The sequence below is a fragment of the Anas platyrhynchos genome, chromosome 2 (genome assembly GCF_047663525.1).
Source record: "Anas platyrhynchos isolate ZD024472 breed Pekin duck chromosome 2, IASCAAS_PekinDuck_T2T, whole genome shotgun sequence".
In the NCBI taxonomy this organism is placed as follows: Eukaryota; Metazoa; Chordata; class Aves; order Anseriformes; family Anatidae; genus Anas; species Anas platyrhynchos.
This window is the reverse complement of record NC_092588.1, coordinates 6,792,615-6,936,793: the sequence shown is the minus strand read 5'-3', so window position 1 is coordinate 6,936,793 and position 144,179 is coordinate 6,792,615. Positions and strand designations below refer to the sequence as shown.

The window sequence follows — 144,179 nt, the reverse complement described above, 5'->3', positions numbered from 1 at the left end:
CGTCTCCTTCTCTCTGACCTCGCAGTAATTTGGCTGTCTGTGTACCACTAAATCCAAGTTCTTTTTTATTTGAGTTGTCAGAAGTAAGTGAAGGCAACTAGCCTGTCAAAGCCCTGTGACAATGCTGATTTAAACCATAGAATCATAGAATATCCATAGTTGGACATGGATCATCAAATCCAACTCCTGGCATCACACAGATATACACAAAATTTCAGACCATATAACTAAGAGCACAATCCAAACGCAAATTAACTGATGAAAGTCCCAGTATGGACCAATGAAGGAACTGGGATTACACATCAGAGTTAACTGGATATCAAACTTATACGACATCTGCTAGTGAAAGTTTACCCAACTCCTTGTTAAAATTGTGGGGGGTGAGAGGAGGAAGGTAATTATCCTTCTATAAATGTTGAAAATTAGATAAGAATTTCTGAAATAAGGGTCTGTTGGATATGGGCTTTTATCTCTGTAGAACAGTATTCCTTAGGCACCAAAATACATAGTTAGAAAAGTTCTTGCAAGATTCATGTACCCATGCATGTATAATGAATTCAAACAAGAATTATATAAACCTCAGCTAACTACTTTCATCTAAGTCTGGAAAGTCCTCTGTGCCTTTGCAGTCAAAATGCTGTTTTGTGATTACTTTGACTGGATGTAAAGAATGGCCTGTTTACACAAAGAAAAACAGCACAATGTTGCTCTATAGCTGCAGAAAGAACTATAAAAAGGAACTCTCACTCCCGGTGAGAGGTGGATAAAGCATTTCTCCATGCTTGTTGTGGCCCGCTGGGAATAATGTGTCTTCATTTTCCATTGGGCATTGAGCATAGGGCAAAGGGATGATGAGAGATTATGGATCAGAAAAAACATATTTCCAAAAGAGAAGCAAGTGGGTAGACTGGGCAATTCTAGGGGGTTTGTCAGATGAAGATGGACTAAATGACAAGGAAGGGTTTATGCCAGTATACCTGGAGAACAGTTCAAATGAGGGAAAAGGGAAATATTTGGAATAAGTTATGCTACATAACTTCAATAGTATGCTGGGTTTAAAAGTAAATAGATGGATAGATTAGATAGATTAGATAGATAGATAGATAGACAGATAGATAGATAGATAAATAGATAGATAGATAGATAGATAGATAGATAGATAGATAAAAATTGAAATAAGAACATTAGTAACTTGAGATAAACAAAATGAGATAAAATACAAAATAGATTATCAAAGGTAATTTTATTCCAGAATACTCAGATATCTCCCTCTGATAGCAAACTGATTACCTAGACAAAGGCAATGCAATAGATGAAATCTGTCTGAATTTAACTACAGCATTAGACACAGTGCCACATGGGAAAATACTAGCGAGGTAGAAAAATGGAGCATCAGTGTAACACCTGTAGAGTGGGAAGAGGATTAGCTGAGGGAACCTGATAACCAGCTGTGCTCCAGCAGGGGGTTGTCAGGCTGAAGAGAAGCTATTAAAGAAGTTCTCCAAAGTTCCTTCAGATTTACCATTCTTATTATTTTAATTACTGAGCATGACATAAAAATATTATTGAAATTCTCCTTTGACCCATGGTTGGGATAAATGTTTTGATCAGGACTGCATGGATCCAGAGGAGAGGTGCTTGAGTCCTGCCACATGAGAAATGGGACAATATTCACTTGTACTGAATGCTGGGTCATGTGCTACTGACCAAATACCAAAAATTTGCACTCTAAACTGGAGGTAAAGTTGGAAAAAAATGGAAACCCTAGGAAGATGTAAAAAGGATATATTTTTGTTGTTGTTGTTGTTAGTTTTTGTTTGTTTGTTTTTGTTTTTTGTTTTTTTTTTTTGTTTTTCATCTGTTTTTATTCCTCTTAGAGAAGTGCTCTGAGAGGCAGTGCAAGGAGGGGGAAGGCATGCAGATTATTTCCAACTCATGTTTTGCATATGAGAGAAGAACTGGGAGTCAAAAGGAACAAAGGCCATCTCAAACTGTCATTGCTGCTGTCAGCAGCTACATCATGGCAGGTCTGCAAGTGTAGACAACAGAAACTGATAGAAAACTGTTCAAACCTTTCTGTTTCCCTTCGCCACAGCTCGGTGATGCTCCTTGTTAGCTCTCCCCAGCCCACTGCAGCACCTCAAGCTGTCAGTGCCCACCTCAGGTTCATCTAGAGATTACCTGTGGTCTGATGTCGCAGTTAGACCCTCTATGACACTTGGATGTCAACGACGACCAAAGGCAAAATGATTTTTAACTGTGCTTTGAAATGACTTGCAGACTGTTTGAAAGCCTTTCTGCTGGAATCTTTTTATTATTTTTTTTTTTCCTGAAAATAAATAAATAAAAAGATAAATCTGTCATTTAAATATTTCTGAGAAAACAGTCATGTTTACAAAAATATCATAGTCATACAAAGTGTTGTTAAAAGCAGTGCTAGCAATTTCCAAAATGCATTGCAAAAGTTACAAAAGCCTTATGTTCGCCTATTTTAATTTCAGAGGAATTTTTAATAATAATAATTGAGTTTTATAACCTGTTTTTTCCTGAATTAATTTGAATCAACTAAACAAGTGATATAGTTTTGGGACTATTTCCTGTTTGCAAATTGTTTAAGTCCATACTAATTTATGGTAATTCTTATGTATGAAATGTATTAATCCTGTGGAAAACAAAATACTTACTAGCATTTGTTTAATGAAGCCATTATCACTGAACACTTATCATCTGTTTAATGAAATTCTGCAATTCACAGATGGTTTTTCTCTTATACGGCAAATGCATGTTTAACAGAAAAAAAAATGTTTAGAAATAAATATAGGCATAAGTATTATAAATCTGACTTTTTTTTCAATGATACTCGGAAAAGATATTTTCAAACACAGATATGGACTATCAGCACACAGCAAGATTTTTATCTGTTTTGAAGAGTCCTCTTTGAAATTAAAAAGGGAAATAATCTGCTTTTTGAAACAGCAGATTAAAACAACAACAAAGTGGTACACTATCCTGATCCAGAGGCTAGCAAGTATCCAGCCTTCACAAATCTCCAACCATCATGTGTGTTAATAAACTTTGCTGAGGCTGATAATTATGCTGAGGCATTATCTGGGATTACAATGGCATTCATTGTCATTTCATATCCAAAACTGGTATAAGTTTAGCCAGCCTTCACCATAACTACATTTCTTTTGTTATGCAGAATATATAGCTTTGCAATTTTCCTTCTTTAGACTTGGACTGCCTTAAGGCATTTACCCCTCACTGCCTGATTTTGTTCTGCTCTGCTTTAGATGTTCTCAGTTATTTAACTGTTCCCATATGAAATTCTGGGTCTGCCTGAAGTCATGTCGTGTTGAACTGAAGCTGAGATGTTAAAGCATGTGATTTAGCCATACAGCATAGCCTCACTCCTCTCCCACATCCATGCAAGTTCTGGGGATAGAGCCTGACAGTATGTGTACAGAATCAAATTTCTTCTCAACATTTTGTCCTTGGGTTTGTGCTTCTTATATTCAAGGACAGCAAGCAGGAAAATAACTAATATAGGAAAGAAAGCTGGAAGGGAGCATTTACTTATGGATTAAAATGATACAGCACACTGACTTTACAATCTACACTTTAAAGTACCAGATGTCCCATTACAATAATCCCCTTAATTTAAAGAAATACATGTAAAATATCTTTTTGTCCTGTATTGCTCTTGTTAATAAATTTTATGTTGCTTTAATGTTGGAAAGGCCAAATTTGTCTGTTGATTTTAAGACTGCTAACAATCTCAGCATGAAAACATAATGATCACAAGTATGGCTTTATTCAAGAAATAAATGTCAGGTGAAAGCAACTGTTTTATTGTAAAACTTGGCAAGAGCTGGATGCTTTAGAGGTAGAGCTGTTTACACTGAGTGGAATTTTAGTTCATTAAATATAGATTTCATGGTTTACCAATTCACCACTTTGCAGAAGTGGGAGAAGCACTACATGTCACAATATTCTTTCAAACAAATGACATCAGCAGAAACATTATGATCCCTTCATGAGGAGCTTTTGCAGGATCAGTCCAAGCCAAAGTATTTATCAAGGATATTGTCTCCCTCTGGTTATGGACAACACAATTAGGAAATCAGAGACAACAGCGGCTGCCACACCGGGATCACTAAAATTTAGGGATAGATTTCATTTTTAATCACAACCATGAAACTGGAAAACTTGGCCTGCAAAAATTCTCTGTGGAACCGCAAAGCCTAGGTAATTACTGCACATTTGCCTTCCAAGTGCTTCTGTGTCACTTTTGTGTTTCTCAGACTTGCATTATTGAAAACAAACAAAAAACTGAAGGGCATTTTCTCTCCTCTATTGCTTGGTTAAATCTTTGAAAGCTTTCTATTTTTATCTAGCTCACATCCTTCTCAGACTTATCCCTGCACACACTCCAAGCAACAGAAAATACAGATTATATGTTAAAAACATGAAGAGTTCAATGCATATACACAGAATATTTAGAAGATTTATTTTTTTTTTAAAGATATTTCCCTTTAAATCTTGTTTTACCCCCAACCCTGAGATGAAGATCATATTTTCCCTTCTTTAGGTATTCTGAAAGCCCTCAAATTAGTTCTCTTAGCAGTCTCATGCATTTAATTCAGTTAAGCAAATTTAGTTTGTACCAGTTTGTTGTTCCTGCCAAGGTACTGAGCCTGCTGTTAGTTCACTGACTGCCCAAACAGCACTGGGGATTTCATCTGGATTTACAGACAACAGAGGAAATTTCAGTACTGGCAGACCCTCGTGTTTGTGCTGGACTTGGAGCCATCAATCATTTCCAGACACGTTTGCCAAAAAGGTGAATGGCCAGATGTCTTATTTTGGTAAGTTTATAATCCTTTCTGAACTGGGGAATAATCGTTCTCCAGCAGACACAAATCTCCTCCAAAAGCATCACCTCTAATTATGCAACTGTACATAAGACAGTTCATTGGCTTTCAAAATACCGAGTTCAAACATCCTAGCTCCAATAGATCAAAACAGGAAGATTTAGGCAATGAACACATTTGTGGCCTGAAGTTTGCTCCATCAGTCTGAAGTCAAGCAAAAAAATAAAAATGTCTGCTTTGTGGAAATGTCTACATTTTGGAGTAGGTTTACTTCAGGAATCAGAGTAATTTTAACTAACAAAGTATCTGTTGGTTTCACTGTGCCACGGGCCAGGAGGTGCTTTTTCTGCCTAATATATTTCAGTGAGTCTAAAGTCAGAGTACCACTGACGATGGTAAGCAACCGCAACCCTCCCCAGCTCTCCAGCAAAAACCATAGTCAGCTACAGCAATGTCAGCTGCTGATTATCATTTTATCTCATCTCTCATAAAATAACATATAGAATATGGCACAAAACTTATAAAATAGTAAAAGAGAAAATTCCAAATACAATTTTCAAAGTAAGTTTTTCTCCACAAATCCAATTCCTCAAAATATTTTCACTTCAAAGTATTTTCTCCATGACATTTTTCTTTACAATTGATTTCAGAAAAAAATGTCTTCAACACACTTTGCAACAATAAGGAAAAAAAAAAAAAAAAGTTGAACCTCTTCCAATACCCTGCAACTAAGTCCTCATCGAGTTTCGTCACTGGTCTTATTGCAGCCCTGTGAATGAATAGAACCATTTGGTTCAGACATGTGTTCCAGTAGATAAAAAGACATCTTTCCCTGCCCCATAAATCTTGTAATCTTAATAGGGATTTTATTCCTACATGCATTCACAAGCAGATACCATTGTCAGCAAGCAAGCAATTTGTTCAGCAGGGAGCTGAGTCTAGCCTTTAGCCTAACTTCGATGTGCTCTCATATACCTCTGAACTGAAAAGCGAATCGAGCACGCCCGCTGCAAGTGGGAGCAAGATGATGTAGCAAACTGAGTAAATATTTCTCTGCATTTTTTTGCTGAAGTACTGACATCACATAAAATGTAAGGAGATAAAAATGGTAGTCAAGAAGGGAGAGATCAATATTTGTAACAGATCCTCTGAAAGCAAATGTTATCTGGATTTGTATTATAAATTAGTGTTATTTTTTCTCACTCATTTTATTTTCTTCATTATATAAAAAGCAAGTAATAACAGTATTGGCATCATCTGCTGAGCAATCTGATCAATGATGAGTGAGGAAAGGAAGACAGCACATCGTTTGATCTTCTGTATGGATTTACTGAAAAATTGAGCAATAACAGAAACAAGCATAGCAGAAATAGAAAGGGTTAATTGTTTCCCATCCTTAAGGTGGAGTTTAGGTGGAGAGAAGTTAAATGTCTTAGAGGTTATTGACAGATTCTAGTGCAGGCCAAGAACATGATCTAGAGCTTCCCAATTCCCATCTGTGTCACAGGTACTGGCTTACACCATCTTTTATAATACGAAACGATCCTAAGACAGAAAAAAGGTTTTGTGGATTTTTGTACAGTATATACTTAAAGAGTTGCTTGAGAGGAAGGTGAATAATAGGTAATCAGTTTACAACTTTTTCTCCTTTTCATTGAATTACATAGCTGGAAAGAGAACACATTTGTAATAAATATCAGCTGGATGATCTATAATATTCCTAGATTCATTTGCTTGTATGCAAGCAACTCAGCCATTTCAGACAGAAACAAAACCCTACAGAATAATGTCAAGCACTGAGGTTTTTGTTCACCTGTCTGTACATGTGTGTCTGCACTTATAATAAAGTCATATTTACCATATATATTCAGCTGCATTCAGCTCTGTGGAACTCAATATAGGAGATACAGGAGCCTGTTAGAATGAGTCCAGAGGAGGGCCACAAAGATGATCAAAAGGCTGAAGCACCTCTCCTGTGAGGAAAGGCTGGGAGGGGTCAAGGGATGCTCAGCCTGGAGAAGAGAAGTCTGCGTGAAGATTTTACAGAAGCCTTCCAGTACCTAAAGGGGGCCTACAGAAAAACTGGGGAGGGACTTTTTGTCAGGGGTGCAGTGACAGGACAAGGAGTAATGGCTTTAAAATAACAGAGGGTAGTTTTAGATTAGATATAAGGAAGAAGTTCTTTACTCAGAGGGTGGTGAGGCAGTGGCACAGGCTGCCCAAAGAAGCTGTGGATGCCCCATCCCTGGCAGTGCTCAAGGCGAGGCTGGATGGGGCTTTGGGCAGCCTAGTCTGGTGGGAAGTGTTGCTGCCCATGTCAGGAGTTTGGAATTGGATGATCTTTAAGGTCCCTTCCAACCCAAACCATTCTGTGTTTCTATGATATGTTTAGTTATATCTCTGTCCATGTCTGTGCATTGAGGTTTCTTGGTCATATACCAAGATGTCTTCACAAAGTGGCTCCATGTTTAGTTATTGACTATTTTGTTGGATCACACTGAAATCTTTCTTTGGTGCTCTTTAACTAGAAGATTGTGCCACAACTGTGTAAGGACAATATCATAATGTAATTAAAAAAAAAAAATCAAACAAAAAAGTGTTATTTTTGGATCAATCCTTCCATATTTTTTATTTTATTTCCTCAAGCATATTAATCCAAATGCAACGTAAGACATGCTAAGATTTGTTTTTATATTCAAGTGACCTAATTTGATGAGTATTTATATTTTTACCAGAATTCTTTTGATAGGGATTAGATAGCCCACGTGTAGTGTAAAAGTCATAAGAAGGAAAATCGTGAAAATAACAAAGGGTTTTTAACAGCAAGCTGAAAATAGAAGCCACAGCAGTTAACAATCTTTTGAGTAGAAGGGTTGTATAAAAAAAGATCAGTTTGTAAAAGGAGAAACAGAGGCAGCCAAGTGACAAAGAACAGGTCTATGTCACAGGGAAAGCAAGCAAAAAGTGAAGGTACTGAATTACAAAACAAATACTAAAGAATTTGCTGACTCTTCAACTTTTTTAACAGTGACCCTACAGAGAAGTTACATTTCTTAAAAAATAATAATAACAATATTTTTTTTTTAAAAAAAAAGGCATAACATTTCAAAACATTTCATTATGCTGGTAGTCAAATCACAGTATTTAAAATTATCTTTCTGTTATATATGTCTTTTACTTGCTTTCCTTATTATAATTCATTAGGGTGAATTCATACATAATGAATTTATGAGGTTTTTTTTTTGTTTGTTTGTTTGTTTTGTGTCAGCTATTAAAATACTTCAGTGAAATTAGGCCTTTAATGAGATTTTTTATGTGACCAAGATAGGCCTTACATAAATGTGCAAAAATGGTATGTAATAGTCACATCAGTTTCTGACATCCTAATATACCTCCACAAATATCAAAGAAATCACATTGATTTGCACTGTTAAGGACTTGTCTCAGTGCATGTATCACATATATACACTGTATTTTTGGTCTGTTAAACAAACATCACTTTTCAGATGAATGACACACTACGTGACACAATATAACAAGACTCTTGAAAGAATAATCTACAACGAGGTCCAGAGCAGAATGTTTTGAGAAAGTGGAGCTAATTTTTAAGTTATTTTCAATAATAAAATCTATATTTTTCCTAATTTTTCAAGAGATATATGTAATTCTTGCCACTTGTTATGATGAGATTGTCACACAGTTGAGAAATGTAATATTCCATTAAAGTGCAAGAGAAGCCAAAGGGTGTTTGTGTGTCAAGAAATAAAGGTGGCAGTCAAAGCACCTGCCTATCATACTACATTTTAGCTGTGCTCTGTTTAGCATAGTCCCATTTGTAGTTGATCAAAGATGGAGATGTCACACCCTTGTTTACAGGTCAAGTGCTCCAGCCTAACTGTGTGCTGATATCTTTCTTTTGCTGGCAACCTCAAAACTGGATGAACTGTCCTTCACTTTTCCTGGATGCCTCTGTTTCTTTACTTACAAAAGCTCAATGTTGTGTTTTGTTTATCTGTCTGTTTGTTTGTTTATTTTTGTTTTCCCTCTTGAGTAACTGTTAGATCCAATGGAAGTTGAAAAAGACTTCTACTCAGTCCATTCTCCATACTGTCAAAGAGTTTCTGTAACCAGAAAATGTAATCCCAGCCTTATTAAATCAGAAAGGCAAATCTGGGACAACATGCTTTCTTCTAGAAGCTGTATTGCTTACTCCTTGTGAAGTCTGGAGCACACACCATGGTTATTTTCATTATTTTTTCAGGAAAATGTCAATACATCCTTTGCTCATTCTTCCAGTAACAATCTGCTGTATATTCATAGTATTCTCCATTCAAGGATATCAAATAATAGTTGATGAGACTTTACAGTGCACCTCTTGACATTTTTATCTCCAGACAGGGAAATCGTGACACCAGTTCATGTGATACAATTGTAGAAATACAAGTGTAGGAGCAATAATAGTCATTCATCCTGGGAGATGCACACCAGTAAGTCCAGCTTCCATCACTCAAAAAATGGATGAAGCTGTAACAAATAAGGTCACTTTTTTCATGGATAAACACATAAACAGTGTGTTGGATTAAAGTTGTCATGGTTTATCTCAAGGGAAATCCTGCCTTAGTAAACCAACCACAGTTTTATTGGGATTCAGTAAGCATGTGGCTAATAGAGATGCAGAGTACATTAGAAATTTGGATTTCAAAAATGCCATTTGGTAAGATTCCACAACAAACATCATTAGAGAAACCAAGATGTCAATGGATCAGTAATACAAGCTTTTGGATTGAAGTTGGTAAAAGTATAAAGGTCTTAGTGATCAATTTCAGGAGGCAGTTAGCAGTGGGGTCCCCTTAGATCCGTAAGAGGGTCATTGTCACAGTGTAAAACTAAGCAGAACATTTTTGAGGAAAGTAACACAAGATGAGACAATGAACACTCCCTTTAAACTTGAGAAAATGTATTAATACTTCAGTAATTTAAAAGATACTTTCCTGCTTCCTTCCCAGACATTAGGAATAATCCTGACCCTTACAGCTGTGAGGAGCTGATGAGTTAACTGATCATTGAACCACTTGAATACCTTCTCACAGTTAGCTGTTCCAGCTTGGAGACTGCATTTTGGATCTATCTCTCTGTTTCTTTTAAGTAAATTGCAGTTCGAGTGCTCTCCTGTGTCTCTCATCTCTGGTCATAAATGAGCCCTATTTTGGAGTCCTTCAATTAGGCTGCTAGTCTCAAGTAATCTGAGGTCCTCACCAGTACATCAGCTAATATCCTCCTCACTGTTTTAGTTTTCCAGAGAAAAATCAATATTATAAAGAATCACATTGGTGTCTTGCCTGCAAATAAACCCTCTGAGGGGAAAAAAAAAAAAAAAAAAAAAAAGAAAAAAAAAGAAAAGCTCATTTCTAGCTATCATGGAGAAGAATCCTTTGTTCCAGCAGTGTAGTTCAAGGTTTCCTACCTCCACCCAAGATGTGATATGATCCTGTTTTCTTAGTTGACTGCAAAAATTTGTTTATTTAACCAAAACATCTTACAAAGCAAAATGTATAACAGGAAAACAGTGTCCAGATCAGTAGGTGTCTGTTGCCCCATGAAAGTTTCTTCCTAATTAATTCATTGGTCCACCTGGATTTCTCACAATCCTTTCTCATCCTTTCTCTTCATCCACCAATGACCGCTTCATTCCCTGAAAATTTAAACTCCACACATTTCACTTACACATCTCTAAACAAATTCTGAGGGAGAAAACAATATGCACAGAATTTTCTGCCTGTATAACCATTACAAACAAATTGGAAATAATCGCACTTAAATAAAAAGAATTAAAAACTTGAATGAAAATGTTACCACAATCAGTAACTCATTTAGATGAGAAATTATACTAAGTACAATATGAAATATGGGTATCATAACAGCTGAGATATCTCTGGATGTCTTTTGGGTTGGTAAGCAATAACATGTTAGTCAGAGGCACAGATCCATACCCTTTATCCATCCTGACAATGCAAGCACATATTTCTTTCTTGTTCGGTGTCTCATTATACCTATTTTTGCTACAGATAATTTTAGCCCTATAAGTTCTCTCTGATAGTTATTTACAGCATGCTTCTGCTCTTCAAAGTGACAGTGGAGCTCCATAAGCATTGCACATCAGTGATTTTCATATCAAATAAGATCAGTTTAAAGTTTGTGGGGTTTTTCCTTCACTTCCTCCAACTCCACGCAGTCAAGTCTGTGCCTACACATTGCTAACCAGAGCTGAGGTTTTCCACAGCGAGCACCATGTGGATGTACCCACCAACGGTCTGGGCACTGTGTTCCAGGACTGTGCTTGCTCCGCCGTGTACTTATATGCTCAGAGTTCCAAGGTACAGATATGTTTTTCTTTTTTTTTTTCATATCACTATTGGAAATAAAGGTAGAATCACAGTTTTATCCCTACCGTCTTCAGGTTATATCCCACTGTCTCCACATGAGGTTTATTTCCATCTCTAAAGGGACATTTTCTGCAGAGTGGTTTTCTCTTGCTGTAACTTTGGGAACAAGCAAACAGCAATAGGGTTATGATGGTGTTACAGAATTGTTACTGCTGCCAGTAAACTGACATCAGAGAGAAGCTCGGTTTGACTGCCAAATTCCAAACTGAGTTACCAGCTCTGACAGCTAAGGAAAAGAATGAATACACATCTTTTTGCTGGTGATCACATTTGACTCAGAGCCCCTGAAACACTGTGCACTTGGAATGATACATTGCAGCTTTTACAGTCACTAATCAGTGGAGAAACATCATTTGCTATAACTTCTTTTTAATGCCGACATCTGGATGAAATAAGCTAACTGCACCCAGAAAGTCTTACATAACATGAACTACTGATCCAAAGTTTTGCAATAACCATACGTACCTACGATAATAGTCTGAGCTCCCTAATGTTTATTGCATGTGTAGTGCACCATTGTGGTAGAACAGTACACATTACAGTCCTATGTTTTTCAGCACCAAAATTTTAAATAATAACCTCTCTTTAGGCTTGATATAAATTTAACTTGCTTATATAGCAAACTCCAGCCTTTCCCTGGATAAATTCTACATTCCACTTCTCTCTTGACTTTTGAAAATCTTCCCCATGACTACTAATCAAAACACTCTGTATATCAGAAATTCTTTCAGATCTCACTGGAAGATTAATCATCCTGTGTTCCAAAATATTCAGTGGAGGATCTTTTAGTTAGTTAATTTCCTCAAATCACATTCAAATACTGTCTGAGTAATAAAAATTGGCAGAAATGATTAGTGCCAGTATCCTACGCTTGCCATTGAAAAGGACATGAATACTTCTTCACCAAAGATATTAATTCCCCTAAGTGTAGTTTCTGCTTCCTAAGCTAGATCCAATAAGTGAGACCTATGCCTCGAAGCTAATACATGACATTAAGAGGTCTGATTCCCCCTAGGCAGAATTCAGAACTCTTTGCTGAGTTCCTGGGTATGAGACATAAAGAATAACACACCACAAAATGAGACTCACAGCAGCTACAGTGCTGAGCGGAGAGCTGCCAAGAGTATTTATGCTCAGAGTGCAGCCACCTAGGTGTTGTCAATAAAAAAACATTGATGGGATAATTCTGGACATGGCTTTAAAACAGTTTAAAAACACCACTGCTCTGGCTTTTAATCTAGTTTCTTTCCAGGAATACACAGAATCTAAAGATAACCCAAATATAAGAGCAGACAGGTCTAAGAACGGAATGTCAGGATATATCCTCCAACTGTCCCAGAGGACACTGGAATTAAGAATGACAGACTCCAAATAACTTGCCAAATTCAAGGCTTGCCATAGCTAAGACTGTAAGATGTAGGTGCATTTGTGTGTTTGGAGAGAGTGTTCATGCTGACCTCAAGTCCCTGCTTATCCATCTGCTGTCTGATGGAAGGTAGAAAGGTAATTGGGTAAGTTTCTTTGCAACCTCCTTGAACCAAGGGTGGACCAGATAAACTTCAGAGGTCCCTTCTAAACTCAGCTATTCTGCAATTCTGTGAAAAAGGGGGCTTTGGGATTTCCTGCTTGGACATGAGGCACACAGTGGGGCATGCAGTTTCTGTGGTTACTATTATGACAAGTTTAATTTCTCCTTCCTGTTGTATTGGAAACATGCATGTCCAAGTCGAGAATTTAAGAAAGTCGAATTTAAGAAAGAGCCAGCTCTTTAACAACAGAGTCGTGTAGGTGCTCATCACTTAATCTCTGCACTTTTCCCCAGAAACTTCTTTTATTTTTAATTCCATTGTATATCAAAAATTCATCACATAATTATGTTTGTAGCAATTCTCCTTGGAAAGTACCAGCAGGGTTTTTCAAGATGAAAGACACTTCAGAAACATATTAGCTATCATCGTGATAATGGGACTTTTCATTTGCAAACTATACAAATAACATAGTCTTAGTAGATTTCCTAACTTTATGTTTGGATTCCCACAAATTTTTTTCTCCCTTGGGAACCTTCGCCACCAGATGGGTGACCATATGGATAGAGAGGGACACTTGTTTATAAACCCTGCTACTTGTGCCCATCCAGGCTACCTAGGGAAAATAAATCTCCCTTAGATTTTGTTAAGGAGACAGACGTTAAAGTGTTATCATTCCAGAGTAGTAGGAATTATGTTTTCCTTGTACCTTTTCAATAGAAACTAGTGAAAAAACTTTTTTTTTCTTTTTCTTTTTTTTTTTTTTCCAAAGTAACTTCTTAAGGAATGCAAGGACTTAAATCAGTAATAAGGTAAAAAGCTACTAACTGTATTAACTGTGCAACTGACTGCATCACATTTTCTTCTCCACATAAAGAGCACAGAAAGGTAAAAGGAGAAAAAAATGTGTCTGGCAACAAGACTGAGTCTGATAAAGAATATTGGGTTTTTCTCTTGCACTAGAAATCTCAGCTGGAAAACTAGCAAATGAAACCTGCATTTTAAGTCCTACTGGTAAGGGCAAGGGGTCCAGATTTTGATCTATTACATTAGTAAAGGTTCAGAAAAAGTTTAGTAGCTCTAAGTCAACAGTTATCTGCATTCATACCAGCATAATTGAGATCAGACCCTGGCCTGGAAACTCTAATAAAACTAATAATATTAGAATAACACTTTAGGCTAATGATAATTTACATTACTTAATTTTCCTTTTACCTAAAGTTGCTTAATCCCCTAGAAAAATTAATTTGTTGTTAAAAGACCTTTTATATCCCATTGAATTCAATGGACATTGGATGAATCTTTATGAGTTCACAGTAATTTTCAAAAGGAAATGAAGATAAATGGAAGCTAGTTTTAATACTGCTCAGTTGATAGAATGCAAGTAAAGAGTATTATGAAACAATTTATACCAAATCATTTTTACATGCTTTGTGTACATTAGTATAAGAACTTTTTCTAACATGAGCTTAATAATCTATTACCAATACATACACAAATGCCATTGCACAGGGTCTTGCACTGAAAAGAAGTCCAAAATGTTTTGTAGTGTATAACATCAACTCAACACTGATACAACAGGCGAGTAAAACTTGCAAAGCCATTGGCCCCTACAACAACACATCTGTACATATTCACATTTCCATTTCTATTCATACTTGTATTAATATCATATGCGTATTCACAATGAATAACTAAAACATGGCCAAGAATTATAAGCCTTGAAAAACTGTTATGGCCATCCCAGGGCATCATCATGTGCATTCTCCAAGCCCCTGACCTTCCAGGCTGGGAAATTTAGTGGGTCCTAGGAGCAACCTAGGAGTCCTCTTCACCCTCCCAGTTCATGTATGAAGAAATAGAGGGTTTCTAGGTCTCATCAGGATATGAAGTCAAATGTGAGCAGGACCTGAAACTTAATATAGGACTTGGAAGACACGTCTCAGATTGCTTTTTATTATTTTACTAATTTATTTATTTTTAGATATAGCTCAAGAGACTGCTTGATTTGTGCTTAGCACCTATAGCCACTTAAAAATGGGTTATAACTAAGCATAACTTACATTTTCAAACTGTTGGCTTCAGCAACATAGCACTGCAGGGAGCTTTTACAAAGCAGCTCACCTTCAAAGCCCAGTGTGCAGGAATGGCTGGTTTCCCTTCTGAAACCCTGTAAGAGAAATAACAAAACTGTGAAATGGGGGAAGTATTTCTCTGTGTTGCAATTCTCAATATATACAAAATTCTGACTTACTTTGATATGAATCAAGTTAACTCAGCTGTGAGATCAAATTTAAGTAGAAGGTTTGCATTGGCACTTTTCCTCCTTCCCCATAACCCTACAGTAATACTCTCAGCAAATGTAGCTGCCAGTTGGCTACCCTACTCAACTACTGATTTCTCACCACTATGTGAAAGATCCACACTTCAGCAACAGAGCAGCACCAAAATTCCTCTATGGTCAAAGATTCTTTCTCTTTACCCAAGCCACATAAATGGAGCTTTCACTTGGAATTTATGGCTGTGTCTATGCCTTATATTAATCAGTGCCAGGGAAAATTCCCAAACACAGATTTGATTCCCCATCTGCACTGCTAAATTATTCAGATGGTCCCTGGTTGTGTTTTGGCCCTTCCCAACCAGAAATCCCCAGAACTGTCCAAGCATGGTTTGGGAGTTAGCACAGGTTAACTCTTATGAAGTAGTCTGGAGGTAACCAGCCTGTTTAGGAAGCTGTTTACATCAGCCATTAGCCTCAGGGACATATGATGGTTTTGGTCACTTCAGATTTGTTAGAATAAGAGTAGTCTATGATTTTGTTCTATGAAATTGTACAGGCTCAGAAAGAGTTGAACACAAAAGGCTGAAGTTTATAGCCATCATTGATTACAGACGGAACATTTCCATTGTAGTAGTTAACAATGAATGCTGTTAAAGCAACTTATTAAAATAATAAATACAGGAGATGAAGACAAGTCCAGAGAAGATGGATCCAATAGGTGCAACATACTTTGAGGGTACCCAAGCACCAAATAGGTTTTCCAGAGAGCCTGTGGAGTCTCCATCCTTGGGTACATTCAAAAGCCATGTGGACATCATCTTGAGAAACCAGCTCTGTCTGTCCTTGTTTGAGCAGAGGGGTAGGACCAGATGACCTTTAGAGGTCCCTTCCATTCTAACCCATCCTGTGATTCTGTGATTCTAATGAAGAAAATAATTTTAAATTATTCTGCTCCAATTGTGTCAAAGGCCACAAATAAGATGAAGGAAAATGTCCCTGCTTCCAGGCTGTTTGTAACAGTTGATTGTCTTTGTGTAGCTGCATAAGGTTTAGGTGGCAGGGAGTTTGACCCAGGAAGATACTCTGTTCCTGGATGTGCTCCTGTATTACTGTGCACAAAAAGTGAGAATGGGACAGGTGAGATAAGAGAGCTGAAAAAAAGAAAGAAAAAAAAAAAAAAACAAAAAAAAAACATAATAATCTTTGCCACCTTTCCCTTTCTAGTGATAAAATGTCAAACCCTAGTACTGACTAACTCAAGCTGGAATGTAACTTTTCCTTGAAATGTGGAATATATTTCTCACAAAAGGTGATGAATTGTCCAGCTTCTGAACAGAACAGGAAAAGCACAGGGAAGAAAAAAAAAAAATAAAAAAAAAATCTTTGTTGTGGATTGACAAGTATGTTATTAAAGCTATTTATTCTGCAAATATGCCTCCAGAACAAGTAAGCTGTCATCCTGTCATCTGGAAGAACTGCAGAGGCCAGCAATTAGGGTCACTAAGTGGACGTCTGGCCACTAGAAACAGGGTTGAGATCACTGAACTGTTTTTTGACCATGGGCTACAGGATAAATGGTCTCAGATCCCATAATTCATCAGACTTATCAAGTCAGAAATATGGCCACATCTGTGGTCCTATTTACTGAATATGCTTGAGTGTTAAACGACCAATAAATCAAATTTTAGGTAAAATCTTCAAGGAAAACATTTCAGATGTCTCTTTAATATTTCACAGCTTGAAGAGGCTTATTGTCCCCTTAACTCTCTCTTCTCAGAGGTTTGAGAGATTGAAAGGCATGTCTGTACCACATCTTTCTCATCAACAGAGCCATGTTTTTCTCTCTAAATAACTTATGTTCTGAATTAGAGTCAACAAGCTTTTCTTGATAATTAAGTAGAAAGATCTCAATTGTATTAGTCAAATATTTATTTGATCAACATTAATATAGTGAAAGTTACAGATGTTAGCTACTTTTGAGGTCATGACTCTAGTCTGCTTCTGGTACTGAAACACTGATGCTGTCCACTGTAATTTCAGCTCCATTTCAAGTCATGGATTTGATTGTCAATTGATGAAGGTAGTGGTGATCTTACTATTCATCTGGATAGTGACAAGAGAGAACTACATATAAAGAACTATAAAGATTTATTTTTTATGATTGTATTGATTATTCCTTGAGGGAACTAAGAAATAGTAAAACTGTATTTTATTTTACGACACAAATCATAAAAGTACTTAACAAATAGCTTAGTCCTATGCTTCATGTCCACCTCTCCCAGCAAGTCAGATAAACCCCTGTGGAAAGACTTGATTACCTTTTGTTCCAAGTTCGAGGTTCCAGGTAATCAACAAAGTGTTTGTTTATGAATAATATTGTAGAAAACACTTCTGGAAGTAATTATTTAATTTATTTATCCAGTAAAACTAGCCACATAAACATAAAGTTTGATATTTATCTTATATATTTAAGTGATCTAATTTCAATAGTTATTGGCATACAAATAACATGAAGATAAGAAATGAGATAAATAAATAAATATATTATTCATGCGTTAACGTATACCTTTGTAATTCTGTGCATTGAGATTAGATGCTGCTTTTGGAGAGGCTCACATGTATTTCAAATATTAATCTCTGAGGGCTGATTATTTCTGATATGCATCTTCCAGACAGACATGTAGAGTTGCACTGAAGTTTCAGCAAATGTAAGTTGTACTGTATAGATGTTGTCCAGCTGATCTCTATTTGCACAACCATTTTGAGATTTCTTTAAAAGGGTCAACCATCCAAACAGTGGAGGTTGAGTAGGTCCTCCTGCATCTGAAGAATCACAGAATCACAAAATCATCTAGGTTGGAAGAGACCTCCAAGATCGCCTAGTCCAACCTTTGATATCCAGCACCTTGCAGTTGTACATAATTGTGCAAAAAACTATAACTCCACTCACACTAGACTTTCAGAAAAAAAAAAAAAAAGGTGTGACATAATGTGGACATGTGGCACCCAGAAACCACTGGGCTCTGCAAAGGTGAGATGTGAAGCAGAAGAAGGTAAATTAAAAGGTTTAACAGATACTTTAAATTAAAAGTAATTCCTTTAAAAGTTGAGCATTAAAGAAATCACAGCAGTAGGGTGACAATGACAGTGTACCACTGTCAAGATCTCTGCAAGTTCACAGCTCTCCACTTATTGTATTTTTTGAAGGATTTTGATCTTGAGAGATCTTCATCACTTATAAATGAACCAGTCATTAGCAGTCTTTTATGTATCTCCAGAGAGCTATCACAGCTCTCATTAACCACTATATCTAAACAACTGAAGCAAGTCTGCTGTTCCACAGGCATGTATTTTCAAGTCTGAATCTTTACCCGTTACCATGTCTTGTCTTACAGAGGTGGAATAAAGCCAAAATAGGGTAAACCACAAATCTTTCAGCACTGCCTCAGTTACTGTTTAGGACATACACAAGTTATATTGTACTGAATATTTCAGTCTCAATGACTTTTTCAAGAAAATAAGGAGATCACAAAGAACTGTCACAAAGTATTTACTCTGAACTGACAGAACTGTTTTGTTTCAATAAATTTTGTTGATCTAATCTGTATCATTCAATGAATGTGAGCATTTAGAACAAACAAGCCAAAAAACTGTAATCAAAAAGTTTTTATGCAAGACCATTTAGGACAATTACTAAATCCTGTCAAGAAAAGTAGCTGTGTTACTTGTGCTTTTTTTACTACAGCTTTCTACAGAAAAAAATAAAGTAAAATAAAATAAAATAAAATAAATAAAATAAAATAAAATAAAATAAAATAAAAATAAAGTAAAAATAAAAATAAAAATAAAAATATATCCAGCAATGAGTTCTCACCAAATTACCAGCTTTCATCCTGCCCTTTGTGTGGTTCTTTGTCTAAGTGTGTAAAAACACCATATATACTTAATTAACAAAATCATTTTTCTTCTCTTAGTCTTACTACCAACCTTTATTTTAGCTAAAAAATACATTTAAAAAAACATCCCTACTGAATTAGAGAAAAGGTCCATTTTGCTCTGTCCTGTCTCCAATAGTGGTCCATAGCTGCCGTTTATAAAAAGGTATAAAATCAGACTAAGGCGCTGATGATATTTTCCCTCATCCCTACCAGCTCACAGCAAAAATATCATAGGTTGCTTTGTACTAGCCTTTTAGCCCAATTTCTTCCCTTCCTGCTAACTTGAAGGATTTTATGAAGCACTATAACTACACAATCACTGTCCTCTTTTATGGGCACAGACAACATTTCCCCCCACCCTCCTCTTTTATTACGTTTATAGTCTTTGCCTGCCAAGATACTTTTATGGCAGTGGGAATGATTGCCTCACTCTTGATAAAGTCTGGAGTATCCCTTGGTGCTCCATATAACTTGTCACAATATTCTTAACAACAGTTCTTCACGTATTCCTGCATGGCTGACGCTTGCTACCAACTCCCCTGATGTGCTTTCTGACACCGTTGGAAAAAAATCCCTCTTTATAACATCTCCCACACAGTGTTGTGCACCAATTCTTCCCAACTTCTGCTCTTGGTTTCCTCACTTGTGTTAACCCCTGGGCTTTTGCCTTTGGAGATGATCAAAATTTATACATCTTCTTTACACAGAAACTACACAAACAATTTGATGTAAACCATTCCCTTCATTACAGTACATTTCTACTGAGAGCATTGTGTGTGTTCTGTTGAGACTGCTGTAAGGGGTATATCCCTAATGTGTGTGTTTTTTTTTTTTTTGTTTTTTTTTTTTTTTTTTATTATTATTATTTTTTTTTTTTACTTAACTGGAAGCTAGGCATGTTTACCTCACAGCACCTGGTGGAGAGCAGCTTGCATTGTCACCAAATCTCAGCTCTCCATTCAGCTCAGCCTTGCTGCCTGTTTCATTGGCATTTCCAGCTCACAGAAGATTACACACGTACTTTCTGTAGCAAAATGCGTGACCTAAAGGGAATAAAAGACCAGGCAGTAGCATAGATTTGGTTCTTCTTCAGAGACCTGAATGGAAAAGTTATTGAGGATGCTGTTAGAGCCCCTTGCTGAATCATTGAACTATTTTGCAATGATAATTGAGACAGCATATAAATACTGCATAGCTATCTCTTTAGGCCCTCTTCATAGACCAGTTATATTCCATTAAAGAATTTTTCTGTATGGGTTAATCGCTCAGAATAAAAGTGGAAAATACAGCAACAAAATAGGACTATATTTTCACTACTCAATAAACCTCTCTTCACATGTCTGCAAATAAACGATTCCCAGAGGCATCCCCTCCAGGGTTTCTGAAGACTCAAAAGGGCAAGGAAAGGAATTCAGAAATATCACAGCCTGCTCCCACACGGTCATAATATTTATTAAAAACAAATAAACAAACAAAACAGCAGGTCAAAGGCTGTCCTGTTTTATACTGCACGAGCCTTGCTGATTTACACAGTATTCAAGTTAAATCAGATTTGGGCTCCATCTTACTGTCAGAATACATGCCTGCTATTCCCATTGATTGTGATAAAGGTGAAAACAGCTTCCCAGTTGACATGAAGCAGAAAAGGTGGGGGTTTTGTATGGTTGGTTGTGTTTATTTATTTATTTATTTATTTAAAATAAGAATGTCAAAAGATACTTGATGATCAAGGCAAATACAAGGTATGAAAGAAAAAGTAGAGCAAGCTGTAATATCACACTCATATTTTTTTTGTACATCCATTGCTTTTTTTTCTTGTCCTGTCATTCTTTTTAGTAGCAGTACTATATCTACAGCAACAGAGCAGTACCTGATATATTCTGGATACTACGATAGTGTAACCACCAGTGATAAAAATACATTCTCGTTGCAGCTGCATACATAGGAAAGTATTTCAGCACTAAGTATTGGATCGATTTCACATTATAGGTTAAAAAAATACAAATGTGTCTCCTAAAGGAAGTGAAGTCCCTCCAGTACCATGGCTAGATTCCATTTTCAGGGTACTTAAGTAGACTGCATTTATTTATAATGTACCTAATTAAATTCTTTCTGCCATTCAATCCTGACACCTTTGTCCTTCACTTCCTGTCCCAAACTGCTGGATAATGGTATTGCATATTTTGCCAGACTACTTTTCTTGCCCAAACAGTGGTCTCATTTTCTTCACTAGCCCTTTATTTCCTCTCAAAAAGTGTTCTTTGAAGAGTCCGTAAAATGCTTTGGGATCCTAGGGGATGAAAGTCTCTACATAAATCTTAGTTATTACTATTAAAAGAACACTGAGTGAGTTGTCTAGAGCCAACTCCAGTATGTGGTTTGGCTGTTTATTGATAAATCATAGAAACCTGCATTGCTCGTTTGCTTTACTGTATATGAAACAAGTGCCGGATGACACCTTGTGTATCACCAGCTGCTTTCGTGCAATTTCTCAAAGAAAGTAACACAATATATGGCCCACCTGCTGGGAAAACATCTGAAATCCTACAGACAGTAAAAAGCCTTTGAGTAAAGTTCTTCCACAGAGTCTTCTGCTGACTTGCTCTATATCCTTTACTCAATTTTTAAACAGTATTTCTCATTATGCATGGCAAAGAACTACTCTTACATTGCTGTTCCATTTCTTATTTACATGAGAATTTGATGAGAATAATTTTTTTAAAAAATATTCTTTTTCCTTTTGTTTTAGTCTTCTGTTTATAATAGTTTCATTCATGTCTGCACAATGGATCAATCAGCCCATTATTGCCTCATTGCTACCAAGTACAAATTTAGCTCCTGCAAGAGTCCTAACAAAGGGCTAATCTTGTATCCTCCACTTAGGTAAGTAAATTGTCAGATGTTAGTGGAACTAATTAGGAAAGAAGAGCTTTCTGCTTTCATCAGGACTTCAAGGCCTGAAGCATTGTCAATATATACCACTGCCTTCCAATACCATCTTTATTCCAGATGTTTAATAAAAAATAATTGTGTTTTTTGAAGAATGTGAAGGAACTTTATAAATATTCATTCTTGCAGTGGCCTGGGAGCCAGAGCTTCAGACAGGTAGATTGAGTCACAGCCTGATCAGATGGTTCATCCAGCAGATCGTCACCAATGATCGAGCAACATTTTCTGTAGCCCACACAATTCTCATCATTAGTTTCCACTTGATTCCCAGCAAGCCCTGTATTTCTTTGATTTATACTCAATTTCTCTAGACCTGCAAAGCAGCCACTAATTGTACTTACATACACAGTGGAATGGGACCTTAAGGGATAGGTTTTTAGTAACTCTGATGACACCTTTCTAGTTAGTGTGGTGTAGCACTATCCTATTTAAGACTGCTTTGTTTAATTATTGAAGAGCCATTATGGTAACTGGATATACTCTAACTGTAATTTATTAACTCATACATTTGAATTATCCAAGTCTCTATATCCACTTCACAGAGTTGCAGAGGAACTAGAAAAAGTTAATAATATCAAAATTATTAGAGAGAGAGAATATTCACTCTGCTGGGAAGTACAGAAGCTATCTGTTGTGGTTAACCCAGCAGGCAGCTGAGCACCACACAGCCTCTTGCTCCCCATTGGAATGGTAAATGTATAAGAACTCATGCACTGAGGTAAGGACAATTGCATATATATATATATATATATATATATATATATATATATATATATATATATATATATGTATATATGTATGTATGTATGTATGTGTATATAGGCATATATATATAAGCAAGTGATGCACAACGCAGTTGCTCACCACCAGCCAACCGATGCCCAGGCCACCCCTGAGCAACAGAGCATTTCCTGGTCATTTTTGTTGTTCAGCACAATGCCACATGGTGTGGGACATCGCTTTGGTCCATCTGGACCAGCTGTCCTGGTTCTGTCCCCTCCCAGCTCCCTGAGCACCCCTAGCCCCTTGCTGGCAGGGCAGCATGGGGAGCTGGAAAGTCCTTGGCTCTGGGTGAGCACTGCTCTGCAACTACTGAAACATCCGTGTGTTATCAGAACTAGTCTCATCCCAAATCCAAAACACAGCATCATGCCAGATTCTAGGAAGAAAATTAACTCTGTCCCAGGTGAAGACAGGATGCTCTCTTACCTCCCACAGCAGAAGGGTTCACAGGCTTTTCCAAACTATGCAGCGAGACTGTAAGAATCATTTCGTACTCTGACAGCAGCAGTTGTTATTCATATAGACAGTAATAAGAAACTATATTTTATATATAAGTATATGTATATATATGTAAATATTTACACCTATATTGCTTTCACAGACATGTCTTCAGTGTGATACTGCCACTTGCTTCCTTTTTTCTTTTTTTTTTTTTTAAATGTAAAAAATGATCCTGCATCCATCTATCCATCTGTTCATTTCTTCCCTCTTTCTCTGTTCCTCTGATTATGCTTCTTCACACCCTGATCCTTGTCTCTTTTTCTACTCCTGTGCTTACTTTCATGTTTGCTACACGTGTTTTCTAAGCTAGGCTGCCTTGTTAAATGGTTCCTTGCCATGGATGTCCTGCCCATTCCCCTGAATCCCTCTTCACCATCTTCCTCTGCATACAGTGCCTTGCTGTCTCCTGCCAGCCTGCATCGGATTTTTTTTTATTATTATTATTTTTTATTATTTTTTTTCCTCTGGAAAATGACAGCTCTGGGAGCAGCACCTTGAGAGCAGTTCTTCCTTGCTCTAAAGTTCTTGCCATTGGCAGCCAGATTCTTTTCTTGCTCTTCAGGTGCTTTAACACTTCTCAGAGCTGTCATTTGCAAAAAGAATGGAGACACATGGAGAAGCCAAAGAAGAAAAAAAAGAAAACAGACTAAATCATGTGAGCAACCAGCTCCCTGAAAGCCATAGCAAGCACTCACCAACCAGCTCAGCATCATAAATTAATTTAGAACTGCTTAGAAGGGACAACTTTTGGCACTTGAGATTCTTACTTATAGCAATCTCTTCAACAGAATATTGCTTTTGTTGTTGCATGTATCTTTCTTAGCCAAAGATGCTTACAGGAATTCTGCTGTGCTCCAGACAATATGTCATAAACATCATGAACGTGCAGAGCCATTACAGGTCCAGGATTCTGGGCTGCAGCATCCCTGCTGTTCAAATGTACCAGCACAGGACAGAAAACTGATAACAGTAATTCTACAAAGCTTTTGAGCTAGGAGGAGGAGAGGATTGCATCCAAATACTGCCCTGGAGGCTCAGATGTTCTAAAGTGAAAGGAAGAAAAAGTCATCATTTACCTGGACTGGCCACTCCTAATATATATATATATATATATATATATATATATATAAGAGAGAGAGAGAGAAAAAGTTATTTGCTCTAAACTACAAGCTTGCCAAGACCTAAAAGCTACATAGGCATGCTTGAGAAAGATTATTAGCAGATACAGAGTGCTTTTCTGCTCAAACAGAACTGTGTGATCACTGATGTACAGCATCCCTCTTGCACCTAACCTGTATATGCTACCAAAGTACAGTGTCAAGACTGTCCTTCAAGCACCTGCCTGTAACTGAAAGCTTTTAATATCCTCCCTTTGCCTCCCTCAAAGCTAGGCTATCTGGAACATGGAAAAATTTAACCACTTATTAAACAGCGCTACCTTGTCAGACAATATGTTCTTTTCTGCAGGGCACTAGTGAATTGAATGTGCAAGGGAGACAAAGTCTGTAACAAAATAAAATAAAATAGAATAAAATTGCGGCATGACAGATCACTTCTGCTCTCCCAAGGAACTCGGCTGGCAAGGAAACCTCCTTGTGGAGCAGAGAACAAAGAAATCCTACAGCAGGAAATGATGTTTTAGGAAATCACACAAATGAAATAAGGATGTAGAAAGAGACTGCTGGACATGGCAATTTGTAACTTCTTTTGTAAATGCTTCTCTAATAAGAACTTGAAAACTTGGAACCTAATTGCTTTGGTGACCTGGCTCATGGCGAACCTCCCTCTCCCTTCCTCTTTTTCTGCAAAGTGGAGTTGGAAAAACTGCCTCTCGCTGCCAGGTTTGACACCACCACTGCACAAACACTGCACCAGCATGAAAAAGCGTACAAAGCTGAGTGCACCAGGCCTTATGGCAGTATTCATAAATTTAATTGCATGAAACAAATATTGTTATCCAGCTGTCTGAATTTAACACTGCAAGAAAGCTGTCATTGAGAATTGCTCTGGTGAAAGAAAATGCAATAAGCCATTTTTCCGTGGCAATATCAGCACATCTTTGTTGCACTGTACAGACTCACGCATGTGTACCAACCTAGAGGTCAGCACAAGCCTGTGAATGGCCATGCTACCACACAGCCCGCAGCATTCATGGAGGCAGAGCAATGCAAATGGTTCATGATGTATTTACATCCTACATTTATATGCCGCTAACTCCCGTCTTCCACAGAGACCGGTGCTGATGCATATTCTCACTAGCTCATAACTTTTTCCTGTCTTTAATGTTGTGTCTAAATCCATATTTTTCTCTTGAGATACAGACACAGGTTGTACATACAAAAGGCACTAACACTTCTGGGCGCTTCAGATTCTGACACCCAACATGAGAGGCACTGACCAATTTTCAATATCTTCATTTATTCTGGAAATCTCTTCTACTTTGAGGACACAAGGGTCTGGCAGTGCAGGCACAGCCAGAGAAATTTCCATGTAGCATTGGCTTTCCTGTGACTGCACTGTACCCACATATACTCAACAAGTCAGGGTTTAGTTGCGTGCAGCATGAACACAGTGGCCATGAGCCCAGCCAGGACCAACATCTGAAACTGCTGGACATCTTTGTCTTTTTTTTTTTTTTTTTCCTCTTTTTCTTTTCCTTTTTATTTTTCTTTTTCTTTTGGATGAGATTCCACACAGAAAAAGAAGATGCAGACAAGAATGTATGGATGGATGGCAGCCTTGAGAGTCTAAGCTTTAAGTTTTTCTGCTTAAAATAACAGCCAGAAAATGGTTGTATAAAATTAGTAATTTTCAGAAAAGTAGGTTGTAACTTTTACAGGGTCTGGAGCATCCAGTGCTGTTGCTCTAATATCATGAGATGAGGCCTGAGAAAAGTCCTAAGGTGACTGAGAAACAAGCAAGCAGAAAGACAAAAACAAACAACAACAACAAAAAACATAACAAAGTAACCCCCCAAGACTACATCCCCAAACTAAAAGACATTGTGGTTTTAACATGAAAACTAAAATATTAATATAAACATTCAAAATTAACTTTAAAGCCATAATGTTAAATTTACACAGCTAATCTAGTTTTCTTGTTAATTTTACCTTTAAGAAAAAGGGAATTGTTTCACATTCTGTAAAGCAGACATTTAATTAGCTTTTGTAATTCACATATAATTGAATAAAATAAATGGAAAAGGGCATATTCAACTACTTATTTCATAGCATTGTTTGTGCTAATACAGAATGCACTTCAGAAACAGTGGCTATAGCTTGGCAAAATGGAAGTGTATTGTTTTAAAATGGAACATTAAAAATGAGGACGTTTGTGAATTGTTGCATAATCAGTCATTTAAGCTCCTTTCCTCTTCCTTCCCACATTTATGGGCATGGCTTACAGAGCCTTCTGTAGCAACCTTGGTAAAGAATAAAGTTTCTCATCCAATGTGTGCCAGGTAAAGCTGACAGCTTCTGAGACAAGCTTCTGGAGGAGATCTGAAATCCCAATGTGGGTTGTAAACTTCCAGATCTCACTCTTTTGGGCTTACAAAGAAAGTTGCCCTTTGTAAGTTTCAGCTCCACACTAATTGTATCCTGCCCATACTCAGAGGTCCATACCTTATATACATTACGTGTCACAGAATATGTCTATAATGTGATCATGTTTATGTTTTTCAGTTATGTAGCGCATGAAGAGTTAAAAAGAAGCTGTCTATAAACGTGACAGTGGGAGCTGCTGGAGCAAGTGCCCAAAACTTGGGAGAGACTGACCCTTCTTCACCTTGACTTTCAGCTTTTGAAAGCCCAGGCACATCTCAGCAGTCTGAGTGGTTCTGCAGTCTTTTGTGCAGGGGGGTCAAGTGGGCCTGGGCACTCTTAGAAAGCCATAAGCAACACAAAGAAGCTAATGCATATAATTAAGTTGAAGTATACAGACTCATTAAATCATGAATAAAGCTTCCATTCTGAAAAAAAAAAAAAAAAAAAAAAAAAAAAAAAAAAAAAGATAAGTTGCTAGCAATTAGATGGCTCAGTGTGCTGCTGAAGAAACAGCCCTGGACCCATATTTGACTTAAGGAATATAATGCGTTGCGCACCTCCCTGAAAAGTCTTGCCAAGTCAGAATGAAAAGAAAACAATCCAGTAGGGTTTTTGGTCTGAGTCACAATTGTTGCAACTGAAGTAGAGTAATCATACAAAAAAAGCCAGAAAAAAAAAAAAAAAAAACAACACCCTGCCAATGCACATATGGGTGTAGCGATCTATTATTGTATGCAAAGAAAGAAATGTGCTCACTTGTGTGCATTTAGCATCCACCACACAAAAGAAAACAACATAATTTATTTCAGCCAAAAGAGCAGCTTTCAAACGTACAGGCAAGGAGAATGAATGACACGGGAAGCCACCGGGAGGCAGTGTTGTCACTTTGCAAGCACGGTGGCAAAGCTTTTTCCCTTCTGCTGCTGGCCCTCGACCCCACAGCTCTGGGAAGCTCAGCGGTGTGTGCAGCCCAGCTCCCGAGCAAGAACAGCAGCGTGCAGAAAACAGATCACCTAAAGACCTTTAGGAGCTGATGCATTTGTCCCTGCCTTGCATAGGAATTAAAATATTTGCTATAAGATTGATGAATGACTTGTGCTGGTTAACTGAGACTAAAGCTTTTAGGGGATATCCATAGTGTGAGTACTTTTTTGTGATTGCAAACTGCTGTGGAAAATAAGATGAAAGTGATGATTTAACATGACTCTTCTCTTACTTGACAAAACCCTTAAGTCTGTGTTTTATTAATTTTCCACTGTATATAAGCCCCCTTGGTTATAACCTCACAAGAAGAAACAAAGCTGTGTGTGGCACAGGTGAAAATCAGAAACTGCAGATGCAGAAGCCTGAGATATTCTGTTGTAGTGCTGTCTCTCATCAGAATAAAAGTTCAGAAAATGCAACTTTTTTCTTCCGATACACCTAAGTAAAAGCTTTTTTTTTTTTTTTTTTTGGTTAATATAACGAATAATAATACTGCAAAGTGATGAATAGTGTAGATCTTTTTATCCCTACATGCAGTGATTCTGCAGGATTTTCATCAAAACCTGTGACCCTCACAAAGTACCACAAAGGAGACTTTACCTACTATTGCATATACTTATAGAAACTGCCATAAGCTCGGAGGAATTTATCATTTATAAATTGTTTCTATGTATTCATTTTTTATTTTATTATTTTTCATTTTATAATGGAAATATCATATGAAAACTACATTAAATAACATTTTATGATCTCTGTGTGTCCATATGTTTGAGCTCAATTCCTGAGGCTAACCTTGTGTATAAAATTTTCTTTTTCTGCTGTTACCCACAACATCTTTTAAGAAGGATATTTGCTCTTTTTCACCTGAAGGCAGAGACACGTATACCTCTAATTATTGAAAAAGGTGCTATCATCTCTCTTGACTGCCCAGCAACAATTAACTCAGAAAGATTTGCTGACAGCATGAAGTATAGAAACATTCATAGTGTAAAGAACTGAAAATGGACAATTTTAAGGCACATTATACATTGAATTATTTAGCTCACTACACAGAGTAAATTGGGAGAAACACAATGCACATCTCAATTGAAACTCCTCTTCAGTAAAGAGATTTTAATGTTAAAGTGAGCATACCAGGTTAATCCATGGGAATATCAAATGACGTCTGGCATATCTGTCTGTGCCAAGAGTGTGTGCTCAGGCAGGCAGAAACATCTGGCTTTAATTCTGTCTCAACTCAAAGCTAGCAAAGTGCAAATCAGCTCCAGGTCTGATAGCTGTGCTCATCTGAGAGCATCACCTGAGATGATGGATACGAGCACAACCCTGGTACAATGACATTAAATAATGCCGCTTTTACACCTGGCTTGCACTCTGCCATGCCCCAATGTGAGCAGAGCTGGCCCAGGTCAGTATGTGACCATGAAGACATGCCAGGGCACCAAAGGATGGTTTGGGGTGCTTACCGAAACCTAATCCACTGCTATGTCACAGCTTATCTGCAGACAATTTGCTGTACTTTGGAATCTCAAATGCAAAAGATGAACTCTCTAATTATCACAGAATTTAAAATATAAATCATCTAATGACTGTCATGCAGTTTTTGATACTGTTGTAATGAGGCTTATCTAAAATGAGAGGTCCATAGAGCTGTCTTCTGCAAAACTGCAGGAAAACTGGACTGTCAGTTCTTAACATGCCACAGGCATTAGACTCCCAACAGTTTCAGGAAGAGGAAAAAATCTATTCATTTGATGCACTTGTCTATTTCTTATTGCTGTACAAAGGGAATAAAGAGTGATCATTAGTTCCATCCCAGAGAGAAAAAATAAAATGCAAAGTTCAGCTAGTGCTAGCTGCTCACTTCTACTTTTATTAAACACAATGTGTGAAATTCTAAAGTCAAGTTAAACTTGGGATTCAGCCCCACCTGTGATTCATGCAGTCAGAGCTTATGAAGCAACTCTGCCCACACACTGCTTATTGCCTGGAAGTAGTGCCAAGAGTCCCAAGGAATCCACTTAGGAACACAAGATGACATAGGTGCTTATGTCCATTCTTTTATTGATGGGAGTTAACAATATCAGGGAGAAAAATAATTTTTTAAAGTTGCCATTTCCAACCTTAATGTCAGAGGTAACCTGCAGATAGGAAATGGTTTCATTGATTTTATTGCACAACTTGTTTTTTTCACTTAGCCTTGGCTATCTGGGGTTACAGGCAAGGGCCAGACCAGGTTTCTTGAACCAGTTGCACTTGGTAGCTCATCAAAAAGCACACTGGATAATATTCCCAATGTTGTCAATCTAAATCAAACCACACAGGAAAGACAAACTAAGCCAATTCCAGTGAAATCCTGAGTTTGACCAAATGAAACTTACTTACCATCATTACTGGAAGTATGAGTTTGTACAGGACTAAGGGTATCATTACTTTTTTTTTTTTTATTTATAATATATATATATATATATATATATATATATATATATATATATATATATATATTTTTTTTTTTTCCCAGAGAACAATACTATTTCTACTAAGTTGGTGGGAGAAGAAACCTATAAACAATGGCTGATCGGTTGCAAATTAGGCTGCAAATTGCAGCTGTACTGAGTAAAAATCAGAATTATTAACTTAGTAATGTTCTTTACAATATCATGACCTGGTAGAAGCATTAACCTATAATTAATTATCTTTCTCATTTGGATTTATTTATTTATTTATGCATTTTAGAAACAAGAATAACAGTATTTGTCCTGAAATATTTAACTGCTGGCATTAGTTGCTGGCAAAATTCTTTGACAGTGAAATGTTGTTTCTGATTTGCACCAATGAGAACAAAATTTTATGCATAACTCCTGTAAATTCCATTGAAATATGCAAAAGATTAGTTTGCTTTTACCAAGGTACAGAAATATATTTATATATATATATATATATTTTTTTTTTTTTCTATAAAAAATAAGATGAGAATATGCACACTTAACTTTAATACCTGGAATTTGCTGTCCCTTTCTTTCACTTTAATAGCACAGTGTCTGTAGAGGATATTTGTTTGAAAATGTAGTCTTTGAAAGTTATTGGACATACACGCTTTTTATGGAAAAGTGTAGCAACAGCAGTAAGACAACACACAATCAATGAAGAAATGTGGCTGTTTCCAAACCCTAGTGTGATGATGTTGTGTTGTTCTAGACACCAGAAATGCACATTTACCTGCAGAAAGGGTTACAGAGCTTTGCTTACTTCTCAAAAAGTATTGATAAGCGGGGAAAACCATCCCAAAGAATTCCCTTTGCTTAACAGAAACAGAAGCACTTTCCAATACTTTTTTTTTTTTTTTTTTTTTTTTCTCACATCTTCCCTTTAATAAAATGAATTGTACACACAAACTGTTTATTGCCAGTTTGCATGCTGTACAATTTTGGTAGTAATAACGAGGGCTCTGAGGACTCTTCTGTAAATGCTTTTCCCATTTTATTTGTTTGTTCAACACAAATGTTTATCTAAACCCCAAATCTTATTCCCCCCACAGGAATAATAATAAATTATTAAAAATAAAAATAATAAATAAACACACATATATATATATAATTTGGATATACTGAGGTACTGAGGTATGTTGCTGTCTCTGCATCTTCCCATCTGTGGAGTGGATGGAATGGGAATGTTTACTTTCCTGCAGGATTGACTGTGAGATTTGTTGCACTTAGATTCACTAGGTGTTTAAGTTCATTTTGTAACAGCTAACTGTAGGATTGAGAGCTAACTTGAATGCTTTCCTCTCAGAAAGCTACTGTAGCCAGTTAGAAATTTACTCTTTCACATCCTTTCTCCTCCTGCCCTCATGAATCTTTCCTTTTCAGCAAAGGGGAACACTTTGAATGTGCCTACAGGCTACTGTGTTTTTCATTACATAATCAATGGATAAAAATAATAAATAAATAAACAAAGAAAGAAAGAAGGAATCTTGAGGGCAAGGTGAGACTCCAGGACTCTACCCTTTTAAGTCAACTCATTAGGCACTAGTGTAAAAGAATTTCTTATTTAGTAAAACGGGGACGTTACAATGTTTTTAGAATGGTATCTTTTCCATTTGTTCACATTAGGCATCTTCCCTCATAAGCGGGTTCTGGCTTTTGACTTTGAGGAGTTTTTGTTGCATCTCCTTTGCAGAACTGACAATGAGTGGTGCCTAAATTGCAGACCAGACACAAAATCTGGACCTCTCCCATGGTCAGAATTTTCCTCTGGTAACTGCTGTGTTAGCATATCCCTGTTGAATCCAAGGGTGTTTGGATTGCCTCTCCAAAGGAACTAGTTGTCCCTAGTGCATTGCACAGAAAGCACTCTGAGGGGTTTGGCTTCCATTTTTTTTGGCACCAGCCACCTAAAAAATAACCACTTAAAAAAATCACTGCAGTTCTCTATCCATCTGTCTTTAGTGGTGGTGTGAGACAATTTTATTCTAAGTTGCTAGCACTGAAGGAGTCCTACTTCAATGAAGTATCACTACAGAACAGAAGCTGCTCTTCAGAATATTTTTGCTCACAGAAGCAGGATCATGGAAAAGTGAGAATATGAAGAAGGTTCATTTTGGCTAAGGTTTCTGTGGCTCTCGGTCTCCGTTATAGATGTGCTCATTAGAAGCCATTGCTACAGACCTGTGTACACGTTTGAAGTTAAACACCTGCATAAACTTTGGCACAATGTGATCACAGCAATTAGCAGTTATACTGGTAGTTATTTTCATTTGCTCTCATGCTAGATTGATTTGTATACTTTAAAAGGTTACCAAAGCACCATAAAGTCATTAAATATTGTCAGGAGCTTGGTGAAGAATTTCAATTTCTATAGTAACCCTAATAAAACCACAGAGGAGCGAGCATATAGATTAATACATATGTATATATATTAATTTTTATTTTATTTTATTTATTTATTTGGTAAGAATCTGCCTTACACAGCAGACTTGGTATGTGAAAACAAACCAGCTAATGACAGATTTCATTGAGGTTTCCATCAAAGAAACAGATTGTTGCCATGGGACACACCTCAGTCATTTACAAAAAAAAAGTAAACACAGTCTGAAGTCAATGTATTTGTTTTCTTAACTGAAATGAGAAATCACAATCATTCCAACCATTTTTTTTCCTTCTTTTTGGTCAAAGAAAATAGTGTCTTTTCATTGTTTTTCCATAAGCCAGGAAGAAATTCTCCAAGAATGGGAAAGATGCAATTCAATTGCCTAGGAATGAGCATCTGGTGTTACCTGAGATTCCTCAAGACTTGATAACAAGGCATCATTTGTACAGGGAGAGGCAATATGACACAAGATCTATAGGCGATCCACATCCATCTGCAACAGTAGCTGGAGGTCACATCTGCTATACTAAGCATGTCAAGTTGCATTAGGGATGTGTTTGGTACCTGCTGCCCACCCAAATGAATGCTGTGTCACCTTTGTGCTGAACAGAAGCACAATCCTTGGTGTTCACTCTATGCTGAATCACAAGTGGTGGCCTCACTGTCACACTGGTAATGAAAACAGAGAAGTCAGAAACTACAGTTATGGTTGTCAGCAATTCTAAAGCTATTCTCTCTCCTTCAACTCCAAAATTCATTCTAAGATCTCATTAAGAGTTAATAGTTTTTCATATAGAGAACAAAACATATATTATTACTGCTTAGACAGTTTGTGCAAAATCAAGTATTTGTGCAAAATCAGTGTTTTGTTTTAAATATTGGCATTGGCAGGTTCAGAAAGAAAATAAAAAGAAGGCACTAAGAATTTCTAAAAGACATAATTCAGTTCTAATGACCCTCTTTAAAAATGCAAGACTGTAGTATCATAAACTAAATAGTCATTTCCAAGAAATTCTATGTCATTCAGATCCAAGAGACTAAAAATGTTCTCCAGCAGTACAGAAACACCTATCTGCAGGAACAGCACAGCATCAGCACTGCAGGAAACTGAATTCTAACGTGTATAAAACTATTGATTACGTCATATAGGTAACACTGGGGTACAAGCAAAAGCTATATCATCCATTTGTGTGAATATTTAAATAGTGCGATAAAATTCAAGATTTCAACTATTAGTACAATATATATATTAAGTGATTTATTGAATGTTACTCATATACCCTTTTGTAAAACAACATAAAACCAAACTGAACTGTCCTACATTATACTCAAAAAAAGCATGTGTCTTCTTCAAAGAAAGTAATCACAACACAGAATCTAAAATCTCCAGATAATTTTAACCAAATACAGCACAAACAATGATATCGACCCTTATTACCCCTCAATGCTGTCTTGCTACTGCCATGTTTCCTTTACCATTTCCTTTACATACATTTTAATCAAGCATTACCAGCACTTCATCCCCTTTTTGCAATGTGTTTATAATGGTTATTTAACAAAATAATCACTTCAATAGAACTACATTTCCCAGACCATTTTGTAAAACAGTTATTTTTTGACAGCTCTCAAGAACCATATAGCAGGAAACTACCTTCTTGAACCTTTGTCAAGATTTTAAAACCCAGTTGAAACAGGCTCTATACCAATTGGCACTGTAGATATTTTATCAACTCCAGGCTTGCAGGTATTTTTAAATAAAGAGCAAAAATCATTTTTATAGAGACATTATCTTGTCTCAGCTTACTCTACTGTAGCATTTGTACACTGCTGTCTATTATAACTAAATTCTTTATAATAAAGTCTGGAGGTTGAAGAAGAATTTCTTCAACACGGGAAATGTTAAATGACGTAGTACAGAAACACCTAGGGCTGTTTTGAGAGCTTCCATTTTGAAGCCTTACGAAGTCTTAAAAACAACAGATTTTTTTAATGACGACTAATATCAACTTTCACATTATTAATCCATGCTAATTTCTATTTCTTTAATACTTTCTAACATTAGAGACTATCGCCTCTTTTGGTGGGTTGGTTCTAAGGCTCTGGGGGATGAAAAATGGATTCAGAATTCCAGAGGCTTTTCTTTCTCAATTTCAAAAAGAAACACAGTACAAATATCACTGACTGTGTAAAACTTTAGAAGTTTTCTTGTTTTTAAGAGTGGAGGTTGATGGTTTTTATAAAATCGGGCCAGAAATTACTTCAGTAAAAACTCCTGCTGTATCAGCATATCTGGATGAAAATCAGCTGTGTAACATGATATATGGATTTTCTTTTCTTTAATTAAAAAAAAAAAAAAAGTTGAGAGCTCAGTGTTAGTAAGAAAGAGCTACTTGTGATAAAGATTATATGAACACTAAACTAGATTATAAATTATTATTTTTTCTTCCAATTTCTTCTATGATATTTTGAAATTACACATTTGATGTAATTTTACGTCTCTGAAACAAAGATGTGGATTGCATTTTCTTATTTGATTAACAATAACTTTAACAGTTGAATCTTCTCTGGAGGGATACAAATATTGGTGCTGCCAATTGCAAGACTGTCATAGTAAGGAAATGCCTTGAGTGTAGCTAGATCTTGTAAGCTGTGGGATATGAATGAACCATCCTTTAAGTTTAGGACCACAGATAGTGGACAGATTATGATTTCACTCATTAAGAAGAAAACAACTTTTTATTCCTCAAATTACAGTGTTTTCTTTTCTAATCTGACATCAAGTTCTAAGTTTACAATAGAGAGAAAAACAAGATGAGCACACTTCTTTGGACTTCCTTCCATTTCTTTCATTGAATTAAGATCTTTTGTCTTAACACTGCTGGAATAATAATACTCTCCACATCTATTTTATTATTATTTTTTTCTGATTCTTTTTGATTTGGAGCAATTTTAAGATTAAACATTATTTCTGAACTTTACCCATCCTGTATTCTAGTGCATAAGGATCTAACTAAAATGACTGAACCATTAACATTTTATTTAATTTTTTATTCAGAATTTATTCTTCAAGAACCTATAACTTTTTTGTTAACCTTTCACAAGTCTGGCTTTTACATTTAGTGAGACATGGAGGACCAAAGGTTTGCAGCAATTTTATTGCAGCAGGTTTTAAATAAGAAATTGGTTTGGCATTAACCTTTTTGTCTAGAAAGGGGTTAACTGGGGGATGGTATTGTAAATATGATTTTCACAGCTATGGTTGTTGAAAACTAAAACACTTTGGAAACACATGAAAGACAGTATAGTGAAGGGTGAAGTTGGGTTTCTATCTAGCATAGTTAATATAAGAAAGGGTAGTTGGGCAGTTGTATAAAGACCTGTGTTCTAAAAACATAACTTAATTGTTCACATTCTTTATATTAGGTGAATAATGATGAACAGATGCAGGATGCATAAGAATAACCTCTATACATAGTCCAAGTGGAATAAACATTATATACATTGTTTGAGAGCTTTAGGGCAAAAGCTCAAGTCCTACAGTGAACTCTGTTTTGGCACACTTGCACGCATGCTTTACTTCAAAGGAGATGTTTGTAGGTATAAGGAAAGGCCCTCACTTGTAGAATATCCAATTTTCTGTCAAGGCAGTTCCGCTGATATTAGTGTCCCCTGGACTCTTTCCTTGGGCAAACTGCTGGACTAGATGACATGGGGGGTTTGTCTGTTCCATCTTGTTTTTCTACAGTTCTGTATCATGCAGCTCCCTGTAAGACTGTTAGCAAAAAGAAAATTCACATTGATCCTGTTCCTGCATGTGAAAGACAATAGCATCTGACAAGGCATTGTTTTATAAAGCTACTGTTGACTACTGGCCTTTCTGCTTAAAGAAACTTGAATATTCATATCTTCCTCTATGTGAAAAACCAACAGGACAGTAACACTGCCATAACTAAATACCACAAATCTTGAAATGTAAGCATATGTTTCTTTCACACATTCCCACTTTTATGCTTTAATTTGTCCCAGCCTACCTGAAGTGTTTTTACTCAAATTAGATCTGTTACTAGTATAGAATTATAGCTGTTCTATTTATGTGCTATAAAAATGAAGTAGAAATGTATCTGGATATATTTAGGATTGAATATTTTTAGGATTGTTTCCTAATCTGCAGAGTAAATCTAATGCAATATAGAGCACAAGAGATCACATTATTATCCTTATAGCTATAATATAGGGCATCATGAAGTAAAAAAAAAAAAAAAAATATTAAAAAGATACCATAGTGAATATTAAAAATAAAATTATTTGTGTCATTTAGAACATTGTATTTGTTTCACAATACAACTAAGAACACAGCATATTTGTGTAACACATTCTGTTTATTGAAAAACAGACACAAAATGGGGTAATTTAACTGCATATTATATCATGTGAACAAAAGATCTGTCGCAAAACACCAGAAAAAATCACAGTAATGAATGAAAATATCAGCAGCCAATTGTTATGCTAATTTTGGGGACTTGCTGCAGCAGCAAAGTTGAGATTTAGGATGACTGCATCAATCACTAACTACTAATGCTATAAAGATATCCTTAGCTTCTCAAGGTAATATAAAAGACACATTTATATCCCATTTTTCAAGCATTGCACTTTTACTTGAACCGTATAAGAGGTGAACTCTTGAAAAGTCAATAAAACTTAACAGTTTCCTTAAGAAATCAGAGGTTGTTTCCTTGGGAAGTATTGTGTTCTAATTCTCCACTAATTAAAACAACAACAACAACAAAAATATCTAGAGCCTGAGAATAGGAGCCAGAATTCAGGTTTTAGCCCTGCGATGTGTAATATTTAAGGAAATCTGTGCTTGGATAGATTTTAAGCCTTACTAAGCACTTCTTATACTAGCACACATTACTGGCTGTTCACTGCCAAAATAATAAGACAGTGCATCAATAAAATTCAAACTATTGATTTTTAGTAACTTGTTTTTCTTCTGACCAAAAATAAATATCTCAGTTTAAGACACAGAATTGCATTAAGTCAATATCCCAAATTATTAAGGAAAATGATTGGGCAAAGGAGAGAAATTACACTTGATTTAAGCCTTTTAGCAGGAAAGCAAAGGCCTATTTTTGCCTTAACATTTCACATTACACATGGAACTAGAGTGAAACAGTCCTGTCTATTATGTTCCTTCATTTTGCTAAAACCTAATTTGTTGACAGAAGTGCTGTTATAATTGTAACATATGGTCAGGACTATTGTTTTCCACTTGAGTTCAAAATTAAAAATCTAAAATAAGGGCGTTCTCATCTATTGAATTCTCAGGAATACTTTGTAGAAACTGGTTATTTTTTATACAGTGACTTCTCACAGACACATTTTTTTCTACCCAGCCCCCAAAGCAACAGAGCTCTCTCAACATTTCTTATATTGCTGTCTTCTATGCATTTTGTCTTGTTTCCACAACACATTTAGGACTCACAAATCTGGGACAACTTCTAGAATTTCTCTTTAAATCCCAAAAGCCAATCTGTTAATACACAACTGCTACGCTGTATTCCCAGAGCTCTTTCCCCTGGGATTTATTAGTGCTCTGATTTATTTATTTATTTATTTATTTATTTATATAACTGTATTTGATACTTCTGCTGATGTTTTTTTGTTGTTATTGTTACATCACAAACATTCCAATATATTCTTTGCCATTATAACCAGTCCTCCAGTTTGTTATTGGTTTTGTGTTTGTTGTTATTGTTGTTGTTTTAAAAGGACAAATAATACTGATTTTTGTCTCCTAAGTTGTTGGCAAAATACCTTAATTCTTTAATCATTCTCAAAACTGGATGCAGGAGATAGCTAATGCAAGATAGCTAAGTGTAAGATAGCTAATAAGATACCACCTTATAATTGTAAAGCTAATATGAGGGTTGCAACAAGTGTCCTAATAACACACTCTCCCCCTCCTCCTTATCTCCATGTAATGGTACCTGATTTTGTGACCACTCAACATTCAAACAATGCACGATACAAATACTGTTTTTCTCATGCCATGAGACAACTAATAGAAAGATGAATCCTGATAAACAAATTAAATTGATTCTTCCATCCAGATTACTTTATCTTAAATAGTGAAATAAATATAATGCTATATATGTCATATAACTACTATAGAATGTAAAATTATTACAAAGAACTGAAGATTACTGTTCTATTAATACCATGTTGCAGGGCAGGTACTTTCAATTTCAATTTCATCTCAAATGAAATCAGGCTGGTATTGAAATGGAACTTCACTAGTTTATTTACTGTCTATATCAAGATATGCTAAACCTACAGAGTTAATATTCAATTTGCTTAATGCAAAAATTTAGAAAAAGATAAGTGTAATACAGAAACATATTATTCCAAAATATAAAACCAAAACACACCGATCAGAAGTTGCATTTGAACTGTATTTAAGCTTGTCATGTAATGGATTTAAAAATTGGTTTTCTTGTGAGACAAACATCATAAATATAGTATTTGACACAATTCTGCCTTTCTACCATAGGTTCTCTCTTTTTCTAATACTAATGATTATCAAGGTATGTACAACTGAGACTTTCTAAAAATATATATTTTTTGAATATATTGGTTGCCTACTTTGTGATAGAATGAAATTAAGCAGTGAACCCACACCAACATTTCATTGCGGAGATGGTATTGATAGGTGGTTTGACAACATCAGCTTTAGAAAACAGAATTACTTTGTTGTAAAAGCGCAAATGACATTATTTGGATCTAGACATAAAAACACACTAGCCTGTTCAGCAAGTGCTAGTGAACTGAGCAAATCTCTGATGACAAATGGTTGATGGTTCTTTCTGCCCTTTTCTTCTCTGAATCACAGAAGATAGTTGGAACATAGGATACCGAGAACATTTTGCGCTGCTTGATTCTTCCGTTGTAGCATACTTGCCTGGCAGAGTGGGAACACTTATAAAAATCAATGTTTCACATATTTTCTGTATACTTTCTTTGAGCAGGAGGCAAAGACTTGCTGTCTTTTGTGGTGAGTTCATTCTCTTTCATCTGTTGCCTGTAGAAGGTACAGAAGGAGCACGCTCCCATTCCCCAACAGAAGATGAACTGGTTATGGTGTACTTTGTGTATAGCTGATTTACTTTTCAATGGCTCCTTTGGGGCTCTCCTACCACTGCTGCTTTGCATCAAAATCTCACTTCAGGTAAGCAAACACTTAGAGGTCACTCATAAGAGCTCATTATTTGTGTGTGTATTTAGGTCTCATCGTACTCTGCAAATTCTTCATTAAATGCTTTCTGGTTCATTCTAGTAGCATCTGGTGTAGCTGAATACCTGGACTGAAAACCACTACCTTCTAGAATTTTAAACAAGATTTATTTATTTTTTTTCCCCAAAATTGACATTTTACTGTTATCCCTTCTCCTTAACAGAACTAAAAAATTTGTTTCAAGATTATCATGTCTGAGTTAAGTCTGAGTTAAAAGCAAATGCAATAAACTACCAGCACCAAATGGCCTCTATTATGTATCTTTAGTTTACCCTACCTCTGTGGATCTGAGCAGTCTGAACAATGATATTTTCTGATACATTATCAGAAGGAAAGAAACTAACTACAATTTTCATGCAGAATAATGAAAGAAATAGAATATGAGTAGATCAGAAAAGAATTACCACAAAAAGTAGTGGTAGGTAGAAGACACTAATGTAGTGGATTTCTTTCAGGGTTTGGAGTTCTTAATATTCCTCACTCTTAACTGCTACTCTTTCCACCTGGTAATGAAGTGTAGGTGTTTTACCCTGCTGAGCAGCTGAACTGCACCACAACCACTCTCTCACTCCTCCTCCTCAAAGAAAATGGTGCAGAAAATAGAATGAAAGGGCTACCAAAACCTCGACATATAAATCCAATAAACAAGGAAAAAAACAGAGGTACTTTAAGATCTCAGGTAAAAACAGATAAGAAAACAAATTATATCATTCTGAATTAAGACATATTTCTTAGTAAAGGAAACATCACCATATAAAGATAAATGTTTCAAGAGATATCAAGGTTTTAATAAGACAACTATTAAGGTATATCTTATGAGGTCTGGTAGTTAGGAAAGGCAGTCTATGAAAGAATGGTTTTTAATGAGATTGAATGAGAGAAAAAAAAAAATAGCAACTGTTTCACATTGGAAAAAGCTGTCCAAACAACAGAAGAAAACATTTACTGGCACACAACGTAATGTGCGAAAAGAGGTGTAACCAGGATGATGATAGGTATAAAAAAGATAAGGGTAAAATAGATTTTGGCACCACCCAAGTTCAGAGCAATAAAAGAGGCATGTGGAAAGCCCAGATGCATGTAGCTTCATAGCACATATAGATTGTTCAGCAGTGTACAAAGCACATCATATCTACAAGTATGCTACACAGGAAAAAAAAAAAAAAAGCATAAAATTTGGCAAAAGTTCAGAGCAGAGAAATTCAGCAATAATGCAACATTCTTTTATAGCTACAGTCCAGGATCAAGAAAGAAGTGGCGAAAAACTATTTATAAGCCATTTTATACATACAGAACTATACTTAAAATTTTTATTATATATAAGAAAGAAAGAGTATACAAAAAGAAGTCCTTTCACCATGACTATACCGAAATTTTTTGCATCATCACAACTATATGAAATATTAGGAAATACATAAAGGAAAATGTCAAAATGTAGATTTTTAATAAAAACATGTACAGAACCAATACCGTGACAGAAGGATGTAAAATCATTGCATCTTAATTAAAGCAAAATTAGTTTAATCTTATGAAATAGCTCAGTGCAAAGAAAATAAAGTTCTTTGTGGTGTCTGAATGTAGATCATATGATCAAGGCATATGTGCATGCAGTTCCAGGACTACATGCACCATTAAAACTGCCATTAGCAATAATGTATAAGCAAAAGAAAAAAGCCCTGTGGATCATGGCTTACGTGAATATAATGAACAAGGTGGTGAACTCACTGCAGTGTATTGCCTCAATTACTGTACAAGAAAATGGAGAGCCTGTTGTGATGCTTTTAAAAGCCGGAAAAGAATAATGAGGAATGCTAAAATATGCCTGCTACAAATGATGTCATCGTTGATCTTTCCAGTTCTTACACATTTCATGTACTAGGTGCTCAACCTGGATAGCAGGAGGTCAGCCCAAGCAGAGATTAGTGACACAGTTTTCCGCTCTCTGGAAGACAGCAGTTCAAGAAATCATAACAGTTGCCCATGAGATTTTTAAGGAAAGTTAAATGATATGCTAACAGGATTGTTCAGAACTAGCCATTATGAATGTCTGAAACAGCAAAATTATGGCAAAATCTTAATGTTGCAGGCAAAAATATGAGGAGGTGCAACCTAGGACTGAATTACAGTTAATTTAATAATAATTTAATAATTACAGAGAACAGGTGTGGGTAAGTTAACCATTTTGATTATGTCTAAGAACAGAGGAGTATCTACCTCTGAGTAACCAGAGTTAGTGTTATAAGCAATTAGAAATATTTTTCTTTCTTATAAGAGCTGAAGAACATAATGAAGATGATAACTTAGGCAGAAGTCTAGAGCAACTTGTGTGGGAAAGAAGTAAATGATATTGGGATCACAGTCCGAATGATTTCACAGAGGATGTTTACCACACATTTTCAACAACAGCAAAAAAAGTCATTTACTTGTTTTGCTGTAGTATCACTGGTTCAACACCCCTGCTCAAGCAGGGACACCTAAAGCTGGTTGCCCTGGACCATGTCTAGATGTTGTTTATTTTTTTTTTTTAAGATCTCCAAGTAGAGAGACTCAACAATTTTTCTTGGTAACCTGTTCCAGTGCTCAGTCACCCGCACAGTAAAGCCCTGATGTTCAGACGGGACCTCCTGTGTTCCAGTTTGTGCCCACCACCTCTTGTCCTGGCACTGGGCTCCACTGAAAAGAGGCTGGCTCTGCTCTCTTTACACCCTCCCTTCAGGTATTTATAGACATGCATAAGATTCCTCCTGAGCTGTCTTTTCTCCTGACTGAACAGTCCCAGCTCTCTCAGCCTTTTCTCATAGGAGAGGTGCTTCAGTCTCTGCATCATATGTGTGGGCCTACATTGGACTGTCTTCAGCATGTTTGCTTCTCCGAGGTACTGCAGCCCAGAACTGGACATGGCATTTCATGTGTGGCCTCACCAATGCTGAGCAGAAGGGAAGGATCCTTCAGCCTCCTGGCAACACTTTTCCCAATGCAGCCCAGGAGGCTGTTGGCTTTTAATGCTACAAGGACACACTGCTGGCTCCTGTTCAACTTGGTGTCCACCAGGACCTCCAAGTCCTTTTCTGCAGAGCTGCTTTCCAGCTGTGTGGCCACTGGCATGTACTGGTATCTGGGGTTGTTCCTCTCCAGATGCAGGACTTTGCACTTCATAGAATCACTGAATGGTTTGCATTGGAACATACCTTGAAGACCATCTCCCAGGAGAAGGACATCTTATAGCAGGTCAGGTGTCGTGGTTCCGCTCGAGTGGGCAGCCGAGCTCCACCACAGCCGCTCTCTCACTCCCCCTCCTCAAAGAGGAATGGGGAGAAAATATGTGAAAAGGGCTCAAGGATTGAGATAAGGACGAGAAAATCACGCAATAATTAGTGTAACAGGCAAACCAGACTCAGCATAAGAAGACAGATAGTAAGATTTATTGCTCATTACTAACAAGCTAGAGAAGTGAGAAACAAAGGAAAGAAACCAAAAGCACCTCCCCCCCCATCCACCCTCTTCCACCTCCTCCCCCCGAGCGGCACAGGGGAACGGGGGAATGGGGGTTATGGTCAGTCTACAGCACTTCTTCTCTGCCGCTCCTTCTCGGTCACTCTCGTCCCCTGTGCTGTGGGGTCCCACCCACGGGATGCAGTCCTTGATGAACTGATCCGGTGTGGGCTTCCCACAGGCAGCAGCTTTTCCAGAACTGCTCCAGATATGGGTCCGTACCACGGGGTCCATCCCTCAGGAGAAAACTGCTCCAACCTGGCTCCCCTACGGGCAGCAGCTCCTGCCAGATCACCTGCTCCTGCGTGGTCTCCTTTCCACGGGCTACAGGTCCGGCCCGGAATCTGCTCCGGCAGGGGTCTTCCACAGGCGGCAGCTTCCATCGGTGCAGGGCCACCTGCTCCACCGTGGTCTCCTCCACGGGCTGCAGCGTGGAACCCTGCTCCACCGTGGTACTCCATGGGCTGCAGGGGGACATCCTGCTTCACCATGGTCCTCACCACAGGCCTCAGGGGACTTCTGCTCTGGCGCCTGGAGCACCTCTCCCCCTCCTTCTACACTGACCTTGGTGCCGTTCCTCATTCCCTTGACTCTCCCGGCTGCTGTGTGGCGCAGCGTTTTTTCCCTGTCTTAAATATGCTCTCACAGAGGCGCAAAACAACATCACTTATTGGCTCAGATCTGGAAAACAATGGAGCCCTTCCCAAACATGGGGCGGCTTCTAGATCTTTCTCACAGAAACCACACCTATGGCTCCCTGCTACCAAAACCTTGCCACGTAAACCCACTACATCAGGTTGCCCTGATCTAGCCCTTGCTGAACTCCATGAGGCTCCTGTTAGCCTATTTCTGATATTTAATACTAAAAAACAAGGTACAAAAGAAATGGAAGACTTAGATGAGCATGCACGTGCCGCAGTGGCTATGAATAATGTGGCAAAGAGCTTATCTGCCAGAATTTTTTTTCTCCTCACGCAAGCTACTTTTTTTTTTCCTGCAAATCTTGCTTCTCTTAGAAATAAAATATAGAGAAAGAGTGAATAAGATATGAAATCCATGTAACAGATCTTTTAAAAGAAACAGCCTTAGGAGTAAATTTCCTTGCGGATGAAAGTGGCCTTAACTTTTAACTGTGGAGCAAACAGGGTAAAAGAGAAAGCCACAATTCAGAAGAAAGCCTCCAGAGCTTCTGAAAACATTTTGTGATACATGTGTTGATTGATAGTTTGCTCTTGTCTATTTCTTCATACTTTAGTCCAAATTCAAATAAAATAAAAAAAGAAATAATAATAATATTAAAAAGAAATAGCTACAGCAATACTGAGGTAAGGAGTGCAATGATAATTTCAATGTGCCTAACAGAAATTGGCAAGTAATATATTGGAGCACTAAGGAAGCCAGCACCTACTTAGCAACATGCTAATCAGAACCATGGTGAGTCACATCAAGGACATATTCACTAAATGTGGTATTTGTGACAAACTATTTCCCAAAATAGATTTTGCTTCTATAGGTCTTCAGCTGTATGCATTTTAATGAGCTGAAGGCTTAAATAATTAATAATTCCTTAACAGTCTGCTACGGTTTGTGCTTTAAATCAGGACCCACTAAATCAGAGGTAAGAAGTACATTAAAGCCATGTAAAGTCTTCTATGGTCAGTGGCAGCTTAATATGATTGTTGAGTAGATGGAATAACACCAGTCGTATGAAATAAAAATGAGTGGACAGTAATTTGGGCAAAACCATGAATATCTCAGTGCGGTTGCAATACTAGGAACATGACTTAGTTGTGAAAATACTGCTTGTTATTCTGACCCAGTAAATAAGGAAAATGTGCCTGCAACAAGTTGTGCCAGAGTGAGGATGCAGCTCAGTTGCAGCCTCTTTACACAATCCTCTGATATCTCTTCATCTGTGTCAAGAGGTACAAGAAGTAAGGAATTGAATTGCATAGCAGAGGGCAAAGGTACTAAAATGTCCTAGTGCTTCAATTATGCGGATATTAATTTTGGCATCTACCTTTTCTTCTTAATAATTGACAGATGCTGACAGGTCACAGAGCTGGTGGTTTCAGAGCTGTTACTCTGACGTTGGTTCCCAGCTGATAAACACCTACTGGACTAACTTCGTGAGACTGCCACGTGCATGTAGACAGCAGAGTGGACATGTGTAAAAAATCCTGTTAATTTTACTGTTGGAGAGTAGGCATAAGCACTTTAACTGTGAAGTTTAAAAGTTCGGACTCATGATTTTTACACATCTGTGAAAAGTAAAACTAGTACTTACTGGACAGTTCCTTGACCAAGCTGTTTTTCAAGCTTTGTATAGATTGCAGTAGCAGGAAAACAATCAGTCCTTAAGATTTGTGGTTTTTTTTGGACAGTAAGAACTGTTTTGGAGTTTTTTCCCAGGTAAACAGATAACCTAAGCTGCTTTCTATACCATGTATTTCCATCTGTTCTGTCCTCCTCATTTTATTACATCCCAGTGAATTTCACTGGAGAAAACAATATATTGTTATGTACAGGTTTGAGTTTCAACGATAGGATAAATTGTGGATAATTTTACACTTCCTACGTTATTATAGACCTGGTGAGAAACCAGTGTTTAGACATACAGTAAGCCTTTCTATATTGAAAACCAGAGGGAATTGGTATACTTTAGGAAAAAATACTGTTGTTTTTTTATAAAACATCAAATGTTTATTTAATCAGGTACCGGGGGGAATATGACTTTTTCCAAGAAAGGTACATTGTGTTTTATACCATTTGTATAACAGAGCTACCTTTTTGTCTGAAGTTGCGTATGCTGTAGAGGGACTTTAAATATATTTTTGGCTTTACAGGCAAAGGTAGGGATTATTTTGCTCCAGGTCATTCAATAAAGATTACACTCCTACATATTGTTCTGTGTCAAAGTTGTGTGTGTCTGCCTGTTTCACAACAGATGGCTGCATTTCAGTATTTTTTTTATAGAAGATGTATATAGGAGGTTGAAATAAAACATTCATTGTAATCCAAGTTTTTGCAGTTGCTTGTATGTTTTAGTTGTATCTGTCAAGTTTGATGTCATGCAGGAGACTTTAAAAATATATTTCTGTAAATTTGTTTCTGGTTCTTGTTACTGCTGGGTCAGATTTATTTGGAGGGGTAGTACAGAGAATGTAAATCAAGTACATTTTATACTGTAGAGCATCGAACATTTTTTATGAGACATTCCAGTCTGTGAAATATAACAAGATGCAACATACCTTAATAGATGGCCCTTCCGTTTTGAGGGTGAAAGAGCACATGTAATTCTCAGAAGGGAACCTTAACCCCTGCTTCTAAGCACTGAGTGAGTGATTTCTCATGTTAGTCTTTTTTCGGAGATTTTTTCTCCATTTTGCAAGGACATGACTAAGATGCATTACAAACCTATTTTGCATGAAATACAAATGGGAGATTATTTGATTATTGTCACAGAAAAAAAAAAAAGATTGTTTCAGTGGTCTTTTAACTGTAGCTGATCATGTCAAAATGATTACAAAATTTAGTATTAGGATTTCGGCATCAGTGATTTTGTATTTTTGTTTTGCCCTTGTGCTGTGTTACTGAGGAGAATGGCTGTTCTCATTTACTCTGGGTTTTTGTCACCAAAGACTCGTTGATAAAACACCTAAGGTCTAACGAGGAGGCTTATGTAAAGTCTCAAAGCTAAAGATCAAAGTGAATAATGATGTAATATACCAAGTGCATTCACTGAAAAAACAGGAAAATAGGCTTGAGTCTCTCGAACTTGCTCTTACCTGTGAAATGGGCCGCTACTGAACCACAAACTCACTTAAAGTCGTGTAATTCAGCGGTATGATTTTCTAGCTAGTATTTATGAAGTGCTTTGTACGAGAGAAACAAATACAAAACGCTGGATAAACAGAACGAACGGTGTTCGGGGGAGAAAAAAAAGTTAAAAATCGTGCTTTCTGTTCTCATTTGAGGAGCAAAATCTCGCCGTTCTTGGCTCCTTTAAGGGAGGACGCTGCCCTCACCAGCCGCCCTCAGGGGGCTGAGGGCAGCAGGTCCTGAGACGGGATTGGGGGGCAGACATCCCCTCAGGGGAGCTCTGCCATGGGGGTTTCAAGGGGAGAGACCGCCCCTCGAAGCCCGTTAAAACCCCTCACGACCCCTCAGAGCCCCTCAAAACCCCTCAGAGCCCCTCACGACCCCACAGAGACCCTCACTGTCCCCTCAATATCCCTCACTGTCCCCTCAATACCGCTCACAGCCCCCTCAATACCCCTCACCATCCCTCAAAAACTCTCATAGCCCCTCAAAAACCCCTCACAGCTCCCGAAAACCCCTCAGAGCCCCCCAAAACCCTTCACACCCCCCAGCTCCCCTCAGAGACCCCACCCCGCCCGCCCCGCCCCAGCCCAACCCCCTCAGCGCGGAGGGGCGGGACAGACCAGAAGGGCCGGGGCTCTCGGACGCGCAGCCACCAATCCTCAACCGCGGCGCCCCCCTGACTGACAGCCCAAGCCAGCCAATAGCAACCGGCGCCCCCATAGGCGGGGCGGCACACGAGGGGGTGGAACCGGTACCGCCCGTTGGGAGGAGCGGGGGCGGAGCAACGGCTCACGAGGGGCGTGGCTTAACGGCTTATGGGCGTGGCTAAGGGGGCGTGGCCTCGGTGGGGGTATTTAAACCTGGCGCGGCGGGGCTCGCCCGCTCAGTCGGCGCAGCGCGGCGGCAGGTGTGGGTCTGGGCGCTGCGCCCGCAGCCCCCGTTATTTTTTTTTATTTTTTTAAATTAATTAATCCCCCCGATTTTTCTCCTTGAGGGCCAGCGCGCTGTGATCCGCTTCTTCCCCCCACTCCCAGCAGTGCGTCTCCATTAAAGGGATTTGTCCGTGCCCGGAGCAGGACCGGGGGAGGGGGGCTCGGCGCCCCTTCCCTCCCCGCTCTCGGCCGGGGGCTCGCGGCGCTGCCCTCTGGATGCGTCCCCGCAGCCCCTGGCGGGAGGCGGCCGGGGTTGGGAAGCGCTGCCTCCGAGGATTTACCGCCGCCCGGGACGCAGCCCCGCACCGCCGCCTCCTCCTCTTCTTCTTCCTCCTTCCCCGCTGGGGCTCCGGCTCCCTGTGCCTCCGGCATGGACGAGAAGTACCTGCCCGAGCTGATGGCCGAGAAGGACTCCCTGGACCCGTCCTTCACCCACGCCCTGCGCCTGGTCAACCAAGGTGAGGGGCGGCGGGGGGGCGGCCCCTGCCGCGCTGCTCGAACTTTCCTCCGGGGTTCCCCAATTATCCGTGTCACCTCCCCCGCTGCCAGCTCCCGAGGGGGGGGTTTGGGGACCCCTCCACATCCAGCCCTCCTCGGGGTCTGTGGGGCTGGGGGGTCACGGTGGTGATCCTCCAAGGGATGGGGGTGCTCGGCCGGACGCACTCCGTCTCCCTGAGCGGCTGTAAATCCGGCACCGATATCCCCAAATCTCAGCTTTCCTCCAGAGATAGATTTCAGGCCACCAGAGACGGTCACTGGTTGATTTATCCCAAGCCGAGTTGCATAGGACGGCTTTGGGGTTTAGGAGCTTCTGCTTGTGTTGGAAGTTAGCTTCCCAGTTAAATGCCCCAAATGCTTTCCTAGTTTAGCTTGCCTGGGGTGTTTCTGCGTAATAAATAGTTCACAGTTCATAGATGCGTGATCCTTTTTCAAAAGGACACTACAATCTATATCTTTGCCCGTGAGCTTGGGACTCTAGGTATTGGCTGTACCTTAATACTTCAGTTATTTCATTGATTTTTTGAAAACATTCTCTTTTTCAATTATATACCTCCAGATAATCAAACAAAATGCGTTTTTGGTTATGTAGCTCCAGATAATCAGATGTAATTTTGTGTCCTCTGCATCTGGCATGTCACATAAGCTGTAAAGTGCTGGTTCTTTGTTTCAGTAAAGTCCCATGTGACTTACACTCTAATGCCTCATGTAAATTTGGAAATGGGTAATTAGCAGGTGACTTTCAAGTGCAGCTCTGTAGATAGACACTTAATAGAGTGCTTGGGATGGTCAACTGAAATATGTTATGTTAAATCAGCATATAACCTAAGCAAAATCAAATGATTTTTGCTTCAACTGAAGTGATTGCAGAGCTGTACTCCAGTACTTCACATCACAGGAACAAGTCTCAATCAATGCTTCTTTTAATGCATTGACATACTTTTTGATGTGTAATGGACTGCAAATGCCAATCTCTAAATCTGATGGGGGATCAACTGTTGTGTGAAATACTCTGGAGTTACAGGTAGCTGTCAGTTTCAGCTGTGGAATGCATATGCCATGTGATTTGTAGCTGTGTGCCCTTGGGCTGTTGGTATTTTGCATGTTTTTCCTGATTCTGAATTTGGAAATGTGCCACTGATAGTGGGAGAAAGGGGATTGGATTAACAAACAGATGTTTGTTTGCTATAAGTGCTAAGCTTGATGGCTAAGAATTTAAGGCTGCAAATTAGTGAAGTTACTTTCAGTTAGTAATAGTGGATTTTTTAACATGTACAGATTGTGTAAATCATAATTATGAAGAAGTTACAGAAGTAGGTATATTATTTCAAACAGTGTATATGGAAGTATATAATGAAAGTATATGATTCTACAACTATTACCGGAGTCATGACTCTGTGGGACACTAAGCTTTTGCAATTCCCACTGAAATTAAATTAAAGGGCAGGAACTCTGCTTTCTTTTTATTGTTTAATATCTGGTATCTGCATGCATACTTCCAGTAGCAAAAATTGGTGTTCCCTGGAAAAAAATGTAGATGGCATTGATCCAACCTCTATTCTAGTCTTTAGTTTTTTTTTGCTTAGTTAAGGCAGTCTTGTCTTAAACTGGAAGCATTTTGTCTGTCAAGTAAAATTATTAAACAGGACAGTATCAAATAGTTGTAGTTTAAGATGCATATTTCTGTAACTTCTATGAAATCCTCCTAGGCAGATGTACAGTCAAAGAATCAAAGGTAAATTGTCTGTGAAATAGAAGTAGGAGATGCATGACTAAGAAGATGCTTTACAACCCCCATTGTCTTCACAAAACTTTATCAGTGTCTGGTTCATTCGTCTCAATTGTTATTTGCAGGTAAATTAATGCAATTAGTAGGAAAACATATGTAATTTTAGTTTGCATTTTGTATGTCAGGTTCAGTGAGTTCTATGACAGTTTAATAAGGCAAATTAAATGGCTTGTCTATGTTCTAAAACCTAGCTTGTGTAGCTCTTCAGCTTAGAGTGAAGCATGCTTCAGTGCCTTCTCCCAGTTTAGGAGATCTTATCAAAGGCTTTAAGTGCTTAAAATAACTGGCTTAATTATGTAATGGTGTTTCTGATGTCTTAATACCATTGTTTACTATCTGCATTTACTTTAACTGAAATACTGTAGATAAGCCAACTTTCTGGAGAAACTTCAGATTGATTTGTACGAATCGCGTGGTTGAGCCAGCAAATCCTTCTGAGGTGCTGAAGCAGCTGAAGTATGTGCTCTTAGACAAAAGAGCAACATCACTAAAATTTCTACTCTACCCATGTTGGAATTTGGCTTCTACGGAGAAGTGGTCCTGTGTATAGACTTCCAAAAATTTGTTAATTATAGCTTTTGCACAAGTGGACACATTTGCATATTATACTTATAATTACAAATTATAATTTGGATACATACAAATTGCATAATTGTAAATGATACAGGAAAAATAGAGCTTGACATGCTTTCTAGTTTCAAGGTAGTCATCTGAAAAAGAGCAATGATGAGATGACTAGGATGCTACAAGAGTATTCTTTATGGACAGTATTGTTAATCTCTTCTGGAATTGAGGTAACTGTTTCCTTTCCCTAATAAGACCTTTCAGCATCTTCAAAGCTTTAAAATCAAAGATCAGTATCCTTCATTGCCCTGGTATAGTAATGATTTTTTTTTTTGCTCAAAACTGTTCAAGCATTTGGAGACTTGCCTTTTTGGGATGCAGTCCATTGCTGAAATTGTTTTAAAGAATCAATGACATATTTAATGTTTAAATTTTAGAGCAGTAGTAATCTTATGAAGGAGACTAGACTGTATCCTTTCCTGCTTCAAATGAGGTTTACTTGTATACTTGAACAGTAAGTCCCTTTTAAAGGGACTTATTTTTATCTGTACATGATAAAGCATGTTACAGGTCAGAAGCAGACTTCTTCTGCATGTGCAATAAGATGCAATAAGATGTCCATGCTAATAGGATTAATTTGCAGCTGGTCCCAGACAGTGGGTGCTGGAATGTTATGTCCAGTTACTGTCTTAAAGGTTCTGTAGATGCAGAATCTTGACAAGGATAAAGTTCTCTGAATGAGCAAAAATATAGTAATGTGCATTTTTCCAACTCATAACTGTCAGGTACTCTGCTTTACATAAAATCTTCTGTATGTAGAAGTGATACTTCTGAGATCAAACCAACTCTTTATCACTGCGAGGCACTGAGCAGCTTTTCAATGTTTTTGATAGCTATTCACATTTTGGATTGCATGTGAATGTTGGTAAATGCTCAAGTGTAATATTGATTGTAATAACTTAGTTCACAAGTGATAATATAAAATGCAGAAAGATTGGTAAGAAGAGTTACTTTACTGTTATCATTCTCTTTCAGACCTGTGCGTGGTATTGGCAAGTATTTTGTGAATGTTGAGTAAAGGATGTGAGATCGCATGATGACAGAAGTTCACTGTGAAAACATGTCAATACCAGGCATGTTTTGCGATGGAAGACATGAGAGCTGATGTCTGGCACTTGCTTTGTATAATGGTAAATGTGTAGGTGAAAGAAACTCTAAGGTTAGGACAGCTGAAATTTCTACTTCAGGAGGTAGAGTCCCAGTACATAACCTTTTGGCTTTTTGGCTTTTACTTCTATATAGATTGGTCTTGTATAATTCTTCTGATGATCTCATTTTAGTTATTTTGAGACTCAAGGTAGTGCTTCAGTCACCAAGGCTACCCTTAAACTCTCCTCAAGAACAAGACACAGAGGAATAACAAGCCCTCTGATCAGTAGATGGCTGTATGTGCTAGCTGTATGATGTTGGGTCCCCTTGCTAAGCCATGTGACCAGTTCTGATCAGTATGGGTTTGCTGGAATTTGTGCTCAAAACTTCAAAAGTAGGAGTTTGGTAAACAAATATCTTCTAAAAACAGTACCTCCTTAAATGTCAAGGAAGGACTGTAGAAAGTATTGTTCCATTGTGGAAAATAGAAACCTGATTTTTTTAGCAGACAAGATAGCATTGTAAAAATAAAGTAAGGATATAATAAAGGTTCCATAGATATTAACTTTGAATCAATCCCTTTAGGGATATGAAGGTTGCCGGGTGCTTACTAAGGATTTTTTTTAAGTTTTCATAAATAGAATTCTAATTTTCACAAATCTAAAAGGTGTATTTGATTGCATGTATTGAAATACCATACATAGCTTGTGACATAAATCTGTTAGTGAATAATCTTCTTGCTTCGAGGGCAAATGTGGGGTGGGACAGACATGCATGGTGCCTCTGGTTCCCAGTCCCTCATGAAGTTACACATCCACTACGGCTGTACAACCTCACATTTGCATTCACTTCTCACTGCATTCTCACACATGAGCGAAGAAATAACTCATTTGAGGTGTCCTGCTCTTGGAGGCTGGCAAAATGCTTTTGAAGGTTGTAAGCATTTTGTAAAGCAAATGAAAAGCTGGAGGGATTTTAAATGTTTCAAGTAGCCTTAAGAGTTAATTCTGTAATACGCCCTTCAGACTGAAAGATTTCTTCAAAGTCCCTTTAAGTTGTCATTCCTGGAGGTTAACTAGAAAGCAAAAACTGCTGTTATCGTCTCGTAATCAGACTTCAAAACCCTGCAAGCTTTCATAGACTACTGTTATTTTGCAGGCATAATGCACTGAGAAATTTGTGACAGTAATATGAATGGATGTAGCTTGATGGCAGCCCCATAAAACCAGACAGGGCTGACCTAGGTTGTTTTGTTAATATAGCTTGAAAAGAAATAAGAATTTGAAGCAATCATTGGGGTGGTTGTCCCTCATGTCTTGGTCAGGCCATATTCTCTGCTCTGTAACACCTCACAAGCTGACACTTGTAGCTGCCTCGCTGCTTTACTCCAATGAAATGGCACGGGGAAAGTAAGTAATTAAGCTTGTGAACAATTAGATTCTTAGTCTCTTAAAAGTCTGGAGAAATGGTTTATCAGGCATTCAAGTCATGTTAACAGGGAAGCTGCAAAATGCAGCTTAAGATAATCATGCATACTTCACCCTGGGCTCATCTGCTCTGAAGCATGACTCTAGCCTGCAGCTGCTCACCGATGATCACACTGAGCCCAAAGCTGACTTCTAATTCACTTGCACACTTACTTTGGCAGTCAATGAGAGAGATCAAATTTAAAGGTTTCAAATTTAAGCTGACATGGTTTGTCACTTTCAATCCTTTTCGACACCAGCCATGCAAATTAAAACTCTAACCTTCTGAACACTTATTTACTGTCGAAATTGCAAAGTCACAGCACTGAATGGCTTCTCCTCTGGCCCATGGCTTGCTTGACTCTACTTGTGTGCACTTAGAATTTATGCATGTGATGTCTGTGCCTCCTGAATTACCTCCATCTGACTTGAACTTGAAGTGTAATTGAGAAATAAGGTAGTGTTTTGATTTAAGAGTTGGTTATTGGGGTTCAGAGTTAAGGCAGCCTTTGTAAAGGGTTTGATGTGGTACTGCATGCCTTTTTAATTAACATTAAGCAGTTCCAGTAAAAAGCATGTTTAAATGGATTAACTGGTACCTGACATAACTAATAGTTTCTGGTAAATTGACTGTTATCTGAGCTCTACAGGAGTCTTGCAGGCTTAATGTTTGTTATTAATAGTGATAGAGAATGATAAAGGACAAGTACACTGGGTAAGTGGCATATCTTGATAAAGTAGGGGCTGTTGATCTGCTTGACCGGCATAGGCTTGGGGAAGAGTGGCTGGAAAGCTGCCCAGCAGAAAATGACCTAGGGGTGCTGGCCAACAGACAGCTGGCTGAACATGAGCCAGCAGTGTGCCCAGGTGGCCAAGAAGGCCTACGGCATCCTGAGTTGTTTGGGCATGTGCAGAGAATAGAAACGAAGCTGGTGAAGAGACTAGAAAACAAGAGATGGTGATGTGGCACTAAAGGATGTGATTTAATGACGGGACTTGGCAGGTCAGGTTTATGGGTGGACTTGATGATCATGAAGATCTTTTCAAACCTGGATGATCCTATGATCTGCAAAGATAGGGACCTGAAAAGTAAGAAAGAAAGTCTCCAAGTGCATCACTAGGTAGAAAATCCATATGGCCCTGTAACTAAGGTCATAGGGACTAAAATGTCAGTCTTACAACATTCTAGGTACAGAATCCTGAACATCTTTATCTTCAAGAATATCATGGAAAGCTCTGCAAAATGCTTCGCAAGCTTGATAAAAGGTCTGTAGGCTGCTTGTTAGCCTGATTCATTTGTGAAAGTGATCATTAACCTGTGGCTTGAGTGCATAACTACCTCCACAGAGGTAAATAAAGGTTCTTAAGAGGCCCTTTGAAGTTACTGTGAAATATGTAGCAAAGAGTACAAGTGGAAAGTAAAGCACAGTACTAAAACTTTGGATGATTAGCTGTTAAATCAAGTATAGGAAATACAAGACTTTTCTCTTGACATATTTGATTCAATGTGAGGTGTGTGCTGTTCCCTCAGGTCCTGTCAGTGTCCCCAGAGAGCAGAGCTCAGCGCTTGCCCCTCTGCTCCCCTCATGAGGGAGCTGCAGGCCACCATGAGGCCTCCCCTCAGCCTGGGCTGAACAAACCAAGGGACCTCAACCACTTCTCATATGTCTTTCCCTCCAGACCCTTCAACCTTGTAGCCCTCCTTTATCACTCTCTAACAATGTTATCCTATGCATCACAGTGGTAAGCTAGATACTTATGACAAAGATGAAGCTGAAGAGTAACAACTAGAGGTTGGAAGGAAAATACTTGAAGCTGAGGAAGTGGTTGTGCCAGCAGAGGTTTAGATTGGGTATCAGGGAAAATTTCTTTCCAGAAGGGGTGGTTAGATGCTGGAACAGACTGCATAGTCTAGTGGTTGCCATCCCTAGAAGTATTTAAGGAATGTGTAGATGTTGTGCTTAGGGACATAGTTTAGTAGTGGACTTGGCAGTTAGTGGATGGCTGGGCTTGATGATCTTATGGGTCTTGTCCAAACTAAATTCTGACTTCTGTGCCTTAAGCTGAGCTGTCTCAGCAGTTGAGTAGTGCCTGTTTTGTTCTCCTTGCCTTTTATTTTAAAACATTCCTTTGCTAGAATTCATCTTTCTCATATTTATCTTTCACTGTTCTTATGGCATGTGTTGTCTTTTAATTGTTTTACCTTATTGTCAAGGTAATATTCATAAGAAACTGAAAAGTTAAATTTGTCCTTCCTAGTCTCCATTTCCAGTTGCTGTTTTGCTGGCTGCCTTCCATTTCTTATTTGATGTGTTTATCAGACTTGGCTTCAGCTAGCAGCTCAGCAGAAACGAAGTTGCAAGGCAGCAGCAAACAAATGTCAGTTCAATGCTTGTAGTTGGTAATCTTTAATTTTTGGCCTATCTAGGTGTTCTTTTGTAGGTTTTCAGGAAGGATTCCTTGACAAAATAATTGGAAACCTAAATCAGGAATAATTTCAGTAAACCTATTGCTCTTGCACTTAACAATTTCCCCTTTAGATTAGAAGTTTGGCTGTGCTGATCTTAGTTTAATATAGTGACAATGAAAAATCTGAAGTTGCAAATCCTTTGAGGATTTACTATTTTCCTTCAACTTTATTAATCCACTTGGAGTGTATAATAGGAATAACCAGTAAGGGAAGGTGCCTTTTCATGGATAAAACAGAATCTAGTGAAAATTGCTGCTGTTGCTCTGACACTGAAGATCCTGCTGCATTCATTGGATGCTTGGAAAGTAAATGCATTTGTAGTCTCAACTGTCTCTGATCATCCAGGAGCAGTAACAGTATTCCTGAAGGAAAGTTCTTTGAAAGCAGGAAGCTTTTAGATTTCTTCAGCTGTACTTTCTGCTTGTTTGGGGAGGGGGGGGAGGGGGTAGTAGTGTTGCTTCTGAAATGTACAGAAACCAAAGAACTGCTCTTAACACAGGAATTCTTCCTTTACAGTATATTCTTGTGTTAACTGATAATGGACAAAACTTTTCCTTACTGGTTCCTTTTGATCTGTATCCCCTAGGAGGTGGCCAGCCAGAGTGTGCAGTAAAGCAATGATCTCTGGTCAGCAGCTCAGTTTCCATTCTCTGAGCTCCTTAACTGAGGATCTATGATTTTTATTTCTTGAAAGAAAGAAAAGCAATGATGTACCCTCCTATGTGCAGACCTGAATGATACAGCTTGGAGTAAATTGATGTGAAAAATTGCCCTTTTATCTTCCACCCTTCTACAAACTTAAGTGATATATTTCAATTTTGCAGCAGTGAAAAACTGAGGTTCATCATAATGTCTGTTTAGTTCTTTCATTTTTTTTTTTGCTGTGCTTAAGTATAGCCCACACAACCAAATTTGGCCTGAAACACTTTTCCCTCCTAGAACTGCCTTCATATGGTTTGAGCAAATTTCTTGTCATATTTGCATAGTTACAAAAGTTCTGAAGCCCAGAGTGCTTTTTCACTGTACTAATTACCTGACTGCTTCCAGCCTGCCTTGGTTTTAGGAGCAACATATGATTTCTGTGGAGAAGGGCACATCACAGCTGACTTCTGTGCATTACAGGGGTTCCCCCAAGACTTTTGTGGTAGGTGTTGGGGTTTCCTAAAACAAAACAGTTTATGAATCATTTGACTTTTTCTTGCTTAGATTCTGGTTGTTTGAAAGAGAACTTGCATCGCTTCCAGTTTGAAGATCCATAGTAACTAGGTTGGGGTGATGTCTCTGGCTCTAGTTAAACTTCCTAGAGCTATTCTAATGATATTCTGGACAAAGACCGTGGGGTGAAACATGGTCCTGAAGACTAGAAAGGACTACTGTGACCCAATTCATCTGGTCTAACAAATTGTTCTTAAAGATTCTTTTGACTTATTATATACCCTTGAACTTTTTATTACACCATGCATTCATGGTCTGGAGAAATAAGATTTTTTTATGGCCAACTGTATAAAAGCATGTACCAGGGTTTAACAGTGTTAAAGCTTACTCTATCTGTTCTTTAAGTTCTCACAGGTACCTGTTAAGGTTATATGAAGCAAGCTTCAGCAATGACAAGAGTATACTAAAATACTTGAGGGAAGGGATGTATTTCTGAGACTCCTTTCAGCCTTATTTTCTTGTGAATTTGGATATCAGGTAATTATGAAGTATTAATTGGAGCAGAATGAGCAGATGTGTCCCACAATGGGATTTTCTGTCAGACTCCCACTGAGGATCTTAGTGATTTTTGAAATTAAGACAACTTCTGGATACTATCCTTCTGTCAAACACTGCTGTGATAGTGGTAGGTCACAAAGTACTAGAGTCATCATGTGGTTTTTACTTGTAGGTTTTTCTGAAGGGCTTTTCAGACATTTTTCTGAAATACAGCCTGTATCTTCAGCATGACAGCAGTGCTGTAACTCTCATACTGACAATGTGTCAGCAGGGGGAGCCGGCATTCAGCCTAACGAGCATCTGCTGCTGTGTTGAAACAGAACTGTTGGGAAATGATGTTGCTCCCTTTTAAAGAAAGCTGGTAGCTGCTTCTGTGGGAGCTGTACCTGGCTGCTGTATGTATTCAGTGTTCATTAGGCATAGGGACTTTGTAGCCAAGCATTGTCTGCTTCTTGAAATGCAGGTCCCTCCTGCTGAAAATGATATACTGTAAAATGTGAGTAATATTAAATGATTCTCTAAGCTTCAGTCTTAACATGTGAATATGAAAAGTTGAAGGCTTAAAGGCTTTAACTGGTAACTGACCTGTTTGAAAACAGTATTTGCATCTGACTGTTTTGCCATCCCAGAGGTTTTCCTTTTTACTGCTTGTTGCTTAATCACAAGCTTAGGCTTGTGTGTGCTGTAATTGTAGTAGAGCTGCCTTTGGGCTCAGGGTTTCCAAATGCAATTAAGATGTAGATGGAAACAAATAGCTTTGGCCTGTACTGTTCTCCTGATGCATTCCTTAACTAGTGAGACCCAGGATGGTTTGGTAAGTGTTAAGTTGAGTTTTAAAAGTAACACTTCACTAAGCCTTTAAACTGTAAGCTCTTAGAATATAGCAATTATCACTGATTAAATGGAGAGTGCAGGGCAACTATCATATTCATAAGTCACTTATTCATAGATGCACTTAAGAAATTTATGCACCTCATGAAGTAATAGGCCTTGTTTGGAACACTAAGTAATAGCTCACATAGATTAATACAAGGTTAATTAAAAATGCTGATATGTATTTCATTATCGCATAAGTGGCAAAGAGATGGTTGAGGTCAGCTCTGTGAAGAACTCTAGACAAATTATCACTTTGAAATTAATGCTTCAGATAGAAGGAAAAAGATACAATGTGATCTCAACAAGTAAATTTCTTCAATGGGTAAGCTCAACATTGTTAATGTAATCTATTTTCTGTCTGTAAGTAGCTAGTAGCTCCTCAAGGCATTGATTCCTTTTGTCTGTGTTCAAGGCAATGGCCAGAGTTTTCAGTGGCTGTTTGCATAGGCTAGAAAGCTCTCTGTTATACTGGCTTGCATGAAGATGCTGAGAAGTTAGCTGCTCTCTATGCTAAGCCAGAACCTGCCCAGTATCTGAGCTGGTTTTTGTACTGGTTAAATTAATGGAAAAGTTGGAGTTGGACAGTTGCCTTTCCTGCTTGGATGCAGTGGGAAATAGTACTTTGCTTCAATCTGTACCATACTTCCAGAATCCCTTGCTTAATTAGATATTATTGTATTAGTGATATCTGGCTGTAGCTCAAACTTGTAGTTTGCGGTGAGTAAATTTTTCAGAAGCAGCATTTATTATTCATAAGTCCCTGCAAATGGTGCTAATCATGTAGATAAGGCTTGTCAGCATTTGTATGAGGCACTTTGGGCTCCTCTTTTGGAAATTTTTGGTGCTGTTATCAAAGATTTGAAGCTTTTGTATAGTCACCTGAAGGAGAATAGCTGAGAGGAGAACAAACCTAGTCCCTCTTCCATTCAGGTTTGGCACTTGAAAACATGGCTGTAGATAACTTGTCAGTAATGGATGTCAAGCTGTGTTGTAATAAAACAAATGCTAGAGAAAGGGTTATTTTCCCTTCATTTTATTGATGACTAATTAGCTATTTGAGCTGTATAAATTAGTCAATCAGCTGTTGGTAATAACCCTTTTCCCCTCTCACCTTACAGCATTTCATCCCCATGACAGCCATCCTGACATGGGAGAAACTTGTGTGCAACTAATTGAAATACTAACGGAATAGTGAATGTGATTTCAAGCTAGGGCATGAAATGAAGAAATAAGAGCAGATGGCCCCTTCAGAAAAATAGATTAAAGAGAATGGATGCTTCTGGCCAGCTACATAGTTAATCCCTTGCTTCCTGTCAAGAGGTACTGCCAATAGATGGTTATTATGCAAGGGGTAAAATGGAAGCTATATGAATTTAATGGAAAAGAAAAATGCTTTTCCTATCTCAGCTCTTTCAGATAATTTAGTGTTCATATTTTTGAGAGCTGTAGTAAATTGGAATAATAACCTGTTAAATAATGTGTATTGCTTCAGAAGTGAATGCTATCAAAAGAGCAGCCCTGAGAATGGAGCTTTGTTCATGTACTGTAGAGATTGCGTAATGTGTCTGATATTTTCTTGCTCTGAAACACTGACCATTAGGTCTTTATACCCCCAGTTGGGGATTTAGAAATGTTTATGGCTATTTCTGCTGATGGCTTGATGAGAAGTTAAACTTTTCCCTGGTTAAATGTTCTTTCCAGTTTTAGTATTAATGGACAGTCAGATCCTGTTCAGTTCACTTAAGCACTTTTATTTCTTGGGTTTATATTAAATAGTATGTTTGTATTTAGTTACTGTTTTTAACTAAATCAGTTATCTTTGCACTTGCTCAATGAATCAAGATATGGAAGTGATGTGAAATGTTAATTTGTGTATCAATACCTACAAGAACCATTCTTCATGAATGCATTTGTAGAATGAAGTGTGATTATGATTGTTTTGGTCTTTTGTTCTCAAACATTTTCTGAATGTTTTGCTTCCCATGCGTGATACAACAATCTGCCATTCTGAGTGTTTACTGCTTCCTTTCAGCTACCATTCATCCTCTGGCTTCCCAAACCCTGCATTTCTTGGGCAGCTACACTTTTCAAATGCAGCCCCTTTTTCCACTCTAACATCTAGATAATACTTTGATTCTATGTTTTTAGAAATAGAAGCACCAAACTTCCCATTTGGAAACATCTTAAATGACACTGAACCAAGAGTAATGATGCCTCAGGTTCTTGGTGTTGGTGCTTTTCATAATGTTGGCAGGAAGAAATGGACCAGGAACTTGACTATACGTGTTTATGAAGGCAGGGCAGGCATCTGGTCAGTTGAAGCTTCTGCATTTTCCCAGCATTACTCACTACTTGATATCTCAAACCAGTGTAATCAGTTTAGCTTTGATCTCTCTCACCTTCAGTGTGGATATACTTCGCTGGTTGTGAATTGTTCCACTAAACTGTCACCTATCTTGTACATCACATGTGAGAATTACTAACATAGAGGAAAAAAACATGAGTCATTACCAGGGAAAAAGTTGTAGTGGTGAGGAAGAAAAACAAGGTTTTGCATTTAGCTGGATTGAAACCCAAATGATATAATTCTGAAACTGATCATATGACTGTGCAAGATAATGTGCCTCAGTTTACCACTTTCAGAAAACACATCAGACTTTCTACTTCTGTATAAGTGCTTGGTTTTAAATTGCTTTAAAATAAAGACTGCTGGATTTAATACCTTGACTGCTTAGTACTTGAACAGAACTCCATGCATATGTGACAGCTGCAAGAAGCAAAGTATAACTGCATATTGGGGAGAAATCAGACCTCAAATTTCTAAAGTAACTTCTGCTAATAAGCAAACTTATTAACCTGTAATGGCTTTTCCTATAATTTGTTTTATAGAGAACTGCTTAGATTTACTTCAAAACATGAAGACACTTACTTTAGATAAAAATACATAGAGCTGTTCCTTGTGGCAAATACAGCTATATCATAAATGCTACTAAAAGTGTGTGTTAAAACTTTGTTTACAAAATCTTTCGATTTACTTTAACTAAAGCTTACTGGCAGAAATTGGTAGCTACTTCAGATACTTACGCAGGTATAAAACATTAAGTTGTACTCTTTCAGTCTTAAGTCTTGAAAATTATAAATATTCTGCTAGGGGAATGCTAGAAGTACTAGTTTTATTTTCTTAAACTTGGATAGATGCCATAAAAAAGGAAGATTGCTATGCCTCCACTAAAGAAAGTATAGATAAGCAGGTGCTCCTACAGGGAACAGACTTCTCACAGGTTTGGATCTTGCTTTTTTTTTGCTGGGAAACTAATGAACAGATGTTGGTGCCCTCCCTTGTGAGAACTGCAGCTGAAGTGAGTCCATAAGCTGAACTTTCAGGTTTGCTATGGCTGTAGAGAAATCCTATATCTTTGTCAAAAATTTCATGAAGTGGCTCAACTCATTGTTATTCTCAAAAAATATTTGGAACAATTGACTGTGGTAGTGATCTGCTTCTCTAATATGTTTCTTCATACACAAATGTTTGGGAATGCCTGATGTTAAGTATATGGAAAGGATCTTAATGATTCCCCTTCTGTTTGTTAGTTTTTAACTTGGATGCTAAGCTTTTTTCAACATTGAATTTATGTTGAAGCTGATACAACTTAACACTTGTTGAATTTTAAGTCCTTTTCCTTTGGGTAGCAGATGTATAGACTACCTTTGTATGTTGTAACTGCCAAGCATGTTTCTTAAAGTATTCATACTGTAACCTGTGCCTTCCAGGCAAAGATGAAAAAAAAAAAAAGGTAACTTGGCTTTACTGCAGCCAAGGTCAGTAAGAAATAATAAATAATAAAATAAAATAGTTTTGCTTAGTCTTTTGACAAAAGTAGCGATGGCCTTTTGAAGGAGTAGAGGTGATTAAATTGATCAGAATGGTATGCTAGAATTAGTTGCCTTCTGCATGTAGAAGTTAGCCTCTGTATGCTTGTTTTCTTATGTATGTAGACCAGAATACATAAATGCTCTAGGACTTGTTTAACTTTATTATGAGGGTAGTCAAATGCTGGGCTGGGCTTCCTAGTGAGGTGGTTGATACCCCATGCTTATCAGTGCTCAAGAGGTGTTTGGATAATGCCCTTAATGTTGTAACTTCTGGTTAACCTTGATGTCATCAGGCAGTTGGACTACTTCAGTTGTAACATACAAGGATCTACTCTTTTGAACAGTAGGTTGACTCAACAGATATACATAAAGATTACACCAGCATAAGACTTTTTGAACACCTTACAGGTGCTGAAGTGGTAGCATTCACTTTCTTAGTTTATTTGAGCAGTGTAATATCACAGAATGTAGGTATTTTCCTTTGACCTCAGTGATGTGGTAGTTCTCACTGGATTTTATAAACAACCTTATTTACTGTGCCTTCTGAAACTGAAGAGCGACTTGAAGAGGAATGTTCATATAGCTTTGAACAAGAGTGCAGTCTCAACAAGAATAAGCCTTAATGTGCTTCAACATGAAGATAAATGAGTATTGGAATGGGTTACGCAGAGGTGGTGAAAAGGCAGCTGTTGAAGGCAGGTATTAAGGCATGGCTGCATGTATCATTGGGTTCAATAGTACTTCTAGTAAGGTACAGATTATGCTTGCTGGTACTGATTATGTTGAATCTAACAAGCATGAGTTTTCTGAAGTCCAAACACTCAAATGTCCACTACAACTGATTTTGCTGAATTCAGTGGAAGAACTTAAATGCATTACATGTGCTTGTGACAGCTTCATCTGTTCTGCTCCCTAATACTTTGAAGCATGAACAATGGAAAGCTTTTGTGATTTCATACTGGCTCACTAAGCTCTACTGCAGTGCTCACTCCTCCTCTCAACACAACAAGTGGACAAAAGATGAAGAAAAGTGCCTGGTTTGAAGTGAGGACAGATCACTAACTAATTACAATCTGTAATTGGGCTGCAGTGTGGAGATCTGCTCCATGTGGGACCCATGGGCTGCAGGGGGACAGCCTGCTCCACCAAGGGCCTCTCCACAGGCTGCAGGGAAACTGCTGCTGCGTGCCTGGAGCACCTCCTGCCCTCCTGCTGCACTCACCTCGGGGGCTGCAGGGATGGTTCTGTCTCATTTTTCTCACTCTTCTCCCAGCTGCTGTTGCGCAGCAGGTTTTTTTTCCCTTTAAATCTGCTCTCACAGAGGCACAAATAACATCACTTATTGGTTCAACTCTGGCCAGTGGCGGGTCCCTTTGGAGCGGTCTGAAACTGGCCCTTGTCTAAGATGGGGTAGCTGCTGGGCTCTTCTCATAGAGAACACCCCTGCAGCCCCCTGCTACAAAAACCTTGCCACATAATCCCAATACATTTTTTTTAAAAAGTCATTTAATTTAGAAAACATGTTCTGGGAAATGTTTGGAAGAGATGGGTGACTTGGGCATATACTGTCAACCATGCGAAGCAGTGTAATGATGGGGCTATAGACTGATGGGCACTGGGTTTGTCTGAATCTGTCTAGACTATTTGAATATATATAATCAAATGGAGTATGAGCTTCCAGTGTACTTTTAGGTATCAAATATGGCTTTCTGGGCTATAGTACCGTAGAATTATAGAACAGTTTGGGTTGGAAGGGTCTTGCCCATAGCAAGGAGATTGGAACTACATCTTTACATCTTCCACTAGACCAGGGACAGGTCATCCATAACCTCTCTAGCAACCTGTTCTAGTGCCTCACCATCCTCTAGAGAATTTATTCCTAAGTTCTACTCTATACCCTCTTTCAGTTTAAAGCTGTTATGCCTTGTCCTGGCAAGTCCTTCAGCTTTCCTGTAGGTGCCCTTTAACTACTGGAAGACTGCTGTAAGGTCTTGCTTGATCCTTTTCTCCAGGCTGAACAACCCCAACTCTCTCAGCCTGTCTTTGTAGGAGAGGTGCTTGAGCCCTCTTACCCTTGTAGCCCTCTTTGAATTTGCTCTGATAGGTCCTTCCTGTGCTGGAGGCCCTAGAACTGAATGCAGATGGGGTCTCACAACAGCAGAGCAGAAGGACAAACGCATACCTTGACTTCATAACTACACTTCTGATGCAGCCTGGTTTATTATGATACGTTTGATATGTTTTTCTGGGCTGCAGGCATATGCTGTTGCCTCATGTCCAATTTTTCATCCACTAACACCCTCCAAGTCCTTTTCTGCAGAACTACTCTCAACCACCCTCCTTGCACAGTATGTACTGATATTTGATGTTGCCAAATGCAAGGATCTTGCATTTGGCCTCAAACCTCATGAAGTTCACATAGGCCCACCTCTCATGCTTGTCCAGATTCCTCTGGATGGCATCCCTTCCCTCCAGTGTGTCAGCTGCACCACACAACTTGGTGTCATCAGGAAATGTGCTTAGGGTGTACTCAATCCTGCTGTCCATGTCCCTTCAAAGATATTAACACCTAAGGGGTACCACTGCTCACTGATCTCCACCTGGACATCAAGCCTCTGCCACAGCTTCTCAAATATGATAGATATGAGTGACTTCATCTGCAAGTTCCTTCAAGACCCGTGGATGTATCTCATTGGGTTGTACGTACTTGTGTATATTCAGGCTCCTTGGTTGGTCTCAAACCAGATCTTCTACAATGAGTGCTTCATCACTCTGCCAGGCCTTGCCTTTGTGTTCTGTGAAGTGGGGTGGTGTGGCTACAGCACATGCTGGTAAAGAGTGAAGTAAAAATGTTGAGTTCCTCATGTGCCAGAGAATTACATAGGAAATAAATTTTGGAGGGGGGTATAGAATGGATTGGAATTCATTAGAACTAATGTTTTTAAATACCAAGTATCAATAAGATACCTTTTATATTGCTGAATTAAGTATTACCAGTGTGAAGTTTCACCATAGCCTTCTGTCAGTTGGGATGGAGGGTGCTGGCAAAGCACTAAAATTGCTGAAAATCCCTTAAAGTAGGGGAAGATAATGCTACTTTGTCTTGTTGATGACTGCATAAATCTTGCTTAATGCTATGTTAAGTTGTACACTTGAATAATTGTCAATTACAAAAAACATAGGGGTAGAGGATAGCCTAAGATGTATGCTTTGGTAGTGTAGGTATTTTTCCAGTATTAAATGTGGTTTGTATGAATCTGTCAGCAGACTGTAGTGGTCTTCGTTAGTCCTCTCAAACTTTAACTGAGACCTGCTAGTGCTTGTCTCTCTGCTTTAGACTTCATTAACTGGATATGCTATGGCTAGATGGTAACTGTTTTGACTTGCCAATATTTTTGAAGTGTGATGCATGCATATTAAGAACTGCGGGTTGTATCCACTTCTCAAGTGAGACCTAAATTATACTTTCCTTTCATGTGAATGGTGCTGAAGGAATCAGTGAAAAAAAGCTTATTCAATTAAGATTCTATATACAAAGTGAGGAAGAAAAGATGTAGGCTCTTGATGACTCACCAAGATGACAAGTTAAATCTTGTATGAATATGATTGGGTAACCCTTACACACGTAAATGTGAGAATTGGAACACCTTTTTGTAAGGACTCAATATAGAATATTAATCCAATTTTGTCTGTGCTCTATGCCATAAGCCTTACACGACCTGTTTGCTTGATACCACCTACAAAATAAAATTACAGATTTTCATTTGAAATCTGAACTTGTTATAGCTTTATCTACTGCAAATAATTGTGTTTCCCTGTGCTGCCTTTGGAGGGAACTACACTACATTGATGAAGAAGTCTTCAAAACCTGAACATCACTTGATATTAATGCATATATTTTATTCTTAGTGTACTCCAGTTCAAAAGGCTTCCAAAGCTCTGACTTTTGTTAGGAGTTACTTGTGGGCTACTTGTGCTGTTACATCATTTTTTTTGTTGTTGTTTTTCATGTATTTACTGGATGTAGTAGATGAAAGTAAGACAGCAAGGGTCACTTCTCAGACACCTTCTACTTAGTGATCCACTTAGAGGACAGGATCAAAGAATACCTGACAAAACCTCAGAAAGTCAAAATCCCCTGCTCTAAACAGGACAAATGCCAGTGTTACCATTATTTAGAAAGCAAAGTTAGGCATTCTTGAAGCAGGAAGGAACATAGGAGTAATTGGTTTTGTCCTGGTAGGGTTCAGCATCCCAGTTTGAAATGTGTGTGGGGGGGTACAAAGTATTGTTTATCCCACATGAATATTCAAGCTACCTTTGTAATTTCTTATGAGATCATGGAACAAATGAGCTGATGTTTTTGTAGCTAACGGATTCCTGAACTTGCAATGTACGATTGACAAGTGTTCCTGAAAGAAAATTGTCAACAGTGGGTAAATCGTATGGGAACTTTTAGCACTTCATTATACATGTGTTCCAAGGCTCTATTCACAATGAGATAAATAGTAATTTTCAGTGAAGTAGGATGGAAATACAGGGCTGAAGCTTATGTTTACATCTTTTTTTTCCTGAGAGGCTGAATGAACATCTGTTAATATCTTAGATGTTACTTCTCTTATGACAGTTCCTACATTAGTATTTTCAAGTATTGCTAGTATTAATCAGTCTTAACAGAATCTAGTGTAGGCATTTCTGATGTAAAGGTGTTCAATTAGTTTTGAATTGCTTAAAGAAAAAGGCCTATTCAAAATATTTGTCATATTGGTGACTGAAAAGTATTTTCAGATCAGTGCAGACAGCAGTATTCAGACTGTAAAACTGAATTTATGATGCCTGTAAATGCAATTTATATCAAGATTGGTTTAAGTCCTTCAACGTCGATATTCATAATTTGAGTGTGTTGAATATTGCAGACATTCTAGCATGAACCACTCATTTTATTGTAAATTCAAATCAGATTTGTTGTCCTTTGCTTCTGCAAAGGCAGTGGCATATAAAAGACAGTTATTTTGAATTCAAATGTTGTAATGTGCATTTTTTAAAATAAATTTTTCTTACACATAGTTCATGCTAACTATTTCTTTTTACATCAATTCCAAATTAGAATATACTGTTGCGGGTAAACTTGTATTTAAAAATGCTTTTTGTTTTTGAAGTATTGAGATGATGGCTGAGGAAACTAGGTGGAATTCTCTGAAATGAATGCAGAAGAATGTGTGTGGGTACAGTAGTAGAGCAGCTGCATTAAACACCAGAAGTTTCATTCCATTTTTCATTCAAGTCTTTTATAACCATTCAGGATAGATCTAGATATAACCATACCACAAATATTTGTTCATTATTTTTAAGTCTCTGAGGGTACTTTTGATTACTCTACTTCTCTAATTTGCATTTCTCATGAAAATGAGACAGTATTTGCTTTGGAAAAAGTGTGGGGTGGGAAAGATCTGTCCAAGCATTTATTTACATCAGGAAACTCCTGATTGTTGCTTATTACTTAAGTGTTTTATTTTTTAAAAAGTATTTTATTTACCTTATCTGTCCAGCATAAAACGTGTATAATCTGAAGCATGGTCAAGATCCTTGTACAGTGTCAATGAGATTAAGCCCTCAAACAATTATAACTGTTGTTGGGTTTGTTGTCCTGCCATACTGCACTGTGGACTTAGCAGAATAAGTCATGGTAGGGCTTGTGAGCATTAAATCAACATCTGGCTTTATAGACTGCCTATGGCTTCATTTCAGTGCAGGAGTTTTAACTGCCAGCATTTTCAGAATTGGTGAGCTTCAAATGTGAATCTCCTGAGATACAAGTGTGGATTTTGTTTCTGGAAATCCTACAAATAAGAAAAACAGTATGGAATGTTAAAGAACTTTACATATGGTATAAATGTAGTCTTTTAATCCCAAAGACTGTTCAGAAGTGGTTACTGATGTTCTGTACTGGAAGAATTGTGAAAGCTTGAAACTGAACAGATATTGTCCTTGTTCTTCAAAGAAAAACTGTTCTGAAATTCTTCTAAATCTGACTTAGAATCCACCTTTTTGCTTTGGAAGCTAGTCTTTTCTCAAGGCTTGGGTGTATTCCCTAAAGGAGATTAAAAAAATAAAATTATAAAACCACAATCTAGTATGCCAAAGTGTTTTTGTAGTACCATTGGTTTTACTGTTCTCCTAATGTGAGAGCATACCGAATGTCCATACCATCAGTTCATCTGGCCAGTAGTAGAGATTTCTTTCAAGAAGTATCTAATGATACTTTCCCACTACCTCCTTCAAGCTCCTGGCAATAATTTGTCTAATGCAGCCCAGGGTACTGTTGTCCTTCTTAGCAGCAAGGACACACTCCTGGCTCATGTTCAGCTTGGACTGGCACTCCCATCTCCTTTTCTGCAGAGCTACATTCTGTATGGGTAGTCACCAGCATGTACTGATACCTGGACTGCTCTGTCCCTATGTGCTGGACTTTGCACTTCTCATGATTTAATTTCACAAGGTTCCCATCAGCGCATTTCTCCAGCCTTCCAGGATCACTCTGGAAGCTGCATGACCCTGTGGTGTATCAGGTGCTCCTCCCAGTTTTGTCATCAGCAAACTTGTTAAGGGTGTGCTCTGCCCTATCATCCAGATCAATCACTAAACTAGATCTCTGACAGGCCCTTCTAATGCAAACCATTCTGTTTCTAGGTTTAACAAACCTGTGTCCAGTAATGACCCCTGAGGTACGCTGCACATTACTGGCTTACAACTAGATTTTGTGCCAAAAGGTCCTGGCCATTCAGTCAGTTCTCAATGCACCTCTTTTTTCCCCGTTCAGTCCATATACCAGCAGTTACGAGGCTCTTATGGATTCCCTTTGGTGAATATATGCTGACTACTGATGATTTTCATGCCTCTCGTGTGCCTGACAATGGTTTCCAGGATTAGCAACTCCATCAAAATAATAAAGCAAAATATATTGCTGCTGTTGTACTGCTAGTAACTTACAAAACAGCTTCAGCATATTATACTGTTGCCCTTTATTTAGGAACATTTGTAATATTATTCTTAAAATATTTGCATTTTGAAAATGAATATGAAAATTATTTCCAGTGAAACTGGTGTAGTTCTGTCAACACCATATGTTTTCTGAAGTCATGATTGTTTTGATGTCCTAGTTCAGCCTTGAGTTATTTACTTACTCTTCCATCTGAAATAGAAAATCAATATGAAATCACTTAAATTCATCATAGTGTTTTGGGTTGAAGTGCAACTTTAAAGATTGTCTAACTCCTCCTCTGCCATGGGCAAGTACAACCTCCCACCAGCCCATGTTGCCCAAAGCTCCATCTGGCCTGGCCTTAAACACCTTCAGGGATGGGGCATCCACAGCTTCTCTGGGCAGCCTGTACCAGCACCTCAGCACCCTGTCTGAGTGAAAAATTTCCTCTTAACACTAAACTAAATTTCCCCTCTTTTAGTTTAAGACAATTACTCCTTGTCCTATCACTACACCCTCCTGACAAACGGTCCCTCCACAGCTCTTTTGTAGCCCCCCTTAGGTACTGGAAGGCTGCTGTCAGGTCTCCCCAGAGCATTCTCTTCTCCAGGCTAAACAACCCCAACTCCCTCAGCCTGTCTTCATAGGAGAGCTGCTCCAGCCCTCTGAGCATCCTCATGGTCCTTCTCTGGAATTGCTCTAATACTTCCATGTTCTGGGGGCCCCAGGGCTGAATGCAGGGCTCCAGATGGGGTCTCACAAGAGCAGAGTAGAGGGGGACAATCCATTCCCTTGCTCTGCTGGCCATGCTGCTTTTGATGCAGGCTTAGTGCCTCTTAAGACCTCTCAATCTGAGGGGAAAAAAAGTACATTTTCTTAAGGATTTCCAGACAAACTTAACTTGTTCTCATTTCTGTTGATCTTGTTTAGTAAACGTCGTATTAAGGATAAATGCAATAAACATTTGTTTACTCTGGCATTTGATCTTGCATTGATTTACAAATTGATTTACACCAGACAAGTACAGAGAGCACTTCATTCCGCATTAAGCGCAGGTACTTGCATTGGTTTAGCAGAGTGACCTGGAATCCTGGCTTGTAGTTCTCCTGTAGGAAGATTAATCCTACCTTGAGATTAACATGAAACAATTCTACTTCGTCATTATCTCATACATCTAGCAATATTGTTTGGTGAATTAACTGGGGAGTAATCATTGCTTAGATCTCTCTGCTATGATTAAATGTAAAGGAGAAAAATCCCTGCAGTTATTTCTTCATCCAGCTAAATTCCTGGACTATTGCATTAGCTGCATCCTTGGTCTGAGAACATGGGATTTTAATCTCTAGCATTAAGGGAAGCTTTAATCACATGTTTATTTACTATTTGTGATCTAGGAGATGTTGTTGCTTCATATAGCTAAGCAGTAGAGAATGTGATCTAAGGATTAGGAAAAAGCAAATCTTTGTCTGACCTTGAGAATCTGATTGGATTTCTTATGTGATCTGAGAATTTTCCCTAATTATCTAAAACTGGATGTATGTGAATGGTAGAATCATTTGTACAGCTCATTTGATATCTGTGCTTAATTCTAATGCTTAATATTTCATATTCATTTTAAGTTTGAGTGCAATGAAATGAGGAGGAAAAAATCTGATTTTTGGTCACAAGATAACTTTTGTCAGTATTTCAGCGAACGTGCATGAAATCTTAAGTCGGTTTGATAAAAAGTTGGTTTGATAAACATAAGAATTTTCTATTATTCCTATTTTGTAGTTTTATGCCAGTGCTCATAGCTATGGCTGCTCAGAGGAAAATCATTTGGATTTGAAACAAATTGGGGGAAAATTGTGCTCTAGTTTGCTAGCAGTTGATTGGTAGTCTTATGAGTCTTGGTAGCTTTTTCAAGCAAATGGAAGCTTTATTAAACAGTGGGAGTTCATGTAAATAAATGGTTCTCAAAATGGTTAACGTATACAGCTATCTGGGGTATGTAGACGGATCTTCAGACTAATGAAAGGATTTCTTTCAAAATTTGACTTGGCTGCTTCAAGTTGAGTCACTGAAACAAGCAAGACTTTCCATGACCTTTTAAATTTTTGTATTAAGTAAATCAAAATACGATAGAATTGAGTGAATATAATATTGAGGTTGCCATCAACAAAACCTTCAAGTACCAGAATCAAATGATTATGTAAGCTAAAATTTAGGAAATGCAAGTACAGTGTATTGAAGTAATTATCCAGCTGTGTAACTTGAGGAATGTTCATGAGATGTTGTTAGGACCCTGCTCTTAACTCTTCAAATAGAGCTTAACCTTGGCAAGTGTAAGAGCTGGATGTTCCTGAAACAAAGCTCATTCAGTTATGTAATGCTTTTCAACATTTTCCATGAAAGTCCCTGAACCACGGTTCACTCATAAATTGACAATTCTCACTTGGCATTTACAGATGTTAGAAATTGCAACTCTATGAAAATAAACTTTCAAGTAGGCAGGGTAGGGTTGCAGTGTGTATATACTGGTTTGTACAACAGCATATGGCACAATGAAACAGATCTTGTGTAAGTCTGATTATTGGGACTCTCCTCTGCACTGATCTGTTTCAAAACTAAATCAATACACTGTGCTGTAGTAATTGGGATCTTGATTGGAGTCAAACTATGTTCTTCTGCTCTTCTGCTTTTCTGAAGAACCTCTAGTCCCAATCTTAAACTTTGCTGTAATTACATTGCTTCATCCATAAGAGTAGCTCTATTTTTATTACAATTACAACATTTAGTGACATTTTATACCAAAATACACTAAAGAACCTCTTACACTTCTGACTGCGTAGTTTTGAGCTTTGAATATTTATATTTAGTGCTGCAGCTTGTACACTATTAAAAATCAATGTCAATTTTGTGTTTTTTTTGAGTATCCAATCTTGTCTCCCAGGAAATATGAGACCTTTGTCATTGCCCTTGTTATATCAGGAAGCAGAGGGTATTAGAAGTAGCTTACTTGTGTTAATTTTATATTACACTCGAAGTTTGCATTTGCAGTTCAGAAATTTGGATTTAACATGTCACCTGCTTTCTGTGAGTGGGAATATCATACTTTATAAAGTTTTAGTCTTAAAATCCATTTTCAGATGAAGTTAATATAACTTTACATCAATCTAATTGCTTATAATTCTCCAGTTCATAAAGTGACACCTACAAAAACCACAGTAATTCAATTCTTCCTGGGATTCAGCTGTTAAAATCATTCATACATTCCTCAGCTGTTGTCAGTCTGTGGGGCTGTGGACTGAGTGATTTGGATTTTTTTTTTGTGTGCTACAACATAAAGGTAACTTTAAAGGAAGGCTGCTTTACAGAATATGGATCCTCCAGAATGTTTATGCTGCTAGAATGCATACAATTAAGTTTTTCTAGGGACTTGCCAAGAAGATTTAATATCATAACTGGGGAGGACTGTTCCTTCAGAAGTCTTCAACTTAGTCTGAGTGCACAGAAGAACTAGTGAAGAAATGAGAAAAGACCTGTGAGGTGCAACTGAGAAAACTGGGGTGAATTAGCCTGGAGAACAGGCTGAGGGGAGACCTTATGTCCTACAAGTACCTGGAAGGAGGTTGTAATGGGGAGGGTGTTGGTCTCTTAGGTGGCAAGTGATAGGATGCAAAGAAATGGTCTCAAGTTGTGTCAAGGTAGGTTTAGGTTGGACATGAGGAGGAACTGATTTGTGGAGAAGGTGGTCAAGTATTAGAATGGGCCGCTTGGGGAAGTAGCGGAGACCCCATCCTTGGAAGCATTTAAGAGATGTGTGGACATGGCACTAAGGGAAATTGGTTAGTGCTGTTACTTTACAGGTCAGGTTGATTCTTGGACTTGATGATCTTGCAGGTCTTTTCCAGTCCAGACTTCTGTTACATGCTCATATGCAATAAAGAATAAAAATAAACTCCAAGCTTGTAATAAACACCACTAAATTGTACTGAAGTAGAATACAAGGTTACTTAATCTTGCTAAGAGTTTAAAGGTATATTTGAAGATGGTGAAAATGGTTGTGGAGGACAAATGCTAAATGCCCATAGAAGAACTTCCATAGTACTTCTGACATTGGGTTTTTCTATGCCCTGTGCTTAACAGGTCTGAACTTCTGGCGAGCTGGACTCCAATCCAGTGAAGACCTCAAGCAACACTTCTTTAGTATTTGTATGCCCCTTTTATTCTACCACCTGTGAAATGAAATGATCAATTTTTCATTAGCACAACGGAGAGTCAATATTGGCAGGAACTAGAATCAAGAATCAATCCTTTGTATACGTGAAATATCTTTAGAATGAGTATGGCCATGCATCCTGAGTTCCTTTTTGTTGCATTCCTTCTAAAATGTATTCCTGTCATCTTGGCTCATACCTAGAAATCTGAGATTAGTGTTTTACCAAGGTGCTTTAATTGCACTGCTGAGATCTTGAAAGCTTGAATTGACACTTAAAGTATGCAGTAGACGGCCATCTGCATGCTTTACAGCTTATAGAAAGTTCTATATGTTTTATATAGGAGAAAAAGTCAAGTATTAAACTATGCTGTAAGTTTTTGAACTTGAAAGGACTAAAGGTGTCTTGCTTGATCCATTTTAATACATAAGCATATTCTGAATATTAAGTTAAAAGTTCATTTAAAACACTTGCAATGCTAATTGAAAGTGCTGATATGAACATAAATATTAAACACTGTAAAAGAAAAACATGGTTTGCTCCATTCGCCTGTGTAATGTGTATTAATTATGTATTATATCACTAATATTATACTATAAGGTATTATTTTTAAAGTTACTATTTATAATTTATGTAGACTTTAAAGATTCTCAGTTTTCAGCTTTTAATATTAAACCAAGAAAATAACAAACATTTTTCCTTTAACAGAAATTGAAAAATTCCAGAAAGGGGAAGGAAAGGAAGAAGAAAAATATATTGACGTAGTCATCAATAAAAATATGAAGTTGGGACAAAAAGTTTTGATTCCAGTGAAACAATTCCCTAAGGTAAGTTCAGTTTTCATACCTTTTTAAGTGCTTATAACAGGTATTCCACTAATATCTTAAGATGGTGACTGTTTCACTTAAAAACAGTCTGTACCAATGCTGTTCTGTGGTCTATGGAAGTCGTAATGTAGGAAAGCTTCTTGGAATAAATGAGCAGAAAAGTGTTGCTAGTCTTACAGAAAATAGTAGGTTGTAAACAAGTGTTTTCAGTTCCAAAGACCAAAGAGGATCCTACTGCCCTGAAAATGTTTGAAGGAATTATATTTAAACTGATGCTGATATCAGCCTTTGAAATGTACTTACTGTATGCAAAAGTGAAGCTTAAAATCTGCTATTAGAGGAATTCATTGTGTAAATACCTTACTTTCAGCTAGTGTTAGTCTTGAACTAGGTATATCCATGCTGATGAATTATACAATGGGTTCTAGGGGAAGCAGGGACTATTCCATTAATATATTTAACCACCATGAATTCTTAATGTTTCTTTATGGTCAGATGTTATCCTGGTTTAAAATATCGCTTCATGGAAGTGTGTATTCAGTGTACAAGAGGCTGTGGAAGCTCATTGTTTTGTATTTCTTTACAAATTTTAAGGCTAATGTTGTGCAAAATCATCAGGATGTTAGTGTTTATCACCTGTTTTAAATAGCTTTCCTTTTCCTATTGGAAATGTACAGACTGCCTTTGTTTTTACTCATGGGGAAAGGAATGTCTTCAATCCTTCTTCCATTTCACTTGGAGGACTTTTTTCTAAATAGCTTTATTTGCACTACTAGTGTTTTTCTGTTCTGGGTAACTTGCAGAGATTTTTTTACTGCTGTTCAAAGTTTCATGAAATACTGCTTCAATGAACTTGTGTACTTGCAATACCCTTTGTATGTGGGTACCTATTTGGAATTCTGCCTCAGTAGTCATCTTTATTTAATGACTGGGAAAACTTATCTATAAACACCATGTACAGTCCTTGTAAAGAAGGGGAGGTAACAAATAGGGGAAGCTTATGTGGACAGTCCTTCTAATCAAGATATTTTTCTTCAACTATTGAGATGTTTTCAAATGCTGAGATGTGGACAGATGAGCTTGAAGGGAGAAAAAGCAAGGTGGTTATTAAAAGGAGAAAATGTCTTTTTGAAAGATTCGGTTTCTTCAGTGTCAACTTTCTTTAAAGATCTAAACATTAAAATTGTTTAGCATAGCTAGTGGGAAAGCCAATGCTGTCTTTTGAAAGGGAGGGATGCTTTGCTATGTATTTAGTAGTTGTGTTCTGTGGACATTCTTTGGCTGTCTGAGATGGAATTAAGCCCAGTATGTGCTGTAGAAAGAAACCTGAATTTATGTCTGAACACGGAGCTTTGTAATCCTGTATGTCCTTGTTTAGAACACCAGGATCTAGGTGGCAGAGTACAACTACTGTGCAGAACAGACTTCCTATGTGAGTTCCTATGCCTATGTCTCCACTAGTAATTTTTCCACAGAAAGGAGAACACTGGTATCTCCGCTCACACAGATCTCTTCTACCGGAGGGAATAAAACTAAGTATTTTCTGGTTTAAGAATATTTTTATTCCCTAATTGGTATGAAGGCGTTCATTTTCTCTCAAAATTTTCCTTTTTATTATATGATATTTTTGTCAAGCTTACTCATCACAGACCAAACATAGTCTAAAGGCATTGGGATTTCTCACTGGATAGGAGTAGTTTAGGACGTGAGCATCAGTTCAAACTTGTGACAGGCCCTCTTGAACTTCTCTGGAGGGGCCCCAAACAACAAGCAGTTGCTGCAGTTAAGTGTTGTCTTGTTTACTAGAACCAGGCTTGTTTTATTTTGGAGCTCTAAGAAGTTTAAATGTTTTGTGCAAGGTGATGTAGCTTCAATTTGGCAAACTGAGAGCCTTATCCTGGTGTACTGTAGTCTGCAGCAAGTGACAAGATTTGAATGCCTATACACAGGGTAGCAGTATTCTTGCATCCTAATGTTTGCTCTAGATACTAATTCTAGTTCTGTTCATATGTTCAGAGAAGGGCGCAAATGAGGAATGCTTTATCAAGTCTGTCAGGGTACATATGAAATTATTCCAGTCACCTTGGTGAGCTACATTTATAATATTCAGATTCTGCAGAATTTAAGAAAACATTATGGGGTGCTTATATAAAAACCTGAAATGATGCTTCACATAAAAGGTTTATGCCTCTGGGTCATGCTTTCCTGTGCATATGTTGTTTGCTGGATCATTTTGCCTGCAAGAGTTGTTAGAACTCATGCAAATGTCATTTGAAGAAGATGCAAAGTTGATAGTTCCTCACAAAAATGGTTAAAAGTTGTTTCTCACTTGTGAGTAATTTTCTCCTTTCTGCTGATCAGTGTTAGTGATAAATGCTTCAGAAGCCTGGAATGTAAGACTTAAATATGGATGACAGCTGTGTAAAAAGCTCTTCTGCATGTGAATATTGAATTTGGAGCCATTCTCCTAGCAATTTTTCCTTTCTTTCTCTATGTTAGCAGTCATCACTAAAGTTGACAGTTACCATACAAGTTCCCAGACAAGGATTACTTCAGTCTTTCAAGTGTAGCCTTTTCAGTGTTAGTGAACGGAGAATCTGGTGTTTAGAGCTGACAAAGTTACTACAATAATTGATAAATCCATTAAGCATTGAGGTGCCAGTTTGGGTTGAATTTGGAAAATGTAAGTATCCAGAAAGTGACAAAAGTGAGGCTTTCTTCAGCTTTGCAAATAGAGTACTGTCTCCCCAAGTAGATGATGCAGATTTTTCGGCTTAAATGGGATCAGAAAAGCAGGTTATAAAAGTGCTCAAATCCTTAAGAATGTGAAATATCTAAAAATGAAGCTACAAATGGAAGCGATTTTGCTAGCAGAGGCTATTCTGTTAATGTTTGCCAGTGGTTCTCTGGCAAGTCATGATGCTTTGTATTAATATAATTGTGATCAATGAAGTATCAATTATTAGTTCTGGTTGTAAATGAGGTCCCTGAACCAAAGCAGCCCACCAGCATACTTCTCACTCTTCAGATACCTTACTAAACCTTGCACAGGGTTACCTGAATTTGCTTTAAGTATTTCACTGTGCTTTCCCTCTTTAAGACCTTTCCACCTCTGACTCCTTGAATAAATCATACAAACCCCAAAATAAGTCAGTCAGTTCAAGCTCTGATCTGACAAAGCTGTCACTGCAATGCCTGCTTGTATTCCCTGCCCTGTTAGATGTATTCTTGCAGGATCAAGGCTGGGTCCTGTGCATGCTGAACCTCTACCTCTGATGTACCTGCATGGTGACAGGTTAACTGCAGTAGAAGGTTATTCAACTAAAGTTTGGAGCAGCTGGTCTTTGAAGAGAATCTGGACCTCAGGTTCAGAAGTCATCTCTTTTTCTGTTTGAATGTTATTGCTTTACCTTAAATCTTCCTGCTCCTGGTCTTCTGCTTATTGCTCCAACGGTTGAGTGTTCATTCCTGGGGATGTTAAATTTGCCGTCTACCTGACAGCTCTTGGTTGCTTTTTACGGTACTATGCATGTATTATTTAGCCATGACTTTGTCTTGCTCAGCTCATGATAGAAGTTAGCTTTAATGTTCATGCTACAAGTACTTGGCCTAAGATTTTTTTTGTTTAATAGAATGTGAGAGAAAATAACAAACTATTTCATAAAGCAAAATAGTCCTAGGTTCAGTTTCAGCTCCAGTTGGTTGTGCATTCAAATGATCTTCATTTGAACTCCTGTACATGCTGAAAAACAGGACAAGTATGTTTTAATGATAGTGTTACTTAGTGAGACAAAGCCTTGTGGAAACTCCTTGTCGGTTGCAGGTCCAGTCAAGTATTTTCAAAATCTGATTGTATGCAATCATGTCAGGAGTTGTTCAGGTTGGTCTAGCTATTGAATTGCTAAGATAAGAAACTAATCTGAAGCATTTAGGTGAGGCTTGAATGTTTTGATAATGTGGTCTGCAGTCCTGTTCTGACTGGACTAGGATTACAAACAAGGATTAGGTTGCATACAATCCTAACTTTTCCTCTAATTGGAAAAGGAACAACTTCCTCAGGTAGGACTCATTTCCAGGTTTTTACCTTTTTGTAGGATTCCACATGGATGCTGGATGTTTAACTGGGAGTTGGTGGAGCGAGATCTTGTCAGGTTAGGCATTGGAGTTTAGGGTGACTTAATACACCTTACTATTTGATCAGATGAATATCTTTGACTCCAGGTCAAGTGTGAAAATGCAATCCTTAAACCTGTACTTCTGTTGCATTTCATGCTTGAAAAATCCATCTTTAAACTTGCACGGACTTTAAGGTAGGGCTAAAGTGGGCTGGCAATAGAAGGTCATGATGTGGCTGTTTGAGAGTGAAGGGATTCTAAATCTATCCTAATACTGCTATGAAATGCCAAGAGTTGAAAGGTGTTTCATAGCTTACATACGTACGTATGAGGCAAGTGTTATCTTTTTCTCCCACACGCTTGAATATTCACTGAAGCAGTTTTTCTCAAATCTGATTTTGTTTTGGCAGTTTAGTGAACTGAAGTGTTCAGAATTTGGTGAAATAGCTTCCAAGGATAAGTGGAAAGATGGTTTTCAATTAGATTGATCAAGATGGAGAATTTCTTCCATTTCATAGGCTACTATTCTAAAAATTGCTTACAAAGCTATAATTAAGAATTGAGCAGATGTCAGAATTAGGAAGAAGTGGTCCATACAGTTTCACTGAAGTGATACTCTAAATACATATTCTCAAAATTTACTTAATGCGCAGGTGTGCATTAATCCCTTAGCTCAACATTTAAAGTTAAAATACATACATTACACATGCAAATGTCACTTTAAAATATTTGCAGTTTTACATAGTCATGGAAAGATTAAAATATTAATTGCATAACTAGTTAAAAACAAACCTTCATAACAGCTGGGTTCTAAGGATTTCCTGCAGTAGGAATGAGAAATGACATGAGTATATAATCACAAGTGATATGAAGGAACAAGTGTTAGGTTTAATACTAGAGAATTTTTGAATAATGTTACAGTAATTGACCAAGTTTAATGTCAAATAGGTGTTTAGAAGCCTATTACTGTTCTGAGAGCTGTGTGAAGGAGACAGCACTCTGTGATGGTGTAAATGCATGAAATAGTTCCATTCCTATAGGAACCTTATTCTCTTGAAATGAGTAAGAAAAGTCTTGAAGTTTTCCCATTTTCAGGTCATTCTAAGGGCAAGTGCCCTGAATGTTAATTTAAATATTTTTTTTTTCCTAGTAAATCTATCACAGAGGAACCGTTGCAGAAAACTAATATATCAAGAAAGCTTTCTACAGCTTTGACATTGGCTGGCTAGAGCTTTACAGCACAGCATTTGGTCAAGCATTTGTATTTTCACTAAGTATTTTAAGCTGGATGAACCGTTCTCAGTAGACTTGTCTTGGTGGGGATAAACAAGGATTACTTTTTTTATATCCTTCCTCCTGTAATATATACATTTAAACATGATGTAGCATTGGCATTAATTCTTTTTTTGCTGAAATTCATACAGTAGATTAAATGCTCACAGAAAGGATGTCTCATTTGTATAATTCCTTTGTAGCAGTGTTTTTTCCAGAACTGTTTTCAGGAAAATAGATTCAAGCAGTGCTTTGGTAAGGAAATAAATCTCTAGATAACTGTTAAAGGCATATTTTGATGTGAGGATTCTGAAGGAAATGGGTGTTAAGCAGTGATGTCCATAATCTCTGTTGTACTATATCTGCAAAAATGCTTTATTAAAACAAGGATTTATGAATACCTTTGGCTTAAACAGTAGCTGAAGTAACAATTTCTAGTGTTTTTTCCAATCCCTTCCAAGTCTGTTACTCTGGATCTTGATACCATTTTTACTAAAAATAGTTTAATTCTTTTGCTATAATCTTGTTTCTGTAGGTACCATATCTGGCACAGCCTTGAGAGCAGTCCCAAAACAACTTTATGATGATATCCATCTTCAATTTTATGTATATAATATATCCATAATAAGATCCTGATTCTTATCTAGGATATTGCAAGCTGTTTTAATGTATAGACAGTCCTTCTTTTAATGCTACAGAATATCACTCATACCTGGCACTTGTTCCTAGTTCAGGTAGCTGAAGAGAATTGTTTGCAGGTAATAGCTTCCAGACTGGCCTGGGCTGGAAAGCAGTGTGACTGCTTTAATACAGCATTAAGCTGAAGCTAGTGGACTTGAGTACAATTTGGGCTATTTGAGTGCAACTCAGATATGATCATGCTGTACAAGTATGGAGCAAGTAAAGAGAGGAGCCTGGCATGTCTGATTTTGAGCTAGAGCTGATAAGTGACTGATCCAATCTGACTTGCCCAGACCTGCTCCAATACCCTTTTGTTACTATTCAGTGCCTAATTCAGAGAGTTTATAATCTTGAGTTCAATACTAGACCTGAACGTGTTGTTTTCTAGGTTCAGAAGGGCAAATAAACTTTAGGAATGTGAAGCATGGGAAGCAGCCGTGAAGCTTGTACGTGAGCTAACTTGTACAAGAATTTAGATCTGCCAGATGTACTTGCTTCTGGTTCATCAGCAGCTAGGCTGGATTTATTAAATTTGTAATGAAAACTTGTCTGCGTGAGGGTTAGACTTAGGTTTGACTACTACTTCTTGACTACTTGAGATAATACCCTGTATAAATAGTGAATGCAATTTACTGATTCGTTTTGATTTGTTTCTATATCTTGGTGAAATATTTAAAACTAAGCTTTTGCTGATCAGATGTTTCACATTTAATATAAAAGGGAGATAAGCCAGTAGTTCAAACAATATCCAGTATTCGTTCAAAGTAAATCTTCTCTACTGAAAAGCTTCATTCAATATCAAATGGGTTTTACAGAATCTGAAATACCAGTCAATTTCTAACTTTCTTACGTGCGAACAAAGTCTTTGGAAGTATGTAGTAAGCCATTTCTACTAACCTCTGGTCACAATCCTCATTTTAAGCTGTATCTAGATGTACTGTACCTTCAAATCAGCAAAATTTCAGACTTGCAGTGCAGATTTCTCATGCTTCAGAGTTGTCAAATCTAATATTTGTAGCATGGGTGCACAGGAAAGAATAGTTCAGTGGATCTCAGGATATAGATAATACATTTTCATGTTCATTAAATGTGTTGTCTAGAACATGTCAACTGTGCAGCTACTTGAATAGCTACCATATCTAGCATCAGCACTAGATGTTTTCTTGTATTTGCAGGAAAAAAATGCAAAAACATTTGGTATTAGTTTTGTGGGTCAAGCTTTAGATATATTTACACAGTACTTGGTTTTAAACAGAATAAAACTATTTGGTTTTAAACAGCTGAGTAAACAAATCTGCTTTGGATCACAACTCTTCTCTGAGCTCCGAAGCCAGCTAGTTGCTTTCTCTGAAAATTACATGCAAAAATAGAACCCATTTTTGTTGTTGCAAGTGTGCTCTTCCATCTAAGTTGTTTTTTATTTTTTAACGGTCAAGTAGTTTTTCAGTGATGTGATGTTCAGCCTTATACACTGTAGTTAAAATACATGCTTGCCTACTGCTAGATTGTGATAAATACTCAAATGGAATTTCACTCAAAAAATTGAACTTAATAAAATAAGTTTAAGTCTATATCAGACTGCAGGTATTGAACATTGAGAAATAATTTTAGCATGCTCTACTCTAAATGGAAAACCTCATTTAGAAATGTATATAGTACTTGTTTGCATTAAAATAGCCTTGTTAATTCAGAAAACATAAGTAACCTGAAATGGTAAAAAGCTGACAGTATTTCATTACATGAAGGTTTCCATTTAAGTTTAGCCATAGTCCCTATTCATAACCAATGATCCTTTACAGAGGTTATTGACAAGGTGTTATATTCACTTTTGGAAGTTCAGTATTTGTTACAAATTATTTCAACTAGTTTAAATGCTTTCATTGCAGTAACACCTTTGTAATCATGAAGTTGTAGGTCTGTAGTAGAGGATCTCTGGAAAACATGTGGTACAACCTTCTGATGACCTCCTGACTGTAAATTAGGTGACACCTGAGTCCTGAATACCGTCAGCAATGGAAATTTTCCCCCATTTTGGGCAACCAATTTCTAACACTTTCTTTGATAGCATGTTAAGACCTGTAAGGACAAAAGCAATGTAATGTGTCTAATAAAATGGAGTTAAAGGTATCACCTGAGGATTTATTGAAATTTGAACTGACAGCTTCAGGAAATACTAGTTAATGAAAGGCCTTAAATACAATAGCTGGTGTGGACTAGTCATCCATGGCCATTCATTCAACTGTATCCTGTTTCTAACTCAGGAATCAAGCTCACAGGTTCTAAAGGGGAGGAGAATTACGTTTTCATTTTTAATAAGCTTTTTTAATGCTTGAGTTTCTTTTGTCTCAAATTGAAGTGGGTTAACTGGAGCTGTAGACTTTCTTCATTGCAGGAGGACCACAGCTGGGCTTTTTTTTTCCATCAGCACTTCCATTGTAGCAACAAAGGAGTTTGTTAGAGCTTCTACTTCCCCATTGTCAAGTGTTATCAAATTCATCTAGGGGGATAAGGAGATCAAATGAGCTCATTGTGGCCCTCTAATGATGTAGTACTAGAAGAAGAGTCAACTGTTGCATAAATGAAACCAGAAAAACAAATAGTTTAAATGTGTTTTCTCTGTATGTTACTGATTGCTAAAACTGTCCTTTTCACGATGAGTGGGTCACTTTAAATTACAGCAGTTTGAATATCAAGGTTTTACGAAGTCTTATTGGGGATAGTAAGTACACCTGAATAGTATTTTATTTCATAAACTTATTATTCTGAATGGTATCAATTATTACTTTTAAAAAGTGATAACATTCCATACAAATTTCAATATGCGGCTTATGTTTATTGGTGCTTTTTGATTTTTTTTCCCCCCAAACTTAAATAGAAGCCTGTATACTTCAAATGAATCTTAAAGTTTTTTCTAACTATCCTTCAAATTTTGTATACCTTCCAAAAGGTAGTACAATGATATACAAAATTGGACTATTGAATTCACACAGCTCTTCTCCCAGTATGTGACTGGGAAAATGCTTTGTGGAGATTTCTTGCCCCTGTGCGCTCCTTTGAGCTCAATTTTGTCTTTAAATGACAACAGGAACATTACTTTTGTTATTTTCCCTGTCATGGGTAGGGTTTCGTAGTTGTGTATTTCCCCTGTGGAGCACCTTCTGGGCTGAAGGAGCATCATGTATTTGTGGTGGCCTGAATTTTGATGTCTTCAATAAATGGATGTGTTTAGATTTTCCTCAAGTAATTTTCTTCCTGTATTTTTGTTGCACACCACTTTTTTCTCCCTAGTTACCTTAACAGTAATGCTGTGGTTATGAACCCCAGATGGTTTTGGTAAACTTCAGTGATAATAGGGGTTGAAAAACAATTGAGCAGGTCTTAATGCTAATTTTGGTTTGGGAAAAGATTTATATGTTTACATTTTCTGCTTTTAATTCCCTGTTCCTGTATTTTAGTGTAGGGTATATTGTATGGGTTGCTGTATTACTTCATAAATCTTAATGGCAGCATAAGGCAATTCAGATTTTTTTTGTCTTCAAAGCTGTGGTTGGTTGCTACTGCATCTGTGAGAAATAACTGCCAGTCTTGTTTTTATGGTTATGTACCTGATAACTGTTGAAAAACTGAATCACAGTTTGACTGAACACATCTGTTCAGCATGGAATGTGACACTTTACGCTGTTTCAAAGTTCTTTGAGTTCAGATATTTCTAGGTTTCTGTTGGCATCTGGTAGAGTCACTAACTTGCTATTAACTTGTCCAACACATTTGTACTTCACTGTCATAATTTAATACTTGCACCTAAAACAAAAAAAACTTTATCCAAGTGTACTCCGTTTTGCTTGGTTTCTGTGCTTAGAAATCCAATGGGTTTAATGTCTGTTTTCTTACAGTTCAACTTTGTGGGAAAGCTTTTGGGTCCACGTGGCAATTCTCTAAAGCGCTTGCAGGAAGAAACACTGACAAAAATGTCTATTTTGGGAAAAGGTTCTATGAGAGACAAAACAAAGGTAAGACCTGAATATGTTACTGTAAAGATTCAGAAATTTTGATCACTTTAAACTTTTTCCAGATGTTACAGAGTGTTTACTTCTCCAAGAACAAAATAAAAAGTCTGAGAGCAAATAAACATAGGTTATGCTTGTACTCGTTAGATTCAGTTGGAGTGTGTTTTCTGTGAGGAGTCTATTCTCATGACCAGTATTCTGTGGCTACCATAAGGTGTACTTTTGGTCCCCAAACTAGAGTCCCTTGGGAAGCAACTGTGGCATTATCAGTGGCCTGTCACTAGATCAGTCTTATGCTACTTATAATGAATAATGCCCAAGTGCTTTCACCTTTGAAAGAAAGTGATTTACAGATAGTCAAAGATTTTCACAGAAAATAGCTTGTAACATTTAAACTTGACATTTAATAACATTTAGTTTTATAGACAAAGAAGAAAACAGCTGATGAAAGGAGATTAATTACAAGTGAAAAAAATCAACCCTGACTGAGGATGATTTATGTAGCTTAAGCAAGTGGCCAGTTGTGGTTTTCATTGGAATGAATTTCCCTAAATTGACATAATTTTTAGTACATCTCTCCATAAGCAAAGTAAATGTTATGTGATTTATAGAGTATTTGTCGAATTTGATTAGAGTCCATAAAAGACTCGATTTTTCTGTGCAACTAAATTAAGAACTAATCTTAATTCCTTCTTGAAAACCTTAATAGCTTTTATTTAATACAATTATAAAAAATAAACTTATAAAAATTTATTATCGCATAGTAAAGGCTTGAAAATATGAAAAAGGATTTATTTGGAATGGGAGCTGTTATGTTTTAATCTACAGTATAGAAAATGCAAGTAATTTTAGAGCACATCAGTAGTAGGGAAAAAAAAAACTATGTTGCTAGTAACTTGAAGACGATATGCTAGTTTAACTAGAGAATAAAGAAAAGTGTACTTAAAATTCCTGCTAAAACATCTTTACAAATAAAGGCTCCAAATACTACTTTAAATGACATCTGGTGAACTTTTCAGTTCTTGTGGAATGTGTTGAACTGACATTCTTCTGTTACCATACATGCTTTTATATCAAAATGTGTGTCATGGAATAGAAAGCCCTCCACCCCCTGAGTTTTTCTAATAGCTCTGCAGTAGAAAGGTTTTCTTCATATTAAAAGCAAAAGCTTAAGTTGAAAAGTTCATATCCTAACTTGAAATCCACAAGCCTGGAGGAGTCTTAAAGGTTTCTATTTGAATCATTTGAACTTTTCATGTTTCTTTTTGGTAATGAAGTAATTGTTCATATCTTTATTTGACTTTTTCCTAGTTGAGATGCTAGCCAAATGTGCTGAACTAAAATTTTTTAAATGAAGTGGCTAGTAAATTTGTTACAGGTTGGAGAGCTGTTCGCAGATAATTTTAATGTAATTAATATTTGAGTAAGGTTGATACAATTGTAGGTCTGATAGGGTTTTTACAAAGGATAAGGGATGTAGACATTCTAGAATAATACAGGTAGAACAGATTGTTTATCTTTATTTGGGGTAGTTCTTATAAGGCAAGAAAGCATCATTCAGAGCTAAAGCAGACCATTAATTACTACTAATTACTACTTCCAGTACTCAAACCTGTGGAATATGTAGAAGATACTGGTGCCATAAAGGTATCCTGTTGCTAATAACCTAAAACAGGTTGCATCTGTCTCTAGTTCTTTGGAGGCACTGCTCAGCCAGCTGGAGACTCCATATGTAGAACTTAATAGAAAAGAAACCTTAAGACATTATTTTTTTTCTAGCTTTGCTTGGATTATCTGTGGTAATTGTTTCAACCATCTTTCGCTAACAGATTTAATTTTGTTTGCCTTGATCTTAATACGTTCTGGGTTAGTACTTTGGAACAGCTATATTAAAACTTGTCCAAAGAACAAGCAAATGAGAGAATATTAACTATGTAGTTCTCTTTGTATGAGAAGGAATAGCAGTATTCAATTCTGGGCTTCTCTTCAGTGTATTATTTGGTGTTAAGTTACTGTTCAGAAAGGCTGGGAAGTTCTCAGATGTGACTACGTTATGCATTCATTAGAAAATCTAGTTGAAACTTCATTATTTGTCAAATACCAAATTGAAGTCCATCACTCTTGCCCTGTTTGATATAATACTTTGATCTTGAATATGGAAACTATTTTCTCCTATAGGAGAACAGTAGGTAAACAGACTATACTGCTTTTTCTGTTTAGTAATCCAGGTGCCAAAACCAGCATTTGCAATTTCATCCTTGCTATGCTCAAGTACAGTAATGTTCAAAGCAGTGGTCTGGAGAAGATGGTTTGGGCTAGAAGCAGGGTATCCCTGCAATAGGCAGGGACACCCCACCAGACCAGGTTGCCCAAAGCCCCATCCAGCTTGGCCTTGAGCACCTCCAGGGATGGAGCATCCACAGCTTCTCTGGGCAGCCTGTGCCAGGGCCTCACCACTCTTGAGTGAAATATTTCTTTCTTGTGTCTATTCTAACTTGAGAATAGGCACATAATAGGCAACATAACCCTGTTGTAGTTTAGAGTATCACTAATTGTCCTATCAATTGAGGCCCTAATCAGGGCCCTATTTAGGCCCAGGTGTCTCAATCTGTATGTACTGAAAGGCTGCAATGAGTACTTTTCAAAACATTTGCTTCTCTAGGCTAAACAACCCCAAATGTCTCCTGTCCTCATAAGAGAGGTTCCAGCCCTATGATCATCTTTATGGCCCTCCTGGACCTGCTCTAACAAGTCCATGTCTGTCATGTGGTGGGGGTCCCAGAGCTGGATAAAGTACTCCAGGTGGTGTCTCATGGGAGTGGAGTAAAGAGGGGGAAGAATCACCTCCCTCAACTTGTTGGCAAAGCTTCTTGTTTATTCTCTTGGAATGCACCCATCACTATCTCAGTGAGGAAAATAAATGAAAAATACTTGAGGATTGCTGTGAAACAAAGATGGAAATATTGGTGAAAAAAACTTGCTCTTATTGAATATTGGAACAAACCTGTTTCTAAAGACCTTTTAAGAAACTTTAAAGTTCATGTTATTTGTTTCTCTGTAATCTCTTCTGTGTGAAACTGTTGAACATGGGGGGAAAAGTTTTCTCCCTTGTATTGCCATTCCTGTATGTGGATAGAAAGTGCTGAAGCCTATTCTGTGGATTACTAGGCATGGTGTTAAGTAAACTGATAATATTCTGATATTTTAGTAAATGTTATTGTTTGAAATATGTCAGGAAAATATAATTTTGTATTTTTAGTTGATGTCTAAACATGAGCAAACAGTAAGTGCAAATGTCTCCAAAGGAATTTTAACACTTGTTTTCCTACCTTCTAATTTTAAACATAATACAACTCTAATTCTTTTCTGTTCTCCCAGGAGGAAGAATTGAGAAAAAGTGGAGAGGCAAAATACTTCCACCTAAATGATGATCTGCATGTTTTAATTGAAGTTTTTGCTCCACCAGCAGAAGCGTATGCCAGAATGGGACATGCATTGGAAGAAATCAAGAAGTTTCTCATCCCTGTTAGTATTTTTTGTTCCTTTATTAGACTTTGATCCAAGTAGCAGTTTTGCAGAACAATTAATTCATAGTGTTTGATCTTATTGTTCATTAAAGTCCTTATCCTAATATTTTGATACTTGCAAGAAAAATCATTTTTAATTCATGTATACTATGATATTTTTCTATAGAAAGGTCACTGGAGTTAGAACTGTTTTCTCCAGACTGTTCTTTAGTCTCTAAAATCAACTTACTGTATGATATTGGTCAGGACATCTTGCTTCGTTCGCTTTAACTTGAAAAACCTTCAAAAGAGTGGTGTGTATAAGTCCTTTCCTTCTGATAACGCAGCTACTATATGAATGCGTAACTGTCTGGATGAAGTCTCATGTCATGATAATAAGAGCTATGTTATTCTTGTTAACTGGTCATGTACAAAATATTTAAGCTCAAATTATAAAAATGTGTTAATATGGAAGTCTTTACCTCAAATGCCCAAACTGTGTTTTGTAGTGTTAACTGTGTGCAGAGGTCCTAACTGGATTAGTTCCATGGTGAATGTTGTATTGGTTATCAAATGAGCAAATGCAGAAAGCAAAACATGCTCAAGGTATAATGATTTTTGGTTTCTTTTTATAAGGTGCTGATAATGTTATACAACTAGTGTTCTTGATAAGTATCAGATCTGGAAATGTGGGAAACTTCAGTAAGGGAACTTTGCTAAGGTGTATACCTCTGAGTGACAGTAGCACAGATGTTGAGTAAGTTGGTATAGGTGTAAGAACCAGTTGGTGTGTGTATCAGCTATATGGCTGCTACAGCTTTTTAGGAGTACAGCTGCAATTTCTATTCCAGGGTGAAGCAGTTGGTGCTGATGACCTGACAACACTAGTGTGTATATATATTTTGGGGGTTTTATATTGCACTAGTCTAGATCCATGAAACTGGAAGTCCCCAAGTGACTCAGGTTGACTGTGTGCTCCTTGGCTGTTTGTTCTGACTTGCTTCTTCCTGAATGAAAACTAGTTTCTTACAAAAATGTGCCCTGAGTTGGAGGAACAAACACCCAGCCAACTCTGAAGTTGTGTGGGATCTGTTGGATGCATGTAAGTTTGTGAAGCCCAATTCATCCCAGTGTACTCAAAGAGCTGGCTGATGTCATAAGACCTCTCTAAATTTTTCAACATTCTTGGGAATACAGAACTTAGGAGTGGCTGAGGGAACTGGGGCTGTTTAGTCTGGAGAAGAGGCTCAGGGGAGACTTTATTGCTCTCTACAACAAAAGAAAGCTGTGGGGAGCTGGGGGTCAGCCTCTTCTCACAGATACCTAGTGATAGGACTAGATGGAAGGGCCTCAAGTTGTGTGTGCCAGGGGAGGTTTAGGTTGGAATGAGACGTTTCAGAGTGGTTGGGCATTGGACCAGATAATCTTGGAGGTCTTTTCCAACCTTTATGATTCTACAAATTGGGAGAGTTCCCAGTCAACTGGAAGTGGGTAAATGTTGGCCACGTTTTCAAGAAGGGCAAGAAAGAACACCCTGCTAACTACTAGTCTGTCAGCCTTGTCTCAGTGCCTGGTAAAATTATGGAGAAGATTGTGGGAGTTACTGAGAAACAACTGAAAGACAATCAGGACACTGGTCACAGCCAACATGTTCACAAAGGAAATTTCTTTTTATGGCAAGATTAACCAGGTTGGATGAGGGAAACTAGATGTGATCATTTTAAATTTCAATAAAGGTTTTGATGCTGTTTCTCACAGTGCCCTTCTGTATAAAATTTCCAGACTCCAGCTAGATGAAATGCTGGGTACTTCATAACATGAACTAATACATGGCAAGCAGTGATAATCAGGAATTTTATTCAGGACTATATCCTGATGCAAAATATACTATAAAATGTGTGTTTTAAGACGGTTCAAGTCCAAAGGAATGTACTGAGTTTCCAGAAGCAGAAGAAAATTGGGGGAATCTTATCAATGTCCATATGTACCTGGAGGGAAGGTACACAGAGAACAGCACCAGGCTCTTTTCAGTGGTGCTCAAAGTTCAGAAAAAGAGTCAATGGGCACAAACTGGAGCACATGAGGATCTGTCTGAACATCAGGAAGAGCTTATTTACTGTATGTGTGATGGAGCACTGAAATAAGTTGCACAGAGGTTGTAGAGTCTGTCTTGGAGATGGTCAAAAGCCATCTGCACATTGTCTTGGACAACCAGCTGTAGGTGTCTATGCTTGATCAGGGGAGTTGGACTAGATGACTTCCAGAGTTCCCTTCGAATCTCAACCATTCTGCGAATGTGATTTCTTTTAATGCTAAATTGAGCATTACATCATAAAATTGTGAACAAGTTAAAAATAACTTTTTGATGTATATGAGAGGTAAATAAACGTACCACTGTTCAGACATCTGAACTGATTATGTAGGGACACCCAGCAGAACTTGTAGGAATGCTGGACTGTAATGTTGGTTACTGTATTTACATGATTCATGATTGTGTGAAGCCTTAAATATCTTTTCAGTATGAGATAAGGGAGTTGTATTGTCTACTCTAGTGAGCAAACATCTGTTTTTTAGATAAAAATGCTCACAATTTGACAAGAAACGCATTTTACGTTCACTGAAAATCAGGATGTATGTCTGGTGTCCACATGATCTTATTTCTTCATTGAGCTTAGTTCACCTAATGGCGTAATAAATATGCTTATCAAAATCTAGTTACTACTGTACTGCTATTAAGCCAGCAGAATTAGTCTGATAATGAGCAATTCCATTTATTGGTTAGACACTTTTCCTACTCACTTTTTTGATTGCTGCCTTTATTGTACTGAGCTGAACTGCATAATCTCTCCTGAAATATGAGATCAAGTCAACACTGTCTTAATTTCCCTTTGGCTTTTCAAATGTAATCTTATCACAATGGTTCTAAATGCTGTAATCTTTTCTGCCCCTTCCTTGCGGCAGTAACTCCATGAAGCAATAAGGACTGGCTTTGTATCCTCTAGAAATAATATTGGGTTAAGTGCAGCCAATGCAATTTGATTTTATTTCCTGGAAGATCTGCTGTGGCTTTCTTAGCAAACTATCAGCTTTCTTTGAAGCAAGAAGTCCTGCTCTCAGTACCTGACCTTAATTTGTGTTCTTTACAGTACAAGCTAACTATGCCTTCTAACACTAGGTGCTGATCCTGACTCATGAACATTGTGGAAGTTTTTCAGTTCCCAAACCAGGCTGAATATACAATCACATTTGATGCTAGAGTGCAAAATACAAAATATCCTTGTAGCTGAGTAAAGCAAAAATGCTACAGGCTTCTCTAATCTTTCAGGATCCACAAACAAACACCCTTACTCACCCTTACTTGAAGGTCAGCAGCTGCAGCAGTGTATAACTGAAAGCAAGACATAAAAGCTTCTGACACACTTTTTTTTGGCTGTGCTTATCAAGTTGCCTTGATTCTTACCTGGCTTTTGTTACATTCTCCTTTAGATTAGGTAGTCTGTTTATTCTGGCAAGAGACTGTCTGACTGCTAGATTGGTGGATGTTGTGCTTGGCATTAATCCATCCCAGAATTCATTCTGTCAGATGGACAAAAAGCTAGATATTTTCTGCTCAGCCTTGCCCTGCTGCCTTCCATCTTCCCCTCACCCAATCCTGCGTGCAGTGGGAGTAGTGACTGATTCACCAGAGGGCCCTGCTGCCATCCAGAGGGACTTGGACATGCTCGAGAGGTGGGCAGTCAAGAATCTCATGGAGTTTAACAGAAAGTGTCAAGTCCTGCACCTGGAGACATCCTCCATGTTCAGAAAATGTTGTCAAGAAAGACGAGATGGATAATGTCCATAAAATGAGAAAACCTTTGCTTGTTTCAAGTTCACCAGCAGCCTTTGACTGAAATGCATTTGACCATTGCCTCTGCCTAAACTCTAAAGGGGAGGAGTGCAGTCTGAGGGGTTTCTGTGTCCAAGTGTAGAAAAGGGATGATTGTCTCCGCAACTTGGAAGTGCAATGTTTCCAGCAGGGTATTCATAAATTGACCATCTGTTAGCTTTAATTAAAGAATCCATTTTAGTCTAATGGATTAACACTGTTGCTTATCGTGGCTACTTGTATTGTTATTTCCTTGTCCAGGCCCATCAATCTGTATCCTCCTGCTGCCTCTGGCATTTGTGATAAGGACCCTCTCTTCTGATCTGTGCCTTTACATGATGGAGTCCTTGTCTGTAACTAATGCTGCTGGTACATCTAGTATTATGCTGCAGGAAGGAAAAGGACTCAACAGGCTTAGGTTGCCACTATACATCTTTAAGAAAATAAATTGATATCAAATAATGGTGAAAGGTATTTTTCTAGGAGTCTAATTCTGAGGAGTATGTCTTGTGGAGATGTTAAGAAGGTCATCTTTGAAGTATGCTATGTCAGAACTTTGTTAGCTGAATATTGTGTTTGTGGTGCAGTTTTAACAGTTCAGTAACATTTCAGTTCAAGATAGAAATTCTTTACTCTGTACTTTGCATAGACTTTTTTAAAATTTTATTGCCAGATCTGGTCCAAAAACAAAGTACAAAAGTAAAGCATTTCTGTTCAGTAGTTGATCAGAATATTGCTCATTGCCTCTTTCTAGTCTACTCCTTGTGGTGGTGTAACTGTACTGGGTCCAACCTCTATTTTATAATGGAATCTGCTTTTCAAAAATCTTCAGATACGCAGTTTGGAACAGCACAGTTGATTCAATCTCCTAGGCTTTTTTTTCCTCTTCTTTGCCACTTGGTTGCAGATGTTAAATAGAAAATGATCTTAAAGGGGCAGTTGTGAGTTTCAGGGCCTTGAAAAATGGCAAAATATTTGAGTAGTGCCACATCTTAATTTAGTAGGTATCTTCATAAATGGCATCTAAAGGGGAAAAAAATGACATCTAAAGACATCTAAAGGAATACTACAGTATTTGTAGACTATAGTATTTGTGGAAGTCTAGGGGAAGCAATGTTTCAAGGATAATTATCTTTGAATTCATAGAAGTATTAATATTCCAATCTTCCAATGCAATGTTTTGGAATGAGTTGTCTGATGCAAGACTGCCTCATGTTTTTTTGGTACCTTCATAGTGCATAAATGTAATCAGATTTCTGATAAAGATCTGTTGTTTCATAAAAGAATTGTAAAGTAGGTAGTACTTAAAATTATTTGAAATGGGTGGGCTTGCAGAAGATGAGTGTTTATCAGAAGCATTGGCTTATTCAATCTTATTAGAGGACTTATCAGTATTTTGATACTTAGTATGTATGTATAGATGCTGAATAAAGCATTCTTGATTCACCCTGCCTGTTTGACAGGTTCATTCTTTGACTCATTTTAAGTGTGGGGGAGAAGTGACAGGAAAATATGCTCTAAAGAGTTCATTATGGTACTTACTTTATTCCTGTGATATGCCATGGAGGATGGCTCAAGGTACCCTGGAAAGACTTGTGTGTATTTGAGAAGTACCTTATTAATACCATGTAAATTACTTCAGCTTTCTATTCTGTAGACCTTGGGGAAAGGTTTGTACAAAGTAAGAAACAAATCATGTCTTCAGCTTGCTCACTCTTGCATACTGTAGAACTGAAGATTTTGGAACTCTTTTTTTTTTTTTGAAATAAGAGTGCACATTTGTAGTGAGAAAATAAACATGAAATTTGTTCAACTCCTGAATTTAAGTGTAGGTGTATAATTTATTCCTTGTTCATGAGGGCTGCTCTCAACAGTACACTCTACTACTTTGCAATGCAAGGCAGTAGATTTTTCCTGCTTTTAGTGAGCTAGCCATCTGAAACAACTATAGGCTAGATCTCAGCTCAGAATATGGACCTTGATTTCTTCTTATTACTTTACAGCATCTTCATCGTTTTAACTGGTAAAGGTATCTGGAGGTAATCAGTAGAAAAGAAAAACATGACCTGAGCAAAAATTGCAATAAATACATAGAATTCTTTCAGAAAATTTTGACTGGATAATATGCCTGTAACTTTCTTGTGTTTAATAAACTGTTTAATGGGATGTTTGACTAGGAGGAAGCCTTTTTAGGAGTGGCATTTGCTGATTCTAACTTTGTATAGTGGTTGAACAATTTGTTTTCTCTACCTCTGTCCCCCCCCCCCCCTCTGTTATAGGACTACAATGATGAAATCAGACAGGCACAGCTTCAAGAATTGACTTATTTGAATGGTGGTTCAGAAAATGCAGAAGTTCCAGTAGTTCGTGGAAAACCATCTATTCGTGCAAGAGGAGTACCGGTTCCTGCTTTGTCCAGGTAAATATCTCAATTGCAGTGGGCTCTTGTTTGAGTATGTATATTCTAAGCTTATTCTTTCAAATGCTAACAATAATAAAAACCTCAAAGTACAGTAGTAAGAAATGTGAAATAAATATCCCAAAATAAGAACAAAGGGAAATTATCTTGATTCTTCAAAGCCAGTCTAATCAGTTTAGACTGAATTAAGAATTAACAGTGAACTGAAACTTGTCCTATGGAACTTCGCAGGTACAGTTTAAGAAACACCATGAATCATAAAAGATGTTTAGGCTTACTATGAGCACTTACATGACTACTAACTTTCACCTGCTCTTTAGGTATGTGTAGAGGCTACATCTTGACCCTGTGGAGTTCACAGCTTTTGAAAAACTGCTAAAAAGTGTCCTGCTTTTACTTAAGAATTTCATAGTGATTTCTCTAGAATAATATATGATGCAATAATACATAATAACATAAACATTCAATTTTTTACTGTGTTATAGTGGGCTTTCAGGGTTGTGTTATAGAAATGTAAAAGTGTTTTGGAGGTAGACTTGCGATTTCAGCTTATCTCAGTGGAACATTTTTCATTTAAAATGTGGCTTTTGTTTGATTCAGAAATAGACAAGTTTACTGCTTCTTTTTGCCTTATTTTTCTTGACACAGGAGATCTTTTTACTCTAGCATTCCCTATCTTCATTGAAGTACTGAGATGACAGCTTCAACTCCTTTGAGTGCTGAAGTGTGAAAACAAAACTAAATAAAGTGCATAACAGTTTGTTACAGTACAGAAAGATTGTGACTGCAGCAGCTAAGTGTAACAGTTTTCTCTGGTAAACTGTTCTCCTTCAGCTGTAGCTATGTTTCTTTATTAATGCAAGCTTGAAACTAACATTTCAGCTTTTAAAACTTCAAAATGTTTTGAAGTGTTTTAGCTCAGATTAAGTGTGTTAGACTTCAGTTAAATATCTTGTTTTCAGTTTTTCCATAGGTACCTGTAACAGGTCTACTACAGATGCTGTTAGGGCTTGGTACAGACACTTGCAGTTTTGTTTCATGGTTTTGTTTCTAATGTGTCCTTAAGCTAGTATTTTTCTGATACAGAAGATGGTTGTTTACTCTGATCTTGCATCCTTATCTATCACTAAAGTTCCTCATATGTAATTTCCACTATTAATTATGTAGTACATGCATTAACTTTTTCAGAGTATTAAAATTCTCACACATGATTCCATCCTCTAGATTTCAGATTGTTTTCAAACATGCATGTAAGACATGCAGGCTGTTATTCAGCCAAGTCATTTGTAGTTCGTTGCACTAGCATATTGTTGAAGAACCTTCAGGGTAAATTTAAATGTTAGCATTTGACTTGGAGATGACGGCTAAAAATTGTTTTTGTCCCTCTATTTTCTAAAGAAAACTGTAAGGCTGTTGGTTATGTCCTTACTTTAAAGCTTCTCTTTAAATTTGTCTTTTTTTCCCCTCAGAAATTGAGGTTCTACTGTAACATAAAAGATTCCTTGAGTGAGATTTAAAATGTTGCTACTGAGAGGCTACAGCTGTTGGGATGAGATCTCAAACTCAGTTCTAATGCTCTGATTCTTTTTAGCACAGACTGTGACTTCAGTGAGTAATATTTTCATTAGAGGAAGGCTTTGTTTTATGATGAGACAATTTGGATAACAAGCATCCTTGAAACCTGTAGGAGAGACTGAAGCAAAGCTTTCATATTAAGAAATTGTACTTGAATATCTTCAAAGTAGTCAAAAGTCTGAGAAGACTGGAAAAATTAAGTCTACAAGACTCAATCTTAATCTGTTTGTAATCTGCAGAATATTTTTAAGGTATCAGCCTTTGATACTTGACATATCCCAATAAGGATGTGATAAGTGTTAGAGTTCACAAGCCTTTCTATATTAAGTTATTCCTGAACAGTTTCTCTTAAATACTAATTTATGCCTTTTCTTACTCCTTATCAGACATCTTGAAACTGGAGATAATGCATCTTAACAAGTGCCTTCTTTTAAGATGACTTTTTATATATAATGTTCAGTTGCATACAAAAATTTCAATTAATACATCTGTCATGCTTTCATGCAAAATTCTAGCTTGTACGCAGGTATTCCTGTATACAGTAAGTAAACTCCTAGTGGTTTTGGTTTGACAGCATAATTTTTATTCCAGTGTTTCTGGATTGCTCAAGGCTTCTTTGCCTTAATTTTTTTTAATGACTCTACAGCCAAATACTATTCTGGGGAGGTCAGGGGAGATCACGGAACTTGGGCTTAGACGTGTTTCTTTCCATCTACTACTGACTCCTTTTATATTTTTTTCCTCCCTCCTAATACTGCTAGACATTATGACCTTCAGATGCTATCACAACATTTTTGTCATTTTCTGTGGGGATTATGCTGAACATCAACTTTTTATTAAGTATTACTTGCCTTCTCTGACAAAACAGGACAGATCTTCCCTCAGGTTTATCAATTGAAAAGAATTTCTCATAAAGCCTACATACAGGAATTGACCTGACCGGTAAAAGAAATAGCTAAATATCTGTATTCCTGAATGAGTATGCATGTTCTTTATTTTGTTCTATTTACTTTTGATTATTTTTTCTATGTATACAGGTTTAGGATCCTGTCATTCCATCTAGGGACAAATAAAGCTATTGCAGAAGTTGTAGGCTAGAATTTGCTGTCTATATTAAAAGTAATACAAGGTGATGTGGATCACTGCTGTAATGTTTTCACAAATTCAATTGTCCTTTGTTGGTCACTTCATTAAATTTAAGTCATTCTTTATATACTGTCTACAATAAGCTGTTTTTTGAAGAATAGTTTATTTTTGGAAGCACATATATAATGTTCTCCAAAAGCATCTATAAATGTTGATAAAGCCACGTATATTCAGTGTATTCTATTTATTTTATCTTTTGATAAATCCCCTATTTATGAAAAAAAAAACAACACCACCCTCTGAAACTTGAATGTATGTATTACTACTTGACACAAGAATATGAAATAAAATTTATGTGGGAGTGATACTTCAGCAGTGATTCACATTTTAAAAAAAAGACCTTCAAGATCATCAAGTCCAACCATCAACCTGTCCTGTCAAGTCCATCATTAAATCGCATCCCTCAGTGCCACATCCCCATCTCTTAAATATCTCCAGGGATGGGGACCCTACTACTTCCTAGGGCAGCCTGTCCCAATACTTGACCACCCCATCAGTGAAGGAATTCTTCATGTTCAATCTAAACCTACCCTGGCATGATTTGAGACAGTTTCTCTGCATTCTAATGCTTGTCACCTAAGAAGAGATTGACACAGTCTTTGCTGCAGCCTCCTGTCAGGTAGCTGTAGAGAGCCTCCTCAACTCCATACTAAACCCTAATTCCCTCAGCCATTCCTCATAAGTCTCATTTTCTTGTCTCTTTAACGAGCTTTAAGAGCTTCATGGCTCTTCTCTGTGCATGCTCAGACAACTCGTCTTTTTTGTGGTGAGGGACCCAAAGCTGAACACAGTGTTTGAGATGCAGTCTTAGCAGTGCTGCATACAAGGGGGACAATCCCTGCCCTAGACCTGCTGGCCACGTTAATTCTGATGCAGGCCAGGGTGCCTTAAGCATTCTTGGCTACCTGGGCACGCTGCATAGCTCACGATGGCCAGCACCCTCAGGTCCTTTTCTGCTGGGCAGCTTTCCAGCCACTCTTCCACAAGCCTATACCACTGCCTGGAGTAGTTATGATCCAAGTGTAGGTCCCAGCATTTAACCTTGCTGAATGCTGTAGAGTTGGTCTGCCTGTTGATCCAGTCTATCTTGATCACCATGCAAAGTCTGCCTTCCTCTCAAGCAGTTAAATGATACAGTGATGAAAAGGTGGGAAGCATAGCTCTGTGATGGACACCTGGATATTGAAGTGTTCAGTAGTTTGGTACTCACAGTTTAAAATAATAGATGTCTACTGTAAAACTAAGCAAAAATATCTATTGTTTGAGCAACGTTGACTATGCTCAAAGAAGGAAAATATCTCAACATCTGTTAAAATTTGTTTCTTTACTGAACAGCTGAAAATACTGCACATGTATGGGATTATGAATGTGAAAATTAAAGAATTCCAAGTATTAAAGTGTTACAGAACTGGTCCTAAATTTCCCAAGTGTTTTTATATTAAATCATTCTTACATTTACTTCCCCTCCTTGAGGAGTGACATTGAGAAAAGATCTTCATACAGTGGGTTCTAATTTAATTTGTGTTTAGTAAAACATAAAAAATAAAGGAAAGCTGTGGAGTGCCTGTGATTGCATAATCAGAATACTTTTACTAACTCATGAAGTCACCCTGTGAAAGAAGAAACTTGAAGTAACACACTTGAAATAACAATCAGTATGTAATACTAGAGAGACGAAATAGTGGTAAGTGAAAAGATGTTAGAGCTATTACCCAGAGAAACTGGAGAGAAGGTAGGAGAAGGTGGGCCTGCTAGGGTCAAAGGCAGTAACTTTGATGTGAATAAATCATAGAAACTGCATAGGGCTACTATAAAGTAGCAATGATAATTATTGTTAATAAAGACCTAAGAGGAATAACTGTTTACGTAGTTCTACGTGGGTGTATTTAAGTTGTATGAGATAGTAAAATACTACTTCATTGGCAATCAAGGATCATAATAGTACCTGTCAGTTACTTCTAAATGTTTGCTTCTCCAAGCCTAATAAATAATATAACCTGGTTTTGAATGGTACTGTTTTTCTGTTAGTGTTTTTCCCTGCTTTCTTAGTGGTGGTTTCACAGTGAGGGCAGCTGAACTCCAACACACCTCTCTTGCTCCTCCTTAAAGGAAGTGGTAAAGAAAATAATCCTCCTCCAGGCCACATGCACCTGCTCCATGGGGGGCTCCTCCATGGGCTGCAGTGTGAAGATCTGCCACAGAGGCCACTCCTGCAGCCCCCTCCCCCCTAAAAACAACTTGCCGTGTAAACCAAATACACCCATGTGCCAAGTCAAAAATCAAGAGATTAATAAAGTACAAAATTCAATGCTTGCTTAATATTTTAACCGTCTCTAGTAAGGTGCACTTCAGGGTTTGTGTATAGTGATCTTATGTAATTACTGTTCTATGACACTGTAGCACAGTAAAGTTTTTTGTAAAAGACCTGTTTTTTTCCTTCTTCAATTTATTTATGACAGCAGATTGAGAACGCTGCTTTATAGAAATAGCTTCACATTTGATTTGTAATTTTTTTCTCATACTAAATTGCAAGTATATATAATAAAACAGTAGTATGGGAGGAAGGTTCAGCTTCCAACAAAATAGTTTACATGATATAATTTTCAAGGGGTGTTGTGATATGATTTAACTTAAATTATTTTGATGTGCTATTCTGACACAGATTAGTATGTTAAAAAAAAAAAAAAAAAGCTATGACATTTTGCTTTATTTGGTCTTGTCCCAGGGAACAAGACTGAAAGACTTTTTCCACTGCAGAGTGTATAAGTTAATTACTAACCTCCAGGAGTAAAAGTAATTCTTAATTTAGCATCTGGATTCACTTCGCCCAATTAAATGGTCAGGTTGAATTTCCTTCACTGAATTCACCACTGCCAGATTAATGCATTCTGGAAAATAAAAACTGAACTGATAATAAAGTCCCAGTGGTCTCAAGTACCTAGACCCTTGGCTTTTTCTTTAAAATTTGTCTAGAGGTCACGATCATAGCACCTGGCTGCAATCTAGGTTTTTGATATGTGTTTAAGTACTTTTTAACTATTACAGATTGTTTAGTAGAAAATATACTTAATAGGTACTTAAAGAGTTGAATTTTCATCAGAGAAACTCATGGTTAGCATACTAAGATAAGATACAAGGGTAGAGTTTTTCTCATAAATGTAGCAAAAGGCAAGCATTTTTTGTCTTCTGTAGTACTTGTGTTTTTGCAGTATCATAAATCTGAGGAATCACAGACAACAAACATTTTATTTCAGGTGTCCTGAAAATACGACAAACACATTTGTCTCCCATAGTGCTTAAGTACTTGGCGTATTTGTAGTATTATAAATCTGAGGGATCACAGACAATGACCATTTTATTTCAGGTGTCCTGAAAATAAGACACATTAACCCTGTTTCAAAGTTCATACACTGTCAAAGTATACAAAAAGTTTGAAGACATGGAGAGTTAAGTGTCCATTTGTGTACACTGTTAGTCTGGATATTACTGGCAATCTCAGTATTGTAAAAGCTGTTCATATGGGCATTGGGGCAAAGAAGACAGAAGACTTCTGAACGGGTATGAGACAATATGCTACAGAGGAGGGAAAACAGAAGGGCAAAAGACACTTGTATTTCAAAATCCAATGAGCAGGTAGTCAAAGCTATCATCACAGGCTGACAAAACGAGTTTTGGTAAAGTACATCTTTCAAGGTTTGAAGATAATGCTCTGTATCCTTTAGAAGGGAAACAAAGATATTTTCTTCTATATCAAAGAAATGGCGGGAGGATTAAGGAGAAGGCTAAAAGGCAACAAAATGTGTTGATTAAATTTAGATTCAGAAGCATTCTGAATGAATATTAATACAACATTTTTTCTTTCTCAAAAGGATAACTTATTTTCACTAATTTTGCTGCTTGTAATGAAACCATGGATTATATATATTAACTAAAGTTATGGGTCAAGACTGTTTAATAGCAATTTGAATAACCCTGCTATAATTATAATTAAAATAGGAATTTGGTACCTAATTGCTGATGTTTCAGAAAGTTTCAAAATCTACTTATCCAAACTTTCAATTAATATTAAAGAATATCTGATTTTTGAAGGATTTTCATTATCTTGAAATGTTGATGTCACCTAAAATCTTCATGACAAATAGTTTTACGTAATTAAAAAAAAAAAGGCTATATTTTAAGTGTTGTTCATAAAGAAAAAAATACAGCCTGTAGGCAATATGCAAAGACAAGGATATTTGGTGATGACAGCTGAAATTTGGTGTACAGAATGACGTCCTCAGCTGTGAAAGTAGTGGAAAAGATTTGGGCAAACTAGAACCCATTATGAATTTGATTTGGTGGTAAAATGTCTCTGAAAGTGATAGAACAAAGCTGTTTTGGTTTGGATGAAATACCTGTAAAAGGATGAATTTAAATTTTACCAGATGCAGGTAGTTTTCTGGATTTATAAGTGAGATGGTTGTTGTTTAAAAAGGGTAGAGAAAAGGACATCTATGCAGTTTCTGCAGGAAACTGCAAAGCAGATGACTGGTGTCCCTCAGTTGTTGATTAGTGGAGAAAAAGAGCAGGAAAATAATATGTATATAAAAAAGAAGCATGAGATCAAAAAAGAAAAATGTGTTTGGATCAGAAATGGCAGACACAGCATGGAATACATGGAGAAGCTCTTTAGGAAATCTAGCTGAAAAGTCATTAGTTGTCCAGTGGGAGTGCTTTCTAATATGTTATGTGTATTTGCACACCAATAAACGTCTAGGGTATAAATGGAAGAAGAAGGATAATTAGCACATAAAATAAACTTAGAAATGGAAGTACAGTGGGTTACATTTAAGTATGTGTGAGTGTAGCTTTTACTTACAAACACAAAACTAGAGAAATACATAAATTAAAATAGGTGTTTTGGAAAAAAAAAAAAAAGCAAAATGAATCAGAATTCAAGTGTGGTAGGATTAACTAAAGCATAGATGAAAGATGGGCATCTTAAAAAGGATGTATTGGGAATAACCAGCCATTGGGCCATCTGTTTTGCCCATAACAGATGTCTGCTGCATAGCTGTAAGTTTGAGATGACTTACAGGAGTCATCACATTGTTGAGGGATGTCAAAGTCAATCAGAAGGGCTTCTGTGAATACTTAAGTACTAAAAGGAAGACTAAGGAAAATGTGGCCCCACTGCTGAATGGAACAGAGTGACACACACGCAAAAAAAGGCTAAGGTCCCTAACACTAATGAGATCGTGAAATCTCCCTTCTTGGAGATCCTTAAAAGCTGTCTGGACATGGTCCTATGCAGCTGACTCTATCTCAGGTGGCTCCTGCTTGAGGAGGGGGACTGGGCAAGATGACCTCCAGAAGGGTACCTTCCAAAATCCACGATTCTGTGATAACATTTTGTAGGATCAGTCATAGTGTCTGAGACCTTAAGGCAGTATTTCTTTTCTCCTACTTGATATGCTCTGTTTCTTACATAGGGAATGACAGGTGAATAATTCCTTTTATATCTTTTCCACTGCATTGATGTTTTTGTTATATTTTATCAAAGTATGTTGTCCTCAGTTTTCCTTTGTAGCCTGAAGTGCCTTAATCTACTTAATTGTTTCTTATATAAAGGTTGTTCTATACTGCTGGTTATCATACTTTCTGATGTTCTTCCAGTTTTTATGCCCTTTAAAAATGAGAAAACAGAATCATAAATATACATAGTAGTATTACAGCTCTATTTATTCTCTTTTTATATTTTCTATTTTTTTTTGTCCTGAATACTGGACCAATCTTAATTATGAATGTTCTGTGCGTAGAAATAGCTCAGAACCTATTACTTTGTCTAATGTTAGAAAACACACACACACTCCTACCTGCACCTCCTCCAATTTTCTGCTTTGAATTTTATTTGATATTTTCCTTTCCTTTCCTTGACATTCAGTTTGGCATTCAGCTCCAGATTAAAGAGCTAGGCATCTGAATTCATATTACATTTTATAAAGAGATAGTACAATTAATTTTACTTGTTCTTTTTGTTCTGTAACTTGTTTCTAAGTCAGCTGGCCCCACCATCCCATGCATTCCCAATAAAAAAAGGTTGTAGCATGAGAACCCTGTCCAATCCTTTCTGATTGTATAGCAAAAAAAATATAGATATAGATATAGATACACACCTTAGCATTATTTACTGTTGTTTTGGCCTTCAGACTCTAGGCAACCTTCCTGATTTCAGGGTGTTTGAAAGATTTCTAGCTGTTTTAGGCTTTTTACAAATGCCTTAAATTATCTGACCTGCTTTTGTGAGTGTTTCAAACTTATTTTGTGTTTGTCCCTCAAGTTCAAAGATGGGTTCAGCTTTTTAAGTTATACTTGATTAAATACCTCCTGCTCTGCTGTCATAGTTTTACTGAGCTCCTTTTGCCTTCTCTCATTTATCTTGATTTTTTTTTTTTTTGAGTCGTGTATTTGGTGTGACTTCCCTTGGGATGTTCTTGAATGTCTTCCCATACTGCATATGCACATTTTACTCTTAAATGAATCTTTTAAAACATAATTTATATTCTAATATAAATTAATTTTTCAAATTAATTAATTTTCCAAATTATGCAATACCAGAACTGTGTTGTTTTTTTGTGAAGGTACACAAAGGTTCCCATTCAAGTGGTTCTCAATACTATGAGTCAGTTTCTGTTTGTTGCTTCTGCCAGCCAAACATTAGTTCCTTGATACCTTCTTTAGTTTCTAAAAATTATATCTTACTATCACACCATGATATGACATTGGCTCCATCTGCATGGTGTTAACTGAACTCTCCTGTTTTTGTCTTTCTTGTCTCTGCACCGTTCTGTAGTCTCCTGCAGCATGGTGCAGTAATCATACGAGTGGTGTAACACAGTACTAGGCTTCTCAGGTTGTTTGTGCTTCCTTTAAGAACTCCTGAAGAAAAATGTATATAAATGGTCTCCTAAGACAGCAGAAGCATGGTTTCCAACTGTCACCGCACCAATCCTATTAACTTTTTTGAAATGCAGAAAAAACCTTTTCATCCCGTGTATCTGATGTTATAATACCTCTTCAAGAGTAAACCTAAGCTGGCTCAAAAAATGGTTTTCCTCCCTCAAACGTTTTTCCATGTTTTTCAGCATGTCCAATTTCCTGCTGCTTTCACTTGTACCCTAGCTAAAGGATGCCATGGAGAAAATTACGGCTTGTGATTCTTGAGTCTTTTTACTGATTTTTTTTTTTTTTTTAACTTGGTATTGACTATTGTCTATGCCAATAGGCTCATTTCCCTTTCTTTGGCTTCACTTGGAAAGTGTCACATTTGCTATTTCTTTATATTACTTCAGCAGGCTGTGTCTGGGAACATCTCTGCTCACCCCTGCCCCCACTACAATGAAGTCAAATAAGCAGCTGGTACCCTGTCCTGAGGAGGCATTCTACAGATTAGCCAAAACCAAGTAATAAGCACAGTTTTAAATCACTTACTCTCTAGGCTTGTTTAAAATACTTTGTGACTGTGTTTTGATCAGTAATTAGAAGCAATTAGATACTGATTGTAGCCAGTGTTTACATTTCTGCATTCTTTCATCGCTGGTGCACTTTTTCAGATACTAATAATCTCTGCTAAATTTATTATATTTTTTCTGATAAGTTAATAAAAATATATGACAGTTGAAGTACAAGATATCAAGAGATTTGGGTCTTATTCTGTACTATTGGTTGAGTTGGAAATTTCTACTGAAATCAGGACAGAATATTTTTACTCAGCTACTACATCGGAAATTATTTAGATGACGGCTTGATATGTAGAGAAGGTTGTGAAGAATTTGTGCTTGTTCATTTTCTTCTATTAACTGCTACATTAGACTAATGGTATGACTTCCTCAAAGCAAGTCTATATGCCTACAGAGCAGTCATTTAAACTCAGTTATAGTCAGTGGGGGAAAATGGACTCCTTTAAAAAAGGAGATGTCTATTAGCAATATTTTAGACATCCTGTTTAAAAGTGGATAATTGATGTAAGCTTCACACAAGTTATGCCTGTAGGTCTCTCCCTTTACTATAGGGAGGCAGGAGGGAACTCTACCTGTAAATGGATCAAATATTTCTGAAAACTGTCCTTGTTTAGGTTTCAGATTTTTACATCCATATATTAAGTGTTCAAATTAATGGGTTACAGATTAACCTTTATTATTCTTTTAGAATTTTAAAAACACCTATGTATATACTGCTATTTCATGTCTTTAAATACATATAGAACATGAGGTTATGTCCAATTAATCACCCTGCACATTTATTACGTGTTCGAATGTTTCCTGCAACAGCTGGAAAAAAATTCTTTAGGGAAAAAAAAAAAAAGAAAATTTATTTATTCTGACCCGTTCAATCTCTTATGTGCAACATGATCTTTGGATTGCATTTAGGAGCTTGCTCAGGATCAGAAGGGAGTTGCAGCTGATTCCTCTGTGCAGGATTTGAGTATTATGTTTCCTGACAGGTTCAAATTAACATGATATTCTATGATTGTGATTTCACATACTATAAATCAAATTGTAGTGAAGATGATTGATTCCAGCAAATTGATTTGGGTGTCTCTATGTATACAACCAGCAAAAAAGAATGGCTGAAGCTAGTAAGAAGTTCATCAGTGAATCATACGTCTCATTTTTATCTTTCAGTGTTTATGGCTTAATGTGTATAATTGGATTCAAACACAAATAAAAATGCCAAACTAAAATTGCTCTTTCGTAGGGTTTTTGTCTGGCTGTAGCAGAGCAAAACTGTCATATGTGAGGGAGGGAGCTGTTGAAAGGGATACCAGGGGGTTGTTATTTAATAAGTGATCCATGTATTCACAGGGGTCGTGGAGGAGTGCCTCCGCCACCAGCAGGAGTACCAAGAGGTGCACCAGCGCCCAGAGGAGTGCCTCCCAGTAGAGGACCAGTCAGTCGTAGCCGTGGACTTCTAGCACCCAGAGCAAGAGGAGTACCTCCACCTGCAGGCTACCGGCCCCTTCCACCACCTCCAGCACAGGAGACTTATGGTGAATATGTAAGTTGAGCTGTTTTCAGAGCTGTTGACATGAAGCATATTGATTTTTGGAGGGATGAGCCTAACTATCCCTTTAGAACTCAGCAGAATTTCTTTAATTAGTACCTAATTAAGTCTTGCTCCGAGAATTTATGGAGAACGTGCTAATCTCATTACTTTCTTAGACTTGAACTGTTTCGTATTACTTCGAAAAGTAAAGGCATTTGCAGTGCATTTGGCAAAATATTTATGTAGCTCTTAAGCATATTAGGTTTCTGCTTTAAAAATCTGAAAAATCTCACTGTCAGTAGACCTTTAATTCTGAACTGAGAATAATGTTCTACTCTTTAGCCTAGAGCCATATTTATAGTCATACTGCAGTTCAATGATTAGACAATTAAAATACTTTTATGAAAGCTTCAGAATTGATCCAAAGATTTTTAACAATTGTACAGTGCATCTCAATAAGCCTTACATTTTTGTCTTGAGTTCACTGCAGTAAAAATTAAACATATCAAAATATTTTGTCTGACTGAAAATTACAGACAGTTATGAATTGTATGAATTGTATGAATTTAATAAATTCTGAACTTATGGAGCAGTAGAATAAAGAAGCTTATGAAATCAAAACTATAGTCATAAAAATGGATTGTGTTACAGAAAACGTTTTCAAGGATAAAGCTTTTGATGTTTTTGTATATCTTAAAGCTATGTTTGTCCTTTTTAGAGCTAGATCTGTTGTCCAAACTATGTATCTTTTTATTCAGACTAGAATACTGGAGGTATCGTAACATGTTATTTTAAGCAGCATCTGTGGCATATAGTTTCTGAGCTACAAAGACCAGGATATCTGGAGAAGTTACAGAGCAGCATTTGAAACTTTTCCATTGAACACTGGAATGTCTGTGAGGGTCCATGACGGTTTTCATTCATACAGGTTTACAAGCCTCTACTTTGTGCTTGTTAAAATAGTGTGCAAATATGCAAGTTTAGAAAGAAGCAAACTGTATGCTGGATGTAAGCCTTCGACCACTTGCTTCTGTAATTCCGTAATCTAAGATGATGCAGGACTTGCATACATAAAATCTTGCCCTTTTCCTCTGACATACTGTTATGTACATGATGTGACAGAAAATGAGGCCATTATTAACTCACATAAACAGCTTCCGCTTTCAGTCACTCCCTTTGGCAACCTCTTTCTGTAGTCCTGAACATCTGTCAGACCAATGAATCTTTAACATCTAAGAGTAATTTACTCAGTTCTGCCTACTACTTAACATGCTCCCCTCCCCCCCCCCCCCCCCCCCCTTTTTTTAAGACGTTACTTTAAAAAACACCAAAATGGAAGATAGTTACTGTAGTCTGAAAAAAACAGAAGGGTTAATTCTGAAGGAAGAGTCTTACATTGGGAAAATCGTTCCAGAAGCAAAAAATAATTTATTTGGATGTAGATGCATTTTAACAAGGATCATTTTAACAAAATGATCAACAGAAATAGGTGATCATTTCTGTCCCATGTTTGGAGCCCATAAGGAAGTTGTCCAGAACGTAACTGTTACAGAAGGTTCTACACAGAGGTAGACTGTATCCATCCATCAATCAACTTTCTTAAATGTCTTTAATGCTGACTCTGGATGCTTGATGTGGCCTTTCCTGCTGAAGTCACACAACGTACTGGACTAGGAGCAGTACCTGCACATTTTTCCAGTTCAGTATGCCTAGTTTTCCCACTCCACTTTTGCATGTCTCACTTACACATCTCATTGAGTCCCACAACCCATTTCTCTGGACTTTACATTATTGCTAGTACCATGATAAAGTTTTTGAAGCTACTAAACCACAGTTCCTTATTGTTTCCTGTTAAGATTTTTATATTTTTTTTTAAATAGCTGTAGCTTCAGTTTGGACTGTAGGAAAAATCCCAGCATCTTCAGCCAGACAGCTTTATTATCACTTTTCTAAGCTCACTGCTCTGGTGTGATAAACTTGCTCCAACGGCTAATACGCCTCCCATTTTTGCATCTTCAACTGCTTGGGTCAGGAAAAAGCCTAGTATGAGATGGAAGCATGGCCAGGATTATTTTTATAATACTTGGATAAGGGAAAACATACGAGTTGATAGATTTATTGAAGCACTTGCAGACAGTCTCAGGGACACTGTTCTCTTAATTATGAGACTGTTTCTATATTTACTGAACCAAACATGTGCAACAGATAAAAGTCAAAATATTTTTCATGTGTTTTTAAACTGACAATTTATTCCATTAAGATAAGGAACAGAAATTGTATTTAACTACTACCTGGAGATTTTAATCGTTTCCATAATTTTCAATAAGCAAGAAATATGTAACAGTATGTTAGCAATTCACTACTTCTTTTTTTAGTGTTGACTCCTTAATCGATATTCAGGTAAACAGAGGTTAGAACGTAACTGTTCAATCTCAATTACTGTCTAGTAACAGTTTATGCTTTTTGCTTCTTCTTCTTGTCATCTCTACCAGCTTTAAACCTTTGGGGCTTTTTTCTAAATCAGTAACACAGCAATGGGACTGAAGCCTTTTAAGATTAGATTTTTATTCACTCCTGCTCTTGTTTTACAGAAGTATTTTTCAAATATTCTCTAAATATTTGAATTCTGTACTCTGTGGGAACATATTTGTTATGATGCCATGCCGAGTCCTATTTTGACTGCTTATATGTTTTAAATGAAATGGGAGATTTATCTGAGTTGATAATCAAATGTTAGGCATTAAGGACTGGGCTTTTAATGTAGATTGTTTAAAGTAAAATGAATTCTTGTGGCAGTGTGGAACTGAAAAATAACGATTACGATTGAGCAAGTTATGGTCAAGATTTGCTTCAGCAGTACTTCAGAAAGCAATCAGTTCTAAACGTTCCTCCTAGTGTGTGTGAGTGTGAAGTGGATCTTTAGTTCTGTTTCTGGATGTTTATTTTTGTTTTCTTGTGTCCGGGCAAGGGTTACCTAAAGCAGTGACCACATACATAATGTCTAGCAGTGTTTCAATTAGAGTACTTCAATGAGATTGCTTTCTGTAATAGAAAATTGAATTATGATGGAACGTCAAACAGTAAGAGACATAGGGAGACGTCCTAATGTTAGGTAAATTGTAACTTGAGAAAGAACATTATGAACAATTTAAAATTACATGTCAATATTTTTTAATTTGAAGATACAGGCTTCTTCAAAGGATGAACAAAGCAGTTGGAATAGAACAGATACTGATAACAAACTTCAAGATCTAAACTTCAAAATCTCTGCTTAATTATCATTTGATTCTGTAAGATCCTAAAGCTTAGAGATTCTTAAGTTTCTAAGTTTATAGTTCCCGAAGCATACATTTGTGGATATTTACAGAGATACCGTGTTTTTACTGGTAGACAAAGCAATGTTTTCAGACTTAATTCAGATTTAAGATTGTAATTCTCCTACTAAGTCTATTCTAAAAGACTATATTTACGCTACATATACTATAAGATATATGTACTACAGTGGTATGAGACTATGCTCATTCTATTCCATATGAGAAATGGGGAACATTCAAAGACATTATTGTAACATGCTGGATAACAATATCCTACCCAAAAAATAATCAGATAGGATGTTGTATTGGAATCTCTCCAGAATTGGAAGGCCCTTGGTTTAGACTCTTGTTAGAGGTATTCACATTCCTTCAGTTCTCTTTGGAGAGCATGTGCTAACCACCAGGCTAATGGCTGTCCTGGCATTCTCAGGGTCAGGAGCTGTGGTTTCCATCCTTTCTGTTTTGGAAGGAATTCTTAGAATGTTGTGCGAAGCTTAAAGGGAAGGAAGGGGTGAGGTTGGTTTGTTGACAAGTAGTATGTGTCTGGATGAAGTCTAGACTTCATTTCACAATCTGGTGATTAATATAAAATGTGCATGAATCAATTAATGAAGGAATGAATGCAAAGTCTTACTTTTTACAGGTGAAAGCACATTCAACTGAGTAACCTACAGCCTATTGTTTAGCACATCCTCTTAGAAAGTTCGTTCAAATTCTCCCAGGCTTGATGTTGAACATTCAGTTTTAATTCTGCAGATGCTGAGTATTGGTTGTAATACAAAGTCCATTTCCTTTGTGTGAGGAAAATACCAAATGCAATAGATGCATTTAGGACTATGGACTCTGAGTGGAGGGGAAATACTTCAATTCCTAAAGAACTGTTTACCACAAATGCAGAACCATAGAACATCCTGAATTGGAAAGGACCTAGGAGGATCATCAAGTCCATCTCCTGGCTTCACACAGGCCAATCTGAGAGTTAAAATCTAATCTGAGAGTTAAATCTAAGTGCATTGTCTAAATGCATCTTGAACACTGACAGGATTGATGCCACAATCAGTGTACTTTTCATACCTTCAGTGTTACCACTCATCTCGTTAAGTGAGTTGGCCTCAGTCCCTACTGGGTCTCTTACTATCAGTTCCCAGGTGTCTGAGGACTGTATGGAGTCTATAAGAGTTGATAGTTCAGGAGTTAACCCTTTCAACACAGCATTCTGATTTCTATTTATTCTTTCTGCATCTCCTCACTGAGATCATATTTAGTTTAGAAGATTTTGAAAAACAGAGTAAGGATTACAAAAAATATACTGTGGGAGCAATTTCTTGGAGCAGTGTTCCTGTTGATTTTGCAAGGTAAACTGTTTGTAAACTAGACTGCTTCTTCTCATTAACATTCATTTGCTCACTTACTGTTCCTGGTTGAAAAGGAAAGATCTGTAGGGGAAAAAAAAAGAACAAAATCTGTGTATACCATATGAAAAATACAAGTTCTTTATTTACAAGTGAATGTCTCCTGGAATGGGGAGCAAAATATTAGGCAAAATAAGGGTTAATCCGGAGGACATAAGACTTGGAAAAGAGTTTAAATCCTACCTTTGTTGATTTCCAGTATAATCTTATTCTCACTTTGCAATAGTTGCACCATGTTTAAATTTACCTTGATATTCTGAATATTGATACTTTCCTAAAAACTTGCAATAGCTTTATTCAAATTAATTTCAAATATTCTTGTTTGTGTAGTTATTTTGAGTGTGAAGCTTTGTCTGATTCCTGGAAAAGGGTTTGAAGAAGCTTCATTCTCTAGGAACTACATAAATGATCTTTTTGTCCTTTCTGTCTCTGTTCCCTTCTGTGGATAATGTTGTGGTTTACACTTTTTTTTTTAAAGCAACGCGTTCACTGAGTTTTTGTTTTACAAAAGTGCTTAAAGTCAGTGTAAATTCTGGTAAGGCTTTTAGAAAGGAAGTTCAAAGCATCAGAACATTGTCTTTTTTTTTTCTTCTTTTTTTTTTTTTTAAATTGCAATGTTCTGTTTCATGCTAAATAGGTCAAGAAAAAAAAATGTGAAAAAAAAAATTAAAAAGAGTTTTAAAGGTATTAAGACCCTCAATTCATTGTTTCTTTCTCTTTTATGTTTACCTTTGCTTTTGGGGTTTTCAAGATGTGCTGAAGAGACAGTGGAAAATCTTTCAATCAGACATTTTAGCTGTGAAAACAGTGGAATTTTTTTTGGAGGAAAAGCTGAAAAGTTTTCATGCCTGCTTATCTCGAGGTTGAAACATAACCTATATTGTGTATATAAAATATTTCTTGAATTATTTTAGAGTTCAAGCAGCTAATCTGAACTGGGGCCATGTTGTGACTTGATGTTATTGCATAGGCCTTAGTTCTCCTTGGGATTCTTACTCTGGCCTTCGCCACTGTATACAGGAAAAGAGAACTGTTTTGGCATGATAGTCACTTTGATAGTCACTTGGTTTAAATGCTGCTGCCTATATTCATTAGCAACTTTTTTTTTTTTTTTTAAGTGCACAAAACATAATCCACTGGTACATCTCTCCCATTTCAGAAATACCTTATTTGTACCTTATTTGTTCTGGTTGAATATGCTCTGGTCTCCTTCTAGATGAAAACAGATGAAAATGTACAAACTAAAAGCTTACAGTCTGTACATGTTTGCTGCAAATGTCGTTAATGTTAGCATTCAGACTTAAGATGGAAGTAGCTGCCCATATTTGTTTTGATTGCCCCATATTCCCTGTTGTTTAAGTGATGGGGAGATGTTATTTTCACACAACAAAATGTCTGTTCCTTCCTTTTACAATTCTAATTTGCTGAAAAAATTCTTTACTGCCTTATGCTGATGTTTTCTCTTGTGCTTTCTCCTTCAAGTTAATTTCTAAGCACTGTATTTTTTTGAGCGTGATCGTTTTTATCTGAAAAGACAAAGTTCCACCAGTATTTGGTGATGAAGTACTGGTGTAAGTATTAATTTCAGAGAATGATGAGGAAAAGAAACAACAACCTTTTAGTTATAGTGATAACAGCCTTAATTATTTTTTTTTCCCTTGGATGTATTTCCGTAGTGGGGCAGAGCAGGGAAAATGATTTCTTATTGATTTGATGATTTTTTTTCCAGCACTGCAAATGGCCTTTTTGCTAAAATGAACTTTTTACCCCCTCTTTTTCCTGCTTCTCTGTCTTGTTCTCTTTGAAACATTGTTAATTTCACCTAAAGGGGGGCCAAACACTAGTCTGTCACTGTCACTGCCAGCAGATTATAATTTAAAGCTACCATTTCCTATTCCCCATGAACAAGGGTATGTTCAAAGTACTTAATCATTAGAAAGAAATACAGATGAGCAAGACTTAGCTTGATTTAGAGTATGTCAGGCACTGCAGAGGTTTTGGTAAAGATTGCTTTCATTGGTTTTATCATCATTTGACCTGTGATTGTAACTTACCGTTTAATATACTTGGAGGATGCATATTTATGTATTGCCTTTGGTTCTGTCCATGAAAAATGTCTGCACTTTGCACCAAACAATTCCAGCTACCAAACGCTGCTCTTCACCCTTTGGATTTACATCAACCGCAGGTGCTATCATTAAGACAACTGCAGACAAAAGCCCTCTTGAAGAGGAAACATAATGTGATGCTGGCTTAATAGTGGAATTTTTAACAAGGTTAAAGATTTTGCAGAACAGTTTCTTTTTTTTTTCCTTTTTCAGAAGATCTCTCTTGTAATTCTAGCCGTTCGTTTCCTTTGGAAAAAAAAATCTTAAGATCATAAAGAACATAAGTCAGGCCATTGCCTCTTGATGTCTTCCTGCTTGGTATTTCAAGTGCCCTGTGGAAAGTACCTGCAGTTTTAAGATGACTATAGCATTTTCAGATCAGTATTTTTTCTACATTTTTGTATTGTAATCAATCATAAACCGTACAGCACATTTGCTGCCTTTTCTTCAGACTAATTCTGATGAGAGTTAGTTTTCTAAGTTGTCCTGAGAAGTAGAATAGTGAATGATAGAAAGTGCTTCCATTCATGGGCTAAAAACATGATTTTGTTGGGCTTTTGTTTTTTGGAGAAGAAATATGGCTTCACTCATATTCACTCATATTCACTGGCAAGCAGTGAATATGACATACTAAAATATACACAGATATCCTATACTAAAGTTCTCTCCCTTTTCATTATATATATGTAAAAATTGCTTTTATTTAGGTTTGCATGATGTATTATAGTACTGAAACATATAGTGAGATTGCTGAGAACATTTTGTATAGGTACTAACGAAGGTTAAATGAAACTCTGTCAGGAAAGTGGTCACAGCACCAAACCTGCCAGCTGGAGTTCAAGAAAGATTTGTACAATGCTCTCAGACATGTGGTCTGATTTAGGGTGGTCCTGTGTGGAGCCAGAAGTTGGTCTTGGATGATCCTTGTGGGTTGCTTCTGACTCAGGATGTTCTATGATTCTATGATTTATTGAATCCACAAGAGGTCTGTTTCAGAAACAAAAAATAGTGTGGTTTTAATTAAAAACTGAAAATACTCTGTCTTGACTAGCCTTAATAATAACCTCCCAAAAGCAAAAGTTTTCAAATGCAGCGTGACTGACAGAAAATACGATGTCAGATCTAGTTCAGGGAAAGCTCTGAAGCATAATTTGTCTGCCCCTGCCTCCTTACTGTTTCAAGGGAGTAGTGCACAGTAAATAAATTAAATTGAATCTTTTCTCTCTTAACAAAACATCATTAACAGCTCTTTAAACATAGTCCATTTTAGTATCATGTAGCACAGGAAGTTTATTATGTTTTTAATGTATATCTGTGATTTTATAAATGTAAATACAGCAATAAAAAGGAAGAATGGATCTATTTAAGCAGATTATGGTAATTGCAACACCACAGGTTGATCTTAATGCTTAAGTGCCAGGCTTAAGTGTATATGAAAAATGGAAACCAGTTATCTTTCCATTTAAAGCTTAGAGTCACCTTCAGCAAAACAATAATGCAAAATTTAATAAATTCTCTACTTTAGAAATTAACACACACAATGGTGAGCAATAGTGAGTTCCAAGCAAAAGTTTTCTGGAAGAGAAAGCTAGCTACATACACACAAGACTGAAAGAAAGCATTGGCCTTCACAGAATAGTACTTTCATTCTGCTGGGCATTTTGTTAGCCTGATAATGCTTTTCCTATTTCAAGTTAACTTTGCTCTTTTGTCTGCAAGAAGTCATAGATAAACCATAGCTTCAGGCTAGTCTCTTTTCCCCTTCCTCTTTTTTTCCTCTTTTTTTTTTTCTTTTCCTTTTTTGAAGTTGTTGGTATAATGTGAAGAATAGGACTGATTGCTTAAGAATTCTCCATGAATTCCTTAGGGCCAGAGTTCTCCTAAAATGTTAAAAGGTTAATTTCAGTCCTCTGCTTCGATTTGTTGTCACTGATGTGCATATACCACTGGAGATTGGGGAGCTAGGGATGGCTCATTCACAGTTAGCAGATTCTATGAGAGGAGACCAAATGTCATGTAAATGCTCTGGAACAGAGCAAATACATTGGCTCAGACAGCTTCTGCTGCTGATCAATGTCTGTATTGTTAACAGATGTCTGTGCATTGCATCAAGAAGTAATAAAGTGCTTGTTCATAATAACTGCCAGGAGGGAATGGTTTTGTGGGTTTAGTGTGTGGCTCATCAAGGAAAATCCATATCTGTATCAGATGGGCAAAGAAAATGCTAAGACTCTATTTTAGCTTTTAGTTTCAGGACAATGAATTATTGAAAGAGCAAACAATGAATTTCCTTTTTTGAGTGGTACCGTTTATCCATGCATCTCTTTGCGACATACAATTGGAAGAATCTTTGTTCCCTTTTCCAGGCCTATGAATAGGCTGTCACTCCCTTGTGCCTGCAAATATTCATGAACACCCTTCTGTAATCATTGCTGGGAAGCAATCATAGTCACTGAGCTAGCAGTGGCGGAACAGTCCTGGTGGGCTGCTTGCTTGCTTTTCCATATAAGCAATTTCAAATGACATGAAAATATTAGAAAATCTCTCAGCTTCCTGTTTGTTTTGAGGATGTCGTTGGAATTTCTGCTGTAGAAAGCTTTCCTTCTGAGCAAGCAATCAGATACAAATTATTGAAGGAGTTTTCTACTAGGGTAGGACAAGCCCCACCTAACTGACACAAGCAGTAGTTTTTATTATTATCAGTCCTCACTGAAAATTTCTTGAAAAGGGTTCTTTTCCTAGGAGAGAGATTGTTCTTTCATAAGACTTTATTCTTATATTGCCAGGATTGATACACACTTATTCAGAAAAAAACATTTATGTGACATTGCCTGATTTTGGTTTCTCTGGGTCCTTATGTTTTCAAAGTGCCTTCTAATTAGAGTTATTTTCATTTGGTGAAACTGGAGAAGATAACTCTAATTATTCATTGAGGCCTTTGGGATATTTGCATAGGATTTCCTAAATCTCCCATGTCAGGGATCAATACAAAGGCGATGCCATTTTTACTCAACATCAGCTTAGTTCAGTTAAGTTTATTGTTTGATCCAACAGTAAATTAGTGACAGTTCTTTACATTTGTACATTCCATGTTTCTATGAAAGCACAGCATCATTGTCACCTGTTTTTATATTAAACTTCTGTATGGCTTGTGGCTGGAGCTAACACGGTTTGATAACATTAGTATTTAAATGCTGTGCTATTTTGGGAAGAGCAGTATTGTGGTGTATACTTCAACCAAATTCTTAAATACTTCAAGAGAAACACTATTGGAGTCATTAATTTAATGTCTTAAATAATGGTTACTAAACTCCTACAGGGTGAAGAGTGTACAGAGAGCATTTAAGGTAAAGTGGTGGTTCTTACTAGTGTTACCTCTAGGGAATTTTTCTTTCCCATCTGTAGTCTACATAGGAATACTGAATTTAGTGTCCAGAATTAAGAGTCAGCAGCATGAAGCAGTTCACAATCTTTTATTTAGATGTTTTGGTTCCTAACTGAAGTGCTTCCCTGAACTTTCTTGAAGGTCAGTAGCTGACATACCTCAAATTCAAAGATGTGGAGACATGAAGTATTTGTGGTTTTCTCTGCACAAGCCAGTATTGTTAACTAAAATATCTGTTTTGAAGCACATTGCTGCCAGTAGCTCAAGATACTTCCAAACTTATTATACAATCTTAGATTTGTGTGGAATTAGTCTCTTAGTATCAAGATTTTGCCACTTCAGGGTGTATATAGATCATATATCCATTTCCGGACAGTATTGTCTTTTATATTTAGAACTAAGTTGCTACTTTGTTTCTAGAGTATGCTCAGGGTTAATATTACCTATATTTTTTATCCTTTCAGGAGTATGATGATGGTTATGGAACTGCTTATGATGAGCAAAGCTATGATTCCTATGACAACAGCTATAGTACTCAAGCACAGAGGTAAGTCCAAGATCTGCAGTAACTACAGATGAACTATTGTACAGTTGGAAGGTTAATTTTACTTAATTATGTTCTCAGACTCATTTTAGAAAGGAAAAATATTATAAAAGGCTTATTAGAAATAACCACCAGTGTTTTGTCTCTAGTATCGCAGAAGTAAAAAAGTCAAGTTACTTAATGGTTGAAAAGAAACAGTGATATGAGACAAAGAATTTCCGTGACGTCAAATCACAAATCAATGTGTTAGGCTGTTAAACAAATTCAGGAAAATTGAATATTAATTTTGAATTGATGTTCAAAACATTTTATAAGGTGTGGGAACTCTACAAAAGGTAGTAAATCAGCTGAAACACAGCTGATTTTTTTTTTTCACTTTTCAAACCTGATTATACTGCAGTATTTTACATTTATTTGGTGTCGCTATGTTAAAAAAATAGGCAAGCAAAAAATAAAAGTATATGTGCTTCTGTGGAATTGTGTTTATGAACGATTTAAATCTCATGTTAATTTGTGTCCCTTTCCTCCCTATACATAATCAACAGTATTTTTAAGCACTTCTGATTTATTTACTTACAATTTCACTTTCTTAAAGAAACTATTTTATAGTTCCATGAATTGCAAGGAAAACTATTGTGTCCTAGTTCCCAGTGCTGGAAAAAAACAATACAAGCTGTGATGTACAAAGTACTTGTATCAGGTTGTAACAAATATGACACATTTTTTAGTAATTTGGCTGATCATCCCCATTTTGGGGTACTTCTAGTGGGCACATTTGAAAAATGAAATGGAATTCTTGTACACCTTTTAGTGAATTTCTTCTTATTCTTTTCTTAGACCCATGCTGATAGTTTGATTAGTAGTTGATTTCCTAATCTCATTGAAAATTTCTTGAAACGATACATGGCAATAAACTTACAATGGTCGAGACAATGCTGAAAAAATGCTAGGAAATGCTCTAGTTATACATTATTGCTTTGGTTATTTGGGGTGCTTAGGGCTTCAAACTATGCCCACTGGCAACAAGACAGAAGGAAAGGAGAGATTTAGTTGACACTGTGTTACTGTGAGCAGTATTCATTTACCTTCCACTGAATGTTTAGACTACTTTGAACGGCATGGCCGTATCTGAAATACTACAGAACTGTTCACAGCAAAGTTGAGATCAAAGCTGTTTGCACTTGATATCTGCTTAGCTATAGTGTTGACCACATCCAACATAAATTTAATTGTATAAATGAATATTTTCCTGTGCCCAACAACTCAATGTGAAAAAGCATAGTGGAAAGTTCCAATGTCATTATTGAGATCTAACACAAGGAAAATAATACTTTCATACATATGATACTTGATTCCTATAAAGTCTTCCAAGGTACTGAAAATTGGTTTAAAAAAAAAAAAAAAAAGGCATGACACCAGCAGTGTAGGACCTCCAAAATATGATGCTCTGTAGGCATTTAGAGACCAGCTGCTGGTAATGGATTTTTTTTTTTTTCCCAAAAAGAAAATTACCAAAATAGTCCTCAACTTTTATGTTGGTAATTCTATTCTGTTTTACTGCTTCTAGTGTTGGTAACAGTGTTTATTGCACACAAACAGTCAGATGTCATTACCAAGTCATTTGACTGAGCCCAAACTGAAAACATTACTAGCATTTGCTTCTTCATGCTAAGCAGGCTTTCACTAGAATGTTTTTTCATTTGAACTAAAATTAGCAAAAAGCAAGTTTTCCAATAAATATATTTGCTCATGTAAAGAGCTAAGGATTATACATAAGAATATGTATAATATTCATACATACAATATGAATGCTGAACTCAGCGTGGTCTGGAAGGAGATGATTCACAAATTGTTTGCTTTACTTTGTCTTTTGCCTGTAGTTTCATAATATTACATATGGGTAGATTTCAATTGCATTATCTCTTGAATAATAATTCATATTTTTTACCGTAATCTTATTAAGTGATACATGGTAAAACAAAACAAGAAATGATTCACTTGCTTGTATATTTCAAATGGGGTATGGATACTCATTCTCTGGCATGTTTTCTGGCTTGGCAAAAATAATTTTAGGATTGTATTGGCAGGCAAAAAGTAATAACTATAAACAGCCATCTGAGCTACCTAGAACAGCATTCCTGGCTTTAATTTGAATATCAAATAGTAGCCCATATTGCAAAATGTCATTTTGTAACCACTGAGAGATACTTATCATATTTAGGTGTATTACTATGTTCTTTCTGTGAAGGAAATTACAGGAAATAGAATTATTTGCGTAGTTTAACCTTATATCATTCTTGATATTTTACCCTCATTATAAAGCATGGATAGAAAAAACTTGTGTATAGAGGGCATTTATATGTTTAAAATGCATTAGTGACAAGCGTGTATAAACAACATTTCTTCTTTTCATTTGTAATGTTGAAAATAATCTTTTAAGGGTAATAGTATTTTTAGTATATCTTCTGATACTAATTTCTCTAGAAGATTGTGATATTAAAGACATTCTGTATTAGTGAAGGAAGTTGAGAAATAGCTAATAGACTGAAAAGATGAGTTTGTTCCGTTTGCAGTAGATTTTCAGCATTTGAATCCTGTTCATGCACCTCTTCAAACCTGGTTGATGTTTACAAGTGTATTTTCCTGTGGGATATGCTGGAGACAGTTGAAATATTCCTTTTGTTTTTAAAGATCTCGTATATTTCACAGCTTCCTTTGTTAAAGATGGAAAATTCAATATAATTAAAATACGTCTCTGTTTTTTTTTTTGCATGGCAGCATGTTTTTGGGATGTCTGTCTGCACGAATATATGTTCTCCAAATTCAACCATTCAGTACAGCACAGCAGTGCTCTCCTGTACTCTGTATTCTGTTTTTAGTTATGACATGTTTAGTGTATTTTCCAGAAATGGCCAAATCTGAGATGGACTAGGATGGCGTCCTATGTTCAGATATGAAGAACAGCATATTGTGTATTTCTGTGTGCATTAAGGTAGCTGAGAATTTGCATGCGTTTGCAAACAGTTCTTCCTGACTGTAACCTGCTTGCTTCTACCAAATCGTATGTGTTTAAATTTCAATGGCATTTTATTTGACATTGTCAAGTACAAGAAGGGATATAAAAGTCACGCACAATGTGAAGCCTTACTTAAAACCTGTCACAGCACTAATAGGGAGAGAAACATCAGAGTTCTTTCCAAGTTGTCATCCATCTTAATGCCCTGTAATCCCATAGAAGTCGTTTTCACTTAAAACATTTTCTTATCCACTGCTGTTTGTTCATGTAACAAAGCCCCAGATTGTAGTGCTTGGGGATGTTTTTTTTTTTTATCAGAATTATGTTTTATGGTTAAAGAACCTTTAAAAAATATCCCTTGGAGCTGTGCAGAGTTTGGCTGGTTAACAGATTTTTAGAAGAGATGCAACTAAATTGTATGCTTAGTGGTTTTTTTTTGTTGTTTTTTTTTTTTTTTTTTAAATCCTTGAAATTTATGACAGTACAAGCTAGTAGGGTTAATAAATGAGGCTGTTCAGTATCTTCATAAATATATATACATACATACATATATATATGTATAATCTAAAATTAATTTAACAAAACATTTCTCAGCTTCTGAAAATCAAATACTTCAAGCAGCCAGGACAGTTTTAACCTTAATAGTGTACTGAAAGCTGTCAGAAGCTATGATCATTTATGGGAGATACGTAATGCTGAGGTAAGGAAAGCAGCAAGACTAGAATTAGTTACTCGGTCATGCAGGGCAGGCTTCACATTATGCCATCAGTAATTCCTTCAGGAAATCTGGCCTATATACGTGTGTAGTAATTTAATATTTGCAGTTGTACACCAAAATCTTTTTGGGGTCTTACAGAAGAATGTGAATTGCAAGTGTGTGATACCACTGTGATACCCCACGTGATTCTTGGTGCAGATACTTACATATGTCAGATGCACATAGATTTGGCAGCTCCCCTTATCCCTGCATGAATGCTTTCTTACATGACCCAGCTGACCCTTAAAGGACTTCCCAAACCTGTCTAGAACCATAATCTTTGACTTAGATTTACTGCAGCAAGTAGTGGGTATTTTAATGGACCAATGTTACTGCTATGAAAATTCAAAAATAATATTGTGGAGGAAACAGCAGAATTTAATTGGGTCTTAATTTTAATTGGTAGATCAGTTTAAACATTTTTTCCATATGAAAAAAAAAATCAATAATTCTAAATCTCTGAAATATGTTACAAATTGAGCAAACATGTTTTCATCCCTTAGTGGCCCCATACATGATCTGCACAAATGTTTGCGAAGACAATAATAGGGCAAAGGGAAACGGATGCTAATAAATCAATTGGTGCTGTCAGTTCACTGTTTAATGTTCTCTAGAATACGTAGGATTTATCACTGAGGAATTGTAGAATAATGGTAGTGTATGGAAACAAAGTCCACCAGGGAGATGTACTACATCATTCGGATTTAGCGCTGCCATCTGCTTAATAGCATTGAGATGACTACAGAGGTACTTATGATCAACCATTCATAGCATTGACAGATGCTGCAGAGAGTTAACATGCCAGAGAACGAGGTTTGTTACTAAAATTCAGATTATGTGACAAGGTTGTGGAGAAAGGGGGTGGGTTTGTTACCTCTCCAACAGCATTAAAGGTTTACTGTTTGCTTTTAAGTTTGCTATCAAGAGAGAAGGGCTAACGTTGTTACTGTAGCACGAAAAAAATAATAATCTAGAGAACCCCATCTGTCTGCGTGTGCCACTCAGAAGCTTCAAATAACTTCTTATGCTTTTCTGGTAGCATTTAAAACTGGATTCATTTATTTATTTATTTTCCTGGGGAAAAAATTGCTTTTGACTAGCTTCATTATTTTTATCTACAGTGGAGATCAGCAGTCTCTACTATAAAATAAATAGTTTGTATAACTATATGTCTGTGTCTGTTTAGGGACAAAAATAATAAGTCACTCATGTAGTAATGTAGTCATTTGGTGTTTAATTTATAACATTTATGATTTTAAAATTGCTTTAGATCTTCAGTCTGGAGATGATCTTGCCTACACTCAGTTGCAGAAGAATTTAATCTTAAACACGGATACAAAAGGGGAAAGATTAGCACTTAAAATAATTGCTGGCTTTTCCTCACTGTTTCTTGAACTGTTTTCTGATTTTCACAGTTGCTTCTTAATCCTCCACATTTCTCTCAGCAACAACCATTGTGCTATTGACTTTAAACAGTGTTTCTCAGTCACTTCCTTTGCATATTGAACAGTAATTGCTACCACTTCAAATCACACCCAAATGTGGTACATTCAAATAACTGCAATTTGCCTGTAAGCCTCGGAGCCATTCTGTCAAGCTAATCTGAACTTTTGGAGGGAGTTTACAAATTCTGTATAGTCCACTTATTTTTATTCAATGCATCTAGTTCACTTTGTTCATTCGTTAATGTGTTGAAGGATAAGTACATTATGCAACTTTAAATCTTTTATCTAAATCCTTGAAAACATAACCACACATGGTAATTGACAAGCATGTTAAAAACCCAGCATTATGAATGCCATGCAGTGAAGCCTTACTCTTCACCGTTCATCAAGTGACTGTTTCAAGACAATTTCTTTACAGAAGACTTACAAGGACCCAGGAGTTTGAAACGTTTGAGTAGATTTATGGTTAGTAGCTTGTGGTAGTTAACTAAGAAAAAAGTGACTGGATATCACATCAAAAATATTACCTTTTAATACACAAATAAAATCAAGCAATGGCCATTGCTCAACTGATGCCTAAACAACACAGCTAAATTGATGTGCTAAAATTCTCCAAATATGTAAATCCCTGATTTTATACCACTCCAGAAGCACCTTAGTTCTGACAAACTGATTCTGAAGATGTAGTTGTTACCATGGCCCAGAGATGTTGTCCTCCTCATTTTCCCTTAGGAATTCAAATTTTCAGGTATATTCTGAAACCATGCTTAGTAGTCACACAGAAGATGACAATGTTTCTGTTTATGAAAGGAGAATTTTCATACAGCTGAGTATATGGATTTGAAACTAGCTTACGGAGGTGTTGCTGTTGGCATTTGAAAGTTAATTGCTAACATTTTGTTTGTGATGCTCAGTGTTTTAAATTTACATTGTTAAGTTTGTCAGCAATCATGCATTTCCAGGGTGTATAAATATGCATTATATGCAAAACAGTGTCTGTTACTGTAGCTTTTCAAGATGTGATTCTCTGGATTTTAATGCTATTAGCTGCTAGTGTTTCATGCTCTGACTTATAAATCAAATCAATCCACAGCAGTGTGGGGAAAATGGCTACTATTTTGCTATTATTTTATTGTTACATGAAGACCAGGTATATATGAGCTTATTGGAGGTTGTAATTCTGTACAAATAAAGCTTCAAAAGCATTAGCATAAACAAGCTAATGTATCTTTTAACTAAAATTCCCTGCTATATGGTTTTCTGCTTAATTTTTATGCTCATATTTTTGGAAGACATTATTTTCTGCAGTTTGTCAGATCCAGTTCTTCAGGTAAATCTTCAGATGGCTGATTTCCTTTTTTTGTCATCTGCAAAGATATGATAAGATAAAATATTGAGAAGTGCCTCACAAAAGCACAGTTACTTTTAATTTTTATTCTAGCATATGTGTTTGAACTTTAAAAAAAAAAAAAAAGGAGGTTTACAGAAATCAGTGTTCTGAAACCTCAGTAAATGGGAACATGACTAAGCCAATTCAGTGTAGTGAAGGAAAATAACTGAAAAAAAAAAAGAAAAGGAAAAATAAATCGTAACGCAAGTATTTCACACAGTGTGCTCATAAAATTAGAAAAGTTTTTCAGAGTCCTCATCATGTAGATATTAGTAAATATCACTATTTAAGAAATTAATTTCAAGTTTTAGTAATAATACTTAATAAAATATTCTTTAGATACCAAAACTATTTTTGGTTTCCCTCATGGCTTTGCTAATCTATTTTACTGTGACTATTCCTCAATGTTTTTGAAAACTTGTTACAAATTAATTTAATAATATATGATTAAGAGACCTGCTGGAAAAATCTTACATAGAGGTGTTAAAGCAGTACAAAAAGAGAAGTAGCGTAAAATTCTAAGTGTATGAAGAATACAAAAAAGGAATTTGTTTTAAAAGCAAAATTAAATTTTTCAATTTACATGAATAGTTTGTTTTTTCCTGGATGGCTATACAGCATTTAAAAGTAGTGTCATTGAATTTCCACAGTATAATTAAAGAGGATGAGTAGGACTCATCTAAAGGATGAGTCATCCTACTCATCCTCCTAAGTAGGACTTAGGGGGTTTCCTTGGTTGACTGTACAGGTAAAACTGTAAGAAAAAGATAGGATAAATAGGATCTTTGAAGAAATGCTTAATAGGAAGAGAAAATTATTAATGGTAAATACGTTTTGAATATAAAAGACTACAATGTAGGTATTAATGGTTACTTCTGGAATTAGATTAAAAATGTTTTAATTGTGAGGGCTTCAATTTGATTACAGTATGATTTCAAAAAGAAGGTAGTTTAAGCTCAGATAATGAAGATTACAAAGATGTTACGTTCAGTAAGAGGAAAAAATTAATACCCAATTGCTAGGTCTCAAGATGCTGCAGCAATGACACTGGATGTATGGTCTTCGGAGAAGAAACCTGGATAATCAGGCTTCTAGAGTTTGGAATTTATTCTTACTCACTTGGAATTAACTTTTAAAATGTCATAAATAGGAATTCACTTTCTACCAGTTTCACTAAAAAAGATAAGCAGGGAAGGAAGAGAGACAACATAGTCCTTCTACAACTAGAGAAAGGATTGCATCATAAATTCACACTTGCAGTAGACAGTGAAAAATAGATAGGGAGGATTTATTTCCCACATCTCGGGTGGAGAAGGAACTTCGCTGGAAGCTTACACTGTTTTGGAAGCCAGTGTCTATTAGTCAAATGACAGAGGCATAAGAAACTGGACTTCATCAGTTCAGAACACTTTATTGTGTTGATGAATTTGTGTTGATGAATTGTGTTGATGTTGTTTGTAGATGACAATTTGATGCTGTTTTGCTTGGTTAAAGTCCATGTATTATATGTGCTTACTAATAGTAACTGAAAATTGCAGTTTTATTTTTTAGAGAGCAAGCTGGTGTATTTTCTTTTCTTTCAATGAAAGAAAAAAATTGCTTTTTTTTTTCAACTGCTGAGAGAATGTCTATTTTAATTGGGCAAATTTTAGAAAAAGGAAATGGTTGCAGTAAAACCTTGCAACTTTCTTTCTCTCTCCCCCCACACCCCCTACTCTCCCTGGTTTTTATTTTAGAAGAAATAACTGGGAGCTGGAAATTGTACTTTTAAGCACAATTTTGGCACCAGCTGCCACATAATAGAAAATGTTCAGTTCATTAGCCATCAGAATTTAAAGTGTATTGTCATATAGTCCCAACAGATGAGAGCAGTATGCAGTGCAGTTGGAACATGCATGTTGATACATGTCATAGAGTCCACAGGAGACCAGCAAGCAAGTCCTAGCAGTTAAACAGATTGAACTGTGTTTTTAACACAAGAGGAAGAGGTCTGCTTTATTGTACTTCGAGAAACATGACTTGAACCTTGCTGGTGTAAGGGGTGCTAGGGAAGCACCAGAATGATCTCAGACATGGCAATGCATTGCTTTTAAGATCTGTCAGATGCTTATGATTATGCAGTCCTGAAAACGCTTAAATGTAGTCTGCCTTTAACCAAATACATTACTTGATGGCACTTTTATTATTTTGAATTCTAATCATAAAACTGGGATGGAATGATAATTCTTTTCTCAAATGCTCTTCAATTTCAGCTGATGAGTAAGGCTATCAAATTTATGGGAAACTGATGAAAGTTGTACTGTTCCTTCAATAAATTAGAAAGACAAGAAGGTGTGATGTATATCTTACTGAGCAGTATTTCTAATGACAGAATGGTGACATACCGTCTGTGCAGTTTTTGTGGATGATAATGTATTATAGGCAGTGTTATCTTGTACTCCGATATGTGACAAGGAGTCACATATCTCAGCTCTCCAGCAGCATCTTGTGCAGGATTCAAGAGGGATAGCCAGGAATTAGAGATGGAACAGTTCCCACATCTGCTTCTGGGATTGCAGTAGGTAGTCTAAAAAGAGTCTGACTGACACCATTCAAATCTTTGTTATCCTCACTGCTTCCATCATCCTGAGTAGTCTCTGTCTGGAAGTGAGGGTAAGAAAACACATCCTTCAGTGTTATGTTTATATATTTGATTTCTCTGTCCTCATTTAGCTTTTGGAACACTCCTGGTACACACCTGGATTATTCAAGACTTCCAGTTTGGTTTCCTGTGATAGTAGCCTCATTCACATGTGACCCCAGACTGCTTTGTGAGCCAGACAAATGTCATGGGGTGATGCCAGGAGTTTGGTCCTATTTCACAGGCCAAACCAAAATGCCAGTGTGAGGCAGCTCAACTTCTTAGTCTCTCTATTGGTGCTTACTTTTTTGGTGTGGCAAACAGTTGGCATTTTATTTAGCAACTCCCATGCTGATGAATGATTATTATGGTAGTCTACTGATAGTTTCCAGATAAAGCTGTAGGTTCCTGCTGCTGCTGTTCCTGAGAGGAAGTCATATTTGCTTTGTGCCCCTCGGTCACTTCTGCTATGTCCATCCTGGGAGATGGAACATGATGAGAGTAGAGTTGAGGGTGAAGCTGAATGAATTCACAGACATCAGTAAGTGGACATTTCAGATGGTAAAACTTAGCTTTATGGCAAAACTTAGTTCTTAGAGTGCTTAGAGTTCTGCTAGAAATACATAGAAATACTTCAGTGCCTGGTTTGATGAAGGTTCTGAAGACATTTCACTATTCTTCAACATAAGTGAAAATTATTACAACTTCTACCATAAAAAATAATTTCTAGAGATAGCTAAGGGAATCCTTGAGAGGGCACTCTGGTCATCTTTTAGGATTATAGGAAATAAGATTTGATATTTGTACTATGAGATTAAAACGGGATGTAGTTTAAAGATGATTGCATCATTTGCTTGTATTTTATAAAGCTTTCACTTACAGGTGTCAGCTGCTATCTGCGATCATTATCTCTGTATTACAGACATAAACTGAGATGCAGTGATAAGAGTATGAACCAAAGAAACTTCTGCCAAAAAGAGGCAGAACTGAGCAGTAAATAAAAATCTTCTATCTGTAAGATGCAAGAAAAGACATGAATTTCCTTCTGATGTCCCAATTTCATGCTATGCTACTGAAAGCTGGGTTTCAGATTCTATTTTAATGATCCACAAACGCATTAGAACAGATACTCAACTCAATGTTCAAGACAATTGTGGAGATGAGAAGCTTCACTACTGTGATCATTGTCTTGACAATAACATTTGGGACACTCTTCTTCCTGTTTACTGTTGACAGATGGCTTGTGATCTCAGAAGCAGCTGAGCATGAAGATCTGATAGGAAGGCTAGAAAGAGTCTTGTCCTTGTGGAAGAGTTCTGTTCAGATACAATCATATCAGCCAGGGTCTATCATACAAGATATCTTGCTAGAAAGATCTTTACTCATTCTTTCTACTTCGCTGCTTTTATGTGTAATTTCTATAGGACAGAGGTGACATTTGTGAAGCTGCAATTAAAATAAAAGGAAGTCTTCTCTGTTCAGAAGTTTTCTGAGACTGCCCTGCCTTCTGTCAGTCCTCAAATTAATTCTGATACCAATATGTAAAATAAAAAGCAGAAAAATTTTTTTCTTTTTAGCCATTTTTCCCTAGCAAGCATTACAGATGGCTGAACTGGTTGGGAAACAAACAAACAAACAAACAAAAAAGCTGGTTTCCTCACTGCAAAGGAGGAAAGTGTTCTACTTCACTTGGTGTTTAGAAACCCAGTAACCAGTGCTAAAGTCTGTGCTTTTGCATTGAACTCCCCTTACTCCATTTATTCTCCCCTTAGTGGTAAGACTTGTTACCATACCACTTCTGCTTCAAGTGTAGAAGTAACAATGCTCATTCTCGCAGACACTTCTCACAGCACAGTGGTTCTAGAAAAATGGCAGGCAGCTTCTCAGTGCTCTGTTTTCCATAGTAAAACAACTTCTCTAAGACTTTACTTCGTCAGCGTTGCAGTGCTAGAATCTGAACGTGCAGATTCTCAAGATCTCTGCCTTCTTGGACAGAGAAAACAGGCATTTCTTCATGGCTATACATAAACTACTCAAACCTCACGTTACAGTTTCTCTAAGCATCATAGGTTTAATGCCAAGCCCACACCACTTTGAGGCAATATACTTAAGTTTATTGCTGTGTGCTATCTTTTTTTCTTTGTCTTTTCCCTGACTTCTCTCAAAGCCGAAAGACATCGTGCTGTTATGGGAATACAGACAAAATTAAATATGAGTAGATGTAAAAATGGACTCTACATGTACATGAGATCTGATTCACAGCTGATACACCGGTGTTGATTGCACTTGTACTGTTTATTCCAAGATTAGGAAAATGCCTGAAAAGCTTACCTATGTGCAATTACCCATTTACAAAGAAGGCGCTGCAGAATTTTCAGGTACTGCCCACATCTGCTAGGGAGAAACTGCTTGCAGACACTTGGGCAAGGAAAAAGTCAGGAAGGAAATTTGTAGAAAATGGCCTCAAGAGGACATTTCAGAACTGAAAACGTAATAACTCAAAGCAGACTCCCAGTTTAGTATTGCCAGGTGAAAAGAGAAGGGATCCTGTAGTGTTTTTTCCCTTGTTCTGAAAAGAGGGAGGTACACAAGATGAAAAGGAGTAGAAAGAAACGGGTTTCCCTTGCAGAATAAATCAGTTAAAGGGAAATATAAAACACGAGCAGTCTTCAATCAGAATTGCTAGGATGCCATAGAACCTGCATAAAATACTGCAAATATCAAGGATGCTTTTAAAACAAAAAAGTCACACAATGTTTTTACTATTGCCTAAAGATTTTTAAAGTGTGTGTACTTCAAAAATGAGACTTAACATCATACTTTCTGTCCAGAGGGAAAAAAATAATTATATTTGACATAAATACTTAAATTCTCACAAAATAATTGTCCTCAAATATCTCAGTTAATGACATTAAATTCACACTTTAGGAACTAGTTTGATTCTAGTACTGTAGATTCCTTTGAAAAGTTTTCCTATGAGAAGATTATTGCCTTGAAATGATAGAACTCTCTAAATTGCAACTTCATGTATAGTACTTTAGTACTTTTGTGTAATATAAAGATAACTTTGGCTCTGAATGCCACAGCGTATTAAGACTCTACAACAGGTGAAACAAATCTCTTTAACGCTTTTTGTTTCTTTCCTTTAACACAGAACTCCTTAAAGCATACAGATGTCTGTACCCTTTTCTTTGGGTCATAGTCTCTTGGTTACATTCTCAGAAGTTTTGCATTTTTCAGTTGAATTGAGAGAGTCAGTGTTGTTACAGAGTACTAAGGAAAGCAGTCAAAACAGAAGGTATTGAATATCACTGGGCAGCATTATTTCCCATTATAATTTGGGCTCTTTTTTACACGGGTTATTAATTTTGAAGGGTCTGTCCATTAATATAGATAAGTCATAATATCATTTTAGTGAAAGTAAAAGATTTTTCCTTTCAAATGTTTATTCATTTTGCAGTTTGCATACTGTACAATGAGTCATTTTTTGTTTAATATATATTTAGGTCTGTGAAATGAAACCCTGCAAAAGTCATTCTGACAGGATTGACAGATACGGGGATAGGGCTCAGCTGCTATAGACATCTAAACTTGACAGTCTTAAAATAAATAATTATGTACCATGTGGAAGGATAGTGAATGTCAATTTTAAGTTGGTTGTCAGAATAAAGACTTCTATCGCTGGCTGCTGCAGGGCAAAATTGTGTTATTTCTTAGGCTTCAAACTTCGACTTTGTTATTCTGGTCTGCGCTGCATGGGCTGGCAAACCACAGATAGCATTTATGTTGGACACAGATACTTTTTGGGGGGTTTTCATAGTACATTCCTATTAACTTTTTGTTGAGGAAGCTTTATTTAACAATTAAATACTCATCCACAGTTTTTGGATATGTATTTGCACACATCAGGGCTTTACAGTGTCTGGCATGGATTATTTTGTGGAATTTAAAAATTGTTAGTTAAAAAAAAATCTATATTGTAATTTTGCTCATTTTAGAAGTGATTTTGACTTACATGTTATTTGTGGTAAAATAAATGCTTTATCTGCTAGTTCATATTAAGGCTATAAATTGCCTTTTCTCTCTGGTTTTAATTTTGTTAGCAATCAATCTAATTTTGGAAGCATTTTGTCAATATTTGCAATTACTTGTTAGTGATCATATTTTACAAGGATTTCCTTCTCACTCAGCAAGTAAAGATTTGGTGGCATCAGTTTGTGGAGTATTTATTTTCCAATTATCATCAGCCCTGGGTCTGTCTATCATTAGAAAGAAAAGGAAAGAAAACCAGACTTTCTTTTGACATCCTGCGGACATGTCTAATGGTCTTCTGTTACATATTGCCTGTTCCATCAATTTTGTAAATGCCTATACATAGCTACATTTCTATAAAATATGAAAACATGATGGAAAAGGAGCGTGTAATAAGGCTAATCCTCCAATTTCCATTCAGTGGTCTTAATAGAAATAGAAATGTCATTACGAAATGGAAGACTGTTTTAGTCCATGGTTATAATATTCGTACAGATTTTTGAATACTAATGACTTCAGGTTTCTGCTATTAACTTTGAAATTTCGATTGCCATTTCTTGTCTACTTGTTAAAATAATAGCTTTTGAATATGCGCGTATCTTTCTTGTTTTGAAGACATTGGACCTTGCAAACACATAGGAAGCATCTAACTCTTGTTTATCCTTTATTATGTTTTCTATCTGTCAATTCAAAGTTGCATAGGCAAAATACTAGACAGTAGTAGGCACTGATGGCAAAGGAATTGGGTTCCATACGTACACCGGCTATTCTTCTTTCATTGGCAGTCTTAAGATCTTCGAGCTTCCAACCTATTGGCATAATTTTAAATACAAAATTCCCACATCCACATTTACCACTATGGACCAGGGTCTCAAAGATGAAAAATAAACCTAAATGGATATAAATACATCTTATTTTCCCTTCTCATTAAAGAACAAAGAGGACCTCAGCTGTCATTGTCACATGGTTGCTTACTTTCCTAAGCTTAGGACATGTCTACATCTTTCAAGCTTTCTCCTCTTCACAGGTAGAATGTATAGTAATTGTAAGAACTGCTTCTTAAAATTTAACTTCTTTATTTCTTGTTCCCCTTCCTGCTTCCCTCCTCCTATACAGTGGAGCAGATTACTATGACTATGGCCATGGACTGAGTGAAGAAACATACGACTCTTATGGTGAGTAGCTTTTAGCTGAATGAGTACAGTAGTAAAGTCTTCTGAAAAAGTAATATAAACATAGAAGAATAATTTCCCTAAGGCAGACTTCAGTTCTGCGGTGGTTAACAGCTGTTCAGGGATCCTTGTGCTGTCACACAGCTCCACATGTGGTTATTGAGAAAAATACCGTAGGAGGCTTCTGTGGTGTGTTAGCTAACATAGTCATCTAAAACTAAAATCAAAGAAATAAAAAGCTAAAAGAGAAAAATCTAATTCATGCTGCAAGTACTCCTTTCATGTCACATGCAATGAGATTTATGGAAAAAATTGGTGTGTTTGGACTTACTTCAGAAGCTGTTTGCTGCTGAAAGCAAATGTTTCTAGTGTGGCATAACTGGTGTGCAATTTGATACCAGCCAGGAATACGCTGAACTTCTGTACTGAGTCAGAGCCTAATTGAGAGTACTTTGTATGGTCCTCTTGTATTCTTATCATGCATCAGTCTTGTGAAATCAAGCAGGGAGTCATTATGTAAAGGTTGTAAAAGTACTTTAGGTGGCTAATAGACATGAGGGCAGTGGGTTGCTCATACAGAGACAAAACAATGCATAATGAAGCAAAACCATATGCCAGTGGTAAAGATTACACTTTTTTGGGGCTAGAATTACAGTAGTGACAGGTTTAATTAAAGAAATCTGTTACGGATTAGAAGCATAAAGCATGTTAAAAGGCACCTTTGCTTAAGGGATCAATGTTAAATCTCTGGCTAGAGATCAGAGAAATAAAATCTAGATCACTCAAATATCAAACATTTTAGGATTGCTAGTACATAGTGTGAGAGTTGTGACTGGGTAACGGATGTTACAGTGATTTCAGAACTCAACTGAAAATATTCCGTGATACATTTCTTGGACTACATTTTGAAGTGTTTCCTGCTGAAAACAAAAATGATCTCAACTAAGATGTTTGTCTTGATAAATGAACCTAATACAGAAGTTTGCTCAATATCATCTGCTTAAACGAGTTCATTTTGCTTAAGGGAAAAGTCAATTTATCAAAAGAAGAGGTCATTTGAAATTCCTCTATCCCCCAGCACTTTCAGTTGGTCTTGATAGATATATAAGTGAAATGTTTATTTCAGTATTAAAACAAATGCTTTGCCAATATAAGCATGATATTTCTAAGAGTATTTCATGAATGCAAAATTGATAGGGGGAAAATGTGCTAAACTGCTCAATATAGATGGAGTTGGCTGAGGGGGGAAATGCGGATTGCAGTATTTAAGGCTGAAAAAAATATTTATTGTTTTTCCCATTTAGAATTGGTTTTCTAAGCACTGCCACTCAGAATATTAAGTGATATATTTACTCATGTTGAGAGGAAGACTATAAATACCTTGAATGATTTGGGGTTAGAGCCAATAAAGCCTTAGTGACTACAAGTTACATACTTTCTTAACTAGCTCACCCTTGAGTACACCCTTAAATGTGGAATCAAGTACTAATAATCATCCTTACGTTACGCAAAGAACATCAGTTGCCTCAAAATAAAATTCATAGGACAGCTCACTGAGCAGATGGCTGCCTAATGCTGGCCAGGATGAAACGGTGTCCCAGGAAATGAATTTCTTGTTCTCTGAATCTGAATTTATTGTTCAGATCTGAATTTCAAGAATCTGAATTTCTTGTTCTCTGAGAAGCTCAGGTGTCAAGTCCGGAGGATATAGGAAGAATATTTTTTAGAATTCTGAGCTCCAATGGCACCAAAAGGAGAACTGATGAAAAGTAACTGTGGTGACAGGACGAGGGGGAATGGGCTTAAGTTGCGCCAGGGGAGTTTTAGTTTGGATCTTAGGAAGAACTTCTTTACCGAAAGGGTTGTTAGACATTGGAACAGGCTGCCCAGGGAAGTGGTGGAGTCACCATCCCTGGAAGTCTTGAAAAGACGTTTAGATGTAGAGCTTAGGGATATGGTTTAGTGGGGACTGTTAGTGTTAGATCAGAGGTTGGACTCGATGATCTTGAGGTCTCTTCCAACCTAGAAATTCCGTGATTCTGTGTGTGTTTTACCCTACTAATTTAGCCAGGTGCTTGGAAAGGAGCAAGTACTCCTCTCAAGCTGTTCTTGCTACTAAACCAAGATTGATTTTTATATTTAAACTATTATTTGCAGCAGTACTTTAAAGCTAGGATATTATTTAATTCTTGTCCCTTAGCCAGCTGCCTTTACTGTCTGGATAGGGTTCTCTTCCTTAATATGAACCTTGTTCTCATCGTAATGAAGAAGTCCATGACGTTGCTTCTCATTTATGTTATTATGTTACCAAATAGCTGGAGAACATGCCTAAGATAAAGTTTATTTCTAGCCTTAGAGCAAAATTTGAACTCGTGCCTCTTGCCTACTAGGCAATTGTTTTGTCCACCTCAGTGTGATACGTAACCTATGCTTCCCTCATCTTTTTTTTATTATTTATTATTTATTTATTTAAATAAAGTATCTCGGATGAGACTATTATGAAGAGACGATGAAACCAGACCATTTAGTTTATGGGATCCCTGCCACCTAATTTCAGATGTCTACCATCTGAGGAGGTTACCTTACCTTACCATTCAAAGAAATGCAGGGGGTTGCTTGATTGTTGACTCCGATACTTTTTTTTTTATGTTGACTAGAACAGCAAATAATGATGCCTCCATTTTAGATTACCATATTTATTAATTTGGATTCCACAATTTGTTTCTGAATTGCATTGTGTTCACTTGTACACCTGCATGCTTAGGGCAGAGCAATTCTCCAAAAACAGATTTAGAAGCACATTCACTCTTTTCAGGTTGCATTTGGGATTTATTTTCTTTACCCTCTTGGTTTCTATGGTATTCCTATTTGTGTTCACATGATTAAAGCACACCTAAGTCCTGTTTAGTTATACTATGCATTTGGTCCTGAATCTTCCCTCATGTTGTGAATGCCCTGCACAGTAGGTCTGATTCTCATTTATTCAGACAATATGTTGCTACCTTTTATTTATATTTATTACCATTAAAATACAGTAGGATTTTGAAGCATTAAACATAGCACATGTTGTTTCACAAACTTCTTTTACTTTCAAAATTCAAATGTCCCCTACTTTTTAATGTTTTTATAATCTACCTTCCAATTTCTTGCATGTTAAAGAAAGTGTGTGTTTAAGTGAAGATCAATATTGCCTTTATATTGTTAGAAGCCGCAGGTGTTTGTAGTGAAACTTGAGGCTTTTCACTATTAGATTGCATATTTGAATTAAATCTAAATTGGTGCTGATTCAAAGAAATTTATTTCTGAGGGTTGCTTATTTATAGCTCAGATGCTTCATTCATTTCATCCTAACATAATTATTTCTTAGTCTGTTAGTATAGCTGGCATTTCTATATATATTGAGTAAGTAGACTCAGCTGAATGACAGAGCCCTAAATAGTGTCCCTGTAAATCTGTCACACTCCACGGTGTTACAGGCTGAAAGAGCATCATGGGGTATCTCATGTAGGTGCGTTGCTCCCTCATTTTGTGGTTCAAGTGTTAAACTTCAGTTTGGACACCTTGGTTTGAGTTAGTAGTGTTGCCATTTAAATCACAAATAATAATAATTTTTTAAAAAGCAGAGCATCTGAGAATATTGAAAGGGGTCTAACTATATTTTATTTTCCCTTCTTGTAGGGCAAGAAGAATGGACCAACTCAAGACACAAGGCACCTTCTGCAAGGACGACAAAAGGAGTCTACAGAGACCAGCCATATGCGAGATACTGATTGTACTGTCTGATGTTGTGAAATATCCAATCTCCACCAGTCCTGTATACTGTTCAAAGTAATTTTTTCTATGAACAATCCCTTTTTATTAAATCAAAGCGCTTAAAAATCTGAATGGATGGACTGAACTTAAAATATTTTGTTGAAAGAACAACCTGGACAGAAAGATATGTAAAACAAGGAACTTTGTTATTTCCAAACTGTATTTGAAAAATAGGTGATCAAAAAAATAACCTTTGATTAACTAGTGTTAAACTAGGTTTACTAAATATGTTAGTCCATTCTTTTAACATAAGCGTAACCTTTTATTTTAAAGGTTTTCAACAGTTTAGTTTTTAGTCTTTATTTTCAGCCATTTGCTAGTTTTTCTCTTTGCAAACATGCGTAAAAAGGGAAGCAAATTACAAATGCAAATAATGTGGTATTTTGTAACTCAAGTCTTGAAATGTTCTGTAGTGTTAAGCAAAGTTTTACCCTTGCTTGATACTAAATAAACTTTTGAAAGAAAATCAGTGTGTGTGAGATTAATTTTATGCTTTATCTTATAATAAAACTCCATAAATAGTAGTAAACAGGGAGAAATCCGTTTAACAATGATCAGCATAAAAGGCTCATATTAAACATTGCACAATTTCTTAAAAATGGTATAAAACTAAATGTACGTTTATATACTCACAGTAGATATAAATGCTGTTTAAAGTATCCAAATGGTATGGATCTGCTTGAGTGCCACATTAAATCAAAATATTTTTGTAAAAAATGGTTTAAAATAGCTAATGAATTTTCTGAAAAAGATGTGACTAGTTTTCATCTTGTTGAGCATTTTTTCACTAGTGCAACTTTGGAATTTTTATGAGAATTTTGGTACGTTAATGACCACCTCGCTCCGTGCTGGAAGCAATAAACACAAAGCTTTTAAAGACTTTCTGACTTGACTAATTGAGGTCGCTTTCGTCAGAGGCAGAGGATGTGTAACCCTTAAAACGGTCTTCATTTGCAAAGGTAAATAAATCAAATAAGATTTTAATCTCACTAATTTATCGTAGTATAACCAATAAAAACAGGGAGACTACAACTTAGAAAGTTTCATTTCAGAATGTAGGAAAGGCTTTAAGAACACCTAAATTCTCATTTTAAAACGTTTAATTTGTGTTAGTAATCTAAAATCCTTAGTTTAGCTAGTTAAATTTGGACAAACTATTCCCTATTAAACAACTGTAAAACCTCATAACCAATAGTTGGTAATATATTATTTTTCCATAAATTCTAGTAACTTAAACATTACAAATGTTATCCAAAGTTTTTTGTTGATCATTAAGTTTCTATTAATTATAGTTTGATTTACATTGTTTTCTTTAGTTTTTGTTTGAAAGTCTTTCAAATTTAGTAAAAGTATTTTTTTTTCTCTTGTCAGGAAACCTAACTCTTTGGACAGCCAAGAGAACAAAAACCTTAATCTTCTGATGCTTTGGTAGGTATCTTTACTCGTCTGTGAAATTATTAGATAAATAATGGAGCTTTTGATCAGGTCCTTAATTTTTTATACACAAGGCTTTAATTACTTAATGGTTACAGGCATTGAACTAGAGCGCAATCAAAATCACTGCCTATTTTCAGTTCCTCTGGGAAAAGCCATAATTTTAAATTGTCATTAAACAGGACATTAAACTGTGCTGGTGTTCAGACACTGTCCTCTGGCTGTTTGCTTATTGTGTAACTGTATCTGAGACTGGAAATCAAAGGTATACCTAATTCTGACAGCATTTCAGCCAATTAAGCATTTCATCACATAGAGGAAGGTGAAAGAAAATGAATGTACTTTTATGCTCGTAGTGTTCAAATGGCTTAAAACTCTCATCCAGTCTGCAAACAGATCTGAAATGGTTTTACAAAGCTGAATAAAGCATTTTGTAGAGTGATTTTTTGAGTCAAGCATTTCTGTGTGAAAAGCAAATTTGATTTTGGCACAAATGGAGGACAAGTCCATTGAGAAACATTAACTATAGACCTAGCTTTACTGTTTCTGATGAATTCAGTACATAAAGTTTAGTGGTGGACTTGGCAGTGCTAGGTTAACAGTTGGACTTAATGATCTTTGAGATCTTTTCCAGCCTAAATGATCTTATAATTCTATGAAGTAATTTCACTGTACTTTGTACAGATTTGTTATTTGTTTTTGTACTTGGAATGGAAATTCTTCCTGCTAACCTCATGATCTCAAAGTCTGTAGTGGACTTTAGATCTTTATACTTCAAAATATTGCATACATTGTACTGCTTCCCTACAGAACAGTGAATGTAGGAGTCTGCTGTCACAGGCCAAAGGATTTTTTTGTACATACAAAATAGCTTTAGAACAATTTTGACACTACTGTAAATGTTTACAGCAAAATACTTTTAAAAAGGTTACGAGAGTTTAGAGAGGATTCCTGCCCTCTGGGGCTCAAAGGGCAAAGATTAAATAACCAAGAGTAAGACTAGCTGCTAGAACTGCTAGAGCAAATCCGAGAATATGTATCTTTTTAAAATACATATATACATACATAGTGACCCTGGTTAAATCTTTCTTTCTATTGACAACTTCTAACTCACTTTTTATTATGAGTTGCATAAATCATTAAGTTTTCATCTGCAAATATTAAGTTGTATATTTGCCATATACAATGAAACAGGTTGGCATAAAACTAAAATATCTAGTAGCAGGGATAGCTAGTAGATGCGTGAGTGAATCAGAAGTGAATTTAACCTTTTGGAGTGCTTATCTAACTCATAGCTTTGATGCCATCTTTCCTTGGTGCCTTCTATATGGAGGATGGATGGATCAGAAGAGATATGAGCAATTTCTCTTGAGGGGGCGGATCAGGAGTCCCTGTCAAATCATGCAGAGAATGTTTGCAACTCCCATAGTTTGACAGGGTCTCATGTGACTGAATGTTGCAGGTCATGATTTAATTAAAAAAAAATTCCTCACATGACTAAGCGCACACCCATCCTAGTGTAGGCTTTGGGCGCGTGCCAGATCTGCATCTGACAGAAGACAGAGTAATCCCTGGCCTCATAGTGTTCCTACTGAGTAGCTATGACCCACCTTGCCAGAAAAGTTAATCATTTGAGTCCTGGTTTATTTGCTCTTTTAATAAGATGCAAGATCTATATTTGGTAAGTGTCAGAAAAAAAGTCTGCGTAGGTATTGAACATAATAGTGGTATGAATTTTAAATCCAGTAAGTCTTCCTTCTTTCAATGCTCACATTTTATTTCTTCCAAGAAAAAAAAAAATGTTTATATCACTTAAAACAGCTGATTCTAGATATTCATGGAAACTACAAATTTGCAGTATAAAATTTGATAGTTCTGACATAACATGCACTAGCATTGTGTTCAGCTATTGCATTTTTGTTTTTTTCTTCCTTTGGAGTAACCTATGAAATTAAATTTGTTGGGTTTTGAACTGAGGGAAAAATAAATCTAAAAAGGTACCTAAATCAGAGAAGAAGGAAGGTAGAGAACACCAGGGGAGAGGGAGAGAGAAAGAGAGAAGGCAGCCTTTTATCGTGACAAACTTAAATCTAGCAACATTTATCCGTTCCAGTAAGAATAGTATTCTTACACTAGTCAATTGCAGTGTTACTGGTCAAGTAATATGATTATAATCACATCATTAATTTACCTTTATTGAAGCTTTTATCACACTTGCATTGAATTCCAATGAAAGCAGTTTCTGCAATGGTTTCCGTAAATCTGCATACGTTTGTTTTATACATTATTGCCTGATTCAACTGCTTGTAATCCGACAGTCTCCAGAGAATTAGTAGCAGCTAGTCTTGGGATGTGTACAAATAAATACTGTTTTTCTCTTTTTCAGGAACTTCTGCCATGTTAATTACGGACTGCTTAGAGCATTGTACTTGTCCGTGTGCCTAGGCAACAATGAGACAGGCTTCGGAGTATGAAAATCCTGTTCTGTATTTCTTGTATTAAAGCCTTAAAGTGTATAATGTTATATACTTTTTAAAATAATTGTATATATAAACCATTAATTGTTTAGTGACTAAACAATGTTTTATTTGGACGTCAATAAAGAATTTCCATTTAAGTTCCTGTTACAAAGCAATAATGCAACTTCATGTTCCTTTAGTGACTTCTCTTAGCCTTACACAGCAAGTATAAGCATGTGTGAATTCTCATGACTTAGAGTTTAAATATGCTTTTCAAAATAGCTTGTCTGATATATGAACATCATGGATAAATTAAAATGAAGATTGGTGTTTTATTCTGAAGCTTTTCATATTAACTAATCATAAACAGGTCTACTTAAAACAAGACTCATGAGTAGAAATTATATTCCAGCTTCCATTTCCTTCAGAAACTCGTTGTATAACATGAAGGTGTTTCAATTCCTGTCTATTATATTATGCTGCTTATTCTCTTTCACTTGGTGTTTGCATAGAAATGTTTTCTCTGATACAAAATCAGTTTTCTAGTAGTAGTATTGGATGAGGCTTTTACACCTTGATTAATCTTGTATCTTACAGCTATGTTTCCTCAATGCTTTCTCTGTTTTATATTTATATTAATTGTGACTGTGATAATTTGTAACAAATAAAATTCTGATAATTTAATTTCTTTTGCTTTTTTCCTAAATATTTCTTGTGGAGTGTGTGTCTCATTCCTCGGTTACGTCTTCATCAGATGTATTTTTGTTTTTGTATTTACCGAAACTCATTCATCCTCAGAAAAACAGTCTGGGCCTACCACATTTATTTTTATTTTGAAAACAAGCAATACTGCTTAATAGCTTCTTCACACCAAATGCCTCCTCTTCAGCATATATTGTTTTCTAATACTGTATACTGACTATTGAAGGATGGATTGGAAATTTATGGGAATATGGGAAAAATTAAGATTTCATATTAAACTTTACACTGATGCAAGTATCATGAGTAACATACCATGTTTAATAAACTGGAAAAAAAAAAAAGAACAAAACAACAACAACCAAACAAAAAAACACCCTATGATAGTGTAAAAATTATTTACTTTTAACCTTTGAGCACTTAAGGTGCTTTTATCAGTTACTCTCACAATTGAGAATATTTTCCCTGCCATCATCTCTCACTGTATTACAACTACATTTCTGCAATGTTTTCCACAGCAAGCTATAAGTACGTAGTAAATAAATAACATTTAATAAGTAAGAGCAAAATCCAAAAATGTTTGAGTAAGCACAAGAGACATGTAATAATGGATTCCCTTCACATTGACAGGCAGGAACCTCTGGTGTGGAACAGCACCTAACATTTTAAATGCTAGCCAAGTGTAAAAATTGTCTGTAGATCCTGGGCAGGGAGGGCTGGAATTTAGATAAGCAGAATGCAATTTCACTTACTACAATTTAGACTGGACAGTGGGATTACCAACACAATCTAATTTGAGGACTGCTATGAACTATATAATGAGCAAGGTATTGAGCTTTCACTCTGGAGTCAACAACAAAGCTTCCTAGTGTTGATATTGAAATGTTTTGCTAGCATAACTTATTTTAATATGTGGCACTATAAAAGCTACCTAGAATTTCCAATAATTTTGATATATTTCCTAAATGCTAAGTAGACTAACGTAGAAACTGATAGTCAAGCCGACGTGGACCAACTGCAGGCTATTTGCCTATTTGTCTTGCACATATTTCGCTTGATTTCACTAAAAACTTGTGTTTGTGCTCTGAATGGGCTTCATTTCTGCTGGGTTTTATTAGTAAGTGGGGTTGTGTATTTCTTGTGATCTCCTTTAAGTGAAACTTGGGTCTTATTGAAAGGGGGAAATTTTTTGTCACTCACTTCAAGAGACCATGTATGTGCGTTGGAAGGGAAGGCTGCATCCTTCCTGGGATTCTATGATAACCGTTCATACCATCGCCTTTTTTAAAGGTTTGGAGCAAGGACATGAGCCTTCAGCTTCAGTCTGCTTCACAGTCTTTCCAATAGAGTACTTGGACATCTAAAAGTGGGGGTCTCCCACCATTACTTAGGTACAAATGTTTATGAAATAATAGTCTAAGACTGTGAATTAGAACAAACTGTGGTCATCCTTCTTTCTAAAAAATGTTGCAGAGCATACTTTTCAAGTTGGAACTTCTCATCTTTCTGAGTAAAATAATGGAAAATTTAAAGATGAAAATAAAAAGTTATAAAGTTAAAAATGTACATAATATGCAGATAAAGGGGATTGCATCTGTCATTGAATGATAGAATTTCCAGGTTACCAATATCCAACAACCTCAGGGCTGTCACAGCCAAGTAAATTCACAACCAAGAATCAGAGTATCTTTGGCTTCAAGTTTATGAAAAAGATTAATTGGTTGAAGGGGCTGAGAATTATTTTCGCTAGCTCAGCATTTTTTTTCCAAGACAGCTGCAATTGTTTAATGGGGAGAAAAACCCCTTTGGTAATGGAAATTATTGAAGGTAGTTAGTGTTAAAGCACATATTGCTAAGATGATAAATGTTTGTGCACTCTCAGATACTGGAATGTGTTCGCAGTGCATTGACCCTTGTCTTCAGGCAGGCTCTCTCTACGACTGCAAGCTGAGAGAACATCTCTGCTAACTTGGATTTTTAAAATGCTTAGAAACTTTAGCCAAGGGCAGAAATAAAGCTGCTGTGCTGCATAGTTCTTTTTTAGCCTCCTTATTGGAAAGTATTAAGTCTGAAATGGTGACATTACTAAAAATATCAAATTAGGGAAGAAGCTTAACAGAAATTTCCAGCTTTCAGTCAAAGTTGTACTTGGGATTTATGAAATTAAAATAATTTAGATTTAATTAGGATAGGGGACAAATTTCCTCAGGAATCTTTACATCCACAAATCAAAATAGCTCATGCTATTTCAAGACAGAAAGCTGCTGTGCTAGAATTCCTGACTGTACAAGGTTCCACTCTTACCACCCTGAGAGAAATCAAATGTGAATCAGTCCATGGAGTTCACTTTCTGCTTTTGCAAAACTAAACACTTATCCACAGTTCTTTATGCATAGAAACATTTGGCGTAACATAGCTTAAATGGTATTATCTTTATATTATACTAAAATTTAAAAACAAGAGAGAAGTATTGCACCCGATGTGAAATGATGGCCCTTCTGTGGAGTCAAAAGGAAGGGTTTTTACTGATCCTAGAATGATTTTTCCCTCCTGTTCAAAACCCAGTGAACTGCTCCAAATGCTGACTCAGGCAGCAGCCTACAAACTCAGCAGTTCATTGATTTCTGAGGCAAAAGAGTTAGTGGCAACTTGTGCTAATACTGTTGATCTGCTTGTGAAAGATCCTGACCCTGCAAGCATCTCACAAAGATGGAAGACTGACTTTTTTTTTTTTCCCATTTGATAAAGTCTTTTTTTTTTTTTTTTTTTGGGGGGGGGGAGGGAGGGTTGTTTTGTTTTGTTTTTCTTTCTTTGGTGGTGGTATTTGCTTTTTTTTTTTTTTTTTTATTTTTTTTTTTTTAATGCTGTTTCCTGTTTATTTCTTACTGAGAGAAAATATGCAGACTTCACCTCCACAGAAGTCACCATTTTATTAAAAAGAAGGAAAATTCATTTGTTTAGAAATTTGTTCACATGATAATGCAACTGCCAGCTCATAACTCCATAGATATGGATTACCTTGCCTGTAATGGTAACAGACTGCTATAGAGTTACTCTGCTAAACATACATTCATGGACTTTGGGCTTCCACTAGATGATTTTGCAATGTTCATATTGCAATATAAATATTTTCTGTTCTAAAAACTCATTAGGCCAGTTGATGGCCTAAAAACTTCAGGACAGTTGATCACAGACTCAAAAGCAAATGAGAGGACCAAGTATTAACTATAGTGAATACCACTTATATGCATTTTGGAAGTCATCTGACTTTCATGATCAGAAATATCCAAATGTGAAAATTAACCTTATTTTGTTTATAGTTTCAATTTTGTTTACTCAAAAAAACTTTTGTTTTGAAACTTCAGTTTCTTTGAGAGTGAGAAGTGAGAGTAAGTAACCTCAGTTTCTTTGAATAGAAAATTTCATTGGACATTCAAAATATTTCTCAGATGTACAGCATATTAATAAGAAAAGTACACTTTTTTTTTTTCCTTGATACACTTGCAGACTATGTTATTGTTCTATTAGCAATAGAAACCCTCTAAGACTGATATGCTTCAGTAGAAGTTAAGAAAGCAGAGATTATCTTCTAGTCCTCTTGAATGAGTTGTAGGATAAATGTGTAAGGAATTGTGGTGAAGTTTCTTGATATGCTTTATGGTGGCGACTGTGAGTTGCACTTACTTTTTTATTACATTCATTACAGATTTGAAGAAATGAAAGTAGAAATTAATAGTATATTAAAGAAAAGGAAACTCTAGATGGGGAAAAATAGGTTGTTAAAAAAATCAATCTAAATACTGAAAGCCATTTTGTATTTCCAACTCTGGAATGGAAGAACAAAGCCCCCATGTTGTAGAGCACAGCTTCTCTGCGCCAGTTTGGGAAGCCATGCAATCAATAGTTGCTAATCTTTAAAACATTGTAGTTTTTTTTGGCACACAGTATTCCAACAATGATTCCCTGGAGTTCACTCTTGATTTAGACATATTTGACGTGCGGAAGTTGGTGTGTCCTAGGTCAGAGGGGGATATCCTGTAAGAGTAAAACATAGGGCCCAAGCATGGTCTATGATAACTTACCCTATTTTTTTCTTAGCTGGTCTGGCATTGGAATCCCTCACATAGTAGTAATAACTTCAGTACTTTTTGGTGGTAGCCTTCAAAGGTATAAGCAGATAATTTTTATAAATGCCACAATCAGTATCCCTTTGAAAGGTCACTTTGTGTACTCCTGAATAATATTTATATGCATGTGTACATAATTTAATGTATTTGGTAAGTGCTCTTCAGAAGAATAATTCAAAGGATAGAAGATATCTTAC

General features: G+C 36.8%; 1 protein-coding gene and 1 long non-coding RNA gene across 5 annotated transcripts; one reads left to right on the top strand and one right to left on the bottom strand.

Moving 5' to 3' along the window:
* Positions 1 to 32,718: 32,718 nt before the first annotated feature.
* On the bottom strand, positions 32,719 to 47,813 carry LOC140001804 (uncharacterized). The gene is made up of 3 exons (XR_011807329.1): positions 47,268 to 47,813; positions 36,311 to 36,465; positions 32,719 to 33,362 (listed from the first exon to the last, which is right to left on the bottom strand). It is a non-coding gene; the product is annotated as an uncharacterized lncRNA (long non-coding RNA).
* A 362-nt stretch (positions 47,814 to 48,175) lies between these two features.
* Positions 48,176 to 139,840, top strand: KHDRBS3 (KH RNA binding domain containing, signal transduction associated 3). Of its 4 annotated transcripts, XR_003495860.3 has the most exons (12): positions 48,176 to 48,694; positions 74,524 to 74,642; positions 84,604 to 84,720; positions 88,096 to 88,242; positions 94,371 to 94,510; positions 104,563 to 104,673; positions 106,075 to 106,267; positions 116,939 to 117,021; positions 131,395 to 131,453; positions 135,129 to 135,278; positions 136,635 to 136,691; positions 139,084 to 139,840. XR_003495860.3 is itself a non-coding variant. In XM_027452736.3 (10 exons), exons 1-10 carry the CDS (start codon positions 48,607 to 48,609, stop codon positions 135,218 to 135,220), a joined length of 1,146 nt encoding a protein of 381 aa, XP_027308537.1. In that variant the 5' UTR covers positions 48,176 to 48,606; the 3' UTR covers positions 135,221 to 135,729. The 4 variants fall into 4 exon arrangements, 3 of the variants coding, with proteins under 3 accessions (XP_027308537.1, XP_027308536.1, XP_027308538.1); XM_027452736.3 differs by lacking the exons at positions 136,635 to 136,691; positions 139,084 to 139,840 and having other exon boundaries at positions 104,566 to 104,673; positions 135,129 to 135,729; XM_027452735.3 differs by lacking the exons at positions 136,635 to 136,691; positions 139,084 to 139,840 and having other exon boundaries at positions 135,129 to 135,729.
* Positions 139,841 to 144,179: the final 4,339 nt, after the last annotated feature.

What these genes read in the sequence shown, in the direction of transcription:
- KHDRBS3 (XM_027452735.3), top strand. Translation starts at nt 48,607, where the DNA reads ATGGACGAGAAGTACCTGCCCGAGCTGATGGCCGAGAAGGACTCCCTG. An exon ending in CTATGAGAGACAAAACAAAG is followed by an intron (nt 84,721 to 88,095) that starts GTAAGACCTGAA and finishes CTGTTCTCCCAG; the next exon opens with GAGGAAGAATTGAGAAAAAG. An exon ending in CCGGTTCCTGCTTTGTCCAG is followed by an intron (nt 94,511 to 104,562) that starts GTAAATATCTCA and finishes ATATTACTTCAG; the next exon opens with CAGGCTGTGTCTGGGAACAT.